A 144179-nucleotide genomic window follows, 5' to 3' on the forward strand; every position below is an offset into this window, starting at 1 on the left:
CTCACTGCTGCCTATGTTCCATGCTGTTAGTTATATAGCAACGTAGAAAGGAAAAAATAATGAATGAATAGTTTATTGCAATACAAACAATCACCCCAAGCATGTTAGAACTAGAGAAAACTAAATCTTGGGATCATTCTGACTCAAGTTTTACTTCCAATAAAAAGGCACACAATATGTTTTGCATGCTAAAAAAGATTTGTCCAAATTATCAAAGCCTTTTTCAAGGCTACCATGGCAAAGAAAACTGCCTACCTAGTTACACAAAAAAATTATCAGCAGATCAATTAAACCATAAGGATTAATAGCATGTAAAATTTCCCATAGTAACTGCCAATATACAAACTCACAGCCTCCTGTAAAGAAAAGCAGAATAATTTGCCTCACATTTACTTTATGTTGGATAACAGTACATGCAAGTAATAACTAAGGCATTTTAATTTACCCCCCACAACATTTTGTGCAGCCACTCTCTCAGGTTATTGTCTAAAAATGAGTGTGGCCATAATGACCACGTTGCTCCCCCGGTGTAAGAACATACATTTATGTTAGAAGATATCTGTACAGCCTGTGTGCCCTGCTGGGGGAGGTGAGGAAGCTCTGCAATCACAAATTCCTCCTGGCTGTCACAGGAGCTGACACATTTCTGAAGTTTGCCCAGACATTACTAAAGCTCTTTCAGCTAACTCCTTCATGTGGCACGGGGAGGGCTGGCTGGATGGCACCGCACTGAGGCAGAGCAGCACTCAGCCTCCTGTGCTGAATGAGACACCAGCAAAGATCATCCACAATCACCTGCCTGTTCCCTAGCAGAACAGGTGGTTGGTGCATTTAAAAACCAGTTTTTCAGGTCTGAACTCAAACTGTATGGTAACCATGCAACAGACCACCCGAGGGTCTGCGACTGGCCGGAGGGTCACACAGCAACACAGGGAACAGGAATCAAAGGCTGCTTGATCCTTCTCACAGAGCAAAGAAAAGCCCGTGCTGGGGGTGTGAAGTACAGGAACAGGGATATGGGAACCCTGGGAAGCATTGCCCAAATCCCAAAGAAGACTTCAAAGAGGGAAGATTCAGCAAACAGCATGCTGTATGGTTTGTTCTGCGCTGACAGGCAGTCACTAGCATCACCTGGAAAACTTAAAAAATTCACCCTACTACTAGTTCTATGTCTTTATGACTGTCAGCTATCTCATGCCTCCAAGAGTTAAGTATTTCTAGCTCATGGAACTCCAGAAAAGTTTGTTTACTTCAAAAAGACAGAGTCAGGACAGATTTTAATGTCCAGGGCATTTGTTCCCAAGGTCCAGGCTCAGTGAGTGGGTGCAGAGAGGCAGCACCCAGAACCCTGAGGTGCTTAAAGCACTTGCACATGGGGTGGACACAAATACAGCGGGCTGGTGTCTTGCAAAGAAGGCACAAATCAGGGTGATACCATCACTGAGCTGCATACAAAAAGAGAACTTATTAAAATTCAACCGCGAGGCTGGAAAGAGTGGCGGAGTTGTTCCCCACTCAGAACTGGCACGCTTCCCCTGCCCACTGCCAGGCCACTGCTCTGACAGCACAGTTCAGGTTACAGCAATTTCAAAGTATTTCTGGATAACCTGATTTCCAACATGTTAGGCAGCAGCTTCAGAAGTGCTTTTAGAACACACGAGGTTTCTGAAGACATACGCTGCCTTCTCCCTTCTGGTCTCTCCAGAATCCCCTCCCATCAAGGGCACCAACCCAAGCCTGACTCTGGATCAGGGCAAGTTCTTCCCAAGTCCACTCTAGTATCATTATTCAATAATAATACAATATAACTAGGTCTCCTCTGCCTGCAACCCATCCAATTTCTGTGAGGAGAGTGCACAGTTAAAGAAATCCTCCCTTCTCCCCCCAGTCTCACTTTTTTCACCTCTTGAAAATCCTTATGTTTTTAATGAGAACATTTTTATAGCATGTAAAAACTGCAACTGACTCATGGCTTTCCAAATCCCAGGGTTCCCATACTTTCTACAACTAAGACTCCTCAGACTTAACAGAAAGCAGTAAGTTTGATTGTTCAGGGGTTTTTTTGTCCACTGCTTCTTAAAAAATTGTCTGTTTGTAAGTGCACAAGCCCAAAGAATGATGCCTCGGGTACTGATACACAGAATACAATGGAGCTGCCATTCAGAAAGATAAAAAGAAGCAAGCACAATATTTTGGATTCTGTGGCCTTCAGAACTGATGCTTTAGTTTTCTTTATTTATACCTATAGATATTCATGTATCTTTACTTATATACATTTTTATTGGCAGCACAGAGATTCAGGAAAAGCCTAACCATGAACAATCCAGTTTAAAACAAGTACAGGAGAATCTATTTCCAAGTACAGCTGCCTGCAGAAAAGCAGGACAGAAATTAATTCAACACGCAAAACAAGCGTTTAAGGCTACTCTGATAAACCAGTTTAGCTACAACTACATCCAAATTCCCTGTGTAAACATGCTTGACAAATGGTTAGGGAATACAGAATTAATATAAAAGAGCAACTCTTATTTCTTGCTTAAATTTTTCCAGAATTTTGAAAAGCAAAACTTTCCCCTTTGTACTCCCAACACACTATTCATGAATTACGATTTAGTCTCCTTTATCTAAAAAGATCATTAGATTATTGGTCTGTACCTGACCAGAGGCAATTAACACCCACATGCAGCTCTGCTCAGACTGACAACCTGTGTCACTGAATCGTGTTCTACAACTCTACAAGTGAGCTCTGAGCATGCAAGCAATCAACACATCAGCTCACTGGGGAAAATAAGACAGCCTGCGTGGAATTTCAGCTTTTGTGGCACTGTAAAAACTGCATCAAACTCTTCTTACCAAGTAACTACACTGGGGTTTCCTATTTTTTTGAAAGATAGTCATGGTGTTTGTACTGTTTTTAAATCAAGTTCTCACTTTCTCAGAGCATCTCCTAGCTTTGAGTACCTTCCAATGTGAATTTTATGCAACCCACAACATACCTCAGCTCAACTCTTGCTGTAGCACTGCAAAGCATCTTCTGCCTTATTTTAAAAATGCAGCATCCTGAGGGAGGAGGGGGCTTGTAATTGTTACAATTAACAATCTAAAAATAAAAAGTAAAAACTACTACATTCAAAACAGGATACTCCTCAGGAACTTGACAAAAAAAAAATAGATGATTTTTTAAAAGTACTACAGTGAAATATTTTTATGTTCATTTCCTGCTGTGCAAGTAAAACAGAGGAACAGTACTCACTCTTAAGAAATACTGAAATTGGGATAACAATTCAGCTGGCAATACCTTTAACCAAAACAGAGTCCAGGTCACTTTTCCAGCATGTTTCAGAAGTATAACTTACTACTTGGATAGCCAGGAGCCCAGTTGCACAGCACAGCCACCACTGACAAGGAGGCAATTGCCCCTGCCTGACTCTCTAGAAGTTCAACAATATGTTCTGGCCACTTCCTCTAGCCTGGTTGTTCTGTTCCTACAGAGGAAAAAAAAAAAGCCATGCTTAAAAAATGCTTATCCTATGAAAAAAACCTGCATTTTGTCCATTTAGCTTCATGAATCATCTCTGCAGCAGGTCAGATGAGCACCAGGGCTGACTCCAGGGTGGGGTGGAAGCACAGGGGCAGGAAGCGAACAGAGCTGCTGGCTTTTAATGACAGCTGCTCCTTGAGCCACCCTAAAAATCACAGCCTTATGTGCACTTACTTCTGTGTTCATATTCAAAATCATATATTTATAGGAAAAAACCACTTTTTTAACCCAATCATTGGTCACTGTTATATAAAAAGCGAGCAGAAAGGGATTTAAAGTTCCCAGGATGTTCCCAAAAGAGGCTGCACCCTCCTGTATATACGTAAGACCTTGCTGGAAAAAAAAGAAAAATCATTAACAAGGTAAATACTTCATAACAAAGCAAAACTGGGCCCAAAAATCCCAAAACCCAGTCTGCTCACAAGACTACAAAGTGACTGGTAGTTACGTAAAATTTAGAGGAAGATAAATTTTAACCTCAAAACGCGGTTCCTGATTAAAAGTATTAGTAATGCTGACATATATTTAACACATTTTCTGTTATCTTAGTTAATTCCAACAAAAATGTGTCTCACAAATATATAAATGTTTGATTCTTTGGCATTGACATACCTGTCATCTTCACAGCTGGAACTGCCACCAAAGGAGGAGCAGCAGGTCAGGCAGAGAGTGTCAGAAAGTGAGAAAGTTCTGATAGCAGTACTCCAACTTCCTTTCAAACGAGAAAATTAAAACCAAATTCTCTTTGGCTACTGCAACTTATTTTTCTGATTTCTTCCCACATGTGCTCAGCAGCAATAACAGGGAAAAAGAGAAAGACACACAGAAAAGCTCCAGCACAAAGTTCATCCTCTCTCAACTTGACCCAGTCTGGGTCTTTCCCCACAGCCTGACCAAGTCTGAGCTTGTTTGAGCAAGCAGGTCCTGCCTGAAATACTGCAGCAGATGGGCTCAGGTTGACCTGAGCCAGGTGCTAAGAATATCTGGCATTTAAGGGATCAGGGCTTTATCACCATTTCCATTAATTTCAACTGAGTTTAAATAAACCCCAGTGAGCTCAGTCTGTCCCAATCCACCTTGTGAGATTCTTCTCAGCTGCACTCCTTGCCCAGCCCTTCCATGTGCTCTGTCATCCTACTGGAATGCTTGTTCCCTCACTATTTTGGTTACTTGGATAGAAAACAGTATTCCAATAATTAGTCACTGCTAGACGGTTTGTTCATCAACTAGTTCTTTCAAAGAACCCCCTGAATGAATGTATATTTTTATATAAATATACTAGACATTAAGTAAATAGGTAAATATTGAAACCCAGGCTATATTATAAATGAAGAGCATCTTACTACAATATTTCCATTCAACTCATTGACATGCTAACTTATCATTATTAGTCATAACAAAAATTCAAGGAGTGAAAACTAACAGCCTAAACCCAAAATTATACAGCCACAGGCAAACTATTTCTACATTTGTCTACCTACTTACTGTGTTGTCTCTTTCCTTGAAATAAAGCATGCAGTCTCAAGACCTGACAACTTTATTAAAGCCCTTTAAAGTATTGATTCTGTTTTTTATTGATTCTATGGATTGTGTCTTTATAACAAGCCATTTACAAGGCAGCATTATTTGAAAAAAAAATTAAAAAAAGGAATTTACTGCTATTCTTGCTGAACACCTCAAAAAAATACGTTCCTTTTGTTGTGTGCTGAATGACAACTTGCAGGACAAACAGTACTTGTCTGTGCATCCCCCAGAACGGAAGGTGGGACAAAGCCCTACCACTGCCCTTAAGGGACGCAGGACACTGGAGAATGAGCCTGAAATTCACCTCCTTCACTTCACTTCACTTTGCCAGAAGGCGCCAGCAGCAACCTGAGCAGAGCAAACACCCAGACACGGCGTGAACGCAGCACACAGGAGCACCTGAGGGAGAAGCTGCCAGAAACAGCCAGCTCTGCTCAAAGAAACTTGTCCCCTTTCTCTGACTTACACCAGCTGCGGCCTTGGTAATCTTTGTTATTTCGTGTTTAACTAGAATCGTTGCTTATTCACTTTAGTTTTGTGCCCACAGACAGAAGTTAAACACACCCTGTTGGTGCCTTCTCTCTAATTACAGACCAGAAGCCACTTCTAATGCTGAAAAGAGGATTACAGAACAGCTGTTAAGAGAGAACGTTTTGGCCATTAGCTGTGAAGGAAGCTCTTAGGAAAAGCTGTGCATACAGCCCTCCTGTCACAGGAGAGCCAGCTTTGACTGAATTTCTTCTTTAAAGCACCAACAGCCCTGAAGCCTCTGAACTGCAGGGCCGGTGCTGGAGAAATCAAACCAGCAGCTTGGCTGCTACAGAGGAGGCGGTTTGTTTATTTTTTATAAAAGTGCTACTGGAAAGAGACTACACAAAACAAAGCTATTTGAAGGGCACATTTTCCAAGGTACTGAGGTAAAGCAATGCTTTGGCTGGAAAAGGAGCAGCAGCCCCAGTTTCTACTTTAATTCTGCTGTTGACTTTGAGCAACCTAGACAGAATCATTCCACCTTTTACACCCTCATTTTATTAACTGAAGAGCTAACATTCAGCAGTAGCAACCTATACATGGTGTGCAGGAAATATCATATCATTACAGCACATTTATGCTATCATATGTTATTATTAAGCACAGAAAAACATTCCCAAAGGAAAGATCCCGTGTATGGCTTGTCCCCCTGCCTGCAAATATGGACCACCCTGCTGCTCAGCACCACAAAACAGAGCCTGTATCCTATCTGAGGAGCCTCAGGAAGATAGGATGGTGTCAGAGGTGAAAGACAAACAACAACAGTTATTTAAAGCCATTTCCAAGTCTCTAGAGATAACAATGATAATGATTTTTATTATGAGATAAGAGTGTTGTAAAACTCCTAATTTTTTAAGGCAGCGTTTTTTCCGGATGAAAATGTTCTGGTTTTGTAAGAGTAGGAGGAAATCCAAGCTCTATGCCTTTACTGTTTTCAAAATGCAAAATATGAAACTCAATTTCTCCTTGCAAACCCAAGACAGACTCCTGGTGAAGTCTGCTGTAACGGCCTGAGGAAGAAGTTGCACTTCCTTATTGTAATACAAGATGATCTGTGCACAGCGCTGCAAACTATTTCACACTGTAACATCCTGTCACTTCAGCGAACAATCATCTCGAAACTTTGCAGATGCTAGTTTAACAGATTATCCCCCTCTTTTATATAAGGTATTCAGCCTTTGAAAGAACAGACTAACTCCTCAAATGGCGTTTTACACCCTGCGCTTCACAATTTGAGTATTGACCGGGTTTTACTAGGGAAGGAGAGAGCTCTGTGGCTCAGCCAGGTCCCGGCTGAAGATCCTGGCTGGTTTAAGGAGCTCTGTGAGGCTGTGGCGGTGCCCAAGTGTTCGGAGCTGCCCGTGGGCTCGGCTGTTGGCGGCGCAGAGCGAAGAAGGGCGGGGGCGGCGGCTCCCCAATCCCCCGAGCATCACCCGCTGCTGCCCCTGCACACCTCAGCCCCCAGCCGGACCTCCCAGGGCGGTAAAACACTCCTCGATTTGCACAAAGAGAGGGGGCATTTCTATACAGAAAAATCCCAAGTGACACTTGCAATACAGAAGCTTTGCAGATGCTGAGTGCATTGTATTAATCTGGAACAAATCCAAGTAGTCTGGATCCTTTATCAGAAAGATAAAATGTAGCTTCAGCACAAACTGTAGGACTGATGGAACAATAACTGGGTGAAGTACTTCACCCTATGTTTTACAAACTTCACAATAAGTTAGAACAAGTAATTTTAATAAGTTCTGTAACGTTAAACCCAAGTCAAAGGTGAAACACAAGAATAAATCTAAGATTTCAATTTAGAGATTTTATTATAATTCCATGGGGAATATTGTCTTTTTCTATTTTTTTTAAATCTAAGAGCAGCTGGCAATTACACAAACACCCACCTCGACATGAAACAGTGATCATCGTCCCTAGGCTTACTCCTTAAACTAATTAGCTGTGCACCAGCACCTGCTCTTTCACTTAGCACAAGTGAGGACACAAATACCCACATACATTAGGGAATGAAGTCTCTCCCTTGTTTACTCCTAACGGCGTTGACATTAGCTTCATTAAGAAAAATTTAAGAAGTTTAATGGCTGCTTTACAAGAACCCCCAATGACCCTAATTGCTGTTACTAATGGCTTCTGGAAGCAAAACCAGCAAGCCATAATGGCCATCAGAAATCCGTACTGGCTTACTGTTTTCGGAGCGGTATTCCCCGTACCCCTCTGCCTCTGTTCCACACTTCTGGAGAGGGGAAACTGTCCAGGTGTGGTGACTTTGACAAATACACCTCAACAGATTCTTTTTCCACCTACAGGGGATCATAAAAATCCTTCCAGATGAGGAGTTAAGCATTTGAAGGATCAGGATACCTAACAAACAAACAAAAAATTTATTTACTATTGACTTAGACACAAGCATTAAACCCTCCTGGAGTTTTTCTCTTGCTCTCCTGGAATCCTGCATGCTAAAAACTAGTATTGGAAATTATTCTTATTAGTCTTTAAAACATATAATAGCTACAGAATTTCTTTATAGTAAATTTCCTTTTTTGGCATAAAGACATCACGGAAACAAGTTCACCTGTTTTTATTTTTTTCTTTCTTCTTCTTTTTTTTTTTTTCCCCCCCCCCTTGAGGTGAGTTCATTTTAGAAGTTCCCAGGTCACTCTTTTCTATTAAAAAAACCCCCAAAAACTAAACAAACAAACAAAAAATCACCACCCCCTGAACTCCTCCATCCTGAATTTCAACCAAAAGCAGGTAGGTCACTAATGCAGATACATTTACAGCCTATTTCCCACTATGAAGAAATTTTCATATTGCAGTTCCTAGATGCCTTATTTCCTATAATGAATCTCAACCACTTTAGAATCAAATCCAAAGTTTTTAGATACATTTGTATAGATTTTCCCCACCTTGTATTTGCACAGCACTAATCACAGCATGGTCTTGGGCCACAACCAAGTGTGTCAGGCTCTCAGCAATACAAATAAAATATAAGACATATGACAGGAGAAAAACAGACTTCTGTGCTGAACCAAATTCAAACATTACACTGCATATTTACTTTGCGTGTCCAAAAAGGGTTTCAAAGTGTCTCTGCTCAGTTCTCACTTGTGCTGACCACATCCTTACTGCTTATTACAGAAGTCTCAGGCTTAACAGACTTTAACATAGTCCTGGGTCTACAGTGATGACATGTCCAGATATCCTCACCTGCCACTGGCAAACATCAGATCTCAGCAACAGTGACCCAACGCTGAACTACATGTTTTAAAGTGTTTTAACCCCTTTATTAATGCTAGTTATAAAAATGCCACAACACGTCCCATGGAGACTAGAAATAACTTACCTATTCAGCAGTAAAACTAGACACAAACCAAACTGCTGATATTTCAAGCTCTCACTGGTATTTAAGTACCTCCTTCAGCAGTTTGAAGCCCTATTGTGTTAAAAAAGTGCAATCCAAAAAGGATCTGAAATTCCCTCTACTAAAACCAAGCCAGGTTTTGGCTTCCAAGCACCAAAGACCACCCCGAACTTCCCCACTCCCGCGCCAATACTCAGGCCTCGCAGCTTTATCAAATCCTCCTTTTCTGAGCGAAATAAACTTGGAGAAAAGGTTTACGGGCCTCAACACTTGTTCGCCGTTCCCAAGGGTATCAAGTGGTGCCATACGAGGTAGTAAATAACCATTACACGGGAAACCTGTCCAGCCTTCGACTCCTCCTGCCGCTGCCCGCGCAGCGCGACCCCCGAGCCCTCGCTCCCGGGGCGCTCTCACCTGCGGCCGGCGAAGAGCGGCGGACAGCGGGTCGGGGCCGGGGCTGGACCGGCCTCTGCTCTTCCTCCTCCTCCTCCTCCTCCTGCCGCCGCCGCCCGAGGTGTCTCTGGGGCCCGCGGAGCCTCCCCGGCGCGGCGAGGGCGGGACCGCGGCGGCATCGCCCCTCCTGCTCTGCCTCTCCTCCCGCACCGGGAGCGCCGCCGGCACCGCCGGGGAATGGCCCCTGGGGCTCTCCCCATCGTCAGGGGCTCCCCCATCGTGAGGGGTTCCCCCGCATCGTCAGGGGCTCCCCCCTCAGCGCTGCCCCGCTCCGGGTCTGCAGCGCCCTGTCCCGTACAGCCTGGAGGGTCCGTGCTTCCCCCCATCAGAGTTCACGATGTGCAGCGGTGGAAACAAAATTCTGCCAGGGACTCTGAAAAATACAAAAGTTTACAGCCACTTTTTTACATCTGGCCGTTGCCCTGGTGGTTCTGGCAGGGCTCCCCACCTCGTCAAAGGCAGGCTGCACCCGGGAACCAGGGACCTGACCGGGCTGCACATGAGGGACCTGGCCGTGCCATCCCACAGCACCGGGCTCCCTTTGTTCCAATGAGGGACCTGGCCGTGCCATCCCGCAGCACCGGGCTCCCTTTGCTCCACCGAGGGACCTGGCCGTGCCATCCCGCAGCACCGGGCTCCCTTTGCTCCACCGAGGGACCTGGCCGTGCCATCCCGCAGCACCGGGCTCCCTTTGTTCCAATGAGGGACCTGGCCGTGCCACCCCACAGCACCGGGCTCCCTTTGCTCCACTGAGGGACCTGGCCGTGCCATCCCACAGCACCCGGCTCCCTTTGCTCCACCGAGGGACCTGGCCGTGCCATCCCACAGCACCGGGCTCCCTTTGCTCCACTGAGGGACCTGGCCGTGCCATCCCACAGCACCGGGCTCCCTTTGTCCCAATGAGGGACCTGGCCGTGCCATCCCACAGCACCTTTGCTCCACTGGGTCCCCCAGACTGCTCCCTGGGAGTCTCACCGGGCTGGCAGTGATTCCCCAGAGCATCAATCCTCCAACATATGGCCACTAATTCAGACGGAGCCTGGCTCTACCACACCTCAAGTCCAATGCAAAGCTTACTGGAGGCAGCAGAAAGAAATGCTGATTTCCATGGGTTTTTGGATTATGCTTATCTGGTGAGCTGTTAGTCACTGGCAACCGCACACAGCCCATGGCAGGCAGGTGTGTGCTCGGCTACCTGCAGTAGTGTTAGTCATCCATGGACGGGCCGTGACTGCAGCTATACCTTAGTAACCAAATACAGTTTGTATTTGTGCCCTGCCAGCCAGCTGGTGCTTTCCTTTCTCTGTAGGCCCGAGAGATGTGCTGCAGGTGACTCTCAGAGAGAGCAGCAGCTCAGGGCACACATCACAAGCACGACAGCTTTCTGTGACTTTCTGAGCTCCTCTTCCAATATTGCTGGGAAAATAGGAAAGGGTGTGTTCTCTGAGACTGCCCAGGTATTAGGATGATTTCAGGCTTAATTTTGGGAAGGAATTTTAAATCCAGTTTCAGCTATGCAAGACAATGGAAAAATAATGCAGCTGGAGAAGTGGTTATGTACCTGAGGCACAGGACTGAGCAGCAAGAGAGCTGGACTCTGCTCCTCTGAACCCTGCCCTGCAACATTTCTGTTGGGCAAGGTACCTAATCACACCTTGGTCTTCCCATTCCTGTTTTGGACCTAGTGTCCAAAAGCACTCGGAAATTAGAGGAGCATTCAAATGGAAGCAGTGCACAGGCTGTTCAGACCATTTCTTAGGGGAAAGGAGAAGGATCTTCCAGTAATAATATTGCTAAAAAGAATTGTCTTCACTGGAAGTTGGATTAGATAATAAGATTTTAAAAACTGTAGGAAATGGAAAATACATTGTTCTGCTGAGATCATAAATGGAGTAGTTTCAGAACAGATGGACTCAATTTATCACTTCATCAGAATTTTGTGGACCTTCCGAGTACACAGATTGCTTAACATCATTTCTGTGTACCCACAAAAAGTATTTGCTATCCCAGAGTAAGATCTAAAATTCCTGCATGATTCAACACGACTGACGTTGTAGGGGTTTTTTAACAGCAGCAGCTCCAAAGCATTTCAAGTGCTTTATGTACACTGTTGTGCAGATCACTCTTAAACTATCAGCAATTACTGTAACGTATTTTTAGAAAGAAAAAAAAAAGAAGAAGAAGAAAAAAAGGATGCAAAAGTTAAAAAACCCCAAAATATGGAAATTAATATCCAGTTCACTGCCTCCTGCACGTGTTACATACAGACTTCCCCCGTTCTTTTTTGTGCTGCTGAGGTTTCTCTCAGCGCCGGCAGCCGAGGCACAGCCAGGGCTGGCTCTCACAAGCAGATGCTACCACCCCTTACTGGAGAGCAGCTGGCACTGCCGGGAGCCTGCTAACGCCACCAGCCAGGCACGAGGGTCTGCCCTGGCTGAGCAAAGTGACAACATCCCACCTGTGCTTTTAGTGCCTTATCTTTTTGCCCTCGTAAATTAATCCAAAATAGATTTCCTATGCGTATGTGGTGGCCGTGAATGTCGGATGCTGTGGACATTGAGCCCTTCATTGGAGGTCCATCTGAAAGGTCCAAATTTGAGTACAGCAATCCCTAGGGTTGTATGTGCTTCTGTGAAAGTTTTCTTCACAGACAAGCAACCATTATTATTTTCAATCTCTTGCTTAGAAAAATATCCAACAGCTCTACAATGATATGTACATATTGAGTGGATGAAGTCCAAGTATTAAACACACAAATCTTTCTCAAGATTGAACTGGATAACAATATCATAAATACTTTCAGAGATTTTGTTAAAATGCAACACATTTGCTGATAAAAATCTAATAAAACAATAAAAACAATAAAACAATAAAATTTGGTTGATGACCAAATAAATACGTGACAAAAGCAAATCAGAAATACATTTATAACCCCAGAAAATATTCTTTAAAACCTTTAGCAAAAATTTGAAAATTGATATAGAGCAGAGTCTTTTGTGGGGTAGACATTATATAAAGTATCACAATATGTGAAGTTGTACTTGTAAAATTAGCAGGTAGACTTTTAATATATTCATTCCTTTCAAATACCCCTTTGAGGTCCTGCAACACTACAGCATGGGTAGGGTAGCATGCTTTACCATGCTGCCTTTGTGTAGATCCTCAAATAGCAGAAACAGTGACTAAGACAACCATTATTTCTGCTTTTCATCACTACTTTAATGATTCTGGTTCAGAAAGACAGAAATAAAATGTTTTAAATGAACTCTACAGTAGGAAGTATTTATTAGAATATTTTTTGTTTGTTTGTTTTGGATGAGATTTAGCATCTATTTACCAGCGTGCATCTGCACACACTCCACTTTCTTTGGCCACTGATCAATTTAGAGAATGAGACAAACAACTTGAGTAAATTATTTGCTATTTCCTGTAAAGATATCTAATAATAGAACAATCCCAACCTGCTAGACACGACATGCTTAGGAAAGATGTAGTAAGACACTGTTTTGAGCTGCTACATTGCTGTCACCCTTGTTTTCAGGGCAAATATTAGAATCAATTGCTGAAGACTCTTAGGTTTATGCTGCTAGATGCATGAACATCTCACTGCATCAGCCTGGCCAAAGACAAGGCAGAGTTTCACTGCAGTTATGTGGTTTGCACTTTTGGCTTTTGGATCAATTGGCCAAACTTTGGGGAATAATTTGCTGCTTTCTCTAAGCAGAGCAATAGAGGTCATACATGTTTCTTTGGAGACATGCAAAGCTATTCAGCTCTCTTGTCATGTTTTAAAGTTGTCAAAGACTCTTGGCTGACTTGGAAAGACAAGAATGCTTTCTAGCATTCTAGAATGCTTTAGCATTCTAGCATTTCTTCATTAAAGTTAGTGGGACAACAAAGAAAGAAAGAAAGACTCAAGTGAACAGTTTAGCTCAAGCTCACAGCACTGGGAAATGATAATTAGGGAAGGTACCAAGAGTGCAAAAAAGTGTGTGACTGAGGAGACTATGCAGAGTATCCTAGAGGAACGGAAGGACTTAGGAATACAAGTCCCATCACTTGCAGCTCCAGATCCTGGGCTAGGAAGTTTTGTTTGAATTCTTGGACAAACAACCAAAAAACCACTTGCATTCCCTCTCCTGCTCATGCTTAAGATTCTATCTCCAGAACAAGAAAATGCACTATTCCTTGAAAAATCTGTGGCTGGTTAATTGCTTTAACTTTTTTACCTGACTTGCAGGGGTGTGATTTGTACTGAACCAAGGGCTATAGATCAGCCTGGGCTTTAAATCTTTCTGTATACTCAAGCTGACCTGTAATAAAATGGAACATTTTCTTCTAGAAATTTAATTACTCTCAACAATGACAAAGGACCCGATCTGTGGCTTCCCAGAAAACTGTTAGATGGTCTTTATTGAGGAGTCACTATTTTTATTAATTGGTAAGTTATACAAGAAAGAAAAATAAATGAAAAGAAGGCCATATCCCTATTAGGGGCCCTAACGCTGCAGGTGGAGCTTGTCACAAAATGGAAGATGCTATTGATTGAAAGAACACAGAAAAGAACAGATCGTTTTATGTTCACAGCAAATGATAAAACTATTTAGCTAACTGTTTTCAATTTGCACTTTCAGTATCTCTGCATTAGTAACCTGCATTAGTATAACTTCTATACTGGAAAGAAAAGAAGAATACTTTGGAAAAATCAGTAAGGAGCAAATGGACCATGCACATTATTGGAAGAAAATGCTCTTACGTAAATTGGAATACAATTTACAAAGTTCTAAAAGAATCCACTAGGAAACATGGATTTACAAAAAAAAAAAAAACAAACCAACAAAAAACCCAACAAACCCAAACCCACCCATCCCTGTTACAAATCAATTTTAAAAGTGTGTGGACAAACTTCATCTGACTAAATCAATGTAGCCCTATTATAGTGAAACCAATGAAGTAAAATTTATTTCTATTCCCTGAGGATGTAGCCTTTCATAGCTTCTAACATGACTGTATCCAAAATGGATACTCTTTGTTCTTTAAAAAGAATCCATGCAACTCACAAAATTTAATCTCAAGCGAGGCCAGCAGCCAGTTTGGGATACAGGACAGCTGTGATGTGCTGTGAGGGCCAGATGAGGCACAATGGTAGGAAAAGCCTGTAAAAAACTGAGACATTGATGAAGACACTAAAGAAGAAATGAAAATGAGTAACTTTCCAATAATGACATCTGAGAAATAAACATCAGTCCTAATTTATGTCCTTTTAGTATTTCACCAGCTCATCACAATTGTCTATTGTAGTCTTTCCTCACTAAGCAGCACCAGAACATTAGACTCTCACAAACGTCTAAAGACAGTAATTATAGTTCACAACTACTGGGTTTTTGTGGACAGGTTTTTATGTCTAAGTGTGATAATTAGCAAAATAATTACATAATACAGAAACTATAGAACTGCATTATTTCATGATTTGTTTTTTTTTTTTCTATATCTTTAACTTTAAAAATACTCCTCTAAAATTAACATAAAATATCACTTCATTCAATAGAAATAAAGTGCAGTAATGCATTTAAAGATTTAGGTGTTGTTTTGGTTTGTTTTTTAAAAATCAGGCTGTCCATGCCAGGTAAAATTACCAGACCAGTGCTCTCTGTAACTGCAAAGGTTGGATTTATTTTTCACATTAATGCCTCAACTTCCGGATTCCCAAGGTCTGTATTTGCCTGTACTCCCCAAGAAGTTTGTTCTGTTTCTGACAGACCATCATGTGACTCATCTGAAGAGCTCAGAAGTGCTGACTTGTTACAAAGCACTTGGTGCAGGAGAGCAGCTCCAGGGCAGTGTGGTCTCTGCCCCTGTGCACGACAGAAAAGGCCAGGGCAGCCTCTCCCTTGGAGCCACTATTGCTCCTACCCCCTTGGCTTTCCACCCTACTAACACTGTCCCAATATTTTTTTGCAACAAATTTCAGTTTTCTCAGTTCTACCCTTAGATTATTGGAATTCTGTGTGCAGCTCCCACTACCTGAAGGTGCTACTGTCTGCATTCAAAAAATGTTACAAAGTCAAAGCCTTCAAACTATCTTTTGTAGCTGGAGTTGGTGGATTAAACACTGCACAGAAGCAATTCAGTAGGTGGCACACACTGCAGGTCAGACATGAAATTGTCAGCAGTCATGCTTTATGACATTATCTTAATGGATAAAAGTTGATATCATAACATCAGGTTAGTAAGACACATTGGGATTAAAAGAATCTTATAGAAATAATACATTATTTTATAAGTTATTCCTCCCATGAACCATGAAAAATTTTAAAAAGGAAAAGCAAACATGCATTTAAGAAAGACAATATGAGAGATTTCTACCTGCTGTTGGGTTAGCCATTGATTTTTCTGACTGAGAATGTCTTTTCATAGTTACTGATTACCAGGCAACCACAAAGCAGCTTGATTCAAGATCCACTTTAGTGAAGAGGGACAAAACCCCAACCCAGCCTTAATCAGTCTCCTATTTATTTTAAGAATGAACAAAAGTCCTGTTTGGAAATAGGTCACAAGAGGAGGGAAATGCAAACAGCAACCATTAATGCACATTTCACCTAAACCACATACTGTTTGTTTTTTTTTTTTTTTAATATTTCTCCACACTCCTGGTGCAATAATATGTTGCATACAGATCAGGAAGATGTATTTGTTTGGGGATTTTGTTTTTTTTTTAAGATGGGAGCTTTAAGTTCAGAACAGATATTTTTGTTCAGCATAAATAAGCAATTTGAACCAGGATTATTTTCAGATTTCACTGCCACCAAATCTAGCACAACAAATGAACTTTAGACCTGGGAAAATGCAGCCAAGAGTGCAGATTTGTTTCACTAGCAGCTATTCAGAAGCATTTGATTGCCTAATGATCTTTAAGCTCAAGAGTCAAACATTGCTTCATACAGAAGCAATGGTCCTTTCATATACCTGCACAAGAGCATTTTATTTATTTTAAACAAGAAAACACTCACCAAATCTGCACTCATGGTTCCTCAGATTTCTCTACCACCACACAAACGCATTCTTTACAAGCCAGCTCTTGCATACAGCCAAGTGTTTTTTTCTGGCAGAGTTTTGCACTATGGGAAAGTAGGACTTCATTATACAGAAACACTAAAAAAATCAGCCTCACATCCCAACATTAGATTGTCAAATCATTTACATGGAAACTAGCTTCATATATGGATATGTGAAGGCTAAGGGGTCGTATTCCTACTTCAGCCTGCTCAATCAAAGGGTTTTTGGTCTATTTTCTTTTAAAAAGCTGCTGCAGCAGCAGGAAATACCCTTCTTAAAGCACTAATGATCTGCATCCCCTTTGCGTTTCACCATTACCTGTTGGACAGCTTTGGAAAAATGTCACATTTAGCACCAAAAAACAAAGGGTAGGCTCAGAGTTGAAAAAGGAAGAGGAAACTCAGTGCAGCAAGTTTCAAATGCCAAGAGCTATTTAGACCTGCTGCAGAGCAGAAACACCTTCAAGAGGTTCACTGCTGAGGTCATTTGGTATCCCAAGGCAATGCCTGAACCCACAGCACCTCACTTCCATGCACCTTGGAAGCAGAAAGATGGCATTCCACCAAGAGGCTTTTATGTAGAGGACACCCAGGATTTTTCATCTTCCCCTGCTTACAGGTGTACTTAAATGATTTTAAGGATCCCTTCAGCTTTCAACAATTAACTTCCAGAAAAATAAAATTCTTTCTTACCCAGTTTCATCCACATCCTGCACTGCTACAGGAAGGAGCAAATGGGAACAGGCCACCTCTGAGCTGGCTATTGCCAAGAGAAAGGCCCATTGAACAGCATGGCCAAGATTCCCAACAAAGGCACCACACTTCTCTCTGACAAGTTTTTGGAGTGCACAGATTAATAAAATTATCATGGTGGGCCAGCCACTAAATACACAAAGAATTAAAATCAAAGCTTTCCAAAAATAACTGATCTAAATTTTAGAGTTATCTGAAATGCACATTAATTTGATCTAGCACTACCATGCCCAAGTAAGAGCCACTTCCTGGCTCTTTCCTTTCTACTTCCTTTTCAAGCAGATATTTGACAGAAACTTTGGGCTTGTAAGGACTCAATAAAGCCATTTCAATTTGAATTCCTGTGTTACTCAGGACATTAAGTAACTTGCAAAGGATTCTTGGTATTGGATATTTCTTTCCCTGGGATCATCTCAAACATCCTAACAATCAACTTTGAAGGTTAGTTCATTAGGCTTCAGAGCAAATTACTACAGGGAAGAGCCTAAGAGATCTTTGGCACAGGAAAATCTACAACATGAAGAAATTGAGCACCATGAGAAAAGCAAATCTGTTTTCAATCCGTAGATGAAACAATGAATAATGTATCTCTCAGAACTGCTAGTAAATAACTTGTGGAAGTACAGCCAAGACACACATTTAGGTCACTGCACCCAGAAAACATTTTTGAGGAAAACTTTTGAAACCACTACAGATTAGGTAGAATATAAAGCTCTCAAAATCTGCACTTTCAAGACAAAGAGTTTCAAGACACACTAAACTTGATTCTTAGAAAATTATTTTGCATTAAGTAAAAGAATCAAGTTCTAGGAATCAGCAGAATAATCACTTTTTGCCCTTTAACAGTAGCTGCAATAATTTATTTTTTGTTAAAACCTCTAAATAGGTAAATATATTCCCTTCTCGAGTGATTGCACACTTTATCTCCTATGGCTTTTACTCTTTACGAAATAAAGTTGGAGTCAAACATTCTGTTTTAAGATCTATCATGAGTTTTAGCATCCATCAAGATGTCAAATGGCTGGCTGTACTTATTTACAATACATTTTCCAGGTAAGGCTATTTTCTAACCAGCTGCTCACATTATATTTAGGATATACTCATGATGACTCCAGACATAAAATGGAAAAGATCCATTTTGAAAGGACATTAAAAAAGTTGTCACCAGCCACTGGACTACAGTTATTTTCTAAAGATTTAGTTCTAGGAAAAAAAGTTTGGTTTTAGTATTTAAAAACCTGAGCTGTAAATTCTGACAAAACAGAAATCAAGCTATGTCTCACAAACAGGAAGATTTACTTACATTTCAGCTTCTTTTCTACCACAAGGGAGAAGACTGTCAATTAAAAAATACATCTATTTTTAACCATAAACACCATTTGATCAACTTTCTTTTCAATTAAAAGTCTCAGCAAATCAATTTAATGCAAAACAGGAAGATATACAAACATTTCAGATTATTTATATATTTCTAATGGTGTGTAGTGGACCACCAGAAGGAAAACTACCAGACGTGCAGTATGTGCACGTCTCCCAGGGAAGGACAACAAGAACACACTTCAATAACATCAGCTGTGCTTCAGGAACTGCTGAACATGGATTTTAGCAGCAAGTAAATCCAATTAACTCTTGAATAGTTCTACACAACTCCCTCAGCACGACAGCTTTGAGCAGCTGCTGCCCTGCAGCTGCAACATCACCCCACAGCCAATTTCAGAAGACAAGGAAAATGGATCCTTCCATAAGTTTCCTATGTATCTGAGGATGAAAATTAGACAAAAATCATACATTAAGAAATCTTTACACATGTATTATCATCCATTTATTCTCAGGCTTACAGACTTTGCTCCAGCTTTCCGGAAAGGAAAACCAGAAGACCAGGGCCATCTGAACAAAATCAGCTCCCTAAGTCCAGGCAGAGGGGCCAGGACTCAGCTGGGGAAGGACCCTGATCCTACAAAAAATGTTATTCAAGTAACTCTTTCCACAGTGCTGTGAAGGGGAAGACAGGGTGTCAAGAATGGTGATAAACTGCAGTAGTTAGATTAAACATTTATTTTTTCATATATTCACAAAATCTTCACAAAAGTATTGAAACTCAAAAAGGAATTAGACTTGAGTCAAATACAGAGATGAAATGTACAAGACAAATGAGCAGGCAAACTAAAAGGTCTTGAAAGTATTTTACTTCAGATTGAAAAACGAACAGTTCAACTGTTCCGTTTAAATAAAGTTTTGCAAGATATACAGTATTTTATGAATACAATGCTGGTCATTTGAGGCAATGTAAAATACCTCAATTTTTCCTTCATGCTTTTTTTTTTTTTCCTTTTTTTTTTCTTTTTTTTTTTTTTTCTTTTAGAAAGATACTGTTTACCAAAAAGAAACTTGAGCAGTCCAGGAAAAGCTTTTTTCCATTAAATTTATGAAAACCATAAATTGAGTCAAACCTAAGATTCCCAATGGAATCAAGATTATCTTCCCGCTACCACCACCTTAAAATTATCACATGCTTATTGGAACACTAATATCTGCACCCTAGGAGTACATTTGCTTTCAACAATGAGGGTGATTCTTTTAAAAACACTTCAGTGTGGTAAATGCGATACAGATCTTTGCAAGTATTAAGTTTTGGAACAGTTTTGCTAATAGCAGCTAACAATACTGGATTAATATAATTTATAAATAATTGTTCCCTAAGCGGTGAACATAAGTCTACACATTCACAATAATCTAAAACAAAATAAATAGTGACTATGCATAATGTGGTACAACTTTCACTAGTTTCTATGAAGAAAAGCTGAACATCTTGATAAAATTATCTGATCAAATTAAAATATGACTCTAAAAATTTTTTAAAAAATTGTCAAATTAACATCACGTAAGCTTAGTGTTGGAGTAAATGTTATGACTTGCTGTATTTTTGGAATATACATAGATATTTTCCTTTTTGAAGTAAAACACTTTAACACATTGAAAATGTTTATTAATTTAAGGGATAACATTGGTTCTGGTCTCATTTTACTTTAAAAATCATTGCACTCATTAGTGCCTATAAAGGTCAGGTTGGTCTGTAGTATTCTGTAAATGTATATAAAAAGTTTCTCAAAGCTAACAGTACTTTTTATAAAAGCATCATCTCAGAACTGCTGCATTTAATACAGCCAGGTACACCAAGTACAGACTCTCCTCTTTACAGAAATATGTGAAAGTAAATGCCACTTAACTCTCTAGCACTGAAGCGCCCCCACTCCTGTTCCAAACTATGCCTGTGAGTGCAATTTTCCATTTCATTCACATTCATGGCATCAAAAGTACTGCAACCTAGACTTGTGATGTGACTGAACCACACACATGTGGAGTTCCAATGAAATGAGAACTAGGTCAATGAAGAAATATTATGAGATATGAAAGGTTTGGGTCTTTAAGGCAATATAAAGTATATTTCATTATTTGAAATTGTTTTGTTTTTAATAATTAAGTGTATATATAAAAATGCCTAAGAGGGGAGTGAGAAAAAAATACTTTAATTGTAAAATTTACTTAAAGCTTCAACAGTTATCATCTCCTACAGGAGTTAGCAAAAATATAAAAGACAAAAAAACCCAGACCTGGAAGGGGGAGGAAAGGCACAAACAAGGAGGCATGGGATTAAAGCAGCCCAGGAATGCAAACGTCTGTAACAAACTGAGTTTTGTTGTTTAGTTTTTTAAACAAAAAAAAACAAAACAAAACAAAACAAAAAATTAAAAAAAAAAAACTATCACCACCATCAATCAAACAAACAAAAATAAAACCAAAAAAAAAACCCAAAACAAAACCCAAGTGGCCCTTTGTTGTTTCTTTAAAAAAAATAAGGAAGGGTTGAGGAGAGACCACTAAGGGGAGGAAGAGAAGGATGCAACTATAAAACCCCATTGCCTGAAATGATGGCACTCTAGAAAACAAGGTGAAGGTTACTTCTCAGAGATGACAAGCTCAGTGTTTACACAAAGTACATGTACACTTTATACAAATGAAAATCTTCATTTGTCACCATAAACCTTTCTTTCAGAGGAACAGCTTTTGCAGATCAAAAGTTCTATGAGATCTTCCAAATGCCAAGAAAAGAAAATCTGAGCAATATAACTAGTAATGTCTCTTTATATGGATGTTAAGATGACAATTCAGATTATTTTCCAAACTAATCCTGAGAAAAATTTATGTTTACAATTTAAACAGTAATGTTATGTAAAAAGTATTAACAAATCCACTATTACAAATGTCAGTTTTCCTATATGGTCATCTATATATACACAATAAAATGGTAAGTATATGCAAAAATAATTAAAAAATCATGCACAAATTACTTTCACCTTTAAAGGCTGGGTTTCCCTCAAAATACAATTTTTTGCCTTTTTTTTCCTATTTTTTGTGTTTTATTTGTTTGTTACCACCCCCTAGACACACTGAGTACTATCTCTACAGGTCAGCATGAGCTAATGGGAAATACATTTATTTTACATTCAAGCTTTTATATCCTAAATGACCCTGTTGTAGCATATGACTTATCAAATGAGCAGCCTTTTTCCTCATTTTAAAAAATTAATTTTTTCCTTTTTTTTTCCATTTTTTCTTTTTTTTTTTTCTTTTTTTTTTTTTTTTGCAGTGATCAATCTTCATGTTCCGTTCCGTGGCGAGCTGGGAAAAAAAAATGCAGTTGCTAATCTATGTCTGAACAGTCTGAAGCTCCAGAAGAGATCCAAGGAGTCACTATCAAACTATCCTGTAGCATGAGATCATTGCACACAGAAGAACAGTCATAAAGTAGGCAACTATCTACAAAGGTCTGACAGAGCTGCATCCCTCTTGTGTTTCCTCTTTTTGCCGTGGAAAAACTGGTGGTGTGATTTGCTGCCTTGGTGCTGTTTGTTTGTGACTGAGGTACCATGGCTTGAGTTTGTTGGACCTTGGAAGCCCTTGTTAGAGGAGCGAAATAACCGTGCAGATCCATGCTGTGGAGGAAAGAGAACATGGTCAATCCCTGCAGAGGGAATAAAGCACAGCAGTCCCACAGCCTGGCTTCTGCACAACGAGCATGCTGACTCCTGAGAACAACACACAGGAAAACTTGCTACGGCAGAAGGAACCTGGCCATTGCTGAGACAACAGCACTGCAGGGGCAATCTCCCACCGGGGTGGTTGCAAAACCATGTTCATCTCTAGCCCCAAACAAGTGCAGAGAGGAGCAGAGCACTTGGAATTTCGGAAAGTATAAAGGCATTTTACAGAAATGTCCATAATCCAAGACAACACAGGAAGATTGCTTAAATCTGATCCAGGGCTGATCTTATGCCGCATCTTTTCAGAGATGGAGTGTGTCAGATCATGGACATACACATTCCAGCGTGGAATTAGTTCTGCCCAATAACACAAACACACACTCAGAGCATAGCCAAGGCCAGGTGTGTGAATTGTCTTGTTAGAAGACAGATCATCAACAAATAAGAGGCATGTCTTCAGAATTATTTTCAAGAAAAGTATTCCAGAATGTTCTGGATTATATTTCAAACATGAAAGATCCAATTTCTGAAAAAGTGTAGGAATTTAAACTGCATATATCCAGGGTATATTGTATAAAGAGGCATAGAATATTTCCACCATACTGAAGCATTCCTCAGTCTGGGAAATCTCCAAAATGCATAAGGTCTGAGAGGTGTCATCATAAGGATGTTTGGCTATAGGGGAAAATGAGGGTGAATGTCATGTATCACAAAGAATCTTCACCTCCCTTAGTGGAAGACAGATCAACAAGTATCCACAGCTAAAAGAGCAGTCAGTCAGAGTTTTAAACACACATTTTTGCTAACTGCTTTCACTGAGTGTAGGCACACCTCATCTCTCAAATTTTGCAATCAAAACTGGACTGATGCACTTTTTGCAAAGGAGGAAATGGGTGCAACATAGCTGAATACCTCTAGCAAATTTGGTGTACAAGTCAGACCAACTTCATCTGTTTTTAAAGTTGGGAAAGCCACGGTTGCAAATTCATCTGTGTAAGCTTAACAGAGAACCAGGTGGCTTTATATAAAATCAGTGTTTGGAAGTTTTTTAATGGGGCAAAAGGGAGGTGAAAAATGCAGTGTTCCCTTTCCAGAACAAGTTACCCTTCCATGGAGGATTTGTGTAATATTCAAATAATCTACACAGTTGTTGTTTTCAAACATTTCACAAACCTGAGATTTGTTCGTGTTGCTGGATGTATTGGCTGTTTGGCTATTTTGTGTTTTCCCACTTGACTGGGAGGATTCCAGTGACACTTCTTGTGACCCCACTCTGTTTGTGGTAGACTGACGACAACTCAACTGTTTAGAGGTTTTGCAAGGTGTTCCATCAGAATCCTTCAGGAAAATGTAAAGGATTAGTGAGCTTTTCTTAAGAGTGAGTATTTCTAAAAGTGAATTTTCTTTTAAAAATAAAGTTAACAGTGGACAAAACTGAAAATTTGTTTATTCTACTAGATATTAAAATTCTTTCAATCCAGAATTCTTATCGAGTAAAATAGATTTAAAGATGTACTGATGTGTGATTCTGGTTTTGAGATTTGCCTTTTATTTTTTAAGTAAAATTCCCAAACAGATCTTTTTCAAAGCTTTTGGCCTGTTTGTTTTTTAAAGCATGTGGTTTAGGATTACCAGTCTGTTTTACTTTTGAAATACAGTTTTCCCAGAGAAAAGAGGGCTGTGGAACTTTGTGTCTGTATATTCACTTTCTACATGTATTGTGTCAAAAACACACTGCAACTTGTATGTGTAGAAATTGCATAAGAGTTAATACCTTATGCAAGTTAGGATTCTGGATGAATTAATTGACAAGGATGGTGAGCTCCCAAAATGTATTTTGTGACAATATAAATCAAAGGGAAAAAACACAAAGAAATTTTAAAAAGCAAAGTGAGAAAACTTCCACTACTTACTACATCACTAGAGCTGGACAGCGTGGATGATGATGATGATAAAGGACCTGATGAAGAATTTGAAGAATGTTTACTAAGTGTTTCTGAAGTTTTATTTCTAGGTTTTCCCAGTGCTTCATTCTCTTCAGCAAGATTATTGTTGCATTTGTCCAGCTGCTGAGTATCTACTATCAAGGTTACTCCATTACCTAGTAAAAGCAAAACAGAAGCATCACCACACATTTAAATCCAAAAATATGTTGCCTTGGGGTTTTTTAACATAGCCCTAAGATACAAAATACATGTTACATCCACAGTAACACTTGGACATTAACATTTATGCAGTGAACACTGCCCATGGTTTGAGATGGAAATTAGGAACAAAAGATGTGGAAGAAGGCAGACAAAGTTCAGATGTGCTGCTGTAGACTGTTTCATGCCACGCTTCAACAGCACTCAAATGCATAGGTTTAAATTCTCCCCTATATGCCCAATACTCAGCAACTCCCATTTTTCTTCTGCTGGAGCTGCTAGGATCAGAAGAACTCCAAATAAGCCTCATTGCTTTGTAGGATTTCCTACACTGAAAATACAAGATACAGAACTCTCGTATCTCACTAAGCTCTCCCTTAAAAAAAAAAAAAAATTAGAACTTAGATCTGAACTAAATCAACAAGACAACCCTGTTATTGTCACCATTACTCCCGTAATACACGGTTATTTTTCTTTTTTGATTGCTGTTTTATCTGAAATAAGACACTTAGGAGGTAGAGATGCACATGATGTCCATGCACATAGGCAGCTAAAAAGGATGTGATGGGAGCTCAGGGCCCACAGGGTGACAGCTCCAATGGCACAGAGCACATCCAGCTGACAAATCACTCACACAAGTTCTAAAAGCAAGTAAAAAAATCCCAGCCTAGCCAAAAGAACGGGTCCTTGAAACATCTTCTCTGATTAATCGCTAGCAAGAGAACACTTCTGACAGGAAGCATTCTAAAATTAACTGAAGATTATGAAAATTAATTCTAGTTTGAAAACTTCCAGACAGCACATACACCTGCACCAAAAGAGGGTGGCAACTGGCTGCTGAAGTCAGAAGATGGGCAACAGATTAAAGGTGATTCCAAAGGGCATCGTCACCAAGTTCTCTGGCTCGATTTTGTGTATTTCCATTTGTTAAAAACAAGATTATGACTGATATTTCAGGACTTTTCTGTTTAAAAGACTTATTCCACTTACATAGTGAATTCTGGCTTAAGTATTGCTTCCTTTACACATATGGTATGTTAGATTTTAAAGTTACTATTAAAAATGCAGAATTTAAGGATTCAGATTTAAACTAGCATGCCCAGCAATTCTTGTTAAAACCTTGTCCACATTTAAAGGACGAAGGAAGCATGACACTGACAATGTGGTAATATAAATTGGAAGTTTTTCCAAAGTCTCTTTTTGGAAGGCAGCACTTTTTACAGACCTCTCTACTAACCAAATCTATTGCAGTACAATAAAGATGGGGACATTTTACTCTTGTACAAATCTGACTTTTCTGGATGAAGAGACATGAATACTAAAAAAAAAAGAAGAAACTGCTATTAAGATGCACACGTAGACTTATGTGAAGCAAAAGAACAACAAAATCTATACAAGCAAAATATGCAGGAAGTTTCCCCCTCAGCCCTGCTGAGTCAGAACTCACCATTACATGAAGATTCTGTCCTGCTTTGCATTCCCCACTGCTTGGATATCCAGTCTCTGTATGTGGCCACTTCTTGTGTTACTCTAATTATTCTCCCTAATATACTGCAAACCAGAAAAAAAAAAAAAATCACCACAATTAATTTTTAGACACAGAAAAATGTAAGCAGTGAATGTCTGAGATTTAGACTTGGAGACTTTACCTTTCTGTTTCGTTGTTAGGATAATATTTAGCTATTGGGGAAACAGCATGGCTCAGAACAACATAGGCATAATCAAAAGCCTGCTTCACTTGCATGGCACCATAGGAACTCCTCCCAACATCATTACCTTAAAATAAGAATATAAATAAATGAGTAAGATTGAAACTTTGGTTATCACCTTTCAGGCAGGAAACAGTAACCTGTTTTAAAAATTGCCCTTAACTCCCAACTACCTGTAGCCACCTCTTGTAGAAGAGGATTAGCATAAAGCAGAAAAAGTATACATTTATTTATTTATTTATATATTTCTTTAGCATAAACAGCTTAAAAGACCTACAGAGATTTAGATGTAAAGAAGTCCTCTGGACCAGCAATTCCTGGGGTACAATATATGAAGAGAAAAAAAATTCTGCAGTGCATATATTAAACATTTAATAGTACTGTTATTCCATTCTGGTTTCTGAGGATACCTGGCTGTAATGGATCCTCAATGTACAGCATTGATGGTCTGTAGCCATCCAACATGCTTTTCTGCACTTCATCCTTGGCAACATAAGAGCCACCATCCTTTATTCGGATTCCAGTCTTCAGATAATTGAAGTGACGTCCATATAATTCAAAAAACTCTATTAAAAGAACACCATAGTTGGCATTGGGCATACAGGCATCTTCCCTGGGATGCAGCTATTAAGAAGAGAGAAAAAAAATTCATTCTTTTAAGACTTCAAGTTCTTCTCTTTTTCACAGAAAACATGTCTAAATACAGTAATAAAAAAATAATAGTTATGTCTAAATAAAGTATTTTCCCTTGATTAAGCAGTTTTGCATCTTTAAAATAAGATGCTATGACAACTTCTATAAAACAATTACCTCTTCAAAAAAAGGCTGTCAATGACTAGTCTTTTTGCATTTGAACTTTTAGTCCAATAAGTGAACTTTCAGCACTAATGGCAGGGCTTTTGTGAAAAAGCAGATATTTGCACCTCACAAACCTGAGTCTGCAATACAAATACAGACTTCTCATGTGCACAGCTATGTACAGGATTCCCTCTACTGTTAAGTGAGCAGCCGGACAGACAGCCTGAATGAAGGAAACCAGCTCACAGTTGTAACAGACATGAAGTTTAACTTTTTTTTTAATTATTTTTTTAATGAGTAAATGGAAGTGCTGTTACTCATCATAAGAAAAAAATGGATTAGGAGAGATTTTGGTTTTAAACTATATGCATGTTGCCCTTATTTCTTTTCTGCTCAGCAGGGAACAGCAAAGGTACTCAGCACAGGAAAAAAACCAGGGCTGATACAGCCAGAAATCAGCTACTTCATATTTGTCCAGTATTTCCCTCCCCCAGGCACAACAATATAGATTTAGCTCATGCATTTTGTTGTATAAGATTTAAGAGAAAGTTGTAAAACATGTTTGTTTGATATCAGCTTAGAAACCCAGAGAACCAAGATGACACTGCATTTGTGAAAGCACATACAGAGTGTGTGAGCTGGAGACCAATCAGGACTGTTATAAAGGACAGCTGCAGCTAACACCAACCTTATGGAACTTGTTCCCAGCAAGTTATACAATATTCAAGTTGTTTTACCATGAATGACACATGCCATTTCATGTGTATCAGAATCATATATATCAGTGCCTGGCACTGGAACACCAACAGATGTTCCAAACACCTTTTATACCCAAAGTATCAGCATCAGAGAAGGAAGAGAAGACAGATGGGACGTATCTAATTTTAAATGAAATGGGAGTGCAAAATGATAGCTTAAATGATTAAATTTGAGGGTTGATCAAATTCCTTCTTAAGGGGATGTCCTTAGGCACCAATGGCATTGAGAGATTCCATTGAACTTACCTGAAGGAAACTGACAGCCATTAAAAAGAGACTATAAGAACCAATTCCACCTGTAAATACTTCATTAAGGTCCCTCTGCAACAGGAACTGTTTCAAAACTAAAACTAGAAATGGTAACACAGGATATTTCTGAAAGAGAAAAACAAAGTTGTTACAATACTGTGATGCATGCATACAATGGAGAGCATACTGAAACCATCTGTTTTATTATATTTTGTCTTTAAACTAACTATAAGTCTAACCTATCATTTTTAGTAACTGGAGAAGAGCCAATGCACTGCCTGTGACCACCACAGGTATTTTACCTGTTTGACTCTGGTGGCAGATATTAACAACAGAAAAAAGTTATTACATCAAAAAATCAGAAGTATTTGGGTTGAATATATATATATATATACGCACATACACACTTTTCTCATGCAACTGGGAAGTATAGCAAAGGAACAACTGTGGAGATACTGACATCTGTAACAAAACTTTCATGCTACAATTGAGAGGTAGCTCAAAGTGTGCTGAGATTCCTGTCCTGCAGGTACTTTCGATGCCCAGAGTGAATGAAAGCCCTTCAAAATTACTACACCCAGATAACAAATTTTCAAACAAGCAAAATGCCTTTGGGTAACTGGTCCTTTAAAGGGTTTATCTGCATGGATTCCCCTAAGAGGTGTGGTGAACACAGGCCTTTGGGACAGCAGTGGAGGCTGGGCTACACCTGCACTCTGTATACCCCTCACAGGGGAGGGGCAAAAGAGGCTTAGTAAGATCATTGCTTTTATAATCAACACAGAGCCAAAAAGTTCCTTAGTGTCACAGATGAAATGTGGATCATTATGTCCATGACTGCAAAAAGATTAAAGGGAAAGAAGAATTTTGCCAAGAACTTCTCTGCACGAGCCTTACAGTGAGTATTAGGAGCCTTATCTACCTGAAGATCCTTAACTGTCTAACTGAAGATTCTGAACTATTAAGAACTTCCAGTCACAAGCCGAAGTTGAATATCAGTACATACTAAAATTTAAAGATGGGATTTTTCTTGGATAACTGCACACCCTTAATAAAGCCTCCAACTGCCTTGGACTTCCTAAATAACCTGGATGAAGAGAAAGAGGCATTTCCAAGCCTAATGCCAAATATGACATCTCAGTAAAGTACTGAAATTATGTGGAACAAAATAAGACTCAAGAGAATGCCCTGCAAGCGTTATATAGAGAGTGCCTCAAGAACACCAACAAAGTCACTTGGCAAGGACACACCAAGTTTTCTCCAAGTCAAACAAAGGACCCTCCACAGGAGCCTGTGCCACCTCCTCCTCAGCTGCCTGTGCTCAAGGCCAGCTGTGGTGCAGCACAGCTGCACAGCCTTGGCTCAGCCTGCTGGGAAAGCAGCCCTGTGGGAAAGCACCATGTGGGAAGCCTTGAGTGAGTGCCTCACTCTGCTCGAGAGCTGCTTCCCTGCACTGTCAGCCTGTTCCACGCTGCCCTGCACTGGTGCTGCTCCTGACCCTGATCCTGACCCTACCCACAGCCTGCACATCCTCGCTGGCCACTTCTCTGCCAGGCACTGGCCACGCTGGGAGCTGACCCCAGCTACTGGCACCAGACCTGCTCTGCTCTTTGGGCTGGGGTACCAGCCTTGTCCCTGCTGCCACACACAGCTCCTGCTCCATCCCCAGGGACACAGATCCCTCTCACACCCTGACCCAAGGCCAGAGGGTCACAAGTAACCCAGACAGCTCTCACACGCAAAAACACCTTCAGGCTTTCATCAGAAGACTATCTCCCATCTTGAAATTCAGAAGTGCATAGCTCAATGAACTGCAGTTAAAAGAGCAGAACACTTAAAAGAGGCAATAGTGCATTTTTCTTAATCATTGTACAATTAGAACTACTCCACATTTTATTCTTGTATTTTAGTATTTTCATGCCTTTTAAGGCAATATATCTACAACTTAAGACCATCCCTCAGCATTATCAGACAACAAAAAACAGAGTAAAAGTGTTATCTCTAGTAAGGATGCAGTTGAAGTAAAACAGAAAATAAAATTAAGTTATCAAATACTCAGTGTGTAGTTCCATGAGAGTGTTGCCTAACCTTGATAAAATCTTTGATGAGCTGGGCTGCTTTAACCCCATTCTGTACATTAAAGCTTATATCAACTTTTACTTCAGTGAAGGAATCTGTCAGTTTAATAATAGGTACCTGCAAAAGAAAGATATAATAAGTCAATACAGATTTCCAAGATACACTTGGTTTCATTTATAACTTATATGCACCAGCAAACCTGAAGTTTTTTACGAATTTATAGAGAGGAGGTAGGCAGTGAAATCAGGACTCCTATCTTTGAACTCACTTGCCTTGCCAATCTGTTTGCAGAAACTTTGCTTTTCTAACTCATAAACATTATTTTCAATTTACTATCCAGCTGAACAGAACTCAATGCTTCACCTTCCAGGTGATTTATTTTGGATTGGTTTGGGTGAGTTGCTGCGGCAGCAGCTCAGCTCTGGTGGAGACCACAGACACCAGAGGGAGACAAACACTGGAGAAACACAGAGAAACCGTCCTGGAGACATCAGAAATGACACAACTTATGTCACTGGGGTCATCACTTCCTCACAAAAATGAACTTCAAGTACAATATATGGAGAGTATTCTGATGTGTCTCCACCTGAGTGACCACCAAATTACCTCCATTAGTAACTAACAGCTATGAGTTAGATATCCTAATACTCTTACAATTAGCAAAAGGTAGGAAATTATAATGGAATGAATCTATTTTTTGCAAGACATACCACTACCTATTTAGACAAGGCTGTACTTAGTACTTCTATGTGAAAACTGATTATACCTGCTTACTTGCAAGAAGAAAAATTACTTACTTATGTATAAAAACTCAGTCCAGAAATGCACTGGTTTAAAAACATCAATGCACAACACTGACTAGTCCAATCTCTCTTCAAAGCAACATGTTGTACATATCAGACAATTTCCACAATAGAAAAAATGCTCCTGTTATCGCAGTATCAATTATTTTGTAATAAAAATCATACTAAATAAAAAAGTTATTTATGCTCTATTTCAAATTTAATATACAAAATAAATTTCTGCTTATAAAAATTCATTCTTTTAACCAACATCTTTCTTTGATTAGAAATTTAGCTTAAAACAAGGGAATACCCTCTTCCCCCAAACTTACAGTTGCTTTATCTAAGACCTTCACTGAGTTTTCATCTGCTACATTGTGCTTTCTAAGAGCTTCTTCCAGGGTCCAAAGAGGTAATGTCTCCCATTTTCCAAACACAACTAAATCAATATCACTGAAATAGAAAAAAATATTTATTCAAATTAAAAGAATGATACACTTAAAATACAAACAATTGACATTTATACATAACTCGAATAAAGCTGACAGAATATAGCTGAACCAAATAATTAATTCTGATTTTTCCAAGGAAATGGTTGGAGATGAACTCTTACACTTGAGGAAATACAGACCATTTCAGGTTACCTAGAGGAGGGGACAGATAAACATAAATCAATTAGCCTGCAAAGCCTAAAATTAGTCTCCTTAGGCCACACTGTGAACAAAAAGGGATCAGCTTCTCTGGAGTGATTCAGAACAAGAAATGAACTTGTGGTGAATCACCACCTTTGGGCTGTATTCATCAGGAATGTTGATTTAACAGCCTGAGAACAAAAGGAAAAGTCCTGTTTTCCATCCTCTATCCCCACATGCATGACATGAACCTGTCTCCTCCTTTGCTCCAGGTCTGGTGTTTGCCTAATCCACAGCAAATCAGTTCACCCTATTAATGGGTCTGGCAGAAACCTTCTTCACTCCCCCTTTAAAGGACACACAGAACATTCTGGGGTAATTTCCTGCCTCTTTGCATCTCTCAGTTGTTTTTCTGGATGATCAGAGCACCAGAGGGCACAGAGTAAGCTGCTGGCCAAGAACCGGGACAAGGCAAGTGAGAAGAAAACACGGCAACTTGGACTTCAGGAAGCAACAAGCTATTAAATAAAGATCAAGCCACTAATTAATTTCACTCATTAACTCAGCTCCTTGAAGGGGTGTCTCCATCTTACTACACTTCCTCCCTATGCACACACAAAATCACTTCATTACACAGGAAGCTGACCCTAATCCAATCCCTGAACTCAAATTCAAAAGGTGGTTGGTGTCACATCTGAGCCAGTGAGGGATACTGTGAGATCCTGAGCTTCTCCCTCTTTGCTCCCCAAGTCCTTTGATTCCCCTGCTTGGCCAGGACCACAAAGGAGGTGGGTGTGTAACCCTATAGTTATGCTAGCAGGGTGCTTCAGTGATATGGGAAACTGTGCAAGAGAAAACACAAAAAAGTTCAGAAATACTTCCCCCTGCAACAGATTCTATAGATCTGCTAATTGACAAACACCACTGCTTTAACAATCCCAAAGAAACTGCATCTGCATTAGATGAGCTGTCTCCTGAAGCAGCAGTTCAGCCACAGACCACTGGGCTGACAAGGACAGGCAGCACCCAGTCTCTTTCAGAAAGGTGTTCAAAACTGGCTTGGAGCAGGAAATGCTGCTGGATATGTCTCTTCTAAACTAAATTAGTGTTAAACCCACTGGTGACAGTTAAAAACAGGAGACATTTTCCTGATGCACGCCAAGAGAGAAAAAGCAGCTCTGTTGCCACCTCGAGCACAGACACTGCCTGCAAAGGGACACAGATCCAGCAGCAAAGCCACTGTGTGCCCAAAACTTCAGCAGCAGCTTAAGCTAATGGATACAGAGCAAATCCCAACAGAGAGACACAGCATTAAAAACACACTTCAGGACTTTCTGAACCCCAGAGCCTGAAATCTAAACAAACTGAGAAGTAGGGAAAACCTAGGGCAAAGGGAAGCTTTGATGGAAGGCAACAGTGAATTAAGGACCAACACAGAAATTATGACTATTTTGAAAGTTCGGCAAGCACTGCCACAGGAAGGTTTTTTGTGGGTTTATGTACTGTATTTGAAGTATCTCAATTTGTTCTCCCCAAAACCTCACCAGAAGCAAATACTCAAGAATGCAGTATATGACAACAGAAAAGCCTTTTTGTTATATCTGTTTCAAAACAATCAAGCAAATATAGTAAAGTATCCATCAAGTGGCCAGGAATATCTCTCTAGCATTACCAGCATCAAATCATATTTAATTAAGCCTATTTAAAATAAATTTTAATAAGGCCAGGAACAAGGCCAAATGTGAAAACAATGAGTATTTGTACACCTCACCTCTGGCTTTACAAACAAAAAGTGAGAAATTAGAATTTATTACAACTCCTGAAACTAAAGCAGTAACTAAAGCATCTGTCAGGCTCTTTCTTTTACAAATACAGATGGAACAATGATGAGGCTATCCCTCACCTGCAGTCAGTATCAGATGTCCTGTTCCCAAAGTATGGAAATCAGTTCAAAAGTTATCCTCAGATTTATGCTATTTAAATGTGTTTATCCCCCACAGCCATTTAAGCCTTTCACTCCATTTCTATTCAGTTGTCATAAATACTCACAATTTCTACACAGAAGATACCAGTGTCACTGATTAAAGACTCTATGAAAACTAGCAATACATTAGGAAAAAGTAGATGTTGACTATTGTACAGATTTCACAAAAGAAGACTAAGGAAAAAACCCAATTCTGTTGTAACATTTTCCCTTCAGCGTTAATATTAACAACTTTATGTTTATTAACAACGCTTATGTTAAAGGTTTCAATTTAGTCATCTGTGGAGATAAAATTTAGCTTTTCTTTTAGGGCCAATATCTTCTTTTTGTATTAATGAAGCCAAATTCCAGCATAAGCCTTTTTTCACCACATGGTAATTCAGAACCTTCTACTGATACATGCAAGATCTATACAGACACATGCTACAGTCAATAGTCTTACTTATTGCATTTCTGTACACTTTACAGAGAACTAATAGCTTAACACTTGCTTAGCATAACAAGTATTGACACAAGTAACACAGATCCTGGGAGAGCAGATAAATAACCCCAGGGTTACAGGTCAAACAAGTTACTTTTCTTTTGTGTGGAATTTACACTGAAAAATTACTAACCTTGTAGGTAAATATAAACCAGTTTTAAAACTTCCAAATATCTGCACCTGAAACACAAGAAAAGGATATATAAGAAAACATATAGAATGAATTAAGAATTTTTTCAGGCTTCAGAAGACAGAGTTTATTAAGCTGCTTGTAAAGGCTGGCTATTGCTACCCTCCATTGGTAGATTTTGGTATTGCTAACAGGCACTGAACACTTCTGTTAAACACATACACATCTTCAATGTACTACAAACAGCTGATCCTCATTCTTTTTACTCATAAAACATTAATAACTTAGGCTTTTCTAATAAACAACTGCTTTGTGATGTAAAAATTGTTCCCATGACCAAATCTGGTCAAATACCCAGAACCCAAGATTTTGAAATGCTTAACAATGACAGAATATTTACGAAAAACAGTATCAATTTAATTTGATTTTTGTTTTCACATCTCAAAAGTATACCTCTTAGTATTTAAGCATTTTGAAGTTTAATGTATTTCCATTGCTTTGCATACTTTAAAAAAACATCAATTCTATCATGACCCAATTTTTTTTCTGCATTACAAAACAAGTAGCACAACTCTGTCTATTTCTCCTTAAACAACAAACAGAAGTTTCAGAGAGCTTCACATCCCACAGAATTACTTTTTTATGCTGGATTTTTACTAGCACTGGAGGTGTAAACCACCAGGTTTCCCCGTAAGCTGTCCAAAACCACGCTCTCATTACTTAGCCAAGCCTTGCAGGGAGGTTGAACTCAAGTGCTGAGTCTCAAAGGGGGGTTGGGGAGACTTCAAAGTAAAAAATATCTACATATTTGGGCTAATTTTCAGCCATTCTTCTGATGTGTTTCCTGGAGCCACCTTATACAGACTTGAGTATTCTGCTTTAATGAGTCTCATACACCAGCTTGACTGCCACCTATTTGTATGTCAAGTGACCCACTTTTTATGTTTTTCCCCTTCAGGATAAGAAAAAGGGGGAGACAAGAAAAGATGATGTTTTGAAAGTGCCTTAATACTTTAGTAGACTAAGAAGCAGTTTGAGTGCTTCTTCCTGATTATTTTTTATCACTTCACTTGTCTTGGCCCTTCACCCCATGCCCAATAAAAAGTACATACACAATTTAATATTGAAAGTTCATAGCTTCTCAAACTGGCAAAGCCTGTGAGAGGTGCCACAGCAAAAACATCAATATTGTACAAAAGCATAAAGGCATCACAAAGCTAAGAAAGTAATAATAATAATAATAATAATCACTATGTTTATCCAGGGTAGTAATAAAAGTATCCTCTATGAAACTGGGTTCAGTCAAACCAGGATTCATTTGGGCACCAAAAGCACCAGAAAAGTGCTTTTGCACAATGAAGCAGCCACTGATGGGTTTGGAAAAAACTAAATGTGCTTTCACAATATCAAACAAAATAGTGTGTTCAGCTGAACAGCAAAGAGAGCCTTTACTGAATAAACAACCCTCAAAGTATTCATAAACTTACTGATACAACATATATGACCTTTACCAAAAGGAATGAGACAACATCTGGTCTTGTACGATAATCTGGAGTATGAGAAACACTGAACTATGAAAAAAGAAACCCACACCCACACTTCAACCACTCTCTCACAAAAACTGGAAAGATAAAAGAGGAAGAGTGGAGAAATCAGAACACAAATTTTAAAGGATTTTGATTTATTATCAATTTGGAATTTAAATTGTAGAAGCTCTGTAGCCATGCATGTATTGAAAGCATCCCAAACCAGAACACTATTATGGCTTGAGACATGAGCATTAGTTTTTGTGTTGTGCCAATGCTGCTGATCATGTTTTTATTGCTTGTGGACAGAGATCTGTACTCATAACTTCAGTCTTCACAGTACTGTAATGACTCCTCTACGTTATTGTTACTGTTTATCCCGCACTTCTGTGAACTTGTTCATATTAAATTCCACAGTTCCCGAAGGAGCTTTAATTACAGTATGTGTCCAAATAGATGCTCACTAAGCACAACAGAACTTGGAAACCCACAAAAGCATGGTACATTTCTGCTACCAAAATTCCTCTGTCAAAACAACAAAAAAAAAAAATCCACAGCCAATTTAATTTCCCTTTCTTCCACATCTTTCAGTAGAATTTCCTGAAGTTTGTCAAACTAAATAGAGTTCATCTTTCTACCTTCATTGCCAATCACAGTATTTTCATAACTTAAGTGTGTGAAATATGTAACATTCCCTCTTTTCAGATCTATGTGGTCACATGGACATGAAGCTGAGGATATCATTACAAATGTATCCTAAATTCAACTGCGTAAGTACTTACTTGTTTAGTAGCCAAATTACTGAACTTGTCAAAAATATTTGTCTTAAAAAGTTTTCATTTAAATGTTTTGGGTTGTTTGGTTTCAGCGTAATTAAAGTGTTTCTTATGGTCAGAGCCCAGCTGATGCCAAGAACAGTTCTCACTTACAAGGAATGTTTCCTTCTAAGCACATTCCCTTGAGTAAGAGAGCAAATGACACAATTGCTAACTTCTATAAATAAAGTAACAGTTTAGGATAACTAGTTTTACCCCCCCTCCATCTGCTTTTTCAGCCTTTTCCTAAGTGGAACAGGGGAGGGGGGGGAAAAAAAAGGATGTGCTCAGGCACATTCCACATGTACATTCTCTGTACATTTAAATTCATGAAGCCATAGTTTTCTTTTCTCAGTATTGGATTTTTATGTATTTATATATTCTTTATGTCTTACCTATGTGTTTAGTGAGAAACTACATGCTAAATGTGTATGTTTAACTTCCAAGTTTATTTAAGCTGGTTTGGCTGTATCAACTACTCAGAAGGAACAGCTTAAACATTAACTCATCACTTTACACTACAGCTAGAGCTGAGGACATTGGACCAGATAACACTCCACCTTCCCAGAGCATGTACCCAAAACTTGAATCTTAGAAGTAGCTAAACCAACAGATTGTCAAAAGGTTAGTGATTAACTCAAAGGACTGAAAAATTACAAGAGACTGTCCAAGTCGAACACAGTTGAGTTTAGCAGTTCTAATTCCCAAGCTGATCTGGCAAAATAAGTTCTGGAAAAACAACACCACAGTAATGCTGTTATCACCATTCAGTTCCCTTTTAGCCTCCAGAAAACGGAAGGATATACAAAAGGAGAATTCTTCCTCAACGTAACAACTGCAGACAAAATGCAGTTGGGCTTTGAAGAACAGTTACTGACTTGAGAAAAAGGAACTGGCACACTCTCGCTCTCTAACATTTTCAAGCGCAGCAGAGAAAGACAGTCCTGGCAGATTTAACTGGCACTAATTGAAAAGTGAACTTTGGTTTTTCAACTACACAGTGTGTGCTTCCTCTCAGTCACGTTAAGCCCAGTGGTCAGCTGTCGCCTGTGGTAGGACTTGCAATTTAGCTCCCCTCCTTAAATACCTGGGGGCTACAAAAAACTTTCAGCAGCTTAAAGACAGACTGTTTTCTCAAGGATGCAAAGTTACAGACACACACACACACCACACACACACACACACACACACACACACACGTATGTTATATATGTGCATAAAAAGTTACTTTTAATACAAAAGACTTTAACAGATCAAGCCTCCCACAGAGTATCTCTGGAAGCAGTATGTTCTTGTGCCCCATTCAAAGTGCTAGTGGTAACAAAGAGAGATCCCCTGGTAATAAATCCATTCACCCCATTAGACTAGTTAAGTCTGCAACACACAAACTTGCCTAGGAAACTGCAACATCTCTAGGCTGAAGCCATCAGTGGTTTTGGTGAAATCCTCTCCTCTAAGGCACTGGCAGTGTGGCACCCACACTGTTCCCTACACTACTGCCTGTCAGACCACTACTCCTGCTCTTGATTAGGGTCCACCTTACTGTTTCACTGGTTAGAAGAGAGCTGTGCAACACCTGTGGCACATGCTGCTCTCTTACACAGTTCCCATGGAAAGGTTACTGCGTTTGCTCAAAGAGAAAATTGCCAGATATGTGGAGTAATGACCCAAACACCTCTCTCCAGCTGTGCAAAGGCAGCAATCACGGAGGGGAGTGCTCCTTCCATATGATGCTCTCTGATACATTGTCCATAACAATAACCACTTGGAAAATGTCAGTACATTTTACACACAAACCCACACATAACATACATAGAGCTTACACAGAATTCATATTCTGTCATATTCTGCCAATTTCTAAAAAGGCATTCCAAAAAACAGGTTAAGAAGACTTGAAATGAACAGTGGATTTAAGTCACTCATGTCAAAACACTGTCTTTTACTGTGGCAGGATCAAAGAGCATTCCTTTTACTAGAGATTCTGCTGTCTGAATCTGGTTTGCTATTCTGGCTAACAAGCCCTTATTTTCAGCTACTGTTATCTACAAATAGATGACTGCAGCTAGAAATTTACATTCTGGAAATTAACACAGTATTAGTAGAAGAATATAATTAAACTAGATTCAATTATGCCAGAAACCCAACTGTGTCCCCATGAAACCATACTGACTTATAAATGCAACTTCTGTCTTCTTTTTATTCTAACCTTTATCAAAAAAACCCACAGCTCTGCATAGGAGAAACTCTAGTTTTGAATGAGTATACTAGCAAAAACCCATCTTCAGTGGAAAGAGGCATTACACAGCTCAGCACACAGATCTACAGATTTGTTTCTTCCTAAACACAGACTCCTGAGTTTTTTTAAATTTGTAAAATATATCAATTTAATATAACTGCCCATTAAAAATACCATGGTCTACCTAACGTGATATTGTTGGCACACCACCTTAACAGATTTATTCAAGATCACAAGTCTTTGAACTAAAAGCCCTACTACTAAAGACAGGAGTTTCAGGAAGATTTTTTTAAACACAATACATGCATACATGCATGTCTGATATGTTTCCATTCATCTTATCAAATAAATATTCATGAGACTGTACATTGCCACACCTTATGCCTTTTCTTTGACTACAGCAGGACTAACTAGTCTTTGATTCTATGTGTGATAGAAAATGTCACCCTGTATTATTTGAGTAAGAAAGATGACCCCTCTCATTTCACCAGAAGTCTTTTTATGTTTAACATGGAAAAATAAACAGCATTTGCAATATTCAATATTCATAAAGTAAACAGGCACAAAATTTTGCTTTTACATATTAACAAGTGAAACAGTGTCCTACTCACATCTGCATTAGGCCAGAGCTCTTTGATAACATTTTCTATTCTGGACACCACTTCCATCCGCATTCTCTCTTCTTCAGGTCTGGGAGACATATACTTATAAAAGTCAATGATTTCTTCATGAAGACTAAGAAAGGAATAAAAAGAGAAAGAACAAAAAATCAGAAAAAAACCCACATGCAAATGAAATATCAACTATTCTAGCCAAAAGTATTTTAAGCTCCTAGTTCTTAATTTCATTAAGGGCAATTTTAGAGCACGATGCAATTAAAAAAAATCCACATTCACAACACTTTGTAGCATTTCGTTTCAATTAGCTTCTTATGCCAACAGGTCAATATTGCACTTGATTTGCTAAAAGCATAGAAGCAAATCTAAATCCAAGCGCCTTCAATTCACATTGAAAGTCACACTCTATTTTAATGCCAGCATAACACAGAAATGGTTCAGTCTTCAACTATGAACGCAGCTGTAGCTCTGAGTACACACTTCACAAAAACACTTCCTAGTCAGCCCCTTGGCACCAGGCAGGGAGTTTCAGGCAGCAGTCTGTATTCAGCACCACGCTTGCAAAAGTTGACAGTAATTGTGCCAGTACTAGAGCTAGAAAAACTGCTTCTTTTAGTGCTTATAGAAGTCACATAAACTAAAAATGTACTCTCCCCCCATAACCCCAGAAAATATGTAGTATGCATGCAGCAGCAATTGCTCAGAGAATAAGTGACTGACAGTTAACCCATATATAATTTACCATATTACATGTGTTTTTCATTGTCAGTGAGTTATGTTTAGCTTGCCTGTAATGAGAGCTGAAATAAAAATGTCTTCATACAGCGCTACAAATTTCTGTGCTTCTGTAGTACCAGAAACACATCATCAACTTGACTAATAATGTAATTCCAGCCACAGAGTAACTAAATTAATTTCATTTGTTTCCTGCAATGACCATTATAGTAATAGCTAGTTATCTTTTAAGAATGTATTGTTTCTAGTTACCAAGTACAACTGCATCTTTCATTAAAGCTCTGAGGGACCACCAGAAGAGAGCAATTTATTAAGACCAAGCCCTTAGCTGAGATGGGGAATCTAATACTTCCCTACTGCACACACACTTAAATAAATCAAATGTTAATAACTGGAAGCTGTATACAGGTGTCAACAAAACTGATTAAAATTCCAACAGCTGTGTTTAGCAGAGTCAGAGCAGGCAAAGAACTCCCACCACCTGTGTTAAGTTCTTCCAATACTGCAGTGTTAGGAACAACACAAGCTTCCCTCCCTCCACCCCCAAGTTAGGGGAACAGTCACAATAGCCTGGCAGCTTGGGGTGACCATTGCCATTACTCTCTATACAGATACAGCTAAGAGAAAAACACCTCTGACAGAGGACATCTCTTACCTCCTCCTACAGCTGCTTTCTTGCTTTTCCTTGGAAGCTTAGATCCTGGAGTTAATGTGCACATTCCAAACCACCACTTACACCTTACACCAGACTGACTACTCTGCCTTCAGCTTCTCAGCCAGTTCTACTCTTCACTGCTATTCCATGTGTTGGCATTTAAACTTTCTCACAGTTATCCTCCCAGTGCAAGTACTGGATTCAGGTGAGAAGTAGGTGATAAAGGTTGAGCACTTCAATGACCAAGTTCATTCTGTCCTCACTGCAGGTCACGGTGTACTGAATTGCAAATTTGTTTCCACATGCTTGACTATTAATCTAGCTTTCAAAACCAGAATTAACAAGGAAAATGGGCAAACCCCCAATAACTAAACCACTGAAAATAGAAATCATGTTTCAACTGTAATTGCTGAACCATCTTACAGGAAGACATGGGAGTCAGGTCAGTGGGGAACTGATCAAGAAACACAGCCCCATTTCTGCCTCTGCCCCTCTGGACCAGCAGGAGCAGACTGGTTACATCCACAAGGCACATGAAACACTGCTCTGGGGCACAGTTTTCAGCAAGGACTGAATGCCCACATGCAGGGCAAGCCACGAGGAGCAACACCACGCAGTCTGAGGGCACTGAATGGCATGAGACATGCTGGGATGATACCAAGGGAGTATCCCTGGGGAGAAATTCACGCATGGCACAGCACAAATCCATAGTGCCCATCATTATTGGGCCCAGCTGCTCCTGAGCTCCTGCTTTATGGGAGTTAATTGTTGCCCCGTACCGTCAGGGAACTTTGAAGAACAAGGCAATCAGAAAAGAGGTCCCCAAAGTGCACAGAGAGCCAAGCAATACACACACTGCAGTTCTCAGGGCCCTGCTCTTTATTAACTCCACTGACACTCTGAATCCAGATAATTATATCAATTGCTCATTCTTTAGAAGCACATAAAATAACGATGTGTTGTCAGAACCAGATGTACTTCTTTTTCTTAACATAAATAACAGATGTCTGCATCTCTTTGAATGGGATCCTTCTTATTCTTAGGTAGTCATTAAAAGCTTTGTGGCAAAACAAAAAATTAAGCTACCTGCAAACACACAAACCCACATTACACATGCACAGGATGTTAGTAAACACTGCACATACAGAAAAGAATGAAATCTGAACTTTTTCAATGACAGAAGAAAGGCTTAAAGACTACTAGAGAGTTCTCATCAGCACTCTGGTTGGAAATAGTACAGACATATCTGTGTTTCATCTGCTGCAAGACTCCTGCTGCCAGGACCTCCTGTGCTGCACAGAGCCATGGTGTGCAGAAGGCAGGCAGAAGCTACAGGGGCTCAAGACTACACCTGGATCCATATTTCCTTGCCCAATAACTTGGCTGCTGCCAAGAAATAAGGGAATGATTAATTAAAGCCAAGACAAACAGAAGTAGGCACACGTGGATTTCAGAGCAGAACATGACTTAGAGGCGTGACTCCAATTAATGTGGAGTTAACTCATGCTGTATTGAAAATTAAAACTCAAGGTTATTCACTGTCTTAATCAACATCTATTATAGTTGCTGTTTTTCAAAACAATTTGTTAGGATTAATAGAGTCTGTTTACAAAAGTCTCTAGTGAAATTTTCTATATTTAGCCAAAATGAAGATCAAAGAGACTGAGATGTTCTTTTTGGCATCATAACAGTACTTTATAATTTAATACCATTACATTCATCAGTAATTTCAGATAAAAGTCCTTAAAAGGAGACTTGTTTATAGAAGGAAATACACTGTAATAAACCTGATTTCACTACTGAAAGATATTTCATTTGGCTTTATAGTCATACTGAAGCACACCCAAAACTCACTTAGAGTGCATGGACAGAATTCTCTGCCATGCACAAGAGCATTAGTTTGCCATTTTTGTTGCAGCAAATAGGAGTAAAGAAGTGGATCTTTGTCCTGTACTTCAGGAAATCTGAATACATGGGGGAAAGTAAAAAAAAAAAGCTCTCTTACACTTTCTCTAAACATGTTTTAAAACAAAGTTTTACCTGCATCACACCTGTTTTCAAGTCTGGTAAGCTGATTCAATCAGAATTTCACAGCAAGAACAGAATTATAAAGAAGCCACCCAATTTAATTTCATGTCCCACTGAGAGGGACAGTGATACGTCATTAAAAAAATAAACTGTGGCTGCAAAATCACAAGAATGACTTCCCATGGTAACATCACTGAATAGCCCCACCAGGAACACAAGACTCTGAGACTCAAGTCTCTTAGGTGGAAAGCTGCAGCTTTTGTGAGGAGCAAGTACGATGGAACATAGTGTATTACATTACTTTCTTAGTTTGATCACAACTTTATTTTGCAGCACAACTTGTGGGCTCTAAATGTAAAACTCAGGAATCTCAAGCTCCTTTACACAAGTGTGAATCTTGCTGCATGTCTGGCAATCAATTAAAAAATAATCAGGTATGAACAAAATGTCATTTCTGTCTGATATGCAGAGCACACAGATAATGTGGCCTAGCACATACACTCGATGTGTGCACTTCAGCTGCCTGACACCTAAACCAGCACAACTCTCCTGCTGCAAGTCCAGAACTGGAACTAACAGTGACACTGGGAGGGACATCACACTATGAAACACAACTGGAGATACTGCAAGTGTCACTTCTCTGCACTCAGATCCGGATATGCAGAATTAATGAGCAGCCCACTGTCCTCACAGATTTTGGCAGCTTGGAGGAAGCCAGCCTGACTGAACCAGTGCCCAGGGCTCGACAGCCACACCAGCGGCTGAGTGAGACCAACCATTCTCTTAGCCCCCACTGTCCCAAGCAGATGAGCAGCAGAGCCCAGTCCTGCTAAAGCAGAGCAGCCAGCGAGGTGAAGATCATTCTGACCTGTTTTGCTTAATTACAAGATAGCAGTTAAGTCTTGCTTGCTGTCTCAACACACTGTATTATACTAACCAGAATAATTGGTTTTATTTTAAAAAATTCCTGTTTTAGTCATTCTGGAATTGTGCTATACTTCCACTCTCCTCTAGCTCTTCTTTATTCTTCATTCCACAGGAGAAATTACGCAGGCATGCATGTTCTAATTTCTCTCATCAGGGCGTTACCCATGGCTTCTGCTCCAACTGTTCAAAATTCTGCTCATCCATTCCCTGCCTTGGGCTTATATATTCCTTTGCACACAAAAGGCTATTTGCAACGTCACTGAAGATAATTTAAAACAGTGGATATCAACTACACTCAAAAAAATCATCTAGTGCTCATGCACTATGGTTTTGGCAGGATTTCTGAAGGAAGTTTCATTTGCAGAATGATGAAAATCTAAATTATTTAGAAACTCTGTGGATGGTGGGCTGAAGCAAGATGAAAGTCACACAGGTGACTTTCACCTTCCCAAACTCTATGATTTAAACTTTAGGAGTTTAAGGGATATTTGCAACATAGTCCTGCAGCACTAAATGAGCCTTTTGTATCTGAATTTTCTTTGGATAAGTAATTCCTAAAGGACAGTGTTTAATTGCCCCTATCATTTAAAGTCTTAAAGTTGAAGGAAACAAGGAGAAATACTGTAGTATTTCAAGATTATAATTGTCTTTGGAGAAGAATGTGAAGGAGGAACCTGAGGTATTTTAGCAACTCAAAGCATCACTACTTAAGAATCTAAACTGCATCCATCCCTTCACTCCCAAAAGGAAAGCTAGCATTGCAAAGGAGACAGAATAACTTCAGTCTGAAGCCTTCAAAGGTATTTTACTAAGAAAAAGATGGTACTGGCAAATTCTGCCAAAACTTCGTAAGTTTCATGAACTAAACAAAGCTTTACCCCTACTATTCATGACCTACTTGGTTCTGAAATAGTTTTGAACAACAATTGTACTAAGGTAAAGATACAGAAAGCCCAATCCTCACTCTCCCCCTCACAATTTTATTAGGGAATTCAACACCTTCCTAAATTAACCTTCAATTTTAACACTGCTCTTCCACAAGCTTAATAAAATATTTTCTAGATTACCATTACCAGCTACATGTACTGAATAATGAAGTAGGAACAACAGCAGACACTGTGAAGATCACAAATTATTTTCCCACCTACAAACTCAGGCAAAACCAAACATTAGAGTCCTGAAGGGAACTGTAAATATGAAGCATCTGCTGAGGTCCTTTCCCTACCACCTGGACCTCCATAGCAGACAAATCCTTTTAATATTTGCTGGCTTAAGCTACTGAAAAAAACCACTTAACTGCATTTGCAGGTGATTTAATAGGCACTTAAGTTTCATGGTGACTGACACATCAGTCCTCATAGGAAAATAAAATTATGCATAATAAAGGAAACAATTTTCAAAAGCCTCAGAGACTTTGACTATCAATTTTTATATCCTTAGTTACTGAACCATATCAATATATTATATGTCACACAGTAACCATATTTTGAGACACATGTGCCCTACAGGAGCTTTAAAATCAAACATCCCAAAACATGTCTGTAATAGCAACTTGACAAAACCAGCTTAAGGAGCTAGGTTTTTGATATCACACATTTTTTTCTTCAGTTCTCCCATCTGAATTACAGCTTCACAGACCATCTATTCACAGTTTACTTAAAAACAGACATGCAGAAAAAAATAGGTATTCCACTGCATAAGGTTGCTAAACATCACTAAAAATCAGGATATCCACTATATAAACAGTTTCTAAGGTGCAAATGGAGAATTTCCCTTTGCAGACAGGTAGGCAAATGAGGTTTATATCTGTCCCTGTCCATTTTAGCCCAGGTGTTTGTTACCAGTGCCTGACTTCCCAGACACAGGGTCTGTTATAACAGGATTACACAAACCAACCTAATCCATCCAGGGCAAGGTGAGCCAAGCTCAATCCCACCACCTTTATCAGTTCAGGTAAAGCAGCCACTTCTTCTCAGAGCTGTGGGGAGCCCAGGGAGGAGCCCTCACCCCTGAGCCCCCCAAGATGGCAAAGGGTGGAAAGATGCAAGCAGAACTTCAAAGGGCACAACTACACCCAAAAAACCACCTCTGGCAATCACCTCTGGTAGCTTTCAGGGCTTACCCAAGAATAGCTTGCCCTTTCTTACAAACATTTGTTATCTGCTATGAAATTCAAATAATTCCCTTTTAGGACCAAGGGAGAGCAAAATTTCCACAGATATGTAAATGATTTAGCAACCCTAATCTTATTTCCAGGACTAAAGTATTTTGGGATTAATCTGATCATGCTGATACTGAGTTTTGAAAACATGGAGATAATTTGTTCACTTCCACCAATTATGGTGGACTGATTATGCACGTTTCTTCAAATGCTGTGGGGGGGAAAAAAAAGGTCACTAAATTTACACTATAAGACCTACACTTTCTATCCTGTGCAAATACTTGAAAGCTTATTTCTTCCTCCAATCAACACCCACTGACCCCAAATCCCTCAAAATAATGTTGTTGTTTTCACCTATGTTCTGTATTTTACATTAACTTATGGATTTAACTGCACCATAAAAGGCACTAAAATAGCATTGCTTTATGGAAACAGCATAGTGTAGTAGAAACATTAAAATGCTGGACAAGGAAGAAATGTGGACAGTTCTTCTTAATTATTTAAGCTGGTATCTCTATCTTTCCAGGTTTTTTTATTTATTTTATAGACCCTTTGTTTCAATCAGCATCAGTGCTCTCTCCTTTAAACTGATTTGAGCTACTTCTACCTAAAATTCCCAAGCATATTCTTTAGTCAGAAGTAATGTAACAGACTCTTTTCCTACAAAGGTAAAAGTGAGCATTTTTTGTCTGTTTATAAATTTCATTGTGTGCTTTGCCTTCCTAAAGTGCACTTGGATGTACTAGAATTCTTCCTACAGAAATTTGTCTTTCAAGAGGGGGAAAAATCCTACTGAACTTTAATTATAAATCAGATGCTTGAATTAGTCCTACCACTAAGTGATTTGAAGTGTAACTCGGCAACTAATCCACTGGCTTTTAAATCCATGCCATATGCATTCTCAGTCTTGCTCTTTATTTTTTGCAGCATTTCCAGCAAAAACATCAAATGCCAACTGGAAAGATTGTTCTGAGAAATACCCTTACTTCCCACTGCCTTTTTTCTTTTTTTTTCAATCACACTGTACATAAAAACAATCTAGCTGAATCACTGCATGTGTGGGAATAACCTTCTATTTCTTCCCTGGAAACTATCTCCATATCATCCCTCTTTCCCATCTCTGTAAGCAAGTGCTGTGAGAGTCTGTTGCTTCTCTTCCCTCAGGTGATGGAAGATGCATTTTGCTACCAGAGGAGTGAAAAAAAAAAGAGGAACTGTTACCTCAACTGATCTGAAAGAAAAAGTCCTTACAAAACAAAAAGATGAAGGAGGAGAAAAAGGTTTTGTGCAGGAAAAACAAAGTGGGAAGAGCAGCAATGGGAAGAAGCTGACTTATTTCATAATGACAAAAGAGTTCAACTCTAGTAATATCTAATTATCTTGAAACACACCAGTAATTCTAAGATCTCCTATAAAAGACAGCCACACAGTTTTTCTTTAGCTCACTTGCAAAACAGTGTTAGTCTGCTGGAACATACTTAGTCTGTTGCACATACAGACTACGCAGTTTGCAAACTCATCATTTAAAATACAGATATATATTTTTTCAAAGCCTTAAAGTGCAACTATTAGCATACACTTTGTATATTCTGGAATTACAGCTTCAGGTAAATTTCTGAACATTTAAAACCACTGAGAAGTTGAAGGTATCTTTATCCTACAGTGGGGAAGTAGGATTTCCTCAGCCTGCCAATTCCCTTTGCTTAAAAAAGCATTCAGAAAGACCAAACAACAGTTTATAAGTTTGCTTTAAAACAAGAGCTTAACAAGTAAAAGTAACTATCAGTATCAACAGTAGTTCAATTAATATTAATTAGTTAACCTTTCCTAGTAAAACAGCAATATTTAGGTTTGTGTGAGAGCTGTATCAAAAGCTACAACTACTAAATTACTGTAACACACAAATAGCCCTGACCCCCTCTGAACCAGCACAACAGGTACGAGCAGGGAGTTTTAAAACAAATAAAGGTCAATTACATCAGTTCTGCAAATCAGACCAGTGGTGTTACCATTAAACCAAACCAGAAGGCAACAGCAGGTCAAGTAATCTGCCTTTCTGTCTGTCTCCATAAAGCCAGGTAGCACAGATCTTTTTACAGCTAGTACAGCTGTATACAGCTAGATCTTTATACAGCTCTAGTATATTGCTTCTATTTTGTTAGTGTAGTAAATATTATCACATAAACAAACAATCTGTGACCTTCTGATAACTGGCACCACATGCTATCTGGGCAGAGGCGAGACTAACATACTCCCAGCAGACTGATGAGTACTGCTGGAGGATAACAGGCTTGGGAAAAAACCTCCACCTGAAAACTCTGATGGGAGCAAAAAATCTGCAGCAGACCTTTGCCACCATGTGTACAGCAGCAGGTCACCCAACAGGAAGCCTGGCAAGCCTTACACAGGGCTTTCTCACATTGAACAGAGTGGAGAAAACTCTACTTCCACACACTCATTGGGTTCTGCCTGGCAAATATTCTTGTTTATGACTTGATAAATTATTTGACTTGAAAGATTAGTTAAATGAAAGAATGGAGAGCAATGTAATTATTAACTCCTGTCTCCTTCCATCAGAGTAGATTTATACTCTCAAATGTTCACTCCAAACAAGCCCACAGCAGTCCCTAAGAAGGAATGGACACTACCACAATGCCAGGCTTACCCTGCTCACCTGGAAGCCAAGACAAAAGGCAGTTTGAGGTCGGGGCTCCCACCCACCCAGCCACACTTGGCCGCACAGATCAGTTACGCACCCCGCACGCACCCTGCTCGCTCCAGAAACCCTCTGCACGTCCATCTGTGCAGCAAACCTGCTCTGGAACTGCTCAGTAGGCAGGGGAACCAAGAACAGAATAAAACTCTCAACACTTCTCCAGGAATATGGGATCAAACTGAAAAGAATATAATATAAAAATATTAAGTCCAGTAACTAGCCACAGTTGCAGTTCGTTAATAACTTTACAGCTCCAGAAAAGGAACATTTTCAAATTAAATCTGAAGTGCCAGTATGCCATCTGGAAAGTCAATGCAGATTCCTAAGCCTTTCCAGCATCTTATATTCACAGTCTTTTGGATGATGGGGTTGTTTCAGTTTTTTGGTTTTTCTTTTAAGAGAAGGGATTTTTGCACAGAATAAAACATTTTGGAACATTCGAGGAATACAGAACTGAGCCCCAAGTTACTTTGTTACATTTCCTATATCAGAAGTGTTCAAAATTTCTTATGAAAATATCTAAAGCTATTATTACAATTACAATTAAAACCATAAGGTTGAGTTTGTTTTCTATTTCTATTCCCTGAGCAAAATGAAGAATGACCCCAAGTTACCTGTTTTGAAACAAGTTCATCACCCGTTTATTACTTTGGTGGCACTCTCCTACAGTACCAATACAAGTTTAGATGCCCTGCCGTCATAGTCAGGCAAAATTAAAATCACAGATGTAGCTCCCCCTCTCACTTCTAAATGCTTAAAAGCAACTGCAGTGGGTGCACTTTGAAAGAGGAGGAACAATCATATCCACTATGGCAAAGGTACAAGGAACATTTCAGGTAACTTTTTATTTTGATGAATTGTTATCTTTAGAGTAGGGGTGTGCACAGTGAATGTTCAGATTAAACACTGCAGTATTCGTTTGAGAATTCATGATGCAGAATTATGCTCCCTTAAAGGTATATATTAGAAATTACTGGTTCATATTCTGATTTGTTCTCTTGTCCTCAGATACTCTTATCTGCAAGGCAGGATGCACAGATACCAGAAATACCATGGGCTGGGAGCAGTCACACTGCAAAGTATTTTGGAGTCAACAGCCTCCATTTGCTCTGCTTATTGTCACAGGATAGAAAGCTACAAACAATAACAATCAAAAAAAGACACTACCTAAGCAGATCACAGAAAAATGTTTCCCATGGTCACCTCTATCAGCCCAGTGATAAACATGCATGCTTAAGAGCTTCCACGCCATGAACTGCAAAAAATGCTTCTTCTAACATAGGTGACAGATCTCATCCTTCCAAGTACCTGGAGAAGTTGGTCCCTGACTAAACCTGTGGGTTTTATCTTCTTTATTTCCCCTGAAGCTTCAGCTAGTATATCTGTCAGAAAACTACCAAGAAGTAGTTTAGTAGAGAAGAAAACACTAGAAAATACTGCATTAGAATACTTCCCATGAATCCAAAATATTAAAAGAGCAATCCATAGTGAAAGATGACTTAGCAAAGACTTCACACAGCTACCTCAAGTGCTGGGTTTCGCTTGGACATGAAGACAGAAGAATCAGCACAGGATGGAAAAAGAGGGACTCTTAATGGTCTGACTCAGACCTAGTATCACAAAGGTGACTACTGGAACTCACTCCAGGATAGGGCATCCCTCACTTGGCACACCTGCTCACACCATCCACATGTGCATTGACACATTTGTGCACAGAGCAACAGAAGTAGAAAATGCACTTCCATTTGTGCACTTTCAACAGAAGTAGCAAATGTAGAGTGAAAGGCTGTGCAGAGCTCTCAGAAACACCCTCAGATTCATCCAACTCACTTGCTGGAAACAGTCTCTAAAAATAATTAGAAGATTATGTAGAAGTGTCCTGTGTACCCAAAAAATGAGTAGAAGATGCAGCACCGACAGTTGTAAGAGAGGTATAAGAGCTGTGAGCTCCACAAAGTACAGAAGCAATAGCAACTGAAAGAGCACGTTTCAGCATGCCTGCAGCAGATTTGCTCCAGAGCAGCAAAGGCTGAAGTGAACTATTACAGCATATAATGTGCAGTGACTTGCTGCCTACAGGCAAATAGCACACTGCACAGAAAACAAGGGAGGAAGTTTGTTAATACAGTTATTCTCTCCTTTACTTCTGGGTACTTCTATGCCAGGAGCTGACACTGTTACTTACTGCCATTGAAACTTTATCTTTTACCAACTGTATGTGCCCCTTGCCCAGGTTGTAACATCAGCAGCTTCAGAACATCACTGGTTAGTTCAAATTTAGCTAGAAAATAATGCACATTATGTACAAGAGAGCAAAAGAAGCAGGACTGTACTGTCCTTTCTGCCTCATCTCAAAAACTATCCTGTAAGAAGCAATCTAACAGCTAGAGGAGGCAAACTTCTCTTCCACCTGATGCTGGAAGCAGAGCTACATGTAAAGAAGCTGCTTACCTCAATAACAATCTAGTTCGTCAAGGCAAAAATCAACATGAAAATTTTCTCATGTGAGTACCTGCCAAGCATGACTACTACAGTAGTCATTCCTCATGGATGAATGAGTGTAAGATACTGAGACTGAAGCACAACCAGAAGGCTGAGTATATAGAAGATCCTCAAACATATGAGTTGAATCACCCAGCTGGAGAGGGTGACAGAAAAAAGCAAAAATTAAGTAAAATTAAGCTTAGGACCTAATTTTTTCAGCCTGACTCAGTACTGTGACCTAAGACTGTGATCTGCAATCATGGCCATTATTCAGATCAAGACAGTTCTTCACCACACTATGTTTAACTCAACACTTTAACTGGCAACCGTGGAAAGCCTGCCAACCAGGAGTGCCTCTGAATACATAAGAGATGAAGCCAGATGCAAGGCACAAGTCCTTCACACCACTTTCAGAAATGATATGCATACTTTAGGGTAAAGCCAAAATCTTACTGAGGGATAAGGGGGAGGAATGCAAATGCATAGAAAGGAGTATACTTTTTATAACAACCCCGTTGAAATGAAACAAACAAAAAAACCCTCAAAACCAGAACAAAAACCACTTGCTTTTTGTAGCACACAGGAAAAGATAGCTGTTCCTGAAGTACCATAGGAAGTGAACAGCTCTAAAATTAACAGTGAGAATTAAGAAAGCTTAAGAACATAAGTTATCACACTTCCTCAGTCTAGCTTAAACACAGCATCAAGAGGTCAGGCAGGGTCAACAAGCTTTGATTAAGGACTCCCTGTCTTGAGACCATACACCGTGACTCAAACAGAAAAGATCATCACCTTAGTCATCACTCAAACTACAGCACAACATTGCTGCATGCTGTATTTTAGAAGACATTCAAAGACAGGCTTATCTATACTTAATATTTGTGACAGGTTAATGCAAGTTCTTTCAGGTGTTGCTGCATCCATAAACAAAGTAATTGTAAGAAATCATATGACACTTTCAATGGGTGTACTTAAATGTAACTGAAAGTAAATCTACACTGAGTGAAGGTGATGAGCCAATGTTGCTACTCACCTGTACACTTCTCACTTATCATAAAATTTCCCTCATTTCCCTGATTCAGAAGTTCTAGAGGATTTTAATATTTGAATTTGTCCCTAGTTATATTCAATTACTTGCAGAATCACAATACTATTTCCTCCATGCTGTCTTAACATCTTCTATACATCTTCAATACAGTGCTGGCTACTTCTCCAATAAGAGATCACACTGACAAGACAGAAGAGTGGAGGTGCACAAACACTGACTTTGATTTCATGTCTCCTTTACCATTGCTGTCCAGTAAAACCCTAAAAAATGCAATGCAAAACAAAAAAATGCACAATGTACATACTACAGCATGGTGATGCAAAATACCACACCATAAAGCCTTCCCAAGCCATTGTAGCAACACTGTGCCTCTTCACTGAACGTGACTTTTCATAAGTCAGAGGTAGATGTCATACCATGGAAGATGTCATGAGACTGTCAGAGAGGCTGATCTGGAGTGAGGACTGCCAAATAATCTTAATTGTTGCCATGGGAGGAAGAAAATCAACATATGCAGTTGCATCCCAGCACAAGACAACCCCAGCCTCAGTCAGGCAGCAGTTCGCCCTCACTCTGAACTGCTGTGCTAGAGCTGCCCTCTCACACATGACCCACCATGAGAGCTTGGCAGCCCCAAGGGACACGATCTGTGTGGCTCAGTGTCACACAGATTTTGTGACACAGCTTTAAGGGTCAGGAAGACAACTATCAGGGACAGGCAGGATCAGAAAACCTGTACTGAATGCAGCAATACTGACACCTTGACTGCATGACTGTGATACAACACACCAGTATCACCAATACAAAGTTACTGGGAAGATTTATACTGGCTCTAGTGATGTGTAGGAGAGAGTTTTGTACAAACCTATAAGCAATAGTTCTGTTCCCTTGATTCATGTCTGTCTCCTGTTTTGATATCTTAAGTTCATAGTATTGTTGGAAAAAAATTCCTGCTGTGTTATCTATTGCTTAAAGTTAAAAAATTATTAAAGTTCAAACTGCTCCTGCTATAGCTATTTGCAGCCTAGGAAAAACATCTGCAGCTCATATTGACTTCAGCAGTTTTCCTCCTTTTTTTGCTTATAGAAATATTTCCTTTAGCCCCCATTTCTAGGCAAAGGCACAGAAAGTAATACTCAAATACTCATGACATTTTGAGCCCTCTTTGGCAGTTCATCCAAAAACATAATTCAAAAAGAGAAACACTCATAATTTAAGAGTTCCCAGCATGTTCAAATAATAAATTAACATTCCAACTGCCCACTAAGAACAGCAATAGCATTTATTTGCTTATATGCAAATCTTATGTATTATGCAAGATTTGCACAGGTTGTGTTGCTCTACCACTACCAGCACAACTCCCTCCCTCGACACAACACCTAAGCTGGCTCTAGGCTGCATTCTGCTCCTGCTGCCAGTTCCAACATCCAGCAAGGAGAGCACAGGAACCACTGTTTTACATCACATACAACATAAACAAAAAGCTATGAAGCAACAGTCATCTCTGAAATTTTGACATATGCACGATTTTGGGAGCACATACACCATATTGAAAGATGTGTTCAGAACCCCCACATGATGAGATCAATAAAAAAGAAATATGAAGTACTCCTATTTTAGCCTATTCTATATATTTAATAGCAAAGTTATGCACACAGCTTCTGAAAACCACATTTAAATTTTCAAAGTGAATCCCTAAAGTGATAAACAGACTTAACATTCTAATTTTAAATAAATTATTAGAAACGGACAGGAACAAAGTATAATAAGGAGAGCAGAAAAAAAATTGAAGGGGAGAGAAAAGCATTAATGTGCTCTCATGATACAGATCTCCATTTATCTGTGCTCCCTGAGACTGACAACATGATACCAGGCTTCCTAAAACTGATCTTATGTTAACAGTTTGACAATTAAACAGAAAGAGCTACAACCCCAACACGGTTTAACATGACACTAACAGAGATTCAGAGTGAACAGATCCTCCTTCCTCAATGCATACTGCTGCATAAAACACACAGCAGCTCTAGGGAATCAGCAAGCACACAAGAGGGAATGACACACTCTTCCTATTACTTAATATAGACATCTCCATCTACCAAAAAAAAAGTCTGCCAAACTTGTGTTCCTTATATAGCCACTCCAAGGTAAATAAGGTATCCAAGTCCCAAACAGAAGATATGAATTGGAGAAAACAGAACAGTTCACAAGAATACATCCACATGCTGTTCCTTTGCACATGCAGAAATCAGCAACCTCTGAAGTCCTCCTTAAACTGTTTAAACAAAACATGCTGAAATGTTGGCCCTATTCCAAAATCCTGCAACCTCAAGTAATACTGTTATATAATATTCACCATACATTTCTCAAAAGGTTTCATCAAACTGCCTTCAGTCTACATCTTCATCCCTAGTAAACCTGTTTCTCTCTCCCAGCCCTTCCAAAAGAAGGCATTTCTTACTACAGGAGGCTGTAGGGAAATATCCGGTTTCGCTTCCATAAAGCACAGCTGACTGCCTCCAAGAGCTGCACAAGCTGTCACAAGGGTACTGCCAGGAGGGTGCTGTGGCATGACTCAGGACAAGACTGAGAGTGACAGTGGCTCTCATCAGGCGGGTACAAGAAAGGATCTGCACTCCAGTCACATCCCTGCACCTCACAGCCGGCACACGCAGCTACGGAGAGAGCACAGAGTGCTGCTCCAGCAGGCTCTCTCAGGAAGCAAGCAGATTCGTGTCTATGGATTTTTCCAAATAACTCCTTCCTCCATGTGATGTCCACAGTGAATTCACCTGCAACCTATGTTTTAATGTACGTGAGCTCACCAAATCCAAAACACATGCAACTATTCAAACAGAGAGTGCATGCACACACCTTGCTGCTTCACCAGAAGTCAGAAGTCTGTTTGTTTGTTTGTTTCACCTATATTAAGCTTTTATGTCAAGTAATGTAACAGTAAATTAGGCAACAACCCTGCATTTGATTTAAGCACTTAAGAGTATATGATGAAAACCAACACAAATTATTAGATTTCCCCAAGTAAGGCATTCCAGCTGGTTTTGCATTTTGCTGGAGGTTCACAGATTTGTTCTGCTCACATCACCCTCAGCTCTGTCTATGCTCCAGCCCACATGGAAATCATACTCCCATGGCTGATAGCATGCAAGGGCCTGAGCAAACAGAGCCAGGGACAGGCAGGGTAAGTTGTGACAGTCAGACAGCTGCCTGAACAGGGCTCCATGTCCTCTGGTCAGCTCACACCTGGGACAATGGGTTTGTGTCTGTCTTAATGCACTGAGATGAAAAGATCTGAGAAACTGACAAACTTCACATGGAAAACTCATAATGGAATTTCTGTAGCAAAGACTTATGGCTTTAAGCTATTTTCTTCCCTAAAGTAGTTAGGGTTTTATTTCATGGTACCCTCTGCAATCCTGGGCAACATGCTGAGAAACCTTCTAAACAAGCAGAAGTCTGCTTGAGTCTGTGCCAACCAGTTCAGCAGCGTGGGAGCGTGTACACGTCTGTGTGCAACCCCCTCCTGTGGGGGTCACAGGATTCTCTCCCTTTCATGGCAAAGTTTCCATCAGTACTTCAAAAAGTGCATTCAGTATTTCAAAATGCAGCTTTCTATCTAATCAATGTTTCTTCTCAGCATACACACCACAAATTTATCTCCTTAAACTCACACATTAACTGAGCTCTTGCCTTCAGCCACAGATTACTGTGAAAACAGCTCCCTACAGAGTCCCAAATCCACATCTCCTTCCTGGGAACTGTGTAGCACTGGGCTCTTTCCTTTGGCACAAGAATCATAGAAACCTACAATAAATAGGCCAAACTTAAGTGCAAATATTTTATTTTTGGGTTTTGTTGCACTTAAGACTTCTCATTTCAGCAGTTCTTTTCTCACATTTTAGCCAGGCTCAATCTAAACATCGTGAAAGCTGTAAAATAGCCACTTCAGTATCCCAAATACTTTTTCTTTCTTTCTAATTGTGACACTACTAACATTATTTACGGCTGCCCTTGGGACACACACACACACACACAGGCAGATAAACCCGTCCAAAACCCCCAACCCACACATACTCCTTCATCCTTGAGTTTTGCTACTAACTACCCTGCCAAGGCAAACCCAATTTAACTCTTTAAAGGCATGTATTAACATCATTCTCATGCTGTGAAGCTTTTCTTTCATATTCTGCATTATCTGTTCTTTTCAGAACTGCTGTCTGATGACAGTCCCCAGAGGATGGGAGACATGGAAGCTGACTCTGATTGGTGCAAAGCAACTTGCAGGCAGCACTACACAGCTGATTTACAGTGATATTTCACAAATCACCATGTTAAGAGTGCCACAACACAGTAGAGTACCTGTCATGCGAACACCTGCATTATTAATAGAACTGCAAGTCTGAGAACTTAGACTAAGGAAAAATATTAAAGATAAGCCAGAATACAATGTACACAACAGTACCATTAACTCCAAGAGAGCAAAAACTTCCATATATTGAATATATTTCATCACAGGAAAATGTTAGGAATATTGTGCATACTTCAGAAAAAAAAAATCTATCTTGAAACCAAACCAAATAATGTTGCGAGTTATTTTTTAATTATTTGACTATTTCTTTATATGTGTACATAGCCTTAACTAAGAGAGTATATTTTTCAAACCTGGCAGAAAAAAAATCCAGATTTAACTGAACAGCTACTTAGCTTCTAACCAAAATCTCTACTTCAACATGTTTACCTTACCTAAATCTTTAGACAGCTAGTTGCACACTGTTATGCTTTTACAAACCGTGTTCAACTTGCTAAAAATTAGTGGACTGATTTTCCAGACAGCTGATCAATAAAATTGCATATTCAGAGCTCGTTTTGCACATCCACACAAGTGACATCCTTGCACTGGAAATGTGAATGCCACCTGTCAGCTTTGAACTGTGTTTGCCAGGAAATCTGGTCTCATCTTCATGAAGGTGGGACTGTTTCAGAGTTCTGTTGTATTCCAAAGAGTCAAAGTTTGAAGTGATCAATTTAACAAAATTACAGGATGATATATAGGGAAAAGCACTGAGAGCCATTACTACTTTCTTACAATTTGCATAGTAACAAGCAGGGAAGAAAAAGTTACCTGTTAACACACAAATAATGATATAATAGCAATGCTGGTATCTTTTTTCCCCCATTAACTGCTACAACACAATTTTGGAAATTTACACTGGAAACAATGAATTTAAAATATTTTCTTTAGCAACAACCTCATTTGCTAGGTTACAAACCTCTCTACCCATGCTTACTGCCTAGTGTCTCAAAATGCAGACAGATGCCTGAGAACAGACAGTTGTTAAAGACAAGCTTGCAGTGGGGAGAGTAGGCAGCACCTCAGGTCACACCACAGGTCCAGGAGGTTTCACCCAGCCCTGCCAGCAGCCAGTCAGTCACACTGCAACCTTCACAGGACCTAGGCATTGTCTAGACTTTCCTAGGAAGCTTCTGCTCCTTTTAGAAATTATTTCCACAATTTTTTATTCAAGATTGTTAGCCAACAGCCTCTAAAACTTGCAATAGCATTTTAAAAAAGGAAACTTCAGTAATTTAGGAAAAGCAATGTAGGGGTGTATTTGAGAGACACTCTACCTTGCTCTGCTTTGAATAAAGGAAATAGCTGAAAGAGAAGCTCAGCATCATGTAAATATATGCCACAAACTAGACAGTCAATACACATGCAGACTAAGATATCTGAGTATGTCTTGATACTGTTAAAAAAAACTCCACAAGGGCCTAACACTTGGAGTTTGAAACTGATTCCACCAAAATTTAACTCTAGCAACACTTTGAATACTTTGGGAAAGTTGTTGTTATTATTGTGATTAATCTTTTGCTGAAGCTCACTCTTTTTTCATCCCATTATTATTACTATTACTGTCTTGTTGAAACTTACCCTTTTCCACCCTATATCTTCAATACAGAAAAAAAATTTACAGATTTACAAGACAGAGAGAGAGAGTAAAGCTCTTCTAAAAATGCTCCTCAGCCTCCAAGTAAATAAGTTACAAGGCAGAATACAACCAGAGTCCAAAAACTAACTTTAAAAAATTCAGTACTTAGTATGTTCTACACACATTACTCTAAAGTTGTGTGAAGAAATTTGCAGAATGTTCCAAGGTACGGTGACTAAAACATTTACAATGGTACACTTCTGCCATGTCCTTTCATGAATTATTATAAGCCCAGCAGTAAAGGTAACGCAGGAGCTGGCAAGGATACAGGTAGCCAGAGGTGGTAATAACTAGTCTTCCAAATGATCAGCAAATTTGAATAGTCATTTTGACAAATCTCACAGAATAGCAATTTCAGAAGGCAAAGAGGCCAATGCTTTCCTGTGTGAGGGGACTGAAGGACCCTTAAGTACAAGCTGAGCACACAAAAACCCATGCCACTAAATCACTACTGATTTCTAAAGTGAGCTCTGCCAGGCCTTCAACTCTAACCACTCACCTCCGTCATCTAAACCCTGAAGGGTTCAAGGCAAAGGTTATGTTTTGAAAAGCGTGAACTTTACCAAAAAAAAAAAAAATCCACAGACATTACCAAATGGCCTTTATCCAGGGCATCGCCCATATCAAAAGCCATCACTGTGCTCAAAAAAAGGGGAGGGCTCAGTTTTCAGGTAAACAGAAGATAGGGGATTGCCTGCCTTCCGTCTCTGTGGGCTCATCATGCAATGCCAACTGCTGAGACCTAAGCTAACACAAAAACACTAATGATAAAACATTCAGATCAGCATATGCATTCCATAGGCAGAGATCCATGACAACCATTAATAACCCCACAATAAAAACCACTGCACGCTATACATATGTGGAAGTTTATTTCTGAGAGCAGGTGCCTGCCTGCATGCATACCTTCTCAATCAGGTCTCAGAAAACAGACTCCCCGGGAAATTATCTCGTCTGTGCGCTTTCTTTTGACACCAGCAGATGATTATTGTTTTTTTTTAAGTTCTAGTCCCTACCACGCATTTGTTCCGCAGGCAGCACAAAGGGTTCGAGGTGAGCTTGACAGCGCTGCAGAGGGCAGGCGTGCCGGCCCTGCGTCTGCCCCGACCCTGTGCCTGCTCCTGTCCCCCGGCCCTGTGCCTGCTCCTGTCCCCCGGCCCTGTGCCTGTGGCTGTGCCCCGGCCCTGTGCTGTCCCCGTCCGCGCCGCACGTGCATGAACAGCGAGGGCAGCACCCGGCGCTACAGCGGCGACAACGCCGAGCACAGCGCGAAGCGGCGCTGACAGCGGAACGCCGTGTCCGAGGAGCCCGGCGGCACCGGCCGGCAGGGTGTAACACGTGCACGGGCGGTGACAGCGGAGGGCCGGCGGGGCCCCGGTCCCTGCGGATAGGCGTGACCGCCCCATCAGCATTCACACGGGCACCACCGCCACCGCACGCGTGTGGCCCCGGCCCCGCGGAGCCGCCGCCCCGGCGGGCGGGACGCTCGGCGCAGGGGCTGCCCCGCACAGGCCGCTCGAGCACCGGCGGGGCGTAGCTGTCACCACGGCCGGGCGGCGCCGGCCCGGCACCCACCGCCCGCCGCCCCTGCCCAACCCCGCGGACCCGGCCCGGCTCCCTGCGCCACCCGCCGGGCCCGCGCCGCGCCCCAGGTGACGCGGCCCAGCGGCCCCTCGGCGGCCGCTGCCCGGCCCCGGCGTGCGGCCCCGGGGCGGGGAAGGACCTCGGCCCCCGCCTCCTCCTCCTCCTTCTCCGGAGGCCGAGCGCGGTCGGGTCCGGCGCCCCCCTCGCCCGCCCCGCGGACGCTCACCCCACGACTCCCTGGCTGTAGTTCCTTTTCTTCCAGGGGGTGCCGGTGTAGAGCGGCTCGGCCAGGCCGGGCTGGGCGCGGGCGGCCGGCTCGTCGGCCGGGGCGGGGGCGCGGCCCAGCAGCAGGCTGTAGTTGAGCCCGAAGGTGCTGGCCTTGTTGTCGCGCTTCCTCTTGTTGCTGGCGGCGGCGGCGGCGGCGGGCGGCGCCCCCCGCGCGGGCCGGGCCCAGGCGGCGGCCCCCGGGGGCGGCGAGGCCTGGCGGTGGCCGCGGCTGTGCGGGTTGTTGGCGCTCTCGAGCGGCAGGAAGTCGGGCGGGGGGTCGGCGCGGGGGGCGCGGTACATGCCGGGCGGGGAGGCCGGGCCGGCCGCGGCGGGGGCGCTCTGCTGCTGCTGCTGCTGTTGCTGCTGCTGCTCCTGCTGCTGCTGCTGCTGGAAGTAGAGGTTGCGGACCCCCTGCGTGGTCTCCCAGATCTGCATCCACAGGCGGTTCGAGGGGCCGAGCTGCTCTGGCTGGAACCAGGCTATCCGGGGATCCATCAAACGGGGACCCACCCCGGCTGATCCGCTCCCCGCGCCGCGCCGGCCGCCGCCGCCGAGACCCTGTCAGCGGGTCCCAGCGCTAATGGCGGCTCCTATGGAAGGGCAGCTCCGCGCCTGCCTGCTCGCTGCTGCCGCCGTCGCTCCAGAGCCCCCGCCCCTCCTGGCGAGCGCGGCGAGGCGGGGCCGGACCGGGAGAGCCGCCGGCACGCGGGCCGCGCGCAGCACGGGGAGCGGCGGCGCCCCGGCCGCTCCCCCGGCACCCCCGCGCTGCCCCCGGGCCGGGCCGCGGAGCGGGGCCCGGGGCCGGCGGCTCCTGTCCCGGCACAGCCGCCGCCGGCGCGCAGCGGCCCCACGGGGCAACAGCCGCGCTCCGAGGGCCGAGCGCTCGTTCCGGCCCCGCGGGCGCCCGAGCGGCCGCGGCTCCGGCCCCGCCGCTGCCAGCGCGCTCGGCTGCGGCTCGGGCACACAGAGAGGTGCGGGCAGACCCGGACCAGCCTTCCCCTGTGGGCACACCGACGGCTGACGTTGCCCTCTCCCCACCCCAAAACTCCTGTGAGGACCCGTAGGGGTAGTTCAGGGTCTTCATGCCTTTCATTCCGCACCAGAGGAGGGGCAAAGGCAACCTAGGTGCAGCCTTTTTTGTAGATGGAAAAATACATCACATACACAATAACCCCAAACAGCAACAGTGAGTAGTACCAGTTCTTGTCAGACTCGGTTTTATTTTTAGTGTTTTCATACTACAGCCTTAAAACATTTTTAATATCAGCTACAAAGTTTCCAGCGTTTTGCACGAAGGGCCTGGTGCTTCCCCCACTTGCAGAATTGCATGGGAGATGATTTCTCTTTAGGAAGCTGGAGGTGGAGGGTTTAGAATTAAAGTTGCGTTCCAATTTCAAGTATTCCGTGAAGTGAACAGTTTGCAAGGAAGACTTAGCACCATTTTCTGGTGACAACCAAAGTCTGAAGTTCTGGCTTCTCCCCACCATCCCAGAGCAGAACACATTGTCCTCAGCACTCCTCTGTTATGTCACAGCGTGTCTGATCTGCATTGCACGAGGGTGAAATCTGGGGGTTGAGCTGACAACATTAAACTATTAGTGAAACTTCTGGTGAAAGCCAAATTGAAACTGGTGGGACTTGAACATGTCTTGGAATTGGGAAATAACCACTATGAATAACCTTATTTTCCAAACCCCACATTCTTCAGTTATTCTGATAATTATAAGCATAGCAGGAAAAGGTAACCTTGAGTCCAAACGATATTCCCTGCACATCAAAAATTCAAATAAAAAAGTTTCAATTTACAAACCTTTTTAAAAATGCAACAAAGAAAAGTCAAATAAATGATTTTACATTACTCTTAAGAAGGTAACAGCAGCAGGAAAAATAACTGACTTGTTTCCTTTTCTTTTTTAATAAAGCTAATTCCGCAAAAATCCGTGATTTAGTCTACACTCATAGCACATAAATGTCAACAAGTTTTGTTATAGTGCTGAGGTTTATTAATTTACAAGATTCCTCAGTAGCAACCCGAGTCCCAAGCAAATGTGCCAAGCCAAGATATAATACAGGTGGTGTAGTAACACAAATGCTTCAGATTAGCAAGTATGCCATGGAGGGCATAAAAAACAAAACCCACACTTTAATATGGTCAAATTGGGTTTTCTTTTTTTGATCACTGCTTTGAATTTTAACACTTTTATTTACTAGAAAGGGAACTTCCCAGGAAAGGTTATCTGGAAACATCATGCATTTACTAGCTGAATCAGCCATTCTTCCATGAAGTTCTGGAAGTGCTTTTCACTCTCCATTTGAAGGGGCAGAGAGGAGGGAAGAGGCTAATGCAATATTCCATAAAAGTTGGAAAAAAATTCACATCAGAGGAGAAAGAAAACAATTCTAAGTGGGATTTTTATCATAGCAGGAACACAAAATCAGAAGGTTTACTGAAAGTCCAACATCTTTCAGCATGCTGCAGGGATTGATGCGAGCCCCTCACAAGATCAGGGCTGCATCAGGACCCTCACTGTGCAGAGAACACACAGCAGTCACAATCCAACAGCATACAGATTGTTACCATGGGATCTTACTTCACTTCCCAAACAGTTTGATTAAAACCCATAGTGTAACAGTACTGCCAGGAGCTCCTGACACCCAGATTCAAAAGAAAAAAGCATGTTCCTATATCCTCACATGTGAAAGCCTCAAACTAGGCTTTATGTGGTCACTGAATTATGTCTGTATGTTTGACAAAATGCCTCTCACAGAGAGAAGAAACTTACAAAAATTATACAGAAACAAAATGAAATTTAAGTGTATTTACTTCAATGCCTTCATTTTTTCCCCAGAAGGTACAAAGAAAACCACCAGTTTTAAATTATCTCAAAATTAGACCAAAAAACACCCACCACTCAAATAGAAGCTTCTTCAAACAGAAAGGCTCACCATGTGTCAGCCCTGGTGGAAAAACTTCAAGTTCCTTCATTTGCTGTCTGTCAGAGACCTCAGATTTTGCCAATTATCCTAAAGTTATGTATCTTAACATCTTGTCCAGAACAAACAATATATATATTGTTTGCTCAAGTCACTTGTGCCAGAAAGGAACAATTACATTATTTTCAATTACCACTAACATTGCCTGAATTGGAATCTGCAACAGTAAATGTAAGGCTAGACATTTCCATCCAATCCTTGGGAATGTTTTTATTGAAAATCCCTCACTAAGGAAACAGATCCTGAGTTTATGGACATTTTTGGTTGGTTGCTTTATGTTAATATTCCACAAGATATGAATTTAATTTATAATATTTAAACTGCCAACTAATTTTAAACTCATTAGCTCTCCAACACAGTTCTCATTTTGTAATTCCACTGTGCTCTCGTTTTTTTCGTATCTGTCTCTCAAAATGCAAACATCAAACCAAGCCAAGTACTGCTGGTTGAAGTTATTCCTGTTTCTCTAGGAAGACAATCTTAAAAAAAAAAAACAAAAACAAAAACCCCATGCTGTGTAAAAAATTACCTTCAACACACACCATAACCCCCAAAAATTTAAACTATTGACTTGACTGTGGTATACAGCCATCTTCTGCCTCTGAATGTCAAGGCATGATGTATAAACAACAAATACACATTTAAATCTTGCCACTTGTTTCTGTTCATAGAGAGCAAGAATAAAACCACACAAGTGATAATTCCTTATTTCCACAGCAGGGAATTCAACATTTTGCAGGCAGCAGAAAATGTCAGTGGTCCTGCTGCTTCTGAACATGGCAGGTGACCCACAGCCTCCTTCAGATTCTACTTGATACCAGAGCAAGGTAATCTCAGCACCTATTTTGGTATTACAGCTCAGCTCAGAGCAGTCTGCTGGGCTCAGCATCAGGCAGGGACACAAGGAGAGCAGCAATCCATACTTTCCAAGGACTGTGGTTTTTAACTGAAGCAGATAGATGATGCCTTAGGGACCAGAATAAGCAACCCAATTCAGATACCTGTTTTGATACCAGTCTTATCTGTGTGATTAGAGTAACTGATGAAGATCACTTACATATATTTAGTATCTATTTACTTATGCTACACACTGTCTACATCAGTCCAATTTCTGCCATCAAGACCCATCTTCCCCTTTGTAGGCTGTAAAGGATCTTGTCTTTGAAGCTTATCCTAGACCTATTAAATAAACCAGTGTTCAAAGAGTCCCCAAAACATTTAATTTGCATATTATCATCACTTCTGCTGCTGCCTTGATTTTCCTTAGCTGTGTCAGAACAACTTTTGTAGCCCCAGTCTTAGCTCTTTTGTGCCAGTGTATCTCATCTGGTTTTAGTCCCTGATGTGATGCTTCTTTAAATCACTCATAACTTGCTTTGTCCTCCATAGATGCATTAATATTCTTCTTTAAGTGATATAGTTTGTACTGTGCACCAATCTCATTGTGAAAATATTTTTTCAAGACATTCAGCTAATCAGTGCATAGCAAAAAAAAATAATCTGTGCCTTCCTATTGCCAGAACAGTTTAAGATCTAAATATCAGTCTGTTTTTTCACTTGAAGGAAAAAAAACAGGGTCTAACTGATTATATTAAGAAAACCATGTTTCTAGTGGATGCCTTATCTTCTGTATATTTATCTGCAACTTCCAGATTTGTATTTGTACATTAAATGTTTCTTGTCATTATCAACCTAAAAGAAAAACCCAAAACAAAACATAACATACTTTGGTTTTCTAACGGTCCCCAGGAAACAGATTCTGGCTGCTACACTTGTAAAATCCAAATTCCTACATTTGGGACAGTGCTCTTGACAGAATGACCAAAGGACAGCTTTGGAGAGAAGGACCAAAGGGTCCTGCTGGACAGCAAGCTGAAGCCAGCAGTGCACCCTTGCAGTGACAACAGCTAACAAGTAACAGGCTGTGCTGGCAGAAGCATGGCCAGCAGGACAAGAAAACCAATCACTTGCCTCTATTCAGCACCTAGGAGATCACACCTGGAGTAGTGTGTCCAGTTTTGGGCCTCAGTACAAGACACAGCAGAGCAGGTCAAGCAGAAGGCCACTAGGATGGTTGGAGGGTCAGAGGGTGTACAAGGAACAGCTGAGAGAGCTGGGTTTATTTGGCTTGGAGAAGAGGGAAATACAATTGCTGTTTTCAGCTGCCAAGTGGGGGTTAGGAGATGGAGCCAGGCTCTTCTTGGTCGTGTGCAGTCAAAGGACAAGAGGCACATTTTGCAGCAGGGGCAAGTCCTACAAGGCACAAGGGGAAAAAAATGTGTTTCCAGTGAGAGAAGTCAAGCCCTGGAAAAGGCTGTCCAGTGTTGCAGAATTTCCATTCTGGGAGATGCTCAAGGCCTAGCAAAACCTGTCTCCCCAGTCAGCCCTGCTTTCATCAGAGGACTAGACTAAGAGACCTCCAGAGACCCATTCCAATCTAGAACTTTGCAATTTAATGTAGTACCCAAAAAATGAGAGCAGAACTTTTCATGTGGAAGTCCTTTAAGTGCTTCAAACAAATACTAGTACCTTTCATCAGGCTAACAGTACACTATCCTCAGTGTACAGCAAGTATTACTAACACCAGGATTAAAATCCACACACTCTAGGGTATTATGCCATAATCCACCTTTCCTCAGCTGTTACACTGCAGACCTCTTCACTGCCTGCCTTGCCAAATTCCTGGATAACCTTTCAACTGCCCCATGCTCTTGACTTCTGGTTTTCTCTAGTCCAGCCTCAATGGCCCTTGAACCCTCCCAATCCCAATTCTCATTTCTTTGAGTGGCAGGCATCACATCACACATTTCTGACTCCTGTCAAGTAACAGCAGTTCCAGGCAGTACAGCTGCCTAAACTCATCTTTCCTTCCTCTTGCAACTAACGAAATACTTGTCAGGGTTTCAGAAAGTCAGTCATTTGCAAGTTACCAGTCAGTTCTCAAGTCTACTTTCCAATCTTTGAGACTGAAATCTAACAAAACAAGCAAATTTGGTCTTTTTAAGTTCCATACTTTTAACATGGGAAAAATTTTGCCAAAAACTGGTTTCTGAGCTAAGGCAGCACATTGAGAGAGGAGGAAAAAAACCTCCCATTTCAAAAACCAGCAAAACAAAATGCTTTTCTTTTAGTTGTGGGGTTTTTTCTTGAAAAATGTGTATGAGGACACCTCATTCACAGAAACAAAACCAAAGCTTTTGATATATGGAAAATATCATGCAATTTGCATGAAGTGATGATATTATTAAAAGTATTTACTGTATTTTACAGCTTAAAAATCTCCATCACAAATATTTGCAAAAGGTATTTTAAGCAAATATAAATTTACTTCAGGTAATACTTCAGTATAAAAAAATACTATCTGTTAGATTTACTACTTCCCAGAATTCAGACTTGTGCTGATGCAGAATTAAAAGGAAGACTGTAAAATAGAAGACTTGATTTTCAGAAATACCAATCAAAATAAAGACTGGGTGCTGTGTCTAAGTGTAGGATCTGCTCACACTTGATTTTCACAGCAAAAAGCTATCATACTGAATTTATCATAAATGAATCTGAAAATTTTCTCCTCATGAACCTCATGAAATAACAGATCCAAGTGCTGACTAGAATCTACACACTTCTCACATGCTTATTTTGGGAAGTCTGCCATAAGTGCCTGTGCAATTCTAGGAACAGGTAAGAGCAAATAGCAAATATGAACATTCTCCCACTGCTCCATTCCCTGAAACAGACCTTGAGCTTTTTACTTTTTTTTTCTTCCCCAACCTGTCACATGACCAAGAATATTTTCAGAATTACTTTTTCACACAAGTGTAGTTTTATGCCAGCGTACATGAAGATATCCAGGCAATGACAGTGGTGCTATATACAGCCCTCAGGACCTAAAGAGCACCTTCTTACCACTCCAACAATCTCAGTATATGCTACAGGGTTTTTTATGCCGATATGTTCTTCATATTGCATCAACCCAAAAGTATAAAAATACTGAATGTTATAAATTGTAGCATTGACATCAAAGCAAAACTGCTCTGCTCAGTAAAGTTTGGAAGTTCAAAACAGTTATATTTTTTGAAAACATTACTCAATAAGGAAAACCTTAAAAGTTCCTCGATGTTTCAAGTTGGGGTTTTCCCTAGTGTCTCCTGATATGCAATGAATCTTCTCAAGTTCATCTTCACATTGTCAAGAACACACAGCTGATCTGTACTATATTGTCCTTTGCCTTCTTTTCGCATCTGTAAAACCAAAAGAACACATGGTTTACTAATGGAGAAGTTTCTCCCACCAGATCACCTCAAGTTTACTGTAATTCTGTACAAAGGTGTTCTATGAGAACTCCAAGGTGTTCCCATGTGCACATGTGGAGCTCAGCAATTATTTCTGCAAGTCAATTTACTATAACACACTGCTGCCTAAAACTATTATTTCATCCAACAATCTGAGACATACATTTCTTTTCTGTGGCTTTTTATATGGAAAACCTTGCGCATTTAACCTAACAGATATGTACTTTGTGTGTACAGTGCTTGGCTTTTGGACTATGGAAGTCACTCCTCAGGCTGCATCTGACCAAGAAACAGCATGTGGAAGGTCAGTCTCTGTTTAAGTCTAGGATGTACCTAAATCACAGTTTAGAATGCCAGCCTTGTTTTTCCTGAAAATACAGGATACATGAACTGATTTAATTAACCAAGAACGGAACAAAAACATCCAACAGCTACTGCATGTTAAAAACCAAAGATATCAATGTAACTTCAGAAAGGACTTCTCTCCCACCAGAGACATCTGCAGGATTTTTTGTTCAACTGTTTCAAAACAATACAGTGATTTGGACATCAGTAATACTGACGGTGTAATGCAGATGTTGCAATGCAGGTGCTGCACTGTTATCTTGACACATCCATGAATTTTAAGGTATTTGCTTTCTTCTAAAGTGGAGTATCAGAAAATCACTTTTTTTCTGTGACCTTATCAATTAATTGTATCTTCTAGGAGCCCAAAACTCAACCTTTAACCCACATTGTGTGCTGAGACCCTGAGCAGGCAGCCCTGGATGCCTACCCTCATTCTGAACACCGGCTGAAATTCCTTCAGTGTTGAAAGCAACTTGATCTGTAACGCTGCCCTTTCTGCTTCTTCACCATCTGCAAATACATCAAAAAGTGCATCCAAGGCTTCCCCTGCTACCACAAGAGAAGATTCCTTCATAGCAACCTCAAGAAGAAATTTTCCAATCATCTGTAATAAGAAAGAAGAATTGATTTTTCCAGCAATGCCAAAGAAAATTGAAAGAAACACCAAAATTTCTTTAAGCTTGCAATGCAAAGTTTGCTTTTTCACCTTCAGTGTTTCAGCTGTATCTTGTCCTTTTGCCAGGACACTGCCAGAAATTCCAAGGATGCTCACCATGTTCACTCTAACACTGGCATTGCTGCTTTGAATACCAGCCTCACACAAAGCCAATAGCTGCTCAGGAGTCATACACTGGTCAGCAAGGGGAAAGGAGGGAAAGAAGGAAGACACACACAGTTACATTTTCATGGAAATTTTGAATATTTCATTTAGACACTGTACTTTTACAGAACACAGGAAAATTCTTCACAGACTCCTAGATTATGAAAACTTTAAGAATTCTGAAAATGCAATTACCAAGAAATTTCAATTCCCTTTCCACTTGGCTCTTCCAGAGCATATTCAAGGCTGACACGAAGTTGAAGGAAAAGTTCTGAGATTTTCACAAATTTATCTAGCTCAACAGCTGCTTCCAGCTCATTACAACTTACAGCATAAAAGCTCAGTTTTCAGTTTAAGACCAGAAAGGACTAGCAGACTATCTAGTATAGTGTCTTGTATAACAAATCATTATGCTTCATTCCTGTATTCAACTCACTAATTCATATGCAACCAAGATTCAAGGACCACCAGCTAGGTGACGTCAGGAAATAAAGAAGACACATTTCTAGGTGCTAATTTTCTAAATATTTGTCATTATAACTATCTTCTGAAGATACCTGTGGCTTATTGCTATTCTGGTTTTGAAATACCTTTCATCTGTTTACATGTTGAAGAGGAGATATTAAAAAAAATATATTCCCGTAAGCTCCATGAAAAACACAGTTAATGCTACTAATCTGTTCTTCCAGTGTTCACAACTGCTGAAATTTTGAATTAAAATTATATTGTTTGGTTTCAAAAACTTTCCAGCCCAATCTCACAGGAATTTGAACCTACCAGAGCATTTGAGTTTGAAAGGTTTTACCTGGGAGATGTTCTTTGATGCCATTGTTTGTAGGAGAGCCCTCAAAGCACTGGTTACAGCTTCCAGGAATTCTGTGTCTGTAGAAAGTTCTGTCAAAGAACAGAACCCAGAGCAGAAGTTAAACAGTAATATGAGGGACACAGGAAGCAAAGAAATACAAATTCCTTAATCCCTTAATTGTTCCTCCAGGTACTACCACAACAGGAAAAGCTAGATTTTCAGAGACTGGTGTCTGTAGGTTGCAACCATAGTGATTTGTTTGAATTCAGCATTGACTGCATCTGGAGGTTAGAACACAGCTGGGCCTCCTTTCCAGGCACATCCGTGGCTGAGACACTGTGTGACCTAAGGGACAGTGCCAGCCACTGTCACCAGAACAGCAGCTGAAAACTGGCATCACATGGAGGCCATAATACAGGAACTGAGAAAACTGCAAGAGCTGACTGCATACTTCACCTCCTTTCTTCTGCCTTCTTAAGCAAGCCTTTCAGACACCCAGAGCACTGGACTCTTTCCAATTCATATAAAGAGCATGTTTTCCGGTGGTTTAATAACATTCCAGGAATGTATGACTCAAACACTGCATTATTCTTGTTTAACTACAAACTCATCAGTAGCAGCCATCACCTCCAATCTGTGTTCTGCATTTCTTGAGGCTTTTCATTTTCCTCTAATGGGTTTATTTTCTGGACCACTCCAGATGCAAAACCTCTTGATTTATGTATATCTCCTCCCTTCTCATGTAAACAATCAGATCTTTATGCCTCTCTTTCACTCTGTAAACCACAGAATTCCTTCTAACCACATGTTGGTATGTTATCAGCTCTATCAGGCAGTTTTCATTACACAGTATTTAAACATGAAAAAATGGGCCTGTGCCAATTAATTAATTTTAGCATCCTTAGCTGTCTTCAGATAGCAACTTCTCCAGCTTCATCTGAGAGCTTTCTATAACAAAGCACAACATGTAGACCCAAAACACTGGAAGTCCTCTCTTCAATCATGAGACATATTTTATGTGAACTTCCTTGGATATGTTTTCATAGATATTTTCATTTCTGCATTTTAGTTTTCCACACACTGCACTCAGTTATCATGTTCCTATAGACTAATTACGTGTCTTTAAAGACATTGAGAAAAAAGTGTGACTTGCAGGCAGATGCATTTTCAAGCACTAATGCAGTCATTTTATACATCACAGCAGAGCACTACATAAGCTACATCTACGGCTCCAAATAGAGACACTGGAAGGAAAGGAAGGAAACTAAATTGCTTAAGCTTCTAAGAGATGAGAAATGACAAAGCCACACATATGCCAGACTTCAACAGAACTGTCTTAGGGAAAATGTTTTCTGACAGTTTGGAGAATTGGCAGCTTTTTCCAGGCTCTAAGAATCTCTCTTATTTTTTGAAAACTCAACACCACTGACCTTAAAACAAAGATGATCAGAATAGTCTGAAGAAAACAGCCTGTCAGGGACCCACACCCTCAGTTTGGAAACAGGTGGGCTTTTCTTAAACCTTTTTTTTTTTTTCCCCCAATCTTGGTTCAGTTTCTCTCATGTCAGTAAAAGAGAGATGATAGCATAAGTTATCCAACAGGATTATGGAAATGATGCTGCTCTCACGTACAGGATCCCAGAAAGCAGCTGGAAATGTTACCTGCTGTAGACATGATCCAGTAACACTGTACTAGCAGATGTATGGGGAGACCTCCACAGCATGTCTATGAAATAATGCACCCTGCAGGAGCTACAGTGCTTATCAGGATGTATCACAAAATCTGTGAGGCTGGGAAAGACCTCTGAGATCAGTCCAACCTGTGACTGATCACTGCTATGTCAACCAGAGCCTGGCCCCGAGTGCCACATCCAGTCTGTACTTAAATATCTCCAGGGATGGTGACTCCACAGCCTTCCTGGGCAGCCCACTCCTCTGTCTAAATACAGATCTAACACATATATATACACACATACATATATATATTCTAAAATAGTATTTTTAGAAGAATTGAATTTATTATCTTCTCTGTTGAAATTGAACCCACAACCAGAACAGGGAGCTGAGCAGCTTTAACACTTAGTTGTAACACCTTTGCACTTTCTTACTACAAATATAATTCCAATAAAGCTAAGCCATCATAAGCATGAAGCATGTCCTGGGGACAAGGTGGCTACTCTCTTTTCTCCTGTAAGAAGCATGGACGTCCTTGAGATCTTAGCACCAATTGCTTTTGCCATAATTTGGTAAGATTACTAGGAAAAATGATGTGAAAGACTGTGCTAGACATGTTTTGTTTTCACATCTCTTTAGGCTAGTTAGGGCATTTAAAAAGAAAATGTCCCATCTTCTTCGTGCTTGTCTGATTACTGAAAAACTGTTATTACCACAAATATGATCCAGCAAACAGTTCTGGTCTCCCAAGAAGGCAGTGTTAATCCACTCAGAGACTTTCTATGCAGACCCAAACATGAAGCAGGTTCTTGCACTACGAGCAGACTTGCACAAGGTGCAGTTTGGATAAACACATCTTAACAGGATACACTGTTATGTCAGTACATTGCCAACATTCAGTATCCTTATCTTGAAGGACCAGAGGGAAAAAGTTAGTAATAAACAGCATTGGAACATGGCTACCTTATATCTAGATGATCAGCAAAGGGGGTCAACAAGTCCCCTTTAATAAACATCTTACCTGTTTTAGAAAAGATCAGCTCTGAGAGATGCTGTGCAAGGGACTGAAGTGCCAAAGCTCCCCCAAGACAATCCACATCTGACACCAGCAAAATGCTCTGAAGACATGTTAAAGCTCTACACTGCACTGCATTCAGTCTGAAACAAACAAAAACTATACTGAGCAGGTATTTTTGAACACATCTGTTGAAATATAAAGAGGAATTTTGAATTGAATAAGGTTGTGATCCAGTATCCAGTTCACAGAAACATTTGTATCTCTTTATTCAAAATCATATATCAGATCTACCAGTTTCCAGATGTTAAGAGCTGCCCAAAGACGGACAATCCTTCTAAGAGTTCTAAAACAACTTAATGTACATGAAAAAATAGTAAGAGAGACAATGAAATGCCTACTTTTTAATTAATGGTTTCCAAGACGGATTGTGTGTACAGATGTCTACAGCAACGCTGTTCGGAAAAGCAGTTTTTTCAAGAATCTGAGGGAAAAAGAAAGGTTTAGCAATAAAGCCCTTTTTCCTTTTATTTTCTTTTTTTTTTTTTGTTATAGTGTGTTCAGAGGGAAGACTGAAATTTTAGCTTAATGTCAAACAGATACTTCAAAGTACATATTTCAAAGTTTTCCAGATAGCAAATATCTTGCCTGCTAAAAATGCCAGAATTTTCCTCTATCACTTAAATGGTGCAATTATACACTGGGTTTAGCATAGAGCATTTAAAGGGTTGAACTGTACTAATAACAGGTGATTTTCTAGGTCTCTGCTATTCTTTCTTGTTTAGCTCTTTCTTCTTATAGATTCTGCTACAGGATTTCCAGATAGCTGCAAGTCTGGAAGGCCTTGCCATGAAACTCTTGACTACTAAGTACAAAAAGCCTTCAAAGTTTTCATCTCACACCTTGATGTCTTAGCTCAGAATTCTACAATGCTGCTGAGCTAACACAGTAACTGATTCAAATAACAAACTTCGCCTTTACAACCCCAAATAAAAATGAGCAAAACAACTCTGAAACAAAAACATCTGATTTCCTGTCAGTGCCAAATACTGAATTTCAGACACTTTGTATAAAACAGGGGGAGAGGAACTTGCCCTTTTTCAGTGCTGACTGTTGCCATTCATTAATGTTACTTCCACCTCATTTAGCTAATACAGAAATCTGGCTGTCACGCTTCAGCCAAGTTTCCTTTCTTTCTGTGGGTAATCTTTTTCATATCCAAATCAAGGAATAACAACCTTTGTATTTTGGCAGGGGGGAAATTTTAAAAAGACCTCCCAGATTTCTGATTTCTAGTCTCACTTACATGAGCAAATTATTTAGGTCATGCAATGATGCACCATCTCTAAGCCAAAAAAGTGAGGCCAAACTCACTTAAAAAAATACTTCCTTCACCCAGGTGGATTGGAGTAATTTGTTTGCCTAACCCGGGATACAAAGCAGGAACAAGGAAAAGACTGCAACATGTGTTGGACATAATACAGAAGACAATACCTTCTTTGGAATGAGGTTGTTCAGAAATGCTGAGTTAACTTCATCAGAGAGGCACAGGGGTGACAGCAGCAGCCCACTCCCCTCGTTGTAGGAGTTTTCCATGAACAAGTCACTCTCATCACTGCTGGAGAGTTCTTCCCACTCATCGTCAGAGGGATCTGAGAACACAGGGCAGATTTGTAAATGTAACAGCCCTCATGCAACAGGTTATCTTCCCAACTGAAATTGGCTTCTCCAAACATCCTGGTTTAGCAATCTTTTAAGTTCTTGACCTCTAACAAACTCCTCACAAACCAAGTGCCATTAAGTGACAGTTCTAAATATTTTATGAAAAATATTTTACACTCACTGAGGCACAAATATTCTTATGAGAGAGGTTCTTCATGCGTGGGCATGTTAATCACTGATATTAACAATGTGTTGTTTAAAAATATCAAAAAAAGGTATAGAAGAAACATTTCATAAAGATTTACTAAAATATTAACTTGGATTGTACCACTTAATTTTCTGAGGTTGATTCAAGCAGGCAAATACACTAGTTTAACTTAACTTGTTTACTAATTGCAGTCAGTTTAAGGCAATTGTTTCCTCTGGCAATACTGAAACCACAGACAGATGTCCTCTGCCTGGGCAGTAACAGGGCTGGATGAAGATGTTACTGTCTCCACAGCAAGGTCAGTTGAAACAAAATGACAGCAAAGAAAGCCAAATAATCTCTGATAGTCATTTCAAGTAACACATTTCATTTAAATTAAACTCGGTTTATAATCTTAAACGTGAACTAGGCTATTTACATGACTTATTCTACCAGCAGATCTTTAAGGGCAGATATGCTGAGAGGAGTAGAAGTTCTATTACCAACAGGCTACTGTGTGAATAATCTGTCCACAGCTGAAGGGGGACTTTGGCTGAGAAGCACAAACTAAAATCACCCTCATTTATATTTGAACTCGTCTATCTACATCCACAGAGTTCACACTCATTTAGCTGAAGTTTCTTTAAATCTGGTTACATTTTAACTAGTGTTTACCCAAGTCCTAAGTCTACATGTTGGATTGATCCTCCTTTCCAGCAGATGAAAACTGTGTACATAGGTCAGCATATATAACTATTGTGACAAAAAAAACCACCTATCATATTCACCCCCAAGTAATTTTGTTTGACAACACAGATTCTCATGAGGTGTGGATCCTGTAGTAACTACAGGAACAGCCATGCACTTCTGTGGCAAAAGGTAAATTCACTAAAAATACAGCAAGAAAGATCCAAATGAATGCATTTCACTTGTACTGTGCAAGCTAAACAATTTATCTGAAGGTGATGGTCATGGTTTATCAGATGTAAAGGTGTGTAAAGATGTCAAGGTGTGGCAACTTGACCACACAGGCATCTTATGGTAATAGCCAATTAATTCTACAGCCATAACTCGCTGGTGTTAATAGCCTTTGCATGAGAAAATGGTTGTCCTTCATGCTTTACCAAACCATGGCAGCAAGAAACATGAAAACAAAGCAAGACATCCCCTTTTCAGTCTCCTGCCTCTTCTAAAAAATTCCTTTTGCATCTTTAGAAAACAAAGAAAGCAAAAAACATCCCTTGAAAACTAACTGATAACAATACAAGCTGACAATGCAATTCAGCAGTAACAAAGACAGCAGTTGTCATAAGCTGACAGCAAGTAACCAGGGCAGAGCAGGACCTGGGATCTAGAACACTGGCCTAGAACTGTGATCAGGTTTCTTCTAATGTTCCGGGAAACAGAGGCATTTCCAGCAGCAATCCCATCTTACCTAGCACTGGTGGCCCAGAATTACAGACTGGACAGCAGTGCAGGAGTCTCTTGGCTTCCTGCCCAGGTGCCCATCAAAAGGGAGCACTCTGCTCCTTCCCAGCACTGGCCAGCGCTCAGTACAACACATCCCTTGCCAGCCTGGTTACTTCTCTCAGATCTGTTGCAAGCTGAGTGTTTTTATGAACTCAGCATAATGGCTAAAGCTATTTTAGTCTTCAAATAATTTGAAAATTAAATGAACAGCTGCCTCTGGATTCCTCCTAATTTCTAGAGACTGTCTGCCCACGAATGGGTAAGTACTGTAGCAAAATACAACACAATCAATCTTACATTACACTGAGTGAATGGCAGAATATGCAGCTTATCCACAAGAGATTTTCCAATTAAAGGGGAAAGCTTATGAATTACAGCTCATTAGATGAGAAATGCAGTTATGAAAGGAGCTTCATACACTAGGTGCAGAATTTCCTTGTGCTGTAAGAGAAAAAAAAAGTCACCATTGGGAATAACTGGGTATTACCGTGGATTTTATAAGAACCTGAACATTTTACTCAGTTACTTTCTACACAATTACTCCTGCATCAGGCTAAAACTACAATAGCAGTCAAAGTTTTCAGGTTTTGGAGGGTTTAGGGGATTAGTTTTGTTTGTTTGTTGGCTTTATGAAATAGAATTTGATAATCTCTCATTTGTTTTCCTGAAGATCAAAAGAAAACTATCAAAACAGAGTTTCAGAGTTCATAAAAGATACAGAATATCTATATCCTACTCCCCTCCAAATAACAGCCTCTCTTTCTCCTTGTCCTCAAGGCTCATAAAGGCAGAACTCTGGAAGCCAAGATCTACATTGTTGCCAGAGTTACACGCAAAAGCTGTCCCTACTCCTAATTCTGTAAGGCTTGTAGTATCAAAACTAAACCAAAGCTATAAGATTTATCTGCTTTAAAAAATTTGATGCCCCCATCCTGCAATCAGATGCATAGACATCTTGCATCAGAAGAACAATCAGACCCCACTCTAACTGAACAAAGATTTTGCTGCAACACTCTAGGAAATATCTCTCTGGCATTAGTGCTTTTTTGTTTGTTCTTAAATGCTGGCACATGCAGTATCACACACACACACAAAAAAGGGCAATATAAGTCACTTAAATGAAGAAAAAACAATTAAATTAGTAATAGAAATGACAACCTACTTTGCCACCAGGTGAGGGTACCAGGGACAATATGCCCATGGGCGTTTGCCCTTAAAAACTCAGATGACCAAACAGCAAACTAAAGGTGACCTATTCAGAAACAAAACACACCACAACACTTGCAATGAACGAGACTCCTACAAACCTTCACTGCAGCACATATTAACAATGATTTCCAGAGCAGTCTGCTGAGCCGTCAGTAAAGCTGTCACTTCTTTCAGTTCCCACTTATCAGACTAAAAAATTAAAAACATGAACCAAATTTGATTTTGGAAAACAACATTCAAGTGCCATTTAAAGCATCCAAGCTGTCAGTTAGAAATATAGTCCCAGCCATTTCCTCTTCTCAGTCTACACCCAAACCTGAAAAAAACCTCCAAAACACAAACCCAAGCAGTGTTATCTACCATCATTTTGTTGGATGTTCCAGAGCAAATTTTATTTTCAAGGAATGCCATTTGCACAAAAGCTGTCCAAAAGCCAGTCAGCCACACTTACTGGAAGTAAATCTGAAACATCATTTTCTCTTCTGAGTTTTCTTTTTGGTATTTCTTCCATGTTATCATCTTCACTCAAAACACAGTTTTCTGTAGTATCACTCATGTTTTCTTCAGTTTCTGCTTCCACAGCAAGTTTTAACCTGTTTTTCTCAGCTTCAATCATACGAATAATTGTTTCACCAGCATCTATTGCCAATGATTCTGAAAATATCTTCAGGATTGCATTAACTGTGCTTCCCAGGCTACCTGGTGGAATGGTATCCTTTATATTCCAGATAGTGCCTAAATATGAGGTAACCAAATTATATAAATTATTAAAGTGCTCAATTCCAAGCTCTGTAATATCCATTTTGTAAGGACACAGCCACCACTACTTAAAATACTCAGTGCTTATTTTCATTATAAATGTTCAAGTCTTACTCTACAAATTTCTGGGGTTTTTTTGTATAACATTTAATATACTAATCTGTAATAATTGTTATGCCCACATCTTAAGCTCAAGTAAATTTCAGCATATGAATATTTACAGAATTTTTATGTGGAGCGATCTTGGTGTCACTCTGTACCTGAGATAACAAATCCACATGCAAGGATCATTTTCTAAGAAATCTCAAAATTAATTTATTACGCTCCTGTATCAAAAATCATCCTGATTAAACATTTGAGGAAACAAGAAGGATTCATGGTAGAGAATTTGAAGTAAAAAAACCTTACAAAAGTAAGATCAAAACAACTCCTGTACCACTTATTATTGACTCATTTAACTGTTAAAAACTAAAGGTTTTAACAGTTAAAGTGGGCCACCCCACTGAGCAGGGGCTGAATTCAGAATCAAGCATTTAAGCCAGTTTTAAAACTAGTTGCAAATACCTACTTGCAGTTCCAAAAGGCAGATATAGCCTCATAAACCATCTGTACACCCTGACAATCACATGTCCAGACCACAGCAGAGAAGACTAAGCCTTCTGTCCTTCCCAGCCTCCTTTACCTGCCATGCTCCCCATGTCAAAGCAATGAACCCCCTTGAGCACTGTACCTGCTATCAGTGTTCTCAGAAGGATGTGCTTCATGGTGCTCTCTGGACTCAACATCACTGTTTCCAGTATTTGCTGTGCAGAAGCATTAAATGATGAAAGAAGATCTGGATTATCTTCTGTCACTGCCTGCAAGCAGTTTGCTGCAGCAAACAAGAAGAGCAAACACAATTAACAAACCCAGTAATAGCTTTTGCTCTGCTAATGAGAAAGCATTATCTTCCTGAAAGCTGGAGTAATGAAATGCTGACACAGGAAAAAAATTTCATGCAGCATCATGTTGTAATGGTCTGACACTGTGCTTCACAAGCTGTACTTTGGATTAAAAGACATTCTGTGGCAAACCCATACATAAAACAGGTGAGGATGATACCACATCCGCCATGGAATTGGCTGCATTAATTTCAGCTATTCAAAATTAAATTTATCCATTATATACTGACAATGGACAACATAAAAAATGTTGGAAGCACACATACCTATATGACCATTATGAAACTATAATAACAATAATACTGATAAAACCAGACTGAAAGTGATTGGAATTGTTTGGGGTTTTTCAGAAGGACTATCGTCTCTGCTCAACAAATTAAACCCTCCGATACCAAAACATGAAAACAGAATGAAAAACACAGCCTCCCTCTAAAGCCCTCTTCACACAACATTTTTCTTCCCATGTAACCACCAATAAGCCATTCTCTTTTGGACTGAAAAAAAGCACAAAAGATGTCAACTTCTTTATTATGTGCTATTCAAAAATGAATTTACCATCTTATCCTCATTGCAAACCTAAGCAATGCTAAAGTTGGTCCATTATGCATTGAATGTAATATTAGTGTTACATTCATACAATTTAAAAAAGGTATCTTTAAAGCCTTATCTTCCCTTTTTACCACTTACCTACTGAAATAGCCAGATCCACATTTGTGGCAAATTTCTTCATACAATGTAACACAGCCTCCAGACATCCTTCTTTATTGAATATGTATAGGGCAGTATTGTTGCATTCACTAATGTATGGAAAAGATCAGTTAAACATTTTTCCAGGTAAAAAAAGTACTATAGCAACATCTTAAGCACCCCATACTTGTTATTAGTCACATTTTTAAAAGCTACCTAAGAACTATGCATTGGTAAAAGAGCTATCCTTCATTATTGAGGTTATGATTAATTCTATACAAGATGCTGAAAGAGAAATCCTGGACACTTTTGAGGAAATCTGGCTTGTGCCAACTGCTTCCTCACACAGTGTTTGGAGTTTATCTACAGGCTCCTGCGGGAGTGTGCAAGGCAGCTCAGAGCCGTGGGCTGCAAGCCAGCCCAGGGCTTCCTGCAGCCACAGGAGACTTCACCCACAAACACACTGCCAGCAGAGCAGGCTGCTGCCTCTCACAACATTACCAATTCACTCCAAAAATGACTGCTCTTACCATTCAGAAATGCATTGACTTTCATTACCTAACAGTGGGATTTGTGCTTCTTCAAGTTCTCACAGCTACTCTCTCTTTGAAACTGATATATTGATACAAGACTAATTCAAACTAAAAAAAAGCACAGGAGCTAACCAGCTACAAGGGTCTTCAAAACTTTAATTTTGAAAGTATTATGTCTCAGCATCAATGCCAGCCCTAATTTATCAGAATAAAACTTAGCAACAAAACAAGCAGTTCACATTCATTACCACAAAGTTCCAAATACAGAAGTGATTTACATCACACTTAATAACCCTACTTCCTGTTCTCAAGCACTGACTAAAAAGCAAAAAAAAATATGAACACACAACATTGCTGAGTCAGTTACAAAGGGTCATGTATTCTGTGCAAGATGCTGAACAAGGAGTTTATCTACTGTTCTATATTCCAATACATAAAAAATAAATATTCCAGTTTAGAAGGAAGGCCTCAAGCCAGCAGCCACATCACACAGACAGGCATAGAGGCAGTTCCACTGAGGCACAGTACAGTGCTAAACAAAATCCTCTATGCAAAGTGTACAATGTGAGAAAAAATAAAGGGAAACAACACAAAGTTCAAGGAGAACTTTTGGAACAGATTTGTATCACTTCAACATTTACAGTAATTTCTGTATTAATATCCAATGTAAACTACTAAGAGAACAATTTACGTTATTTTCTCACATAATAAGTAAATTTTTATCAGTGTCTCAGTAACTAAGGGATAGCTGCCCCAAACAGTTAATATTAATTTTTGGTGTGACCTGCAGAGGAAGGAAGTAGTATAAAAAACTCCTCATATTCCTAGAGCACTGATCCACTGATTAGAATTTCATTTTCCCTGTTTCTTGTATGATGATATGGGCCTACAGGAAATACCTGCAAGAAGCCACAACCCAAACAACAGACTATGACAGAAATGTTCAGAAAACAGGATCAGAACTCGGGATGAAGAGCCAGTAGAAAAAGAATTTGTTACTCTTCTAAAACTAATTACCAACTTTTAGAATCCTTCCCATGCCAGGACAACCATTTCTTTTCTGCCTCAATTACCACACTCCTTTCAAGGAACAATTTAATTTGGCTAAAATGCCAGTGTTAACACAGTACTTACCATATATTCCACAGCAAATTAATAGCTTCATTGGCTATGTCTTCAATATAATTTTTGTTCATCCCTCTGCATTTCTTTGGAGAGAGCTGGTTAGCATCCAGTCCAGTGCTGCACTACAACCAAACAAAAGAAGCAGGGTTGGGAAATAATCAAGCCACAATGAGAAGCAAAACTTTCAAGTATTATCAGCACCAACTGGAGAGATCCTCTCATGCAGTACTTATTACCTAAACACCTGACTAGTTTCTTTCTTTATGAAAACTTGAACCATTAATAGCTTTTCTCTTGTAGAAAGACTCTTACAGTACTTGATTTGTAGTTAAGTCTTTGGAAGTGCTTTCTGATTAAAAAACACGTGGGAATTTTAGAATCTGAAATGCTGTTTCTTGCTAATAGTCTGTATGCAGTTGTCAACAGCTGTTTCTAACCACAAAGATTAACTCAGCTAATACCTTACTATGCTCTGCAGTAATGCTATTACTCATATTTTAAAATGGGGAAGAAACATAAAGAAAATTATGATATTGCTCAAGGTTGCTCACACAAAGACAACAGGTAAGAGAAATCAATGAATTATCCAAACTGCATTGCAACACCTGGACCAAACAAAGAATACAAATTCAGTACGTGCTATTCTCCACTAACTACCCAGCTCTACATCCAAATATCCATTGAGACAAAATTCCTCACCAAAAAAATTCACTAGAATAATGCTACAACATAAATGAAGGACCTTGATTCTCACTGACAGCATAAGCTTGTCTTAACTGACATTACAGACCCAAAATCTCCAGACCTTTCACTCAAAAATCATCCTAGGCAGCAAACCTCACTATGGACACAAGTTAGCTGGCCAGGAGCCAGAAGGCAGTCGTTAGAAATCTTTGGAATAACTTTTGTATCACTAAACCTATCAAAACATTATTTCAAGAGATCTTTCAAGTAACTTATTAAAAGCTACAGAAATTGAACTGTTTTTGCATATGGGACAATTCAATGCCTAGATCAGGTTTAAAATCAAAATAAAAATAAACACACCTCTTTCAGAAGTGCAACCAGGGGTGTCATGATGTCATTGGTGACCATGTCATCACAGACATCAAATCCTCCACAAGCACTCAGATTTCTAGGGAAAACAAAAAAATTAATGCTTTGGATGAGATACAATACCTTCCAAGAATGTTTCAAAAACCCCATGCCTTTGATATTCTTCTCTAAAGGTATGGTACTTCTTGTTTTAAACTCAATTTGCTTAAATTGAGTAGCTTTAGTCTTCTACCTCACTAACATAAAAGAATAACTTTGGAGTTAGGAAAAAAAATATGATTTCCATTTATTCATTAAGCATAATTGGAAAGCACATCTGTACTAAAACATAACAACATAAAATGCCATCCAAACTGTACTCAAGTTCTCTATTTCCTCATAAAAACATAAATTTCTAGCATAAAGCCTGCTCCTGACATATAAGTCTCACAGAGCAAGAAGAGCCCCTCTCTCACAGCCTTTAGCTGATGTAGGCATAGTTCCCCAGAACTAAAGCAAAGAGGCTGGCACTCCAGTTCACAGCTGTCACCAGCAGAACCCCAGCTTCCCCCCATTGCAGCTGAGCAGCAGCAAGTGCTTACCGGAGAGCACCTGCAGCCGTCTCCCGGACAGCCAGGCTGTGATCCATCAGCAGCGGCCCCAGGCAGCGCACCACGTCCCGCTGCACAAAGGCTGGGATGACCTGCTTCTGCTGCAGCAGCTGGGAAATACTGGCACAGGCATACTCCCTCACTTCAGCACTGGGATGCTGCAGCTGTGGAGACACAGAGCACATCACACTGAGGGAAAAGGGAGCCGGAGGTTTTATGGAGTGAAGAGATTGATCAGGACACTGTGGCTCCCACTTCACTGCTCCTGAGTGGAAGCAGGAACTTTGAACTTCCATGAAAGCTTATAAATCCTTGCCTGGGTTATGTGTGTCAACTTTATGACTAGATAAACGCTATTCTGGGTATTTGACAAGACAGCCATAGTCCAGACACAGATTTGACACTAGCTGGCACTGGTGAGACCTCAAACAGAATGTATTAAAAAAGGACTGAAGTGGCGGGAGGAAAACATCATCAATGAAGTATAACAGAGATAACATATGCCACGATAAAGAAAAGCTGAAGAAACATAAAAACAAAGACCCAAAAAATTATAGCCTTTAAATTAAAAGCATGTGCATAACAGTGAGACACAAGTGCTCCCTACATTCCCCAAGACAATGTTCACACGTGCTGCAACAGTTTTAGGTGAGACAAGAAGAATTACAAATTGCAAAAACAATAACACAGCAGAACTGCATATCCTGGAAGGCCACGGAGTTTGCTGAAAACCTAGCACATAATCATCTGCTACCAGAACAGAAGACTGGTAACATCAGATCCTGCCTCTATTGAAAAAGGCGTCTCAGCTCATTTTCACCTGTGCCATTATTTATCCTCTTCCCCTCTCTTTCCTAAACAGGTTAGTCCAGAAGAATAATCAATCAGTGATCTGTTCAATGAATTGGGTTGAGTGAAGTGAGCAAAGGGGATTTTTGCTTCTGATTCTAAAGTCACACCCGCAGAAGGAGATTTACATCAGTTTTTACCTGCAATACTTAAGCCAGGACTACGGCCAGAACTGGCCAAAGCCAGTATTTCTCAGCATTTTCTATCCCTTGTTCCTTTCATGTGGCACACTCGCTCTAGCCACCCGCAGAAGTCTCCGGCCGGGGAGACCGAACGCAAGCCCCGCAAGAACTGCCCGGCAGCCCGCGCAGGGCCGAGGGGCACGGCGCTCCCCCGGCCCGCCGCCGCAGCGTGCACGGCAGCGCGGGCGGGGCCGGTGCCGGTGCCGCCCCGCCGGGCCGCGCGGCCGTGACGCCGCGGGAGCGACGGCCGGGCGGGGAGGGGAGCGGAGGGGAGCGGAGGGAGGGGCGGTCCCGCGCGGCCGCTCGGCTCCTTCCCGCGCCCGGGCCCTCGCCCGGCACCGCCGCGGGGGAAGCCGAGGCCTCGCCCCCCACGGCCGGCCCCGCAGCCCCCGCCGCTTCCCCGGTCCGGAGCGGAGCTCCCGCCGAGCCCGCCCGCCCGCCCCCCCCGCACCTTCTCCAGAAGCTCCGCCGCCGCCTCCTCCTCGGGGCCGCGCTCGCCGTCGCGCTCCTGTGCGGGGCCGGCGGGGGCTCGGGGCGCCCTGCGGAACCGCCGCGCCCGGCTCTTGCCCATGGCTGCGCTCGGCGCCGGCGCGCCCACGTGTGCGGCCCCGCGCAGGCGCCGCGCCCGCCCCGCTCCGCACACCCCGCCCTGCCGCAGCCCCGCCGCCGCCGGACATCCGCGCTCGACCCCCGCCGCCCCAGCACCGGCACCACCGGCGCCTACTGCGCTCAAACAAGAAAATTATCAATAGAAACAATTTCCTCTAAGGGCACTTACAGAGGCGGGATTGACCTGAAGGATGGAAACCTGGAAGGGGTTTCCTCTCTGGTGTCAGTATCTTAGATTTTAAGACCCACATCAAATACAGGAAATGTTGGTCCGGTATGAAAGTTACAGAGTGCAGCTATAAATTTTCTGAAGTTCTTCTGTGTTCAGTGGAGATCTGTATTTGTACAGTACAAAAGAAGATAACACCTGTTTATACAAAGATTTTATTTTATACACATTTACCTACAAAATATACAGCAGTTAAAAATAATGGATGGGCAGAAGACTTACTGGAAAAGAAATCCAGAAGACAACTCCTAAAGTTTCAACTGACAAAGTTACATCAATAGGCTGCCTTTAAAAGCCAGTCTACCCTGTAGTAGGGGTTACTGAAATTGCAAGAGCTTTGCAGTTAAGAGTCAATTTAAAGAGTTCAAAACATTTAAAAAGGCACCTTGAACAACTTAAACTCTTAAAACTTGACAGTTTTAGCTATTCAAAAGTTACACTTTATGCATATATCATCCACAGCTGGTTGTTAACACTCTGAATAACAAATTTTGTTATTTTATTGTGGCACTCTTTAGATTTTCTTCACCAAATCTGATGTTATACATTTGCAATACTAGTTTCATATTCTGACTATCAGAGCATAAGAATCCACTCAGAATGGTCAGGTGGATTTAGATACAGTACAACCTTACAGTTGGGAAGATACAAGCATATTTAAGACAATTTAAAAAAAAATTAAAATCTTTAAATAAGTGTTTTGAACCAGATCAAACAAGGAACTACGTATGACCACAAGGAAAGTGGCTGGTGCACTATATACACAACTTGACAAATGTAATCCTTGATATATTTGCGAAGTTCTTTAACAGTAAGACCAGTTTTCCCCGGCACAAACAGTCAGTCTTCCTGCGAGCTTTTAAACCAGTTCCAAAAGAGTGACCAGGAGACAAGGACGGCTGCAATGAGGAAGTGTGCTAATAAAACATCAGGAGAATGGCAAACGTTCCTTTCAATACTCTTCATGAGAACAAGAAAATCCACACACCAGATATTTCTTTTTTTCCTCAACATTGGCATCAATCTGCTATTTACAATAGCTTAGAAAGACACGTAACACAAATGAGGTTTCATTTCAAGTTCAACTTCATTGCCGATTAACATACTTCACCTGTATGTTCTGTTCTAGCTGAAGTAAAAAAGTGACACTAATACTGAAAAAGAGGTAATCAGAAGTAGCAAAAGCACTGATAATGTGATAACAAAGAATTTGGATAAATATTCAAGAAAGTAATATTGCACACTTTCACTGTCAACTGTGTTAAGACTTTTACTCCCAGGCAGTGACAACCAGTCCCATTTGATTTTTTTGCTGTCATACTACCTTAAAAAAGGTCATTTTTGGTTTCCATGGCAGTGGAAAAAAATGAAGGAAGACAGCCCTTATTGAACATGAGGCCTAGGCTTCAAAATTAATTTTCCAGTCTGCAAGACAGAAAACAAAATAAATAAAGTTTAAACCCTGAAAGTTGAACCCAATAATTAAGCTCCAAGTTCAATGTTACAAGGAGACACACAAAACAATACTAAGTATTCCACATTGCAGTTTTACAGACACATGGAATTTGCTGAGGTAGAATCTTTTTGAATTATTTCTGGTTTTTATCAAAGAAGGTTTAGGCAATGAAGCAGCAACACTTACATCATCACAGGACATATTATATTCTGCCAAAACAGTTCGGCATCGGGCTGCTATACTGTGTGGATTGTGTCAAGGAAAGCAACTAACACTTGTACACACAGCAAGCAGAAACTAAAAAAGCAGTATTAGCACAGGCTCCAACAACTGGAGGAACTACACTTTTAATGTGACAAACACTATCAAAGGATACATTGATGGTGCCACCACTCTTTTATGTATTCCAGCAAAGAACAAGCCTATTAGGGTAATACAGCTAATTGTGAAAAATGGGTGATTCCAAAGTGATGTGAAAAATGATACCTAGGAAAGAAATCAGGTTAGTTCAACTGCATAGTTTCTAAAACACACAAAGTCACTGCCTAGATCCCTTAACTAAAAATAAAATACTGCTCCCAGCCATTTCCAAGTACTTGTGAACAATTCTTTAGATAAGCATTCAGGGTACAGTGTTTTGGCAGGCATTGTCCCAGGACACATTCCACAACAACTCCAGAGGGCCCAACAGCTTTACTAAAAATCCCCTCCCAGTTTCATGTGAGAATGCATTTAGCCTTTCAGTTTTCAATATACCACCTGACTGCAGCACCAAGCTATGGAACACAGCACATTTGGCATTAGCCTGACCTTACCTTTTGTGTCTCTGGGTCTATTAACCAGTTCCAAGCCCCAGTTGCTGTGCAGACTGATACCACTATCAAAATCACTGATGAAGAAAAGAATGAAAGTCATAAACAGTATACCTCACTCAAATTTAAATGCATTTATTTTTCAGCAGCAACTCCTAAATACTTAGTTCTTTTCTCACTTCTGAGAGAGGAAAAGCTCTTGATTGGAAAGCAGAAATGAAAATATGCAAATGTGTCAAACTCTAAGGATTCTGTACAAAGTTCCTGGACAGAACAAGTACATCTGAAATCTAAATTCTGTCAAGTAAAAACATCCTGGTCCTTTAAAGAAACCAAAGTTATCAAAAGGAATTTGAAAAAGATCTATCAAAAGCATAGAGCTTCTTCTCTACAGCATATAAATACCTTTTTCTCAGGATAACAGTAAGAAACTTAACATTGGTCACACATCCCATTATAATTAAAATAGTAAGTCCCTCTTTTATGTGATTTACAAAACAAAGCAATTTAGGGGAAAAAAATGAGCCACTGAATACAATACTAGTTATGCAAACCTCATTTAAATATGCTTAAAAGTTTCCAGTATTTTTTTTAAATTATAACTGACAGAAAATAGCAATTTTGGAAGCCAAAGGCATTCCTAAAGTAGGTGTGCACAAACTCAACAGAACTACATATAAATATCTGATTGCTCTGAAATAAGGGGGTTTGAGGTGGTGCTAGTGGTATTTCGTTTTGCTTTCTAAGTAGTCATTCCTTCAGTTCCTTCATTCAAAATTGACCTCTCAGGAGAAAAGATATTATTTTATGTGTTCTAAAATAAGTCTGTATTCTTTGAGTAGGAAAACTTCAGCAGAGTCTCAAGAACAAAATAGAAAAAAAAGAAACAAAGTTGTGTGTTTCCACCACAGACCACTGATCCCAAAGCTGGCAGCATATCTGTGGAATTTTCTGCCTTCCCCCCTCCTTCAAACAAAGCTGCCTTTATGGCACACTGCTGTAACTTTCTCACCTTCAATTTTACAGGGACTATCTCACCTAATCATATTTAGTTTAAGTAAGTATGGCAACAGTCTGGGAAGTCTGAGTCTTGAAGAAAAAAACTTCAGCAACATAATAAAAAACAAATAAAACAGAAACAAACACAATTTATTATTTCAGATATTTCCAGAATAATTCAGCCTTGAGCCAATTCAATGTTCAACCTAATTTTCCTAACTCTGGCTAAAATATTAGTTTATTATCCTGTATGAACTTGCTGCAGAGTGTTTGAATGCATGCCACAAATTTTAAAGCAAGTATAAATAAAAATTTTTCTTTGGACAAAGTTAAATAAAGGATAAACACTGGTAAATCTAACAAGCTTGAAAGACAGACTCCTATTTATTCCTTGGAACACCGAACTTACTTCTCCAACGTCCTGTAGCAGGTTGCAAACATGCAATGTATTCAGTAAGTCTTCTTTCAAAAGCTTTGAGATCTAGGAAAGATGCATATTAAGCATAATTAGGTCTTCATCTATTTAGTCATATTTTAAAGTACAAGATAAAAAGAATTCCCCCTGTGCAAACCCAGCTCTTAAACAAGCAGAGAAAACGAATGCAATGATCCTTTAAGTAGAAGTCCAGTCACAAGAGCTTTACTCAACTTCAGGTAAAAAATACAGTGGTGGAGTTAATCTAAAAGCAAAAAATATTCCCATTTACAAAAAGAAAAATCAATACAGTTGAGAAATCACACTATTTCAGATATCTTTAGAAATAGTGACTTAGATTTATAGTAACTTAAATTGCCTCTCAAAACAAAACAAAAAGTATCACATTTTGAAGTACTAAGTATATCAGGAAACCACTACCTTCTACCATCAATATAATGGCAATTTAAAAAGTTGGCCATTTGCCACTGTTCAAGGGGTTATTGTAGCAGTGTGGCTTTGATGACTATTTTGTAGAAACTTTGAGTGTCATGATACATATACACACACACATATGCAAAAAATCCCACAGCAAACACTGCTCCAATGATCTTATTCCAATCATTATTTCTTAAAAATAGATCTTCCTTCGGATTGCCATCGTTCTCCCATGGTCGTTCCGCTGAAATTGCTGTTAAATCCATTTCAAGTTGATACTCCTAATTGTGTCCAAGGAGCTGATTCACTTTAAGTCCAGGTTAAATTTACACTTCCTTTCATTCAACAAGGTCAATATTTGATAACATTCCAGTTAAAGCTACAATTCTACCTGAAGTAAAGTTCTAATTAGGATCAACTTAACTTTCAGCTAATGTCTGTCAGCATCAATGTGGAACTTCAACTTTCAACTACTGCTATATTAGTGATCTCAACAAAGCAATTAAAGAATAAGCTGGGAAGAAAAAAATCTATTATGATCACTATGAAAACAGTTTCCTACACTGTGAATTTATTCCTAAGTGGTTTGCAGGTCAATTTATGGGGGAAGATTACAGTACCTTGAACAACTTTCAGCCACAGAACAGCTAACTAGTCTTAATTACTGCCAAGAACACTGAAGTTAATGACCTGTCCTCCACATCCCTTTTGGGGAAGTTAAACCACCGCCAGCAATTACAACTAATTAACTGTTCCCTGACTAGCACAAACCCCTCCAACTAGTCACTGAAGCGAGAGGGGGAACACAAGGCACCACACGAAAACCTGCTATTTGAGAAACAGCACCCAGAAGGCATAAAAACAGGCTATTGACAACAAAGCTCTCAAGAAAACATTCACATAATGCAGCCATCACTGAAACAAAATATGAAAAAAACTTTTTCAGAAAAAAAGAAAATGGAAGTTTAAACTTATTTGAACTATACACGTTCTAAAAACCTTCTCTGAGTTGATCCTTTTGGCAGCTGTGACTAGCAGGGCACACTCTGGGAACCCTCAGATTGCACAAGCATAGCAACAAAGCCCTGACAACGCCGGACTATCGGTTTCTGTCGACATTGCCTACTTCTGGTGCCAGCTATAAAACACCTGCTAATTCCAAAACACTGGTCCATTTTAAAAATCTCAACCAGTCTTTGGACACTGAAAACTCCTTTCAGGTTTTTAACATTCTGTAAGCTGTAACTTCAAAGAACTTGTAACCCAAACCACTAAGTGTTCTCAGACAAGAAGGGGCTACTTGAGGTCGCGTTCTTCAAATGCGAAAGGAGCGTCGGCTGAGTGTAACGCCTAGTGAGGCTCAAGAGCTGTAAGAAACGCGTCTCCCGCAAAAAGCCGTGAGCGGGCAAGGAGCTCCCACAGTACAAGAGGATTTTCCTCAGCTACAGCCGAGCAGCGGCACCGAAAGGGAACCGCGGGCACTCCCTCCTCCCAGGGCAGGCAGCAGCCCTCAGCACAGGCCCTCCCGCGGGCGCTGCTCTCCGGGCCGCCCGGGAAGCAGCACAGCCCGCCCCGAGCGCGGGACGCCGAGGAGGCCCCGGAACCCCGCCCTAGCTCGCCTGTCTGGGCCGAGGAGGAGCGCCGGGAGCGCGGTGCAGAGGGAGCCGAGGCCTCCCGCGGCCGCTTCGTCCCGCTCCGCAGGGACGGGGCAGCGCGCTCGGGCAGCCCGGGCGCGGTGCTGGCAGCTCCCGGCGCGCCGAAGAAGCAGCTCCGGGCTCTCTCCGAGCGGCCGCACTCACCCTCAGCCTGGTCCAGGGAGTTCATGGCGGGCGGGCGGGCGGAGCGGCGCGCACCGGGCGGAGCACCGAGCACGGGCCGTTCCCCGCGGCCCCGCGCACCGCCCCGCCGGCCCGGCCCCACAACAACGCCCCGCGCTACTCGCCCGCCGCGCCGCCCGCAGCAAGCGCGCCTCGCATTGGCTACCGGCAGGGAAGGGGCGCGGCTCGGCCGGCTCGGGGATGTTGTCGAGCAGCTGTGTTGAACTTTATTTATTAAACAGCAGCATCGCGGTTTTTTTTCCTTTTCTGCGCCTACTAACATCCTCACAATACTTGAGACGGCTGTTCAATATACGGGTCTCGGCAGAAAATAAAAGCTAGAAAAGAAGATACAGTATTCTTCCTTCAAGACAGCACAGGTCAACCTCTACACTTGTTCATTCGGGGGCTTTTCTACACCCTCCCACTCGCAGCCACCCGCTCCGGCATGGCCAGGCTGCTCGCCCAGGCGCTTGCGAGAGCCACTGCAGTGCCCAGATTTAAAGGCTGCTTTTGAAAACAGGTCCAGCAAGACTGACCTGGGTCCCCTCAGTAGGGCCAGGCAAAGCTGTTGCAAGCTACAGGCATGAGCAGTAGGCTGAAAATCCTACCCGGGCAATTCAATTCATCAGGGTTTCTGTGCAGGAGGATGGCACTGGGGCACGAAGACCATCTCTCTCTGGGTACAGGCCTGTATCTGTGTCAGAAGGGCTGTGAGGTGCTTCCACAGATCACCCCTCACCCCGTCCCTTGGGCTTACTGCCGCAGGAGCGGTGTGGCCCCAGAGGGACGGCCTTTCTGACAGGGACAGCAGCAGCGGAGGTGGCCCTGCTGTGCTGCCAGCCCAGGCCCGGCTGTGCTCCTGCGGTAGCAATCGCGTATTGGATGGCAACAGCCGAAATAATGGTCAGCCAAAAGCAGCGCTGAAAGGTTGGGTTTCTTTGCCCGTTGTCCCATGTGACATTGCAGGGATCAGCCATCATGATCCCGCAGCCCTGCCTGCTGCTAGCCCAGCTGGGCCACAGAGGTAACTGAACTGGTCTGTTTGCTAAATGACAGCTTTCTGAGTTACTGAGTGACTCGATTAGTAAGCTCTCCTGGGACCTGGGCTCTCTGCACTGCCATCTGTTTTCAGCTAACTGGTACTGGAGCCTGGATTGTATTCTGTAGTCCAGTAAGAATTTTGTGTTGCTTAAAGCTGAGGCACTGCAGTGCTCTCGAGGTTGGGATGTGGTCTAATTTCTCTCCTCTTTTTTCTTAAAAGCAACCTAGAAAATCATGAAAATATGATTTATAGCAATTTTGCTTTCATTGGTTTAAGCATAATTACAAGAAATTGTGTATTCTAGAAATTCATACATTACTTTTGCTTTGGTGATGTCTCACTGACTGTAAATGATGGCCTATTACTTTCTGAAGAGTGTTTGAGTCCAGCCTATTACAGTTTTGCCTAGTTAGTTTATACCAATTTTGCCAGTGTAAAAACCAGAAGAAACACGGTACTGGTGGTAGTTGGAATTATGTCTTCCATGTGGAAAGGCAGAGCACCTCAGTGGTGCTTTTTCTGACTGTTGACAAAAACTGTAGCAGATATTAGCACTGGAGTTTCCCTGAATCAAAGACTGGAGTATGGGAAGGAGATGTTTTCTTCCTTTCTACAACTGTACTCTTGCAGTTTGTAGAACCTTAAATTAATCAGACCCCAGGAAACTAGATGCTGCTCTGAAAAAGTGAGTTCTCTGCATAGCCCTTGGAGATTTCCAGCACCCCAAAAGGATCAGAAAGCTGTTATTTGCATTAAGCTATTTATATTTATGTGAGCTTGCTGATGTGCAGATCTCCTCTCGTCTTTTACATTGCTCCAGCTATTAGGTTTATATCTGACCAGATGCAGATATCATAAAGCTGTTTTTTATTCAAACTTTAATGATTTGTAACACTTAGAGCCTGAACCTACATCAGGGAAAAAATTCTAAGATCTATAACCCTTAATATACCTTAATAAATTAGAATTCCTTTACTGTTTCTAATGTAAAACTTCTTGGATTGTTAAAAATGTTTTGGGGTTTTTTTTCCCCCAAGTAGCTTTTACTGCCTACTGTACAACTCTGTTGACTAGCCAAGATAAATGAGGCAAGGCAATGTAACTGTCATCGCACTACAGCTATGACTTATATAAACTGTTTCTTAGGGTTAGTGCATCTGTTAGTAACCCTTGATATCTTTTTCTGCCAACACCTGTGAAGCCTGAAAATGAACAGCCTAAGCAAAAGGGCTGGGTGTACACTTGGATTGCTTCACAAGGCAGAGGTGGTTGGAAGAACCATGCTTTGTCAGTTTCGAGTGCTGTCTCAAGTATCTCTTCTGGAGGTGCAAGGAATGCATCTTTCTGAGTTTAGCATCTTTGGTATCTGATTCTCACAGCTGTACTTGGAGCATAATGTGAGAGCATCTGTTGGCAGCATCTGCTATCAGAGATAATTAGGATGGGTCACTTGTTTCTTAGTTTGCTTTTCCAGCCATCTGCATTTTTTAGTCTACATATCCTTTCTCATAATCATTTTCGTCTGAACAATCCCTCCCTCTTGAGGCAACATGTTACTTCAGAGATTCTGTGGTAATGTTTCAGACTGTCACATATTCAGTCTTTTTTGCATTTACTAAACCTGTATTTTTATAAATCTGTTTGCTGTAGTAAGTTTGAAGAGTATAATCCTAACTTGCATTTAGTGATATAATGATAGTGCTTACATGCTTTACATTCCTTTTTTGAGTAGATTTTGGAAGCTTAAAGCTTAAATCTTATCAAGAGACTGTCCTTTTTTTCTTCATTCTATCTCATTTTGCCTTTTACTTATCTGCAGTACTGCTGGGGTTTTTCTGTAAGAGGATCCATACTTGTGACTTCTTGCTTTAGACAACAAAAAAAAATCTGATAAGAAAATTCCATAATTTTTTTTTTTTTTTGTATCAGGCCTATAGAAAATATTTTGAAGTTTATCCTGGAAGATGAGCTTCATCAAATAGATGCATATTCTGTAGAAGAGAAAAGGCCTTTTGTTAGACATCTGAATGAAGTCCAGAGGATCATCTCTACACAATGTAACAATGTAAGTATAGTGTAGAAATATGGATTTTTTGTGTGTGTGGCTTGATGAAATAGAAGATTTGTTTTCACTTCTTAGAAGTGTAATATGAAACTTGTTCTACCACATTGAACGTGATAAGTTGTGTCTTGAGGTGCTATAAATGGTTTGAATTTTGGTAGACTGTAAAGCTAATTTGTGTTTCTCTGCTCTTTTTCTGCAACTGGAATGACATTTTTTATCATTTGAGGTACCTACAGCAGGTGTGGTAAAATTTCACCGTCATATTCCATCTAACATTTCAGAAGGCAGGCTTCTTTTATTCAGGATAGCTTAATCTCTTATTTAGCTTATTGCTCTTCTTTACAGAGCTGTAACACTAGAGGCACATCAGTTTCTGAGCAAGAAATTAAATCCAGCAATCCAATAAGAATCTGCATTTCTGCTGCTTCAATAATTTGCTATTTGTGAATGAGGCTGTGATAGTTCTTATGGAATATGTCTGAACTCATAGTGCTGAACTGGCTCTGCATTTACTTACTGTGCTGAATTGGCTTTTACTCAGAAATTAGGCCCAGCCACCCCCAACCCCTCTGATAACTGAGGACCAGCTGGAATGCAAGGGAATTTATTTTCTGCCAAATTTGCTTACACTTAGTACAAGAAATTCCCTCATCAACTTCTTGTTCACTTTTTTGCCACTTTTTAAAAATAGGATATGGATTCTTGCTCAGTCTTGAACCATATGTATTCAGCTTTTCCACTTTCTAGTCCTTCCCATTTAATTCCCCAGTAGAGTCTTCTCAGCCTCTTAATCCCCATGTTCTCCTACACATTGTATTTGGTTTTCTAAAAGCTGTCAGGGAACAGATGTATTCACCTGATTTTGCCTTGTTTTCAAGGCTGCTTTACTCCTTCAAATGTCACTCCTGGTATCATAATAGAGTGACAACATTGTCTTCTTTGACTGACTCTCAGGTTGAAAGTTAGATATTTAGAACAAGGACATTTTTTTTGAAATTGTAGTTTTATGCCAAAAACATTAGAACACAACAAGGCTCATAGGAAAACCAAACTGTTTGTTACTAACAATGCAGAGAAGCCAAGACTGGAAGCTGGATTTGTTTCATTTCTTTTGGAGGTAGTGGTGTGGAATCTGTGCAGTGGGCAGGCAAACCTTGAGAGGTGATGGGCCCACTGTTTCTGTGTGCCTGGTCATTGCATGTGGGTATGTTCTGATCTCCCTCCCTGGCTGGCAGCTGCCATCTCTGAGTGGGGTGGCCCTGAGGTGTTCTCACCAGCTGTGACGGGTGCAGAGCAGAGTGGGACAGGTTGTGCTGCTGAAACAGCTGTATTCCTGTGGCAGCTTCTGAGAGCTGGCATCTCTTCACTTGTTTGAACTGCTCTGCTCACAGCCTGCTTTGTGCCAGACACAGGAGTAGGAGGTTTGTTGGCTTTTGAAATGATGAGCCATGTACACTGCTGGCTTGCCAGGATATGCTGTATTTCTTGTTGTTTCCAGCCATCACTTTGGGCATTTGTTTGTTCAGCTTGAGATCCTATTCACAGCAGCTGCTGTGAGGGTTGTTTGCATTCAGTTGTCTGCTTGTCCTGTAGGGTTAAAGTTGATACTACTTTTGCATAACAAGGATTCCTTCCAGCCTAATAAGTGCTTCTTACGAAAAACAAACAACCACAAGAACACAAATCTGATTATAGCTTTTTGCTCACATAGCTCCACCCTCTACCTGCTTCCAGAATGGCATATCCTGAAATACCATGGCAAGCTCTCTGTTAAGTAAACTTATCTTGCTTTTCTCTCTGTAGTATTGCAGCTATACCAGAGAAGTGGGAGATAATTTCTCCTGAGGTTTTTGGTTAATCATCTTCTGAGGAAAAGCACTGTTTCTAGATAAATACAGAATTTAAATGGATTCTTTTTATTTAATTATTTGTACTCAGGCTATCAGTACCTTTAAAAAACAAAATCCATTGTTAACGCCCTTATAACTGGCAATCCTGAACCCGCTTTCCTGTTGCTTCAATAAACTGTACTATTTATGAACCTGTAATCATGGCAGTTCTCATTGAACTCAACCAGACTTGTAGTGCTGAAATTATTCTAATCAGAAAGGTCAAGCCTGGTCACACCCAGCTCCTCTGATCTCTGAGGGCCAGCTGGAATGCAAAGGGGGTGTTTATTCTGCTAAATTCCTATTCCCTTAATGCAGAAATCACTTCTAGCTGCTGATGCTTAATGAAGGCACTTGCTGCTGTACACTCTTCAGTACCTCTTTACTGAAGGGAAAAATGGATGTAGCAAAAGCTTTAGAAGCATCTTGTGTAAGCAGAAAGTTTGGATTAAAATGTCCCACTGTGGCTGCAAATTTTTGCTATGACTGTTGTGATGTCCGTGTACTTAAGGTTTTATTTAAGCACTGTCAAGAGGAGCTGACTGAGTTGCTCTGTGTTACGAGGCATTCAGTAATTTAGGCAAACCTAAAGAAGGAAATGTGACCTTTTCACATCTCCCTAGAGTTTGTTAATGAAGAGTGGTGAAGGAAAAATAGTACATCACTTCTACTTGATAGGGCACTCTTTACAAAACAAATGTAGTGTGAAAATCTATTAAATATGCTTATTTTATCTGTTTAACACTTTGGATTTATCTTTTATCTGTTTAACACTTTGGATTTATCTTTTAAAAGTCTTTTCTGGTTACATATACCTAAACTCATATTCTTACCTCTTCTAGTAGAAATCTTTACAAAATGCACTATACCTTTAAATCAATGTGAGAGAAACTTCAGCAAATAACTATATTTAATAGTGTTTAATCATGATAGTAGCTTATGCAAGTAGTGATGTAGATTATTATGCAAATATTGCCTGAATAGAACTGTATAAATATGCTTGTACTTTTGGCCTTTGGTATGCTGTGTGTAGATTTTGCAGATCTCAAAAAAACTGGAAGGTGGCTTCTGTTGGAGATAGGCAAGCAAGCTCATTTCTGATGACCCCTATGCTGGTGTAGGTCTGTTGTGGGTATTTTTTCAACATGGCTTTGAAAGTATTTAGGAAAGATGTTCTGTAACACAGGTGAAAAATGTTCCTAGTTAGTCTCTAATGTCTGGCTATACTCTGGTGGCTTTTCCTAGTTGCACTGCCTTCCCTTGGAGTGAAATCAGCATCAAAATGGAAGACAATTCAGGAGAGAATCCTACAAAAGTAATGTTCTGTGGGTTGGAATAGATGAATGGGCTGCTCTCAGTAGAATAATTCTGAGAAGTTTGCAGCCCAGTTTAACCAGCCACGTTCTTAGCATTTTTTACATGTCTAAGAAATATACTCAGGGGAAATGAAAAGTGGGGGTGGAAACCCCTTGCTTTAAGGAACTGTTTTTATCATTTTTATCAGCATTGTTAAGCAGTAAAGTAGTGAAACTTGGTGACATTCTAGTACAGTTTTGCAGTCTGTGCTGCTCCTTAATTGATTTTCCAGTTAGTTGCAGATGACTACACCAGCGATGATTGTAGAGAGAAGCAATTTTACTAACAGATGCAGAAAGAATCAGACACCTTCTGACTGTCATTGCTGCCACCAGCAAGAAGGAAAAGTAGGTTTCTATTAAAGGGTTTGGCTAATTCTGTTGCAGAGATGGTAATTACATAGGTAGGTGTAACCCAGTTCAGAAATGTGACCCTGTAGATATTGTAGATAATGTTTGAAGATCATGCCTATTTAATGTTTCTGGATCACCTTAAAACTTCTAGTTAGTTTTAAATTTTCATATGTATCTAGGCAGTATCTTTTGCAATATATAATTCCCTTCCTCTTCACTGACTTCCAAATTTGATATATCTCTTTCTGATAGTGATATGACTGGAACTACACCAGAGATTCTCTCTTCTGGTTCATGGACTGGTGTACATGTGTAGTAGTACATAATCTCTTCAAATGAGAGTTAGAAATTCTCTGCTACAATCACAGTTTAGTGATCTATTGAAATGTTTAGGCACAGGAATCCAGATAGAACTACAGCTGCTTCAGCTGGGTTGGTTAATGTGTCTGAAATGCAAAGATCATGTGGGATGATTGGAGCAGGCTGTAAATGGACTTAATTTTTTTTTTAAATAATTAAATAGCAAAGCTGAGAAATTGATTTGTTTTCAGTTGTTTTAAACCAAATATGTGACTTTATTATGTATATGACACACTTTTAGAACTGCTTAAAAAAGTAGGTGTATTCCAATATAAAAAAGTTCGTTCTTCCTTGACTATCTACTGTTCCACTCATTATTTCAGGATCAGTGTGAACAAACATTTTTGTTGGTGAAGCAAATGGAATTTGTGACTTTCATCTCTTTACATTGCTAAGAAATGTAATCTTCCAAGTTAAATGACTAAAATCAAGATATAAGTAAAATTCTTAAAGGTTAACATTCAGCATCAATGCTCAGAACATATGAATTGCTAGTCTTAATTTTGAGCTATCTTTGGTATTTTTGCAAAAACCAGGCTACTAACAAAATTATAATAATGTTAATGTAATAGTTCATAATAGACAATATTCTTTGCAGCTGAATATTTCTCAGTATGCAAGGATGATGAAATAAAATCAGATTATAAATATAAATTTTAATAGTTTTTCACTCTAGCACTAAAATGTGATCAAGCAGGAATCGTTAACTAAAAATCTTCCTCTGATGTATCTTACAGCTTCCTACTGTAACAAATACTTTCTTTTCTGCATAGCTTAAAAGAGAGATCACAGATACCTCTCTTTTTTTGTAGAAGGTGTTTCTGATCAAAGAACACATTGTTCTGTGGGTTTCTCACAGCTCAGCATTGGACTTGGTACTTGTGGCTTCTGGTACATATAAGATGGCAACAGCACAGCAATGGGAAACAGACTTTTAGTTTGATATAACCAACTTCTCTTCAGGGGATTTTTCTGGAATTATAGGCAATCACTTACAGGAACCTCAACATGAGGTGAAAATAACATACCTCACATAAGTCAGATCTCACACCTGCACTCCAAGTTAAATGACTGTTTTGTATTCTTGAACAGCTCAACATAGCGTTTTCCACTTGCCCTGTAATCAGACTTCATTATTCTATCTAGAGAAAGTTTAGGTTGTTTGAGAGATGTCGCTTAAAATATTCTCCATTCAGAACGGCAGTTTAAATTTCTTTCAATGCGTTTAAATTTTAAACACAGATTCATTGCACTTCTGGGTAACAGAATTTGACCTAGTTAAAATGAGACAGCTTTGAAATAGTTCACTGAATTAATTTCTAATAATGCATAATACATGTAGTGATTCAATGTCTGTCCTGGATTGCTGCTTACATGGCATAAAATGCACTTAATAGATTCGCATATAATAATTCAATGATAGGAAGTTATATAGTAATTGCCTAATTATTATTTCAGTTTCTTGTGTTGATTCTATGTTACTAAATAAAAATGCTTTTTAAGATTTATCTCTATTTGTTTCAGAACTTCTTATTGTAAATTTACAAATTTCACATATTTCTGTGTATCTGGAGCACAGTAACAAAAATGCAAATTTTCCTGGAGCAAAAGTAACTGTCCTGTTCTTCAGTTAAAAATATTCTGAAATTAGGAAAAAAATCTGTACAAATCCTATTATTTTGGGCGTAGATGTTTGTGAAAGACTTTGTGTGAAACTGGGAAATCTATCTTGTTCATGATCTAAAGTTAAAACTGGCCAATAATGATTTGGCAGGAGGAAGGAGAACTTACAGCTTTTCATTTATATTTCAAATTGAGTTCATATACTGGTTCTAAATCAAAACTAACCTCTGCAGCTACAGGAGGGCTGGGTCAATACTGAGCTCTAAACATCTCACTCTGATATATTGCACAGACTCAACAGCTGTATTTTTTCTATCTGTCTGGAGAAGTGCAAAGTCGTGAAAACACCAGTTTGATAAAGCCATCTCTCTGTTCTCTGTAGCACATCATAATGTGCCTGTGCAGGATGCACTGGCTCTCATAGTCAAAGCTCTTGGGAACAGATCTGCTGAGTGTAGCAGCTGATCTGGTAGGTGACTGCCCAGCAAGGGAGCTGTGAGATGTGCAGTGTGCCTCTGGACATGAGACTTATTTCTATTGCAAGCAGGAAAATACTTGGATTGGTTGGAGTTGAACCCAGTAAGTGACCCTGCAATTACCAGATAATTGAAGATATTCATTTTTTTCCCTCTGAAATACAACTTTGAGCAACTTAAAAATTTGATTTAAGCTTGCTTATACATAAGAAATAATCTGTAAATAAATGACAAGCACTAGAGATAAAAAGTTTGTGTATAAAATGCTGGCATGTCTATTATTGGGCATGTGCACCCTGCAGTATGTGCAGATATTCTTCACAAAATTAGACATGTTCTAAGAAAATATACACATGTCCCTAAGGAGAATTGCTCTCTCACAGGTTACGGTTGCAAAGTGTTTGATCATCTGCTAATGCTGTTGAGGATTTAAGTTGTAATAGCACTGTACACAGAAATGCATTTAAGTTAGTGATATCCATCAAAATAAAATGCAACTCTTTGTTTGACAAGAGTTAGACTTGGAATGTTGGTGTCATTTTGTGTGTAGAATTACTCTACAGAAAATTCTTTGATGCCTTTGTGGTAAGAGGATTGTGAGATTCTCATAGGCTTCTACTTGTGCTCCTAGTTTCTTTTGAAGAGTTGCTCGCCATTTCTGTTTATTTAGACTCAGACTTATTGGACAAACTCATCCTTCACCTGAAGATGAAGACAATCTCATGAGGATGTAAGGCCATGGACAGGCACTGCCATCCACACCTTGAACACACCTTCGCCTCCTCTGCTGCCAAGCAGTATTGCTGTCTTAAGCTAGTCATCCTTTCCTAAGGTTAAACCTTGACTTGAGTGAAAGGCTGTCAGGGGCTCTTCTTCCAGCACTCTTTCAGCTTCGTATTTCAAAGTAATTCATTCTCTTTCTGTGACTGACTTGATCCCTTGCCACAGTACATTTATTCATAGGAGTAGAACAAAACATAGTAGATACTACATGAACTGCAATCAAGTAGATGGGTGAGATGTGGAAAAATGTGAACTTGCAAATATTTGGCAGTGATCAAATAATAGTTGAAAGAGTGGAACGCAGCCATGCTATTTTCAGAGCAAATTTTATGTGAAAGAATTGGAGAGTAGGGGAGTATACTATTCTTTATCTAAAAATGAATTCGTTCTAATGTTATAAAAGCATAAGAACATAAAACTCATCTTTCATGTCCTTAGTCTGAAATCAGATTCAGCTACTGTCCTTGCATCTGTTTGAAGTTGGTATGGGTTGAGGTGAACACCTGGCTATTTTAGAATGCTTTTTTTCCTCCCCTGTTGTGAACTTTTCCCATTCCACAAAGCTTTCTTTTTTAGTTACCAAGTTGGTTGCAATTCTTTTGAGTTACTGAAGCTCATGGGGAAACCAGAAGGGCAGCAGAAACGGTGAGGGCGGTTCAGGTTTTAAACATGAATATTCTTGGATACATAGGATTAGCGTATAGTGTTTTGTTGTAAATTAAATACTGCTTTAATGATTGAAAATTATGGGGAAGTCAGCAAAAAAATATTGTGACATCTGCTTAATTGGATTCTTTTATTAAATGCTGGTGTAAAAAGAAACTACATGTACACTCTTGACAGCTATTGATCTGCTGAGTCTGATTCCTTGGATGAATACCAGGTACAAACTCTATCAAAACTAGTGACCTACATTATGGTCATGGATTAAATCCTTTCTTAGAACCACCTCAGATAACATCTGTTTGTCATGAAATGAAATCTGGCTTTAATTTTTCATACCAATTGCACTTCATTTGTCAGTTTGTTTTAACTTGTGTGCAGGTTAACATTAATATCAGAGAGTTTGACTTTGTAGTGTGCTCATGCTATGATTAGTAACACTGCAGGTCAGTGTGCTCTGTTGTTAATACCTATGGGACTGGTAGCTCAGTGCCTGTACATCTTTTAAAGTAGGACACTGAATGAGAGAGGGCAAGGCGTTTGTAGCTCTTGGGCTGTGGTGCCACAGCTTTGGCTGCACATTCCTATATCTGCTTTCAGTTACCTGTTTTTAGGCATTGCTTAAGCCTGGTGGTTTTAGACCTTCACAGTTAAAGGAGTGTCCTGTACAAACAAAGGTGGATTTTACTGTTTGTTTTAAAGCAGTTGACAACAAAACACAAAAACTATTTCCAAACAGGACTCTCAGATGCAAATGAAAATCCTCGACCTCTTCTTTTAGCATCTGTTAAAAGGTTTGGACTTCTGGGATGTTCTTGACATCAACCTGCAAAATGGCCACAGCTTGGAGAGACACCTGCCCTTTTACCACCAGGTGAGTGACAAAGCCCTGTAGCTGTTTGGTTTAATAATTGTAAATCATTTCTGCTTAGAACCTGATGCCGACAACTACACATCTATTCTAGCTTGAGAACTTAAATAATTTAAATAATTATTTAAAGGAATTTTCATTTAAATAATGAAAACAGCAGCCATGTCAGCCTGAAAAGTACTGTTTCTATATTGAAAAAATTCCTTCCCTTCCACCTTCCCTCCCTCCCTTCCTCCCTTCCCTACCCCTTATTAAAAAATTCACCACCATGTGTTTATGCTAGAAGGGACTAAATAACCAGTTTTTCATTCCAAAATAAAACTTTGTGAGTTTTTGTGGTCCCTCTGACTTCTGTCATTCCTATCCAGCCATGGGCATCTGTGCAACTGCCTGATTCTTTCCCTTTCAGTGTGGGACACCACAAAGACATGGAACACACAAAAGTGTATATCAAATCATTAGGTTTGAAAATACAATAAAATGAAACATTAAGGTGGCAATTAACCTTTCACTGATGAAAGAGAGGATTGATTTTTAAATGTAAGCATGGGGGATGACTAAATACAGAAACTACAGCTGCCTTACAGTATTTGTTGTATTTTGTCACAGCCATTTGTGTTAAACCAGTGCAGCACCAACAGGGAGCTTCAGCTAAGAAGACACTGACAGCACTGAGAATATGGCATCCTGTAACCACCATCACACGCTCTGTCACCTGTGAGAAATGAAAAATTTAAAAAGGCTTTTCCTTTAAAACAAATGCTCATGAATGTCACTGCTGCACCTTTGTGACTTTAAATTCAAGTTGTAAACACTCACAGAATAAAGTTCTGTGTTTTACACAGTTTCCATCAGTTTCAGCCTATGTTTGAACTTCTTCAGACTATTCAGTTTCAAATGGGCAGGTCTCATCACGCCTGGCTTTCTCTGCATGTTGGGTAGGATGGAATTTCTCTTAATTCATGGAAAGTCCCTCAGTCATTTCAGCATTTTAACTTAGAGAGATGAAGGTGAAGACTCTGACCAAGAATTGTTGGTATGAATTGCTGGTCTGTTAACTGACAGTTTGAAACAGTTTTATAGCAGTCTCTTGAATGTTGAATTTGCTTGCAATTGGATATTTTTAATTTTCAACTGCTTTAACTTCTATTATAAGTTGAAATTATAACAGTGGGAAAATTAAAGAAAAAAATTGAAATAATTATAATTAGAAAAGCAGTGAAGTAAAATAGTGTGAGGAACCGCCTTAATTTGTAGTTACATGCATATCAATCAAATATCAGATTTAAACATTTTTAACATTCATTCCATGAAAATACCAAGTATACTTGGACTTAATACATGTAAAATAAATGGCAGATGCTCTGCCAAAACATTTAATATTAAGTTTAAAATATGGCTTATAGATTGAACATAAACAAACGTGCCAGAAATGCTGTTCTTGAAATTTCATGTGCATTTTTCCAACTTATGAGAGAGACAACTGTTCTCACACAGAAAACAGTTTAGAAGTAGGTGAAGTATATGTCTAGTTACAGAAAGTAACTTTTGTAATGCATTAAATACATCATTATCTGCAACCATAATAGGCACAGTACCTTTGTAGAAATTAGTGAAATTTTAAAATTATTGCCATGTCTTTAAAAATGTGAAGTAGCTTTTGCTTTATATTTCTGGTGTGACAGCTGTTTTTTGTAATAGTAGGAGAAAATTTCCACTGGTAGTGAACAGCAAAGAATATGACTAGTATGTGTTCTTGTGGGTATATCAGAGTAATGAAATAGTTTTGTTCTTTTTGCAAGACAGATTGTCTGATGTCATCATAGTGCATTGTGTAGTGCAGCGCTTCACTGTCTAGAAGGTGACTACACAGTAACTTCAGTATTATGTTTTTCTGATAGTGCCTGCTGGATTTTCTCTATCACAACTCATTGTCAGATGAGTTTTCAGTATTAAATTTATTCATTCTATAAATTAGATCAATTCTTTTTTCTTTTTTTTTCTTTTTTTTTTTTTTGCCAAGAAACAATACCAGCTATAAATCTTAATGGAACAAAATTGCTCTGCAGTGTGAACCACAGAAAATAGTCCTGTGCTTGAGAACTAAGTGGTGTCTTTCTGTAAGACCTGCCAATTTATTTTTATCTTGAAGGTTCGTTCATTCATTCATTCATTCATTCATTCATTCATTCATCATTTTCATTAATACATTAACTAAACCCTTAGGAACTACCTGTCAGCCCAGGAGTAAGTAATAATGTAGCTTACTATTTTTCAAGAATGTAATATCAATTTTTAAGAATGATTTGTAGTAAGTGATAGTGTAATGCTAGTGCTGTCATTGAATAGGTAACTAACCCTCAAAATTATTGAACCTCACCTAAGTCCTAACTATGAATTTATTTAGCTGTTGGTACTACAATGTCTGAGGGCTGCACACACTTACAAATTGCCCTGCTGGTGTCCATGTGAGATAGGAGATTGCATAGGCTTTCCCAGGGGAACCTGGAAGCTTGTTTCAGAGTCTGGAATTGAACTAATTCTCTTGAGCCCCACAGTAGGTCCTTAATCACAAAATCATTCCCCACTTCCCCCAAAGGGATTAAATGTAATAACTTGTATCATTTAAGGGCTTTTCTTTTTTAACACTTGAGGTTGAGGGTTTGAGGTGAACTTTGCTAAAGAGTTAGCTGTCATGGTGTGGAATTTCTCTTTCCAGAGGCAGGGAGTGGGAAGTTGCGATGCTGCTCTGGCACACAGGGATTGATCGGGCCCTGCTGGCCCTGCAGTGGCCTCCAGCTCTGAGTGGCACCTTGGCAAACACTAATCCCTCTGTGTCCTGAGGAAGGTGCTAAAACCAAGTATCCCAAGGAAACAGAGTGAAAGATGTACACACCCCTACTGTGAAGAAATGAAATCTGTAAAAGGGAAAAGGAATAGTATTTTGCCATTTTAGGAGTCAGCTTGGGCCTCTGCTTTCACATATGAACAGGAAATTTAAAGGAGCTAAAAAATGCAAAACCAGTTTATACCTGCGTTTGGACACAAGTGGAGCCTTTCTGTGGATGCTTACTTTTCAAGTGAATTAGATTAAAGTTAGTGTTTTGACATGAAATTAGCGTAAAACTAAATTCAGCACACCTGTGCACAAAGGAAATAATGTTTGAAACTTCAGTGATTTAAATGCAGGGGAAAACCCCACACAAACCAACCAAGCCAAACAAACAAACCCAATCTTTGCAGAATGTTATCATCTAAGTGAATTGTAATTTATTTTTCTGAGAAAACTTCTCAGCAGCATATATACCTCTTTCATTGTCCAGCTGTTTTCAGATTCTCACAAATGGTCTTAATCACTTTTAGGCAAATATAAATGCGCTTGGTTTTCCTTCAATTAGGTGTTTGGGTGAGGTATATTCTTTTAAAATTGGTTAAAAAGGCCAGTGGTCCTTAAAGATTCACAGTGCTGGCAAGTGTGGAAGAAGAAAATATGAAGCACTGTAGAGGCGAGTAAAGAGAAAGAAAAGGTAAACGGAGGCGTGGACAGTTCCTGAGTCGTGCTGCACGTTGGCAGAGCTGGCAGTGCCTCCCTCAGGGCCGCGGTGGTCGAGGCGCGGTGTGAGCGAGGCGGGCACGCAGCACTGCCAGCACGGGAGCACCTCCTTGCCCAGGAGCCTGAGGGCTCCAGCACAGCCCGCCTTGGGCCCCTGCTTGTGGAGAGCCAAGCGGAGAGATCAGATTCCCACTTGGCTGCTTGTGCTGCTCGTTCTTGAGTCACCTGGGAGCTTCCTGAGGTGCCTCTGCTCCCCTCAGAGCCGGCGGCCTGTGGAGTGTGGGGCCGTGTGGAGCAGCCGCCCGGTGAGGCCGGGGTGGAGAACACAAACTGTCTCCATTGTCCGTCCTCAAACCTCTGTGTTACACCTGAGGATGGCAACAGACCCCATGTTTGACCAGCATCAGGACCCGCAGGAGGGCTGCTGAGGGCAGAAAATTGCTCTCAACACATCCTTTGATCAATCTGCTGTTTGTTTTCCGAACTGCGTAGCTGGGCAGGAGTCACTTGAGGCCGACATTGCGTTTTACCAAAAAGAAAACATAACAGGTGAGATTTTAACCAGAACCCTGCTCCACTGATCAAGTAGAAAGAGGAATGATAACTTTCATCTATAGTTAAGGCTAAAATATTGCCCAGAGTGCTTGAATTATTGACTTTCTTCATATCACCAGTACTGCCGTTGATTTCCACTTCCTCAGGTCTCATGTGGTGATCTATTTTAAAGGCACCGTATTTCTCACCTTACCCTCTTACATCTTTAGCTGGATTTACTTTTCTGAAAGAAAACTTGTATTTAAAATATTTTTCAAACACCAGTGCTATTCTGACCTGCTTTTGAACTCAAATATTATACGTGGACTAAATGAAAATGTTGTTGAACTGTAGTCCAGCTACAGAGGCCTGGTAAAGTTTGAGTAACCAAGGCAGGAGAAAGTGACTTCCTTGTTTAAAATGTGTATTTCAGGGCATAGAACTTTCCTGCAGTCTACCAACATCCTGGCTGCATCTCAGCCTGATGTTCGCCCTGGTGCCATGCACCTGACATGGCAGAGGCAGGACAAGGAGTGAAGGGAGTGGGAGGCTGCCCATTTCCCCAGCGAGCAGCTGTGCTGCACCTTTGTGGTCAGAGCTGCCAAGGAGGAAAACAGCTCTCACTGCTAGCCCTGCACCAAAAGCCTGGGAATTGAGCACCAATCGTGGAGGGCAAGGGGACATCTGAAGCTGGTCTCCTGCTGGAGCAGATCAAAGTGACACAGGGAGCCTTGTAGCTGCTGCAACCCAACCAAGAGGGAGGAACCAGTGCCCTTGCTTTGCCTTTTATTTCCATGGACAAAATGCAGGTGGCATGCTCTCTACCCACTGCAGACCAGGGAGGAAAGTGCACTGTTCCCTTTGCCTGTCTTTTCTTTTATCCTGTTGCTTCACCACCTGGCAGCTAGTGACAGGAGGGTGAGCATTGTGCCAGGGGTGGGCAGCTCTCCCACACCACCTTGAAGGCTGCCTGCTGCTGCAGTGTCAGGAGAAGGACCCTGCTGCAGGTAAGAATGTCTTCGTGATATATTTATCTAAAGTAATCTGCAAGCTGCAAGAAGAAAGCTTCAGTTACGTGCAGCTTATGCTTTTTGCAAAGCTGCATGTAAAACCTCAGCACAGTTGGTTTAGCTGTTTCTGTGCCTTGTGGTGCCCAGGCACAGAATGAATCCTGGGTGGGCTGTGGGAAAACCTGTCAGCTCAGTCCCCCTCAAACACTCACATGAGCCGTGGGATTGAGAAAGAAGAGTTACTGGTTTATGAAGGTGATTTCTCATGTTTTCCAGCTGCAGAGCATGACTGAGAGACTGTGGTAGGGCAGCAGTAAACTGTCTTTACTGTCTAAACAGTCTTTGCAGCAGATGTGTTGAAAAATACAAATACTGGTTGCCTGAGTGATGAGGGCTGCTGCTTTAGTCTGAATGCACTGATGATTAAAATCATTAATCATCAAGTTTCCATCATCTTGCACTGTCTGCATGATGATGGAAGCTTGGTGATTAATTATTTTAATGTGTTTATATACTGTTCTTTTAAGCATTTTGTAATTCTGCATTCTTTCTCTAACTTTTTTTTAGTTACCTGTGCTACATAGAGTTGAGCATAAGTTCTTTATTGTGTTTTTAGTTTGCTTTTTAGTTTTAATGAGTTTTACTAAAGATGAGAGTGTTCTGTGGTACCAGGCAGGATGCTGTTTCCTCTTGTGTTAAGAAATTTTCATATGTGCTTGGTTTTTCTTGGTTTGTGGGCTGAATAAATGGTGTGAGCCTAAGGCTCTTAATCCTTTCTTTTGGGCTCATTTGTGTGTTGTAAACTTCCTACTATGTTTGTAAAAGTACATATTTTATTGGGTATTTTCCTCTTTGGTACTTTTTCCTTATAATTCCTTTATAGTGTTTAATGGGGTGTAACGCTGTTGGGGAGGTAAGTGGAATGTGTAGAGGGAAGTAAAATTCCATTTTCGAGTCTGTTATGAATGAAATTATGTACAGTGTTGGCTTGACAGTACTTAAGCTACTTTGATGTCTTAGCAGCTTCTTAATATCTCTTCAGTGAGAACTAATTGTTCAGAAATGTTCCCTGGCAAATTCTGGCATCAGTAATTATAATTCCTGATTTCCTGGATAGATCTTAGACTCAAGTCTAAGTCAGAAACTGAAAACTGTGGAGTTGTGATTCATTTAGTTGTGTTCAGTACTGGTTTATGTATTGGGGCTACATTAACAACACTAAAGCTGCAATATCAAGTGTCTAGAAGATGATGAACTGAGTCTCCAGTTCAGTCCCATCCAGGTGTGACTGATGATGTTGGTGTATTCCCTAGTTATGGTTGTCCTCTGTTGTGTGTGACTGTTGCTCACTTATTTGTGCAGGATGTTTGTGTCAATATATCTGGGGTATTTTAAAATCAAAGCTGCCTTATGTAATAGAGGCAGAGGGTGTTGCCAAAATTGGAAGGCTCCACATAGACAAAAGTCAGCTGCACACTGTAAATTTCTAAGGCTGTGGTAATCCTGAGAGCTGAGATGTCACAAAAAGCTTTATGTTCTTCCTGGAGTTTCTTGCCTATCACAACATTTCCCCGTAACTTTGGGCAAACCAAGTAAAGTGTCTCTAACTGGATCCTGTTTGTGTAAGGATTTCATTATTTTGAGTACCCAGGTTGGTATACTGTCAGTGGATATCCCAAACCCTCTGACTCTTTTGTCCTCAGCTTCAGTGACAAGAGATGAAGAAAAGTTGCTTCCACTGTGTGCTAAATGCTGGGTGATAATAGAAGGCACTCCTCTAATTACAGTCCCTATAAAAAACCCCAAACTTGATGATAAATAAAACTATGCTGTGTTCCTTATCAAATAGTCACCCAATTAAAGAAGTGGTGCATCTTTATTTAAATAAGTAATCTTGTAATCAGAGAATGTGCCATACTTTACATGGACATTGGAAGCACTTTCAACTTGGACACATTCTAACACCTGAGCACTTTGTTCTGCATCTGTGAAGCTTCATGAGGTTTCCTAGGCTATGAAAAGCAAACACAAGCTTTACTGTATTGCTTTATTTAGAGTCAGTATTGCTTTACTGCATAGCTTTGCTTTACTTAGTAGCAATTTCTTAATATTTCAGTGCAAACCAGCTGTGGAACATTTTAGTGATGTCTGCTTTGGTCCTTCTTCTCTCTGTCTTTTGGAGGGAAAAGTACTGGATTGTGTAATTTGTGTAAACTAATGAGCTGTAGTGAAGTAAGACATATCACAGATGGCATGAATGGAAGTAGAAACTTCTTGGAAATGTATCTGCTGCCTCTTGTGAGCTACTCTGAAATTGCAACAGGATGTGTACTCATTTCTCATGAAAGCTGTGAGGCTTCAAGCCTCTTCATCCTTCACTATAAGTGTTTAGGCTCTTGGGCTAAATCTTTCTGAAATTCCAACTAGTGACACCTGTGTGGAAAGGCTGGAGGCAGAGGCAGGCTGTGGGCAGGTTGAGTTGGTTTGTCAGGCTGAGCACAACCTCTGTACAATAAATTGGGCTCTTCTAAGTGATGGGAACCCTTTTGTGGCAAAACTTTCTGACAGCAAAGCAGCAATAACCAAGATTTTGGTTCTGAGTGACTTGGTTGGCTAAGTGAACTCAATCAGCGAGCACAGGCACAGGCCAGAGCTGGCTCCTGCACATCCAGGCACAAAGAAAGTAAGTTGTGTTTCAGCTGGGTGACAGTGCTTCCCAGCTGCCACTGTAAGAGCAAGTGCTGTACTGACTGCACTGAAACACATAAACCCAATCCTTGCATGGCTTTTTTCTCTTTTCCCATTAGCAGGAGGGAGAGCACTTTTACAAGTGCTGAATTCAGAGGAAAAGTACTGGTTGGAGTCCATATTTTAGGGAGGATTGGAAGTTACACTGGTATTCTATTAGAGACCACAGAAATTAGCTATGGCTGTGAAAACAAGCCTCATGCTGTTAAAGTGTTAAGAGACTGATTTTTGTCATTTAAAAAAAAAAAAAAAGAAAAAAAAAGTTGTTTGGATGTGATAAGAGTGTCCAGGTACCTCAGCAGAGCAAAGACATCAGATAACTAGGAAGTTCTTTACCCTTCCTGACAATGAAACAATGTGCCTCAAGTTCCAGGTCCTGACCCACTAAATCAGGGACTTCTCTTTTTACTGGTTTTTTTTTTTTTTTCTTCTTGTCCTTGTTAGATCTTGCTGAAGCCACTGTTGATACAGTATTTTCCTGATGCTTTATCCACAGTTTTTAACTTACAGGGGTGGTTCTTTTGAGAAGTCACCTGGCTGAACGGGCAGAGTGTGTAATCAGATAATCTAACGATTATCTGGCAGCAGCCGGTGGGGTTATCTGTGGCTCCCGCCTGCCCAGCCGGGGTTGTCGCACGTTTCCTGAGCTCGTTGAACCGTTCCTTCAGTGCTTTTGTTTTCTCCAGCGCCGAGTCTTTCTTTCAAAGGAATGCCATATGCCTGAGTCCTCAAGCAGTGACGTAAGGGGGGAGGGAAGGAGAAAACAGCTCTTTACATAAACTGCTCCGCGACCTTTTAAATGGTTAGCACACGAATGTACCTGTGCGCTTTGCTTTCTCTGGCCCACTGCGAGCAGGGGCCCGGTATGAGCTCTCCAGCTTTGTGGAAAACGGCCGTGAGGGTTAGGAAGGCTGGGGTTTAAAGCGAGTGGAAGATGCGAGTGGGTCGTTAGGACAAGCGGGAAGCTGGAGGGCTGTTTGGACAGCTTTTGATAGGCGTTGCCAGGCGGGAGCAGCGCTCGGTGGGCCCCGCTTTATTTCAGGGCTTTGGCAGAGCCCGCAGATGTGCAGTTGCAGGTTAAGACAAAACCTACAGGAGATTCAGAGACTGCCCGTGCCCGCCGGGCAGGCTGGCTCTGCAGAACCCACGGGTGCCGCCCCGGGGAGGGGAAGTGCCCCGGCAGCGGGACGAAGAGGAGAACCCCGCTCCCCGAGTCTCCTTCCCGGGGCGGTGCCGGCGTCCGCAGGGCCCCTGCCCCGGTCCCCCTGCGCTGCCGTCCGTGCCCGCCAGGGGGCAGCCACGCACCGGGCAGCGGGCGGGGCGGGGGTTCCCGGCCCGCGCTGGAATCGTCGCGGCCCGGCCTTTCCCGGCTGGAACGTTCGCAGGGAGCCCCGGCCTTTCCCGGCTGCAACGTTCGCAGGGTGCCCGGGCCTTTCCCGGCTGGAACGTTCGCAGGGAGCCCCGGCCTTTCCCGGCTGGAACGTTCGCAGACGGCCCGGGCCTTTTCCGGCTGTAGTGCTCGCAGGGAGCTCGGGCCTTTCCCAGCTGGAACGTTCGCAGGGAGCTCGGGCCTTTCCCGCTGCAATGCTCGCAGGGAGCCCCGGCCTTTCCGGGCTGCAGTGCTCGCAGGGAGCCCGCGCCGTGGGGGATGGCCGGGCCGCACGGAGCGCGGGCCAGGCAGGCTCAGCAAGACCCGTGCCGGGGGGCAGGGGAGGCGGTCAGCAGGATTCTGGCGCTGCAGGACACATTTGGCTTCTGGAGCCGTCGGAAAAGAAATGAGAGGGGCGAAAAGCAAGAAGGGGAATCACAATAATGCTGTAATGTCTGAGCATTGTTCAGCTCGGTTGCGATGGTTCTCATATAGCTCGGGATGCTTCTGTCAGTAAAACATGATGGAAGGGCTGCATTGTTTCCCTGCTATCCATCTGTATCAGTACCGTATCCTAGGGTATTTTTAACCATTCAGTATGGAGTCTGCTCTGGCTGATGATTACAGAAAGAACAGAAAGGAAAATTAGAGCTGCATGACAGAGGACTTCCTTCCCCAGGCTGAGGGGTATCCCGCACAGCTCCTTTCCCACATCCTAAAAGCATCAAACAGAGCAGCTGGGGCTGTGTGTGGTGGGTAAGGGCCGCGATGGGCGAGAGCTGCAGCCCCGAGCCCGGGCACAGGAAGCAGCTTTGTGCGGCTGCACTCCCAGGCCGGCCCGCGCTTCGGCACAAGAGGCGTAGGAAAGCTCAGCAGTGCCGCGAGGCTGAGGAAATCACCAGCCCTCATTGGTTAAACTGGCATTTTGATTTGAAGTTGTTTTAGTTGGGGAAAATCAAAGCTGGTCTTCTATTTCTGCATTTGTCCTCCGACTGTTCTGCCACTGAGAGCTTGTAGAGATGAACTTTGAAGCAGAGGGGCAGAAAGTTGTTTCTGGGTTGCAGTTCCTTTGTTCAGCTTCCCACCTGGAGCATTTATACGAGAACATGTAACGAAATGAAAAACTTGGTTCAAAAGATGGAAATTTCTATTTAAACATTGAATTAGGTTTGGGTGAGAAATGGATACTCTTTGTTAGCTACTTCTGAGTTTTAAAAACAAGGAAACAAAATAAGAAACAAATCCCCCTGGCTCAGCCAACCATCCCAGCCTCTCCCAGAGGGTGATTTCAGTGTTTAGGGGCAGTGGGAGTGACAGGCAGGTAACCAGGAGCAGGAAACACTATGCCCACCTAACAATACAGATCATGTAGAAAATAGTGTGTTGCTTTGATTTGCTATGATAGCATGTAGCAAATGCAGACTGGGTCATATATTAATAGTCTCCTCAATATGCTATTGAAAGACTTGATAAATGCAACAGCAATTAAACAGCTGTTTTTCTCCAAAATTTCCCAAGTTAGAAACCCTCCCTTTGCACTTTGGGTTCTTTCCTGTCTTCCCATAGTAGCAAAGCAGGCTTGAAAACTCTTTGCTCACAAGTCTCAAATGGGATTCTGAAGGAAAGAGTTTAATTTCATTTTTTGATGTGGGAACTTAACAAAATTAGCATAATTGTGCTCTGCAAGGGGAGTGCTGTGCAGGCCAGCCAGCCCCACACTGCTGAGCTCTGCAGCAGAGCTTGGTGCCCTGGCTGCTGCTATTTTGTACACCTCTCCAATTATTCTTGCTGATTTTTAGAATTAAACTGATTCCCTTTAACATCTTACTGGAGAACTGAGAAGTATACAGAGAAACATACTTGCTCCTTTCTCCACAGGGTGGAGCACGGCTGTGTCAAGGAGGTCACCTGGCTCCCGGTGCACCAGGGCTGCTGGGACATGAACACATCCAGCAGGCCCTTAGCAAAGTGCCTGCAGCTGGACCACAGCCCCATGAAGGCAGGACCCTCCTGTGCTGCTGATATACCATGTGTGGTGTGGGCAGGGCAGGGTGGCTCATGCCAATATCCTGGGCCTGTCTGTCCTGGAAAAATGCATCCCCTCAGAAGTGCAGTTGTTTTTCACTGTAGAAAGCATTCCTTCATCCCACTGGTGTGAGAAGTCACCTCCCTTGCTTAGGCACAAACTGAATTACCTGATTGATGTTAGTCTTCATCTGTACTTTCAGCCTGGGCTAATTTTAGAGCTTGGAATATGGTTCATAATGTATTTGGTTGGTCAGAAATAGCTATTCTGCTTTGAATACAGTGAGCTGGATTGAGATGAATTTCCCCACAGAGGCAAGTTGTTGAAGCTAAGGGGGTTTTGCCCTGTAGTGTGTCACCTGCAATTAGCCAGCAGGGCAGGGCCCCTCTCAGAGGTGGGCACTGGGCTCAGCAGGGCTCCTCAGTAACCATGAGGGCCCCATCCCATCCAGAAAGAGACAGGGGTCTTCAGCAGTCATGCCAGCCTGCCTGCCAGTCACAGCCTTTCCCTGTGGGATGGGTACCTCGGCCCCCCAATGGCAGAACTATGAGCTCCCTGGAGGCACAGGCTCGTTTTGGTACTGTTTATTTTTGGTACCTTGCAGGTGACAGTTTGCTGTCTGTTTTGCTGGTTTCTGTTTGAAAATAAATTGCTCTGTCAAAAAGTTGATGCAGATACCTGGAATGCTTTGGAGAATGACGAGGTTTGCGAGGCATGTTTGTCTACAAATAGAAGTGGATAGAAGTTCCCTTACAGTCTCTCCCCAGTGCATTTGCCTTTGTGAGCCCCTTCCACATCTGCCTGTCCCCACTGCAGTGCTGTGGGATGTGGTTATGCTGCCATCACACAGGCCTGTGACTGTCACTGGGAAGGAACCACAGCCACCCAAGCCAGGACACAGGGCTGTGTGGAGACACTGGTATTTCAGGGAAGCCTTGAAAATAATTAAAATTCCATCTGGTCTCTTCTTTAAGAAAAATGCTGTCAAAGAGAAATGGGATGCCAAAAGGAGGAAATACCCCTTCTCAATTTTGATAATCCTCTCTGTGGGGCCCTCCTTTCATACTGCAAAGCACCTGCCCAGTGGGGATGTGGCCATGCTGGGTATCCCCACCACACAGTGTGCCCCTTCCCTATGCCCACCCTGACTCCCAGGCTGATGGAAACGTTGGAGGTGAGATTACAATATTGAGGTTCAATGTGAATGAAGCATGGCAGGGATGTTTCATGAAGAAATTGTTTGAGAGCAAATTGCCATGGATCAATGTAATCTAATTCCTTTGCTTCTCTGATCTAAATACATGCCTTAATAATTTATTAAGGGGGAACATCTAACAGGCAGGAGGGAAATTATAAAGGGTGGTTTAACAGAAAGTGGTATAGGGCAATAAAATATTGAAGTCAGTCATTAAAAGGTGGATAATGTCGAAGTAGTTAAAGGTGGGAGGAGAGAGAGAAAGTGAAACAGGCTTCGAGTGCTGGGCAGGAAGCCCTGCAGGACCATTAGAAAGTCCTTTGGGTGTGAGGTTTGTTCTGTGCCTTTCCATAGAGATCCTAAAGGCTAGACTAAAGGGTCTTTCATCTCTGAATTAGATTTAAACTTAAAACTGTAGAGATACAATAGGAGGTTTCTGGTTCTCAGAATTCACTGTTCTTTTCTCTTCTGCTATTAGCTTAGTTCACAGAAAGGTTTTGTTACGGCTTAGGCTGCTGGACTTAGGGCAGAGCACCCCTAAAGCAGCTTTGCAGACAGCTTGGTGCTGTAGGGGGACTCAGGTGCACAGAGCCATCCGGGTGCCACTGTGTCAGCCATCGTCCCCTTCCTCTTGTTGTATGGTCCATTTTTGGAAGAAAGTAGAAGCGGACAAAAGCTGTTCTGAGGTGCTTTTAAAGGGAAACATCCTCACTGCTGACACTGTCTGTCCACAGAGAGTGAGAGGACTGAAGCTGCACAGCAGTGACAGTATTTGGGGCAAAAATAGCACCAGGAGGTACTGGGAGGATTTAATTACACTCAAAGTTCAGCAGATCTTGTTCAGATGTTTGAATGTAAGTATTCAGCTGAGTCTCGCCAGGATCATAGAGAGTTGTACATTCTTCCTGGACATTATTTTATTATGTACTTGTGGGGGTCCTCACACAAACTGACACATGGGGAATGTGGGTCCTGTTCACACTGTGCCTTTGCATTTGCTTGTGCAAAAACTTATAGCATGGACATCACATGGACATAATTTGGTAAAAAAGCAGGAATGGAAGCTTAGGGGGGGTTGGATTTTTTTTTTTTTTTTTGCCTTATTTTGTCTTTAAATACCTTATAATGGGCTATTTAGGTTCCTGGACATAATTCTACATTAAATAGAATGCAATAGGAACGACTTACCTAACACTTGTTCTACCTTTTAGACAAGGACTTGTCCAAGACACCAGTTTGATTTCTGCCACATTGGAAATTCTTCCTTACAGCTCTGAAGAAGTTTCTGAACTGCAGGGTCCTGGTGGTGGGACAGTTCTCAGGCTTGTAAGGGCTCAGACAGGCTGAGGGCTGAAGAAATGCTACGAAGAATTAATTATTTGCTCCATGTATCCTTGATTTTGCACCCAATAACAGGAAATTGTAATTTGCATTGATTATCTATATATTTAATGTTTTTTAAAGTTTACTCTGCAGAAAAGCATCATTGATCTCTTATACAATTCTGGATCCTGGCTGTACTCTGTGATCTCTTAATGTATTTCTTTTGCTATTAATAGTACTTACTGATTTGTATGTAGTAAGTGATTTAGTCAAAACTATTTGGAGGCCAAATTTTCTAGGGACTTCTTGTGGTTTTACAATATCATTACTAATGGGATGAATTTCAAATACATTCAAATTTGTTTAATATTTAGCAATCTGAAATCTATGTAAGCATTGTTTCTGGTATGCCTGCTCTAAATGGCCAGCGTGCATTAGGAAAGGTTTGTATCCATGACATTGCTTCAACAGAAAAGCATTGAAATCAATAAATGCAACAGTAACACTTTGACAAACTGTGTTCCAGACAAAATCTTTCCCCCCCACTTTCAATCACCTCTAATTATGACTGGCCCCTCCCCTCTCCCCCCTCTTGCTAGGCTTTCATTCCTGCATTTATGTGGTGCTGCGGAGCTGTTGGTTGGAGGATCTCCACAATGGGGACAGGAGTTGGGACAGAGCACAGAGCGGCTGACAGGAGTAATGGCTTTGCTTTGTACGTCTGTCATCTAATGCTTAACTAATGCAGAATTACTGTCAGCCTCCCGTGGAGCTCGCTTTCCTCTCCACCTGAATGCGTAATGACTCCGTGGCAAGGAATTTGAAATAAACACTTAATGGCTGGACATTTAGAAAATTAGGAAAGTAGGTGAATTTTGTCGGGTTATTGTCTCTGTCAGCTCTCTCTCTGTCTCTCTGTGACAGGTGTGGGACAGGAGGTGCTGCAAACCTCCCGTGCCAAGCCCCTCACGGCACAGGTGATCCCTGGGCAGCCTCTGCCCACCGGGCACCGGCCTCACTGACATTCAGTGCTGCCTGGGGACACCAGCAGCCCCTGATGCCTGAGGCTTTCTGGTCGAGTTGGGGCCACCTTCCCCTGAAGGGGTGCTCTGCGTGCAGGAATCTGTCCCCGGTGCCAAGCCCCTTGCTGGCAGCCCTGTCCCACAGCAGTGCTGATGCGTGGGACTTCTCCTGGGCTGCAGTGCACCCTGGAGCCGCTGCGATGCTTCGCCCCAGAGAGCAGAGCAATCCCTGCTGAGCTCTTGTCGCTCAGTTTGCAAACCCCTCTGGAACCATGTGGGAGGAAATATGTTTTCTAAATGGCAGTCATTACCAGCTAATGGGAATGTTAGCAAAAGGGGAGAGCTTGGAGACGCGGGGGTGGTCGAGTGGGGGCCAGCAGGAGAGCTGTGCCACCACAGGGGCTTGGCAGGATGTTGAGGCTTGCTATGGGCAGGCCCAAGACAGCCAATGCCTCCAAAAATGACTGCTGGACCTGGAGAACTACAGCTTGGTAGGTTGGAGGCAAACCCAGGTGACATCTCCTCGTCGTCAGGATTATGTTCCCACTCCTTAATGTCTGTTCCCTCCCACAGAGGGACCCAATGGTGTATGGGAATATATGAATGTTTCCATGATGCTTTCAGACAAAGTGGTCTGGGTTTGTTTTCATCAGTTTTGAGTCAACTCTGCATGGGCTGTACTGGCCTACAGCCTGCCCCAGCATCACGGTGACAGCTGAAGCCAGCTGTGCTTCCTAGAGATGCTGTTGGGATCAGAGGTGGTTCTTTGTCCAAGGTCCACTCCTCCTGAGGTCTCTCTGGAATCTGCACCAAAATCATTCTAGGCTGTGCATTTCCACCTGCCTTGTCTGTCATCAGAGACATTTGGAAAACAGCCTTGACCCACCCTGCTTTGGGCAGGAAGCCTTGATGTACACAGAAAAATTTTGGAGGTGGAAACATTTCCACCGGTGCTGTAAAAAAAGTTACACAGCACCTTCTTCACTGAACTGAGTATCCTGCTTTCACTTGTGGTGAAATAGCTGTGTTAGATCACAACTGAAGAAAATTGCCAGGGCTGAGATACCTGCTATGAGTGGGCAGTTGTGAGCTCCTCCACACAAGGATGGGACCACTCTGCCATGTGGGAGGATGTTTTCTGACCCCAGTTGTCAAATTTGAGTTTGTTCTTGTTGGTTTTTTCCCCCATATACTACTTTTCAGCTAGCAGAAAACATTCAGGAGAATAATTGGGTTTAAAAAATTTAAATTCCCTATAATTTCTTAGTACAACCACCAGGGAAAATACATGGCACATACAAATATCGAGTGAGGTTTTAAAAACAAGCAGTGTCAGAGGTGATTGGTGTTTAGTCTTTGAAATACTGCTGAATCTTGCAGTTGAAAAACCCAAACATGAGCCAAAAGCACAGAGCAAAGGCTGGAGCTGCTGTGCTGTTGTGCTGAAGTGGGTAGTGGCAGGAGGCTGCAGCATGAGCTGCTTGGCCAGCCTCAGCATGGGCACAGGGTACCTGCACACAGCTGTGGAAGAGGCATCCTTCTTGGGAGCACAGCCAGTGCCCTGCCCTGTGGCTGTGCCCTGCCCTGTGCTGCCACAGGTCACAGATGCCTGTGATCCACGTATGCTGTGTTATAGCCACGCTGCCTGCTGAAGGGCAGCCCTGGGGAGGAGATGCCTGAGCTGGCTCCTGTTCCCAGCAGTGCCCCGGGGGTCAGGAGGAGCTTCCCACTGGCTTAATAACCAGACACGGAGCAAATGCTTGATGCTCGGATTTAATATGGACTGTAGTAATGGAAACCACAAGTGAGATGCCATCTCCAAGTTGCACTAATGGAAGGATTGTTCCATTTTACTTAGCACAAGCCATTAAAATGGCTTTCAACAAATAGCCTGTGCATAAAGAAATCTAGAAAGCAACTGGTCACTGAACCTTGGTGTTTGTGCACTCACTTGTTTGCTAAGATAATAAAAAATATGCTTAATAAATTAGGATCATTAGTTTAAAAAGGACTTCCCGCTTTTGAAAACAGATTTGAAAGCTATTTCTGAACAGTGTCTTTCAAGAACGTGCTGCAAATGTTATCTGCCCAGAGTGCCTTGAGGCTGGTACCATGCAGCCTGGTCTGCATACCTGAACTCACACCATAGCTGTAGTGACAAATTGCAAAGCCATTAATTTGTCATGCACTTCTGGTTTGCTTCTCTCCACTGTGTCTAATCCAGGCTCTCTGATGTGAGCTGATGTCTCAGGGTTCCTTTGCAGATCATGGCACCTCCAGCAGCTGCTTGCTGTGCCCAGACCTGTTAATGTATCCAAAGCAGGGTGAGCACTTTGGGTTGGACTGAGTGCAGTTTGTGTATCTTTATTCCTCGTGCCACCCCACTGTTCTTATGGATGATGCTTAAACTAAATTAAAAAAAATTAAAAGCCAGGAGATAAGGAAGGGGTTAGCCAAGAGTTCTGTGCATCCGTAACTATCCCACAAAATTAGTCAGCTGCTGGAAATCAGCATATTTGCCACCCTCTTCCCCAGGCTCTACAAAATGCTTGGTGGCCTGGTAGACCTTTGCCATGTGGGATATTTTTGTCTTCATGTGTTTCCAGAGAAAGTAACTCAAACTGCTTTGGGAAAACACCCTAGGTCCCAATGCAGACAAACTTGCACAAAGTTCCCAAGGCCCAACTCCTTTGAATTCATGGGTCCAAACCACAAATTTCTCAGCTTTGGGGCCTTGTCTCCTGTTACCTGCCAGTGCAGCAGAAACAGGAAGTCTCACCCAGCACATTCCTCCTGTCATGTGAGATGCTTGCTTTTTGCCCTGGAAATCCTCGAAGTACTGTAGAAACAGTATTTTGGGAATCCAGGTTATTGTATCCTGTTGATTCCAATTCCAGTTTACTCCCTTTACTGGTAAAGGATGTTTTTTCCTAACTGCAGCTGTTGTGAGCCAGCCTGGCAATCAGACTAGAACAGTTCCTTTTCAGGGATTACCATTAGTAGCTGAGATTTTACCAGTCAAACTGGGCCTTCAGAAGCAGCCACAGCAATGCAGCTGAGGCATGTGCATGTCTGCAGCCAAGGTCAGTGTGGCCACAGAGACTCTGGTCCCCAACAGTTCTGCATAACCAACTCACTTGGGTCACTGGATTGAGTTACACAGGGTCTGTTGGTGCGTAGGACAAGTACACGCTTGTTATGTACTGGCCAGTCACACCCTGCACCAGATTCCACCATTTCTGAATAAAGGGAAAATGACCTTATGTTTAGACAATGCCGTGTTGGAACAGGAAAACACTCAGGTTGCAATGAGTTGGAAAAACTTATTTCCAACTCATAGCAATCACAGTGACCCCCTAGGCTTCCACTCTTGGGTGGTCTAAAGCTGTACAAAATGAAGGGGTGTTTGCTCAGCTCTTCCAGGGCTCCTGCACTTCTGCCAAGAAGTGACAAACATGGTATGCTCATCTAGACCTATGTGGACCAAGTATTAGCTACAGCCATGTCCAGCTGTCAAATGACTTAATTGGAGTGGACACGCCCATCCTTTACAGGCTTTACATCTCTCCTTCAAACAGCCACTTCACATTCCATCAGTATGTTCCCCCCAGCAGCATCACCTGTCTTCTAAGAGTCACAGCTCTAATTGTTTTGTTAAATTTGATGCACAGTTTGTAGAATCCATTATCTCTTTTATATGATCCCTTTTGAAGGGGAGACTCCACACAGGCTCATTCGTGTAGTTCCAGCAGACCTAAAAAGTGCCAATCTTCACCTCTTCTTGGTACAGCTCCATCTGCAGAAATCAGAGCATAAACGCAGACTGAGAAAGGGCAGCAACAACAAGAGCAGAAGAAAGCAGCGTGCCTGGGAGAGAGATATGAGGAGTAAAAGAGAGAATTGTCTTTGATGTATTCGTTTCCTCTTATTAGTATCCATCTAGTGGTGCTCAGGCTGAGATAGCTGACCTGTCCAAAAGTTAGTGATCCACACACAATCCACTCCCAATAGTGCAAAAGTACAGACATCACAGAATGAAAATAGCAGAAGTCAAGATGAAGGAGGAAACCACGGGCTGCCAGATATGAGTGGGAATAACCTAAGTTCACCCAAGTGGCAGAGGTACTATCTTAGTTTGTGGAAAGTGAGGGGAAAAAATGTCTTAACAATCTCATTCTCCCACCTATAAGCACATCTCTTCTGTTTTCTATGCTGCTACTGATAAAGACTGCCCATGCTTGAAAGGACCTAGCAGGGTACAAGGTCAACCTTACACAATTTCCTCTTAATTGTGTGGGTCTGGCTGACCTCCTTATTCCAGTGCAAGGAGGGATAACGGCAGGCAGAGATGACAAAGAAAAAGACAGCCAAAACTTTTCCTGTGCCTGTGTCAGGAGACTTTGTACCATCACAGAGGGCAATTTCCATAAAACAGGCTCTGGGTGTTTGGTGGCTGGCTCCTCCCACGGCCTGCCAGGGACCGCAGCCTGCCTGCACTGCCCACGCACACGACAGGAGGCACAGGGCATTGCGCACCCAAATTAGCCCAGCCTGCCTGAAGCACGTGGCAAGCTTACGTTTGCCCCACTCTCGGCTTTCTGTTCCTTTGCCAAGGCATTGGGCTGTTCTGCAGAATAGAAAAAGGGGGAAAATATACCTGTGTGTGTCTTTACCTGTGTGCTGTGAGTCAGCCCTGCACTCTCCTGTGTAATTGCCTTCTTCAGCTTCAGGTCCTGGACATACTACATGCTCTTTTCTTAATTCAGAGGATGAAGTGTTGCAGAAAGTGTTTTGCTATTTGCAGGAGATCTGCATCATCTGCATGGGTGAAAGTGGTAACTTATGCCCTGGGTGACCCACCACCCAGACATTGTGTGATGGCCCCCAGAGCATTGGCCACACCAAATCAGAGAGAAGTGCATCTCACAACTCTCCACAGCAGCACTTGTACAGCTCTTCCCAGTGGGTTTCTGTAAGTCTTCGCAGTCCTGGAAGGAGGTGTGTTGGGCATTGGTACTACCTGAAAAGTTTATTTGAATTGCTCCCTGGGGACATGGCCAGCTTTGTGTTCAGCTCTGTTGGAAAGAATTGAGAAGAAATTTCACAGAGACAGTAAGTCAATAGGTTTCACTTATAAGCTCATAGGTATCGCTTCATAATAATCTCTTTTGACAAATGGATGTCAGTTCTCCAGAAACTTAGCTCAAGAAAGCAGAAAATGAAAACTTGCTGCAAGTTTTTATTGCCAATGCTTCATGTCCAACCACAGGGAGCCGGCACCATCTCCTTTCTCAGTGCTTGTGTTCCTGAGGAAATTAAAATCTAATAGATGGACAGCAGTAAAATATATCACTGGCTCTTAAAACTATGGGAAATAGCATCACAGGGAATAATTATTCAGAACCACTAAAGAGGTCTGTAAAGAGGAAATGTGTTTTTGGAACAGATCTGTCACTGCTAGAAGAAGCTGCAAGGTGTGCCCAGTAGCTCTGTGGCTGTGCATGTCCAGGATTGGGTTGCTAACAACAGCAACCTGATGTGCCAAAAGAAATACTGGTGCAAGAGGAAGCAAGCTCTGGCACCTCCTCTGCTGGCACTTGGTGGCTGGGAGTCCTCTCTGTCTGCTACCTGTCCATCAGGTTGCAAATGCACTTTGGAGGTGTAAGGACTATCATCTTGGTTTTCCTGTTAATATCTTGTCGTTATGAGAGAAAAGGTAAAGCAAAGTTGGTTGTCAGAGAATCCATGTGCCTGCAGCTGCCATTGACTCTTGTGTGATCTTCAGATGCTCAGCTTGTTTGCAGTGGCCCTCCTCAAAATACAGGCTCATTTAAACTGTATGTGCTCATGGTTTTCACTGTGCTCTTCTGGACTTTCTGCAGCTCATCATGGGTGGCCACTTGTGCTGGTGCTTGGAGTTGCTGCTGCTGATGGCTGAACCACACTGCTAGCTTCTCCACTAGCATTGCTTAGCAGAGATGGGGTTGTGTCTGGGGTTTTCCTCACCTCCTTCAAGCTCCTTTCCAAAGGTGTCACCTCACTCTTGCTGAAGGAAACACCAGCAGCTGAACCAAGAGTGTGGCTGGCCCTGGACCCGCACCCAGCTGCTCCCTGGGCACTTGCTGCGCTGCTGGGGCCAAGGAAACCCAATCTTGTCTGTGGCTGGTGTTAATGCCATCAGTGCTGTCCTCCCAGAGTTGCTAGAGGTGAAATAAGTCCAGTTTCCCCCACAGGGAGTGAGTGTGGCTAAAAAGCTGCATCCATCTCTGGTTCCTGCACTCTTCATGCCCCAGTGCCATCCTCCTGCACAGAAACCCTGATGAATTGAATTGCCTGGGTATGATTTTCAGCCTACTGCTCATGCCTGTAGCTTGCAACAGCTTTGCCTGGCCCTACTGAGGGGATCCCAGGTCAGTCTTGCTGGACCTGTTTTCAAAAGCAGCCTTTAAACCTGGGCACTGCAGTGGCTCTCGCAAGCGCCTGGGCGAGCCGCCTGGCCATGCCGGAGCCCTGGCTGGTGGCTGTGAGTGAGGGAATGTAGAAAAGCCCCCGAATGAACAAATGTCGAGGTTTACCCTGTGCTGTCTTGAAAAAAGAATATTGTATTTTCTTTTCTAGCTTTTATTTTCTGCTGAGACACGTATATTGAACAGCCATGTCAAGTGAGGATGTTAGCATGTGCAAAAGAGAAAAAAATAGGAAGATGTCGTTTAATAAATAAAGTTATGGGTTGACGTGCCAGCATGGTGATGATACAGTAACTCTATGCGCCCAGGACACCACCTGACCACAGATCCCTTGGGGCTGATGTACTAGACCTGCACCCTTCAACACTACTCCCCTCCAGCGCTTGCAAGCCACCCCGAATAAGCACAATCCCTCGGTTTTTACTCCAAAGGCTCAGTGCTCATCTGCTGTAAGCTGCAGCTAATGACTCATGGTCCATGGAGAGCTTTCCAGTTGCACTGTTAAACCCTTAGATATGCACTTAAATCTTATGTTAATAATAAAATGTGAAGATGTGCATATCCAGGTAAAGTCTTCATGGAGAATGGAAGCATGAGGCTCAAAAATATCTTGACTATATAAATATTTTGTTTATTAAAAGGATAATGTTATATATATAATTTACCAAGGAATTTCTAGCTGCCCGTTTTCCTGAGTGTCATGGTAATATCTTGGAATAATTACTAGGTAGATAAACAGATTTAGCCTTTAATGTAATGTAGCTTTTTGAAGCTGGATGTAGTTTGTTACTCCCCATGCTGTGCAATCATACTCAGCTGCCCATTGTGTAGGGCTTCCTGGGATCAGATGATGGTATGGCACTTTGAAGGTCTATCCATGGTATGGATACCATTAATTAGTCTTACCTCAGGGTTTGCAGGATTCAGGAGTGTGAAATTGTAGAGAATGGTGGGTATAACTGTGTGAGGAAAAAGAAGAACTAATGCTGTGGGATAAATGCATACCCAAATATTTTTAATTTTTGTTGCTTAAAAACCAGCTCACACCCAGAAATGTTCAAGATGAGAGCCACTGTTCTTTTACGTTTTTGGCCAACAAGGATGCAGGCTGCAGGAACCAGCAGCCCATGGAAAATAGAATCTAATGCAAAGACTGCATAAAACTGCTGCTGGCTATAAATCACAAAATTCAACCTCATCCCAACTGTCCTAAATTTTCCAGGAGTGCATTATTTTTCAGTCTTACATTTACTATTCTGAAGGTTTCCAGAAATTACCAGGAAGCCATTTATCCAGTGTGGTCATTTCAGTTTCTGTGTGTGTGCTGCCTGAAACAACACATCAGTGACTGCTCTTACCTCTATAACCACAATTTACCAGCTGGCATGAAAGTCACGGTGACACAGAAAGTGATTTTATTTAATACTGAGTGTACCTAAGACTCGTTCCCTGCTTTGGGGAGGACGAGCCAAGAGTGAAGCAGCACCTCATGTGGGATGGGGCCCCAGGTGGAGGGATGGATGCTGAAGCAGTCACCTTTGTCCTACTCTTCAGGCAGGCTGCTGTGCCACAGAGACACTGGGTTTACTTGAGGTAGAAATTACAGATCTGGTTTGCACTTCTGCCACAGGAAGCATCTGATGCTTTTATTTGGGGTAGCCACTATGGCAAGTACTATTTTCTCCACCTAATTTTAGATATCAAGAAAACCTAATTCCTTGGGGTGGCTCCTGGTGCCACAGCCTGAGAAAGTGCAGCACCGTGTCGGTGATCTGCTTTCCACTGGGGCTGCCGTGATGTGCTGCTCCACACCGCTCCAAAAGAACTGGGGCTGCTGTAATTAACATAGCAAAACCTTGCTTCTGGTGCCAGTTAATTCCTTATGTTTATATGGTGAAGAGTGATGAACAATGGAACTAAAATATTCAATGGTGGGAAAAGGGGGAAAAAAGGCAAAACCAAAAAAACGTTGCGGGGATGAAACCATCTCCCGTGCATGGAGAAATAGGCTGAACTGGCAGGCCTGAGGAGTGGGGCAGTGGCTGGGATGGGCTTGGAGAGAGCAAGGTGTGCGCTCTAGCTGTGGAGACCTCCCATCACCCATTTTCCTTGAAACAAATACAACCATGGCAAAAATCTTGCAGTTACATTTGCAGGGTGATGAAGGGCAAGAAATCTGCTCACTGCAGCAGGAGTCCCAACAGTCTGACCTCCCAGTTAGTTAACTGGTGTCTAAATGAGCCCTGTGGGTGTGAAAAGCAGGGAGCAGGAAGGGCTGGTGCTTTTCAAAACAGGTTGGTCTTAAAATACACATTTCACTATCCAGACAAAAGTGAACAATTTGCATATTTTTCCTAGAATGTTGTGAGTACAGGGCAGCTCCTGCTGCTAGGCTTTTGCTGACTGCTGGTATAAGGTTTCAGGCTGAATATTTCTGGATTTCCACATTCCTCTCCACATGAAGCTGCACCTTTTCAGAATCAACCAGTAACAGCACTGATGTTTTTACACTTGTATTAATTCATCAGGACCATCATGTCTCAAAACTGGACCTGAAAAAATTTTTAGTTGAAGGTTAGCTAATTGCTGTCAGAAGCAACATCTACTATTTGTGTTTGAGGATTATGAAGACTGGGACTCTGTGAAGCTCAAGCAGGAGAGGCAGCATGGCCCCAGTGTCACAGGAAGGTTATCAAGAGAGGAGTAATTGCAGATTTCTCTTTGTGGGGATAAACCAAGGAGTCAGTTACACTTAAATATGAGTATGTGCTTAAGTTAATTTGATTTTCAAGCTCTCTGTGGCCCGAGGAAGGCATACACTGAGACCATTTAAGCTCTAGCTCCCCCTGTCCATGGACAGCATCCTCCTCCAGAGCCAGCTGGACTTTTGGGGAGATGGTGCCTCCCTTCCCTGGGGGATTGATCCCACCCTCATGGATGTTTTCTAATTCTCTTCAGCCCAAATAGGTCACATTAGGGCAGATCAGCATGAACCCATCTGCCTGCGAGCTGGTGCAGGGACCCCAGAGGGGTGCCTGGCAGCCATGTGGAGGGGGGGATGCTGGACATTGGTGTGCTCAGCAGATGATGCCCTAATTCAGTTTCCAAACAGCGTTTTGCATTTCGGTTTTGCTGACAGGGAGTACCCTGCAGCTAAGCAGGAAAAAAATCCCCAGATTTGCATGCTTGGGGGTTTGCACCAGTTTCTCTTCAGCCGTGTATAAGCAGTGCAAGTGAAACTGGGCTGCAGGTTCCGCAGGCAGGCAAAGCTCACATGATCTGCCAGGCCAGACGTGTCACTGCGGCAGAGCCGTAGGTGAACCCAGGCATCCCCCGCCTCGTGGGCAGCTGGTACCCACAGCCTGGCTCTGTGCAAACAGTCCTTGTGGTGTGCTCTGCACTGATGGGTGCTTGGCTGCCTCGTTGCCAGGGCCAGCTTGTTTTTCCTGGAATGTTGCAGACAGCAGAGCTGCTCTCCTCCTAAGTGTGCTACTTAAGAGGGCCTCCCATGCCCCGGGTGCATCAAAGTGTATAATGTTATCTCCCCATGGCAGCTCTGGGATTCTGCTTCAGCAGTCTGCAATGCTGGGGTGGATTCTTGCTGGGAGAGCGGCCCACGGGTGCTGGTGGCATGGGCAGTGGCACCAGGCAGCTCAAGGATGTGGCACCTGCAGGAAGCAGAGACCTGCCAGGAGTTTAAATTGGATATCCCTGCCTGGAGCCCTGTGGCACGGGGCACCGGGAGGTCTCCGCTGGTGTTAATCTCACTCACATCTGCCCACTGCACTCCCTCCAGGGACGTGTTTGTAATGGGGTTAGATGGTGCCAGCAATGCATGAGAGTGACAGACAAGCTGTTACATTGTTTTATTTTGCTACCTATCATTTTAATGTCACTTCTAATGTATGAATTATACCCCCATTGTGTGTAATTATATTTCTCCTCCCAACCCTACTCAAGGAACAATGAAAAGATGGAGCTGTTAATATTAAAAACAGCACATCTCTCTCAAAAAAAGTTAGAGGTCACACCTTAATTCCTAGTGCATGAGGATAGTTAATCAAAAGATGATGGGACTAGAATGAGTATGGGGACAAAAATATCCTGCACAATTTCTTGTGGAATTTAATTAGAAAGGAAGTATTAATAGCATCTGTATGTGCAACTCTATTTTGCCTTGCAATGTGCGTAGCCTTACCTGAAGCCAGACTGATGAAAAGCCCATTGAACTTCTTTTTCTTTCCTCTTCTTTTTTTTTATTCTTCCTTTTGTAAAGGAAAATAATGAGCCAAAATCAATAATAATAAATACAGTAATAGTAATAATACTTAATAGTAATAAACCCCAGCAGGAATCAACTTCCTATGAGCTCCCTTTAGAATTTCTCTTTTAGGTCAAACGATGATGCTAATCGATGCGGCATTTTGCAAAAGTTCGTGCTCTACTTGTCCCAGTAATGAACCTTCAACCTCTAATTCTCTTAGTAGCACGTAGTTCCTCGATGGGAAAGTCACTGTGGGAGCCTTCATGTTGAAAAGCCAATTATTTATGCTAACTGGGGGCTTGGTACTGTTTGCCTTTGGTCCCTGGTTGCTTGGGCAGGCCTGTTCCGGGGCCGCCCCGACACTGCGGGATGAGCGCTGGCTGCGGATCAGAGCTTCCAGGCCGCTTTCTTCCCAAATGAGGGACTGTGCTCCCAGGGCAGGGACCTCATTCTGCCTTCAGATTCGCAGAGTATGCCTGCTGGATGTCATGACTGCAGAATGTTATAGCAGAAATATGGATAGCTCATTATAACAAAGAAGTGGATTTCCTTCCCTTCCCACACAAAACAGACTCAGGTTTTTAATACTCTTTTTCATTAATTTGCTCACAAAAATAAGAAAAAATTGAATTTAGTCAGTGTTGTGCAACTTGATTTCAATTATGAGATCATAATGCAGACTTTGTTTTTTAATGAATTAAGAAATTAAGGCTTTGTTAATTGAATTCAGCATGGCTTGTAAAATGCTTTGTTCAGATGAAAACTGCAATTAAAATGTGGAGCATTTTCTTATGGTTATCTTGTTTGCTTTCATTTTGTGGTTGCCACACAGGTGGGCCGGAGGCTGGATGGGGGCAGCAGGCAGAGCATGGCCTAGCTGTGCCTGGTGCTGGAGTGCAGGTTTGCAGCTCTGCTGGGATGTAGCAGGAGATGTGGACCACAGGGAAATAAGTCTCTGAGGAGGAAGCCAACACTAACTAGGATGGGTCATCCCTTGTGGTCATACATCTGTTCCCAAGTGTGCTTCAATGAATGCTAAATATGAGGCAAACTGTTCATTCTTCAGCCTCTTTCTTTTTTTATTTTTTTTTCTGTTTAGCAATCCTGATGCTAAAGGAGATCAGGCAAATAAGCAAAATTAAATTTCATCCTTAGTCCCCATGCACACTCTACTGCTGGTGCCAGAAACCTGAGTGAAGCCTGAATGAAGCCCTCTTGTGCCATTTCCTTTAGCTGGGACCAGGAACTTGTCCAATGGTTTCAAAACAACAGGAAGTGTGCTCTGGTGTCCCCTAGGACACCTTTAACTAACACAAAAGCTTTAAATTGTCCTTCTGCTTCTCCAGGTCATTGTTGTATTTTCGGCAATACTTCTTTTCTTACGACAACGAATGACCTGCACAGCCCATCAGTAATGTCAGAGCCTTTTTGTGCAGCAGCTGTCCCTCAAAGGGCACACACCAGACAGCCATGTGAGCAGGGCCTCGGTGCAGCAACCACAGGAACACAAGGTGTTTCTAGTCTCCTGTCTCTCACACTAGCCTAAACAAAGACCATTGCCTACCAAATCACTTGGCAAAGCCAGTTCCTTGCCCTGGCAAGGACAAGGGACATGGGGCTGTTTGCCCACAGAGGTTTTATGGCATCACAGGTAGAAAAGAAGCCAAAGGTTTTGCTGAGCTGCACCATAAAGTGACGGTGTTTAAACAAGAGCCACCTTCTTAGTGTTGGCATCAGGAGTGGAGATTCCAGAGCAGCAGTAGTGGGATAAACCCCTCCCAGCAGGGATGGCCAGAGTGGGGAGCAGTGGGGATGGCCAGACTGGGGAACACGCTCTATTAGCAGATGTCCATTAGGAAGGGGGAACACTTGGCTGTCTCAAGGCTTGGATTTCTACTTCCCTAGGCAAAAGAGCAAGTTATGCAAGGGAGGTTTGCATTGACCTTTAAAGACAATCTCTGCAAAGCATTCAGGAACTCTGTTTTCCTGAAGATTCTTTAGTGTGGGCTTCCAAGGAAAACTGAGATCTTATTTTATATATGACATATACAGGATGATCTCTCATCATGTCTGGCAAAGATTTTAAAAGTATATGTGAGAGCAAGTGTCATCTGGGTATGAATGTTTAAACACAGACCTGGGATGAGTCCCTGGGCTGAGGGCCTACACTTAGATCACTGACTCAGCTGAGTGATTTTTATGATTACATGGAGCCAGGCAACATGCTAAGGGGTGAGCACCTATGTGAATAATAAATAATCCTACCATTTGCATTCCTCCAGCATGCCTGCTTTTCCAACCAATGGCCCTGTCTGCCTTTTGGAGGTGGTGGAAGTCAGTGCTTGGTTTATATCTCACCAGATGGTGGTAGTGCATCGACCTGAGATGCTGTGCTGCAGGGCAAGCTGTGTCTGCCATGGGACCACTGTGCTCATACAGCCACAGTAGGCTTGTCCAGCCAGCCAGGCACTGGAGAAAGGGATCACAGCTCACTGCAGTGAGAGTCCACTGCCAGCGCTGCAGCAGAGACATTTTTGTGACAAGGAACATATGTTCCCAAGAGATAGTGATTGGATGAGCTGGGATCTTCTCATGGTTTCTTGTGCTGCTGTGAGTGTCATCACAGAGGAGGTGGAAACCAGGATAAGCCTGGGCATTCTTCCTTTGCAAAACCCTTTATTTCTGGAAGGGAACCAGTCTCAGGCACTGGGGCTGCTGGCGACTGTCGAGGACTTCCAGCAACTCCTAGATCTCAGGCTCGTGCAGGCACTTGGGCTCCAATTATAGCGATATCTTGCTCTCAGTCCAATTAAAATTTCATAATCTCTCCACCAGCTGGGGTGGACAGAGTGTACATCAGGTCAAGAAATATCTTCTAGCTACAGTACTTCTCTGGGAAGTTTTTGGCTCCGTGAGGAATAGTACCTATACAGATCTGATGGAGAGGGGCTGTAAAACCGCAGAACTTGCAGCTTCCTTGCAGCCCTTTTTGCAAGCTATTTTATTCTACGTTTGGGGGCAGGAAAATTAGTCTTTGAAATATGAGTTGTAGATAAGGCTGTGAGGAAGCTTAGGATCACAGCCTTAGGTGAAAATAAAACTGTAATACATAAAGCATTAAAAAGGTGAAGTATAATGGCAGCCTCCAAAGACTTGTGAACAGCTGCAAGGCAGTCTGCCTTATTGCTGCGATTTTAACATGAATTATATGACACTAGGAAAGACCTGCTCCTGATCAGAGAAATGGCTACATGGCTGTTTGCTGCAATACACCAAGGGCTCTATTTTAATCAGAGGTAGCTGCCATTCAGCCACCTTTTTGTTAATGGTATTATTGATTATTCGGAGCTGCTCACAAGCCTCAACGCACTTTACAGAATTAGGGGAAGCCTCTGGAGCAGAGTTGTTGTTTGTTAGTTTGTTTTTCTTCTGTGGAGCAGTTTCACTGCAGACCAAATCCTGAGCTCTGTAGTTAGCTCCATCTTAACTAGACCTTGCTTAGCCAAAGCTTCCACTGGCTTTGGTGCTCACCCAGCAGAGGCAGTGAGTGGCTCAGACCCTGCCCAGTGCAAGTGGCCAGTGCAACCAGTGGCAAAAAATGCTTGGAATTTTGTCTAATAATAACTAAGAATTAAATTTGTAAATAATATATGAATTCATTAATTTGGGTCTTGCAGATGCCCTCTTTGAGCTGAGTGTTGGTCACAATTTGGGAACTGCTTGTTGTGGGCAGAGCCAGGTAGGATGCACTGCTGCAGCCCCACATGGAACAGGAAGTTTGAGGCATTCAGCCCAGGCATTACTGGTGTACTCAAGCATGTTTTGATTCACCAGCCTCAGTGAACAGAGATTCAACCCCAACAACTGCCCATGTCTCTCCCTAGAGCTTTGAATTGAGAACATGGTGTGCTGAGAGATAATGTGCTCTGAACTTGCGCTACAGATGCAGCTAGTGAGGGGCAAGGAGATGGGCAAGCATGACTTTTCATCAAGTAGGAAAAGTTTCAGAGCAGAAGTCATCACCTGCTGTGAGCAGCTTCAGGCCTGGCATGACAGCAGCGGTGCTGCTACCATCTGTTGGTGAACAGCAGAAAAGGAGCAACAATAAACCCTCCATAAATCACATCCCAGACATGCAGGTACACTTGGCACCATGTTGGCTGCCATTCCTCAGTGAGCACAGGAGGGTGTGCTGTGCTGCACAGACCCCTCGGAAAGGCTGGGCCAGAAGCTGCCCTGGGGACAGTGCCAGCTGTGCTGGCACTGGTGAGCAGCAGGTGACACTCAGCTTGGGGCACAGAGGGAGGCGGGCAGCAGGAACACAGGCAGAGCACTGCAGCAGGCTGGCAAGCAGCAGTGGCGTCCCACCTTGTTTTCCTCCAAAATCCCATCCCTGGAGGCTCTCCTTTGGGGGAGTGGCAGGGATGGCAATGTCAGGGGGACAGCGCAGCTCCTCGGCTGCAGCTTTGCCAAGGCCACCCTGTGTGCTGCAAGGCACAGGCTCTGCAGGCACAGCAGGTGTTAGGGCCAGCGAGCCCTGCAGGCTGTCTTCTCTAGGGCACAACAGCTGTGTGGAGCAGCCCTGGCACAGTGGGAATCTCCTGGTGAGTTAATTCTGTATTCCCAGGCCCCTTTAGCAGAATGTCCTGGTGTGGGGGAGCCTGGCAGAGCTGCAAAGAGAGTGGGCTGAGTCACTGCAAACAATGGCTTTAAGAAAGTGATGGTATGTCTTAACATCCCAGAAATGCTTGTAGAGATCTGAACCTGCCCTTGAAGGTGCTGGCAGAGGGGTTATGGCTCCAGAGGTTTATTTTTTGTTTTAGAGGACACTCTATTTATCATTTAAAAGCGCTCTCTAAGATGGCAACCAGCCTTGACCACAGCTCATCTTCCCAGCTCCCTGTGGAGCAGGGCTCCCGCAGCTCCCACAGAGGTTTTCTGTAAATGTTGTAAAGCTCTTTTTGTCTTTTTAATAACAAGATGGACAATAACTCTATTTACAGGGAAATCTTCCTTTTGCAGGACTATCATGTATACATACCTCTTTCTTATTTGTTGCTCTCTGTTCCTACAACCCTCTTGCAAATGGGTAATCCTTGTTCTGATTTTTTTTCTAGCAGGGATGTTTTGTTTTCCCGTTGGCTGATGCTGTCTGTTCAGTCTGTGGAGGATTAACCTATGTGCTGTTGCTAGGTGGCCTTAAGCAAAGAAATAACGCAGATCACAGACTCCTGCATTCCTACAGTATGCAACTCCCTTGTTCAGCAAGATTTTTCTTTCTCTGTCCCTCTTATGTTTTGTGTTTATGGTTGCAGAGGTATTTATTAGAAGATGTGCATATAATTTGAACAAAAATAATGGACCAGAGCTCTCTAAGATGTCAGGTTTATTTGATCTTAAAATATTTAGTAACACTCTTTTTCAGCTCTTTCCATGGCTTGTCTTCTGACAGTGTCTAAACCTCCTCCATAGTATTTAGATTTTTCTCTTCCTCAGGCGAAGTCTTGGGCTCCTGAGGGATAGCCAACTCATCATCACAGTCCACAGGTGCTGGGAGAAAGGAGTTCCAGTGTGATCTGGGGATCACACCGCTCTGAGATCACCCAGGTGTGTCAGGGTCTCATCAGGGTTGGAGCGTGATGTGTCTGGGCATCCCATTTTGTATACCTAGAGCAAGGAAGAGTTCAAGGAAGAGCTGCAAAAGTGATTGCAGGGCTGATAAAATCATCTGGGAAGGCAAGATTAGAATTTTGTAGCTCAGGCATGCCTTACTGCCAGGCCTCCGTCTACCAGTGCCTGTCATATTTTGCAGCACTTTAATGCTTTTGCTCAAAGGACCTTTGAAGTCTCTTATGACCCAAATACAGCCTAAATCATGGAGCATTCCCCAGAGAGACACAGCAGTTATTGGCTCGGTTTGCTCCTGGTGAAACTGAGGCAGAGTGATTCAAGAGCATTGTTTTCCTCATGGCATATTCTCAAATGTGCAGTTCTCAGAGGTAACTGCTCTTCTCACTTCTCGTGGACACAGAGCCAGAGAGGCACTGCCCCAAGGCCATAGAATATTCACCCAAAATCCAGCCACACTTCTGTTGACTCCAGAGCCTAACTTCTATCTCTGCTCCAGCTCCTGTCTCTGCCAGTATTGTTCTGGTCCTCTGTGCCCTGCCTTCACGGACATATTTTCTGCTAACAAAAATAGTGAGAAGGATTTGTGGTGTGGTTTCATAGTGAAACAGGACTCTGCAGCCTTCTTTGGGTGCATATCTGTACCAACTTCTGACAGCATTGGAGAGGCAGTGAAATCAAGGGTACCCTGTTTCTTCAGGTGGGTGGTGGAAGAGAAGACCCCGTGAGGGCAGATGGGTGCTCTTTGCTGTGTATCCCTGGAGAGAGCACCTGGAGTTCTGGCTCTTGCTGGAGATTGCTGTCTGCACCTCCAGAGACAGCCATCGGGATGAGCCCATTGTACTTATCTGGGAAACTCTTTTATCCTAACCTGTTTTTTATCCCGTTGTTGGACAAGTAATTCCCTCTACTGACTGCTAATATCCTGGGATTTAACTTTCTTTTTTACTTTAGCCCATTCTGCTATTTGAACTGCTCATAAGCAGCATTTATCAGCCTTCTTCAGATGCTGATTAGAACTGAGCAAATACATCACCGTGAATATTTAATGACTTGGGGTTTAAATTTTTCACAACTTTTCTTGAGAGTTCATTTATAGACATTTTCTGATATGCAGTTATTCTTAAATCATTTGAAATCTCCTGAAATTGCACACTGGACTCCTAAATGAATATTTCACACCGATGCCACACAGAGCAGTTAACAAGTGGCTGTGTAAAGCCCACAGTGCTGCAGACAGGTCCAGCCAGCCCCATCCATGGCCCCATGCAGCTGTTCTCTAAGTCTGCACACTCAGGTGTGCAAATGTAGGCAGCACTTGGCACAAATATTTTCCATACCCAAAACATGTTTGCTGTTACTGTTTTGTCCATGAATGCTCAGGTCATTTGACAGGAAAAGGCAGGTACAGTACAGCCCCAGGCAGAGTTGGCAAAACCCACTTCAAATTACAGAGATCTTTGTTTTGCATCACTATCAGTTGCCTGCCTCTATTTCTGATTCCCAGCTAGGAGTGATGTGACTGACGTGCCTGCCGAGTGCTTACCATGGATACATTCCTCCTTCTCAGCCTCTTGTTTTTCAGGCTGGCTCATGTTGAATCTGGCAGTTTGCATTAATAAAATAGGTTGGTCTGAAATGCCCACAGGACTTTTTTTCTCCTAACACAGCAGGGTGGGTTTTTTTGTACATACAAAGGACTCTGATGTAAAAATACATATTTCTACAAAGCTCTTCTGTTCTTCCTCCTGTGGCTCTTTAGTTTGGCGGCCCCAGCCTGGCCCAGGTGCTCCGTGCCAGGGTGGCCATCTGCATCCTGCGAGCTCAGCACTGCAGCCAGGATGGGCTGGTGGGGGTACAGCTGCACTGGGAGCCTCACACACACTGCTGGAGCTCACTGCAGTGGGGTAGGGTGGGCTGGAAGCAGGACAATGGACTTTAGGAGCAGTCTAGGCCATGGCTAGCTCTGACAAGCCTTGGTTCATTAGCAAGTGTCACTGTGTCTCAGTGACCTGTTCTCATCCAGCTAGGCTGCCTTTATCCTCTGGTCATTGGGCAGGAAGCTGCTAAAAATACTCTGAAGAGGCAGACTTCCTTGTTCACACTGATGTTAGTAGCTCCCAGGAACTGGAGGAGCTGCAGAGAGTGCCTGGGAGCACCCCCTGTTCCAATGCCCCCCTGACTTGGACAGGAGCCCTGTAGTGGTACTGGACAAGGTGCACCTGAACATACAGAACTCTGAGGGCAGGGGCATGAGGATCCACAGGAAGGACCTATCCCAGGGCTGGTGCCACTGACCCCTGGAGGTACAAGCCATCTTTTTCCTCCTGCCATGGCAGTGCCTGAGACAGCAGCCGATGTTTCCTCCAAGGGACTGGCTCCAGCCCCTGCATGCATGTGGCCACCCTGGACCATGAGGCAAGTGGCTTGGAAGGAGCATCAGCCCCCCACACCATGTCTCATCCTGTGGGGGACAAACCTCCCTCTCCAAATTGCTGGACAAGAAACAAACTACTGTGTGTTGGGAACTATTTTAACTCCTGAGGAAATCAGGCCAGTTGTTGCTACCTTCTGAAATGACTCAGCCCTGCGGTAGCCTCCAACTGAGAGCTCTGCCAGGTGCAGATGTCTGCAAATGCCAGAAGAGGAATTGTGATGGTTTTGTAAACTTTATATACAAACTTTTGTAAACTTTGTACAAATGAGCAATCTTCTGCAAGTTGTCTTTTCCCCCCCTTCCTTACATAGGAGAGGATCATGTTCCCTGTTCGCAGCTAAAATTAGGAAAGTGGTAAAAAACTGGCACTGTTGATGGGTAAAGTTCAAAATATGAAGGCTAAGGTTTTGAAAAGGCCTGAATTTACTTGCTGGGAATTTATTTCCACTGAAAGTGAAGAGAAGCTTGGCATTTAGCTTCCCTAAATTCATTTGGAAACCCCAGCCTACATGCCTGTTAGATATGCCGGACACCTCCGGAGCATTTCACAAACTAAAAGCAGAATCATTGATGTAATCGAAACTTCCTGAAGTTTTAGCTGGCCTGCAGTATCAGGACTACTCAGCTGTTGGTTATTAATGATCACACAGCAAAGAGAAGGCTCATACAAATGTTATGTCTTATTGCTATTGATTGCTTGCAAGGGTATTACTTGACCAGAGTATGGTGAAATTGATTAACTTTATTAATTATTTATTGCGTAGTAACTAGATATTTAATGTATCTGTACAGCTATTGTGTCTCCTCTGCATTTTGATTAACGTTTTCTTCATGCCGAAGAACAAACCCGTGCAGTAAAACATCCTTTCTGTCATGAAATCCAGTGGCTGCGCAATGCCTGTCCCCGGCGAGGCTGGTTCCCCTCGGGAGCTGGACGCTGTGCGGAGCAGGCACGGTTGCACCGAGCGGCAGAGCCACCCCGGGGCCACGGCGCTTCACAATCTGCCCGCGGCCGGGGGAGCGATGCCGTTCCGCAGCCTCGGCCGAGGCAGCGGCGCTGTGAGCGGCGGGCAGCGCTGCTGGAGAGGGGCACTCGGTGTGTGCCCGGCTGGCAGCGCGGGGGAGGCAGCAGCGCCCGCGGTGCCCGCTGCGGGGCTGGCGGCATTGCCGTGCGTGTCTGGGGGCCGAGCCCGGGGCAGGCTGGTACGAACAGGAGCGGCCGCAAATCGGCGGCTTTGGGTGGCGTTCGGAGAGGAGCCGTGCCCGGCAGGAGGGCCCGAGCCGCCCCTGCCGCCTCCTCCTCCTCCGCGCCCCCGCTCCGGCCCCCGCCTCGCCCCGCGGCGCCGCTCGCTTTCTCACAGCTCCCGCTGCTTCCCGTTCCTCCCCCGGCTCCCGTTGCTATGCCCCGCCGGGCCGGCCGCCGGCAGGAATTCGTGGCCTGTCCAGCTGCTCCCAGCGTGGCCCCGCGCCCCGGCTGTGCCGCCGTGAGCCTCTCCGAGCTGCTCGCCCGAGGCTGGGCACGGCACCAGAGCTGCGGGCTCCCACATGGTGCAGCGGGCTCCTTTCCCACGGCGTGGCCACACGGAGCCGTGTTTTTTCTCTCGAGATGACATGTCAGGATCTGACATTCTGTTGTTCCCCGAGTGGCGATGGCTCCCGAGAATAGCCGTCACTTTGGGATCACATTCCCCTGGGATCTGCGGGCAGGAACACTCAGCCCTGCGGCTGCCACTGTGGCCGCCAGAGCCGGCCCTGCAGCGCCCACCGTGCCCTGCGGCTGCGAGGCGATGTTCGAACTGCCCCGGAGCTCCGGTGCCGTGCCGTGCCCTTCCACCGGACCCTCATGGGAAATCCCCTGGCAGTCCAGGGGAGTCTGGTCGCCCAGACAGCAGTGGTGGTTGCCCAGAGAAGTGTGCAAGCTTCTGGAGGGGGAGTTTTTCCTGTGCTGCCCTCGTGGATGTTTGTGCCCACCTCTGGGAAATTCCACGCACCGGGACCCTGGGCATTCCGTGCCTGATTGGAAGACACAACAATAGTATTGAGACACGTAGTAAGATAACCAAATAAACAGCAGGGCAACTTTTTAAAGTTGATATTGTTATAAGTATTTTAAGAATTTGCACTGATGCATATTAAAATGTGCTTTAGGATTTTAAAATAAATAAACAAATCTAGTTCTCTTTACACCCTATGGCCTCTCCTATTTTGCCCAGCTGGCTGTAAGCCTTGTTGCTGATAAGACTTATTCCTTTCTATCTACAAAAGGAATCCTAATAAGAGAAAAATAAACACTGCCAATCGTAAGATTTAAAGAGAACACCAATTTGGCTGGTAACAGGGAAATATTCTGACCCTTCCAAAACCCTCTGGAGAGATGAAATTGAGAGAAGTCTAAAGAAACCTATGCACATTCTATAGAAACTACTTGACAAATCTTACTGAATTTAATAGAGAATGAGATCTTTTCCCTGGGTTTTTGGCATTATAGTTCAATACCAATGAGATAATTTTCTATTCAATAATTTCCTGTTCAATAGTGAAGTAATAACTTTCTTGTGAAGTTTTTCGCAGGAATAAAAACTGCATGTTCTCACGCTGCCACCTGCTCCCCACCACAAGCTTATCCATGTTATCACACTAAATCAGAAGAGGGACCATAAATATCTTGGTTTTAAGGAACAAACTTTCTTTAAAATGCCTCTTTCAAAACTGCCTGCAGGTCTGCCTGTGCAGCTGTGGGGTTTGCTAATCAATAGCACCATGCAGTACGTTGTGTCTTTCTGCGTAATTACAGAAGGAAAGCAGGCACAGAAAAGAATCAAGTGGAAACTATTAATTTTGTAGAATGGAACTTGATTTGTGTTTCAGTTTTCTTTTCTTCGGTTCAGTGGGAAGGAGCTGGAAGAGAAGGTGACAGCAGCAGTTCGGCTGCCTGTCCTCAAGCTGCTTGGTTTAATGTGAAGCCGCTGTTTGGACTTTCTTTTCTGGACCCATGAGTAGCTCTGAGGGTAGAGAGGCAGCATCCCCTGGGGCAGGGATGTCAGGCAGGAACAGGCTGAGCTGGGACGCATATACTGCAGTTGTGAGCACTGGTTTCATACCACTGCTTGCCAAAGCGGCCAGTGATGGTTTTCATGGCAGAGACAATCTCGAGGGTGAGAAGGTTTTGGTGCAAAGCATCTTTACTTGGTGCACACTTTTTAAAGACATAGCAGCAGTAGTAGATGGCTGGGTAATGCTGGTAGGATTGGAAATGTGCTCAAGGACTATTACTTTAAGAGGAAATAGAGGTGAGGAGAGATCTCTTCTGTTATTTTATTGTGAAAATACCAGTGGAATGGAAGCCTTTGGAAACGTATAAATTTTTAGACAAGCTGTGCCCACCCATGTAAAATGCTTCTAAGAGTCCAGACCCTGGCTCTGTGACTCTCGATAGGAGCCGGTCCAGACGGCAGCTGCCTGGTTGTGTTTGGCAGCCTTTGATACCACATTTTGAGAGTTTCCATGGTATGGGTGCCGCCAGAATCAGTTCCCGGGGTGAGTTTGCCCCAAGGCCTCACAACACTTCCTAACCCCTGCTGGGACCGGCCTTAATGGCTGAGAAAATCCACCATCTACCTCGAGAGATGATCCCGGACTAGTGTGAATGGGACTTTTTGACTGCAAGGTGGAAGGAAAAGCGATGCGCCCACTATTAGTTATTAACATTGCTAAACCTTTTCTCTGGGTAGAGAAATCTTCTGTCTCTGGGGTGTAACTCTGAACATCTCATAAACATTACACAGATACATGGCAAAGAAATTTATGATCAAAAAAAAACCAAAACAAAACAACAAGGATGCCTGAATATATGGGGGACATGAATCACTCCTAATGCTGGAGGTCGATCCATAATTCCTTAAACAAGTATTCAGAGTCCAAGTGCTAATTATCTGCTAATGGGGTATTTGTTCTCCTTCAGTTATGTAAAAGTACACGGCATTCAACTTAAAGAGTGCACTTAAATGGCTTTGTACTGGTGGAGAAGGAACAGCTTTGAAGGCTGATGCCGTGCTTTGCCCTGAACTCCTGGAGCCCCTTGCTGAGCTCCTGGTGCTGCCCTTGCTGTGCCTCTCCTCTCCTCCAGCTTTTTCACTTGCCATTCCAACTACTTTCGTTTTCCGTATCTCAACATTATCTTAGTCAGCAATGCTCACAAAGATGTGAATAAAATTATAAATCCTATATCGTGGCTTTTGCCACCGCTGCTGGCCAGAGAGCAGTGAAGAAGCCTGTTGAGTACAAGGGGAGCTTCCACCCGAGTAACAAAGCCCGGTAAAGTGAATGAGCTCTTTGATCGCAGCCCTGGGAAGAAAGGGTCTCAGTGGGCACAGTGAACTACTCTCACGGGGAAAGAGATGCAGTGACCCATCCTCATTGCAGAAATGCCTTGTCGGAGCTTGCAGAGCTGAGATCAAGGAGAGGGTGAGGGACTGGGACCGTGCTGGAGCCAGCAGCTGGAGAACCTGTAACATACCTCCACTGGCCAGCTCACCCCAGAGCCACCGAGCACCTTCCTACACCAGGGCTTCACCCACTTTTAACTAATTCAAATGAATAATGTATTTAATGTATTTTTAATTCTTTATGTCCTTTGAGCAGCAGTGCAAACCCACAACCAACAGGAATGAAAAGAACACAGAATATGTGGATCACAGAGAGAGACTTTTCTCTGAGCTGTGATAAAAATATGGAAACATTATACTTTCTTATACTAAACATCATAAGTTATTAAGTAACATTATCACTAAGTTATCATTACAGAAATATTCAAAAGGCAGATGCAGAGCCTGGAAAATTCTTTGCGCTAAAGGTGGAAGTTCAGATCCTCTGCTCGACTCCCTCACCTAATTGGAACAGAGGCCAAAATGAATAAAAACTTTGCTTGGTCAACTATGGAAAACCTGCTTGTATTTGTAGGGCATTGCATGGATCTGTGTCTTTAGCTCTATTATCAGTTATGATTTTTACTGTAACTATGGAGGGGGGTGAGTATATGATTCATCTACAGATGGGTATTTTGTGAGATTTTTGAGCTAAATTCAGCTCCAGTGTATGATAGTACTTTAAAAGAATGCTACTAACTGCACCACTTACTCTATCTTGATTTCAGACTATTGTAACTTCTTTAACTAAAAAAAAATAAAAAACATTGATAGAAGTAAGAGCCATACACAAGTGAAAAAGAGTTTGAAATTGCTGTGCTTATTAGAGATGTATGAATACTAATATTGGTGCACATGGTATGTACACATGAAACAGGCTCCTAATCCTGTTCGTACCAAAATGTGTTTCACAGTGAAATTTCCCCTTTCATTTTCAATGCCCTTGATAACATCTCAGTCCGTCTCACTGTAACTTCCCAAAGTGTAAACTCCGATGCCCTGCCTGCAGACACCTTTCCTTCCCATGCACATCCTCCCTCTGCTGCTCTGTAGCCCAAATATAAGGCTATGTCAGTCCTTGCTTATGACTAAAATGTGGGATGCCAGTTATTTATTTATGTTAAGTGTTTGGAGGCTTTAACTCAAGAGCACCATAGAAACTGGGCTGGTATTGTAGTCAGGGCTTTTATTCAGGTTGTCTGATGAGCTGCGGATGCTGCCTGCCTTTGTGTGCTCCAGCCCCATGTTTATCCCGAGGCTGCCTTTGTGTTCCCTATTTGACATATTTTACTGTAAATAAAGAGAGACACTGCCTTGCAGCTGTATCCACTGTGACATTTGACTCTCTGCTGAATGATTGCATTGTGCTGTGTGCTTTGAAAACATTATCTCTTTTAAGAAATAATCTAGTCCTTTAATAGTTTCCTGCATGTGCCTGTATTCCTTTGCACATCCAGAGAGCTCAGGTGTTTGCCCACCTCGGTCAAACCTCAGCCACAGCAGCTCCTGCCGTGCTGAGGGCTCGTGAGGGTACAAGTGCCTTGGATACCAGGTCTTGGCACTGCTCAGTTCCCATTTTGCCTGGTCTTTTTAGCTGCACCTTCTGATCAGATTGTGCAGTATGGCTTTTTCTGGGGCATGAGCCTTTTTGCCACATTTTTTAGATATTATGCAGATATTTCTTAATTAGGTCTATTCATATAATATATTCTTTCAGGTTGACTCTTACTGGCTGCTATACAATTATGGCGACCTTCCCTCTGCTGTCTGGTAATGGGTGATCACCCTCTCAGTCTTTTTTGACTTCAGAAAGTTTAAATCTTTACTGAGGCTGGCTTTCTCAAAGCAGGCTTGATTCATTGGGTGCTTAACTCCCATAGCCCTTGTTTAACATCCCTTTTATGAAGTTTGTATTTTTGTTTTTACACAACTGTGTCATTTTTATATAACTTGTAATTGCAAACTGATTCTGAAACACTTTCAAAATAATTCTCTATATTTAGAAATGTATAGGGGGTTGCTCTAAATATTGAATGCAAATAAATCTATAACTGTAGAGAGGCTGGTAGTCCCACCTGCATTTTCCAGAGAAAGGCCAATCAGTTTCCTCTAAGGCTGCCAGGGTGGGGCTATCTCAGATGACACTATTGTTGTGGATAGCATCTTCCTGAAAGTTATCAAACTTTAAAAATTATGTTCACTCTCTTCTGCATGCACGTGGCAGAAGAGAGCGAAGCAAAATGAAATCAACATCTTGAGTTCGCTGTCGTGAAAAGCAAGTGTATGGGTTTCCCAGAAAAGGAGCACATTGAAACTAGCACTGGTGTCTTTGAGGAGCAGCATGGCAGTGAGTGGAGGGGCAGGGACCACCATGTCCCTGCAGATCAGGGCTCAGTGCCTCTGTGGCAGCCTCATGGGGCTTGGATGGCAAATCTGATGGAGAGGGTGGCGGATGCCTCCACCAGCAAATCCTGTTTTCAGACAAGCCATGCTGAGCTCGGGGGGCTCCTCTGCATCTCAGGACTAGTTCACTCTCACCAGCAGCTGCGTTGTGTATAGTATAGGATCTGTGTCATGCATAATATAGAACAATGACATTCCCAAAAGGGGTTACAAGCAGAGAATCCGGCATCAAAATTGTCCCAGCGACCTGATGAGACATGGACGTCATTCGGAGCTGCAGGAGGGCTCTTGGTTCTCTCCCGGAGAGAACAGCTCTGCACTCTGGCAGTCTCGGCTTTGTGCTTTTATTAAAATTCCCCAGAATAAAAAGAAAAAGCATCTGTGAGGGAACAAGATTGATAAGAGATTCAAAAAATATTTTTATTGCATTCTTAAATTACCATAATTAAATTAAATTATTAAATGTATTTTTATTAAATTAGCACACAGGCTGGTGTCACTTGCCTTAAATATTTTAATAAAGCCTGTGAAGTCTTCCCTTGTTATTAGCGCTCTTGGAACGTATCTATTTTAATGACAATATGAGTTTAAGTTTTGGTGTTGGGAAGACACTCTGGATGGGTGAACTCTGCTTTTCTCTGGGGGGCCCAGCAGGGTTATGGGGTTTTCTTTGCTCAAGAGTGGCTGCAGGACCACATAAACTCCATGTATATATACCAGGAGGAGATGCACAAATGATTTGTGACAATAGAGCAGCAAAGCATTTAGGCACATGTTGGAAAACTCTGTGGAGTAGAGATGTACTTACAGAGCAGGGCCTGGAGGAAATCTGTGTATTGTTGGGTTTGAAGATAATAGAGAGGGATGAATTAATAATTATATATGTGTGTGCTACATTTAAAGACAGATCATTTTTTTCTGTCAAACCTACATTCCCACTTGCTTTATCACTGGCTATAAACTGGGTATTTCTCAACAGATGCCACCATGGAAGGCAGTGGTTTTAGGGGTGTTGCTGCTTTTCCAGCAGCTATAGGAGTGAACTTGAACTACTTTCATGGGAGGGGCTGGGGATGCTCAGACCAGGGCTCCTCACCTTGCTCTGAACTGGGTAGGGCCTTGCAAATAACCTTCTCACTGGCTCTCTGGCAACAGAAAAGGTAATAAAAAAAATTAAAAGGAAAATGTATAGATTTCCTGATGAATTTAAAAAATGGGGGAAAGTTGGTTCATTTTAATTGTGTAATTTAAAGTTATTTAAAAAAATGTAGAAAATGTGGGAACAGAGGGCTGGATGGCAAAGGGGCTTGGGGTGGCAATGGGGCTTGGGAATTACTTGCCAAGTGGAATGTGTAAAACTAAGATTGAAATCCCCTCTTTGCTTGATTGCATGGGGATTTGAATTTGGGTCTCTGAACTCCTCTGAGAGTGCCCAACTGCCAGCACATTCTGGGATGAGAATCTGTCCTGCTGAAGCTGTTCTGCTTTGTAAGAATAATTAAATATTCATTGGGCCAGTGAGAGAACAGAAACAAGTTGATAGCCTGGGGATTAAGCCTCTCCAATAAGACAAGGATACAGAAGTAATTCAGTTCCTGATCCAACTCTGATGCTGAATGGATATGAGTCTAGGGTCATGCTGACCAAATTTACCAGGATTCTGTGTTTTTCACCATATATGTGTCACAACATTTTTTTCTCCTGGTCAGCTTTCCTTATTTCTTTACAGAAACTGCTACCATGTTGGTTTTTATAGTGGTGAATCTGTGTCAAATAGAGTTATCCCCATTTTTATTGGAATCAGAATTGGGGCCGTGGGCTCTTTAGCAATCCATTCTTGTTCCAGGATGCTTTTTTGAACCCCCAATTTGCTACTTAGTGCAGTGGGGTGGAGGAAGTATACCTTGATTATAGGAGCATTACAGGAAACATTTTTTACTGTATGTCCAGTCTGTGGTGATAATCTGGAATCACACAGTAGGAGGGAACTGTAAACCTTTAATATGACATTAATAAACCCAGTAGTTTCTGTCAAACCTTAAGAAAACAGAAAATCAGCACTAAACATCTATTCAAATGCTGCACTAAGGAAAATTTTTACAGTTCTATACTGAACTCACCTGATTAAATGACAAACTCATTTCTGAGTTGCTTGGGTTTCTTTTGGTGTGGAGAAAAAAGGAAGATATTTTCCACATGGAGCTCACTGGCAAGAAAGCATCGCCTATACCCAGCCCCCTGCACCCCCGTTTGATGCAAGCCCGCAGGCTGGGCAGAGCGCTGCTTCCTCTCCACTGCCCTGGGGCCTGGCTTCAGCACCTTCCTCTGACAGGGCTATTTTCACAGGATCTTAGCAAAACCCCATTCCTTTCATTCAGGACACCTTCTGTTTTGATGTCCAGATACACGACTAGACTCTCGTGATGGCCCATCACGTGCAAGGCTGAGGATGCTTGGAAACACAATTCCTAACTCGCTGCTTGGGGCACAGTAAATGAACTGC

The 144179-nt window shown here is 42.0% G+C and overlaps 3 protein-coding genes and 1 long non-coding RNA gene across 11 annotated transcripts; 1 reads left to right on the forward strand and 3 right to left on the reverse strand.

The window, feature by feature from the left end:
* Nucleotides 1-19367: 19367 nt before the first annotated feature.
* TENT4B (terminal nucleotidyltransferase 4B) lies at nucleotides 19368-60401 on the reverse strand. The gene is made up of 12 exons (XM_084215059.1): nucleotides 59779-60401; nucleotides 39204-39327; nucleotides 34019-34065; nucleotides 31121-31241; nucleotides 30016-30123; nucleotides 27925-28053; nucleotides 26533-26746; nucleotides 26063-26189; nucleotides 25861-25964; nucleotides 24183-24370; nucleotides 23443-23607; nucleotides 19368-22221 (listed from the first exon to the last, which is right to left on the reverse strand). The coding sequence occupies exons 1-12, from the start codon at nucleotides 60312-60314 to the stop codon at nucleotides 22042-22044; spliced, it is 2043 nt and encodes a 680-aa protein (XP_084071185.1). The 5' UTR covers nucleotides 60315-60401; the 3' UTR covers nucleotides 19368-22041.
* Nucleotides 60402-61036: 635 nt separating this feature from the next.
* HEATR3 (HEAT repeat containing 3) lies at nucleotides 61037-83874 on the reverse strand. 4 transcript variants are annotated; one of them, XM_084215446.1, is made up of 16 exons: nucleotides 83466-83594; nucleotides 81975-82147; nucleotides 81385-81472; nucleotides 80347-80459; nucleotides 78680-78789; nucleotides 77782-77922; nucleotides 76744-77027; nucleotides 76391-76481; nucleotides 73259-73416; nucleotides 72166-72248; nucleotides 71771-71907; nucleotides 69076-69164; nucleotides 68157-68300; nucleotides 67878-68054; nucleotides 66912-67051; nucleotides 61037-61397 (listed from the first exon to the last, which is right to left on the reverse strand). In XM_084215446.1, exons 1-15 carry the CDS (start codon nucleotides 83583-83585, stop codon nucleotides 66932-66934), a joined length of 2028 nt encoding a protein of 675 aa, XP_084071572.1. In that variant the 5' UTR covers nucleotides 83586-83594; the 3' UTR covers nucleotides 61037-61397; nucleotides 66912-66931. The 4 variants fall into 4 exon arrangements, with proteins under 4 accessions (XP_084071572.1, XP_084071571.1, XP_084071573.1 ...); XM_084215445.1 differs by having other exon boundaries at nucleotides 61037-65066; XM_084215447.1 differs by lacking the exon at nucleotides 83466-83594 and adding an exon at nucleotides 83793-83874 and having other exon boundaries at nucleotides 61037-67051.
* Nucleotides 83831-89880, reverse strand: CNEP1R1 (CTD nuclear envelope phosphatase 1 regulatory subunit 1). 4 transcript variants are annotated; one of them, XR_014616510.1, is made up of 7 exons: nucleotides 89592-89868; nucleotides 87529-87600; nucleotides 86124-86197; nucleotides 85685-85794; nucleotides 85495-85549; nucleotides 85177-85277; nucleotides 83831-83958 (listed from the first exon to the last, which is right to left on the reverse strand). XR_014616510.1 is itself a non-coding variant. In XM_084215449.1 (6 exons), the coding sequence occupies exons 1-6, from the start codon at nucleotides 89794-89796 to the stop codon at nucleotides 85236-85238; spliced, it is 378 nt and encodes a 125-aa protein (XP_084071575.1). In that variant the 5' UTR covers nucleotides 89797-89880; the 3' UTR covers nucleotides 84000-85235. The 4 variants fall into 4 exon arrangements, 2 of the variants coding, with proteins under 2 accessions (XP_084071575.1, XP_084071574.1); XR_014616511.1 differs by lacking the exon at nucleotides 83831-83958 and adding an exon at nucleotides 84000-84751; XM_084215449.1 differs by lacking the exon at nucleotides 83831-83958 and having other exon boundaries at nucleotides 84000-85277; nucleotides 89772-89880.
* Nucleotides 89881-89991: 111 nt separating this feature from the next.
* Nucleotides 89992-102082, forward strand: LOC311159032. Of its 2 annotated transcripts, none has more exons than XR_014616497.1 (4): nucleotides 89992-90169; nucleotides 92764-92899; nucleotides 101142-101276; nucleotides 101883-102082. It is a non-coding gene; the product is annotated as an uncharacterized lncRNA (long non-coding RNA). The 2 variants fall into 2 exon arrangements; XR_014616498.1 differs by lacking the exon at nucleotides 89992-90169 and adding an exon at nucleotides 90695-90816.
* The last annotated feature ends 42097 nt before the right edge of the window (nucleotides 102083-144179 follow it).

Source organism: Fringilla coelebs, assembly GCF_963513975.1.
Source record: "Fringilla coelebs genome assembly, chromosome: 14".
Classification (NCBI taxonomy): Eukaryota; Metazoa; Chordata; class Aves; order Passeriformes; family Fringillidae; genus Fringilla; species Fringilla coelebs.

What these genes read in the sequence shown, in the direction of transcription:
- TENT4B (XM_084215059.1), bottom strand. Translation starts at nt 60,314, where the DNA reads ATGGATCCCCGGATAGCCTGGTTCCAGCCAGAGCAGCTCGGCCCCTCG. An exon ending in TCATCAAAGATTTTATCAAG is followed by an intron (nt 28,054 to 30,015) that starts GTTAGGCAACAC and finishes TTTCTCTTTCAG; the next exon opens with AAATATCCTGTGTTACCATT. An exon ending in CCTAACAACGAAACAGAAAG is followed by an intron (nt 25,965 to 26,062) that starts GTAAAGTCTCCA and finishes TCTGGTTTGCAG; the next exon opens with TATATTAGGGAGAATAATTA.
- HEATR3 (XM_084215446.1), bottom strand. Translation starts at nt 83,585, where the DNA reads ATGGGCAAGAGCCGGGCGCGGCGGTTCCGCAGGGCGCCCCGAGCCCCC. An exon ending in ATGTTTCAGATTTACTTCCA is followed by an intron (nt 76,482 to 76,743) that starts GTAAGTGTGGCT and finishes TTAATTTTTTAG; the next exon opens with TCTGATAAGTGGGAACTGAA. An exon ending in AGCCGGTGTTCAGAATGAGG is followed by an intron (nt 67,052 to 67,877) that starts GTAGGCATCCAG and finishes TTGGTTTTACAG; the next exon opens with ATGCGAAAAGAAGGCAAAGG.
- CNEP1R1 (XM_084215448.1), bottom strand. Translation starts at nt 89,796, where the DNA reads ATGAACTCCCTGGACCAGGCTGAGGGTGAGTGCGGCCGCTCGGAGAGA. An exon ending in CTCCTCCTCGGCCCAGACAG is followed by an intron (nt 87,601 to 89,591) that starts GCGAGCTAGGGC and finishes CATCTTTCCTAG; the next exon opens with ATCTCAAAGCTTTTGAAAGA. An exon ending in ATAATATGTCCTGTGATGAT is followed by an intron (nt 85,278 to 85,494) that starts GTAAGTGTTGCT and finishes TCTGTCTTGCAG; the next exon opens with ACTGGAAAATTAATTTTGAA.